The 144,179-nt window shown below is 35.9% G+C and overlaps 9 protein-coding genes across 32 annotated transcripts; 6 read left to right on the top strand and 3 right to left on the bottom strand.

The window, feature by feature from the left end:
- The first annotated feature begins 9,612 nt into the window (after positions 1–9,612).
- Positions 9,613–25,554, top strand: LOC18423951 (ubiquitin-conjugating enzyme E2 34). The gene is made up of 11 exons (XM_006828527.4): positions 9,613–9,754; positions 9,847–9,968; positions 19,643–19,813; positions 21,001–21,055; positions 23,500–23,538; positions 23,638–23,701; positions 24,043–24,104; positions 24,216–24,255; positions 24,354–24,381; positions 24,856–24,947; positions 25,042–25,554. Exons 3-11 carry the CDS (start codon positions 19,757–19,759, stop codon positions 25,328–25,330), a joined length of 726 nt encoding a protein of 241 aa, XP_006828590.1. The 5' UTR covers positions 9,613–9,754; positions 9,847–9,968; positions 19,643–19,756; the 3' UTR covers positions 25,331–25,554.
- Positions 25,555–28,180: 2,626 nt separating this feature from the next.
- Positions 28,181–69,516, top strand: LOC18423952 (lysine-ketoglutarate reductase/saccharopine dehydrogenase bifunctional enzyme). 11 transcript variants are annotated; one of them, XM_088854773.1, is made up of 26 exons: positions 28,181–28,518; positions 30,934–31,193; positions 31,309–31,395; positions 31,503–31,632; positions 31,926–32,099; positions 34,400–34,482; positions 37,170–37,283; positions 38,691–38,766; positions 40,403–40,574; positions 41,130–41,226; positions 41,360–41,526; positions 42,740–42,791; positions 42,902–43,042; positions 44,925–45,275; positions 47,435–47,515; positions 52,853–52,918; positions 55,297–55,414; positions 56,167–56,296; positions 56,936–57,015; positions 57,588–57,746; positions 58,100–58,361; positions 66,571–66,679; positions 66,776–66,937; positions 67,698–67,767; positions 67,862–67,962; positions 68,950–69,516. In XM_088854773.1, exons 2-25 carry the CDS (start codon positions 30,945–30,947, stop codon positions 67,918–67,920), a joined length of 3,189 nt encoding a protein of 1,062 aa, XP_088710899.1. In that variant the 5' UTR covers positions 28,181–28,518; positions 30,934–30,944; the 3' UTR covers positions 67,921–67,962; positions 68,950–69,516. The 11 variants fall into 11 exon arrangements, with proteins under 11 accessions (XP_088710899.1, XP_020531952.1, XP_088710903.1 ...); XM_088854774.1 differs by having other exon boundaries at positions 28,516–28,689; XM_088854775.1 differs by lacking the exon at positions 28,181–28,518 and adding an exon at positions 29,186–29,226.
- On the top strand, positions 63,317–64,805 carry LOC148778975 (uncharacterized). 2 transcript variants are annotated; one of them, XM_088854778.1, is made up of 3 exons: positions 63,317–63,399; positions 63,705–63,780; positions 63,870–64,805. In XM_088854778.1, exons 1-3 carry the CDS (start codon positions 63,394–63,396, stop codon positions 64,319–64,321), a joined length of 534 nt encoding a protein of 177 aa, XP_088710904.1. In that variant the 5' UTR covers positions 63,317–63,393; the 3' UTR covers positions 64,322–64,805. The 2 variants fall into 2 exon arrangements, 1 of the variants encoding a protein (XP_088710904.1); XR_016046756.1 differs by lacking the exon at positions 63,317–63,399 and adding an exon at positions 63,519–63,619.
- Positions 69,517–69,520: 4 nt separating the features above from the next.
- Positions 69,521–72,178, top strand: LOC105421747 (Pentatricopeptide repeat (PPR) superfamily protein). The gene has a single exon (XM_011630353.3). The coding sequence runs from the start codon at positions 70,190–70,192 to the stop codon at positions 72,008–72,010; it is 1,821 nt and encodes a 606-aa protein (XP_011628655.2). The 5' UTR covers positions 69,521–70,189; the 3' UTR covers positions 72,011–72,178.
- Positions 72,179–76,110: 3,932 nt separating this feature from the next.
- LOC148778974 (uncharacterized) lies at positions 76,111–77,327 on the bottom strand. The gene is made up of 2 exons (XM_088854771.1): positions 77,234–77,327; positions 76,111–76,650 (listed from the first exon to the last, which is right to left on the bottom strand). The coding sequence occupies exon 2, from the start codon at positions 76,626–76,628 to the stop codon at positions 76,233–76,235; it is 396 nt and encodes a 131-aa protein (XP_088710897.1). The 5' UTR covers positions 76,629–76,650; positions 77,234–77,327; the 3' UTR covers positions 76,111–76,232.
- A 6,680-nt stretch (positions 77,328–84,007) lies between these two features.
- On the bottom strand, positions 84,008–88,778 carry LOC18423956 (F-box/FBD/LRR-repeat protein At1g13570). 3 transcript variants are annotated; one of them, XM_088854769.1, is made up of 5 exons: positions 88,695–88,778; positions 86,284–86,429; positions 85,089–86,038; positions 84,591–84,755; positions 84,008–84,485 (listed from the first exon to the last, which is right to left on the bottom strand). In XM_088854769.1, the coding sequence occupies exons 2-5, from the start codon at positions 86,330–86,332 to the stop codon at positions 84,153–84,155; spliced, it is 1,497 nt and encodes a 498-aa protein (XP_088710895.1). In that variant the 5' UTR covers positions 86,333–86,429; positions 88,695–88,778; the 3' UTR covers positions 84,008–84,152. The 3 variants fall into 3 exon arrangements, with proteins under 3 accessions (XP_088710895.1, XP_020531880.1, XP_020531873.1); XM_020676221.2 differs by lacking the exon at positions 86,284–86,429 and having other exon boundaries at positions 88,695–88,737; XM_020676214.2 differs by lacking the exon at positions 88,695–88,778 and having other exon boundaries at positions 86,284–86,468.
- Positions 88,779–101,902: 13,124 nt separating this feature from the next.
- LOC18423917 (ATP12 protein-like protein) lies at positions 101,903–114,309 on the top strand. 6 transcript variants are annotated; one of them, XM_020676533.2, is made up of 5 exons: positions 101,903–102,341; positions 102,779–102,953; positions 111,184–111,461; positions 111,597–111,694; positions 114,009–114,309. In XM_020676533.2, the coding sequence occupies exons 1-5, from the start codon at positions 101,943–101,945 to the stop codon at positions 114,010–114,012; spliced, it is 954 nt and encodes a 317-aa protein (XP_020532192.1). In that variant the 5' UTR covers positions 101,903–101,942; the 3' UTR covers positions 114,013–114,309. The 6 variants fall into 6 exon arrangements, with proteins under 6 accessions (XP_020532192.1, XP_088710893.1, XP_088710892.1 ...); XM_088854767.1 differs by lacking the exon at positions 114,009–114,309 and adding an exon at positions 113,314–113,703 and having other exon boundaries at positions 102,786–102,953; XM_088854766.1 differs by lacking the exon at positions 114,009–114,309 and adding an exon at positions 113,361–113,703.
- Positions 114,310–116,265: 1,956 nt separating this feature from the next.
- On the top strand, positions 116,266–119,458 carry LOC18423918 (uncharacterized). Its single transcript, XM_006828534.4, has one exon. It carries the CDS (start codon positions 117,789–117,791, stop codon positions 119,238–119,240), a length of 1,452 nt encoding a protein of 483 aa, XP_006828597.1. The 5' UTR covers positions 116,266–117,788; the 3' UTR covers positions 119,241–119,458.
- Positions 119,459–123,352: 3,894 nt separating this feature from the next.
- On the bottom strand, positions 123,353–143,538 carry LOC18423920 (mitochondrial carrier protein MTM1). Of its 6 annotated transcripts, none has more exons than XR_016046755.1 (10): positions 142,924–143,533; positions 142,486–142,587; positions 139,404–139,532; positions 139,235–139,294; positions 137,970–138,140; positions 134,491–134,817; positions 134,220–134,311; positions 128,020–128,169; positions 124,705–124,763; positions 123,353–124,016 (listed from the first exon to the last, which is right to left on the bottom strand). XR_016046755.1 is itself a non-coding variant. In XM_011630150.3 (10 exons), the coding sequence occupies exons 1-10, from the start codon at positions 143,131–143,133 to the stop codon at positions 123,878–123,880; spliced, it is 1,212 nt and encodes a 403-aa protein (XP_011628452.1). In that variant the 5' UTR covers positions 143,134–143,538; the 3' UTR covers positions 123,353–123,877. The 6 variants fall into 6 exon arrangements, 2 of the variants coding, with proteins under 2 accessions (XP_011628452.1, XP_088710891.1); XR_016046754.1 differs by having other exon boundaries at positions 134,495–134,817; XR_016046753.1 differs by having other exon boundaries at positions 134,495–134,626.
- Positions 143,539–144,179: the final 641 nt, after the last annotated feature.

Below are 144,179 nucleotides of genomic sequence, written 5' to 3'. Positions count from 1 at the left end.
CCTCCTCAAGGTGAGAGTTTGGTCAAATCACGTCGGGATCCTCCAAAGACCCATTCTAGGGCCTCTAATAGTAAGAATTCAAGCCATCATAGTTCATCCAACAAGGGCATGTACCCTGAGATCCATCAGTTTGATCAAGAACTCCCCGAGTTCTATGACACCTTTGAGAGGCTCAAGAACTTACTTGAGGTCAAGGGATTTTTTGAAGCTTGTTGGCCTTGTTGAGCCACATGTCTCACCTAGGGCATCGAGTCACCAGTCAGGTCAGAATCAGACGACCTCTTTAACTCATGACCAACAAAGTCATGTGAGTTCCACCCGTCAGCAAGCCCACTTCACCAATCTTTTCATCCTCCAACTCTTGTAGATCCGGCTCGACCACAGAACCGTCTGCCCCATAGTTAGTCCAGACCTGACCCTCGACAAGTTATATATAGTCATCCACCCGTGCAGTCTCCTCAGACCACCCCAACTCCATGCCATTAGTCACAGGCACCCTATTCGGTTCTTATTTCAACTCAGTATCCCCTAAGTCAGCCATACCAGTTGACTCCATACCCTCTGGTTGCAGTCCCAGCCTCTAGTTACCCATACCTAGAATATCCTGTGCACCAGGCCCCGACTGTCCATTTCTAGGCCCCTGCCCCAACACCGGCTTGTCAGCCTCCGGCTCCTCCAGTCCAGGATGCTCCTCAAACATACCCATACCATCCTCCAACCATCTCACAAGCCCCGCCTATGTCTAATCTAGTGCAGCTCTTATCAGCAGCATCCCTTGCACCACAAATTATGACATCAACTTTGGGCAATTAACAGACTCTTGAGTCGGTTGAGCTTGCTTAGCTGAAAGGCGAATTAGCCACATTTAAAGAGACCCTGGCTAAGATCGAAGTTCTAAATATACTCCCTCCACGATCTTATGCCAAGGGCGTTCTCAAGGATGTCGAACCCCTTCCTCCAGGTTTCGTGTTCCCAAAGTTTGAAAACAAGTTCGACGGGAAGTTGACCCTGATAATCACATCACCGCTTACTTATTGACTGTTCCAACTTTAGAAGGCAAACCGTGCCGTTTGAATTCCATGTTTCAATACACTCTCTCCGGACCACCTCTAATGTGGTTCCGAAAAATAATATCCAAGTACCCTTAGCAGACTCCTGACGAATTGTTTCGGCGATTTGTTGAACAATATCAAGGGACCAAGCCACAACCAATGACCCTCGGGGAGTTGGTTGCGACCAAACAAAATATTGGCGAGTCCTTCCCTGACTTTGCTAATCGATTTCGGGAATCTACATCAAAGGTCATTGATTGCACACTTCTCAAGACCTCTCAGATGAGCACGTGCTTAGAGAATTCCCTACCAGTGTACATGAATTTCTTCAGTCATGGGTTGCGATCTTTCTCATTTCAACATATGACAGATCAAGTTCCTTTCTATGAAAGGTCAAAGGTCACTGCTTCCAGTGCAAAGTTTGAGAACTCGACAGTGGTCGTATTATCACAGACTAAAACAAGGGGTAATTATAACAACAATCACAAAAAGAATAATATTACTGCCCGGGTTGTCCAGATTGTCATTGCACCAGTTCCACCCCAAGCTTAAAAGATAAATGATCAGCCTAAGGGCACCTGTAGGGCCAATAACTTCAACTTCAGTGTTAACGCAAACACTAGATACAGGAGGCCCTTTCTAGAAGTCAATCTTCCACCATTGCAGGAGCCGCTCTCCATGATATTAACTAAGATCCTGCAAACGGGGCTCATTGTTCTTCCAGACCCTATTCAACCAAAGTATGAGGTTAAAGATAAATCCAGATGGTGTGGGTACCATAGAAATCACACCCATAGCACTCAAGACTGTTATAACTTAAAACGCACCATCCAGGAACTCCTAGATAAGGGTGTTATCAACTACACTCCCGCCAATGCATCGATGGAGGCCTCTAATCAGAAGATGGGAATATTTGCCAAACCACTCCCGAATAATGGCAATAAAGTTGAAAGTGAATCCACAAGGAGGTCAGTTTAGTTGTCATTACAATGATTGAAGATAAGGTACTTAGGGGAGACCTTAAAATGCAAAACCATAAAGATACCTAAGAAAATCCCCCGGTTTCCCCTTAGGATCATGCCATCTTCAAAAGCAAAGAAGTCGTAGTCAACAGAGATCCATGCATAAACATGATTTCAATTAACTAGGACAACACTCCATTGCAAAATGAGAAAGCTGAAAATCCAGGAGAATCTAGACCAGGTGTCATTATCGTGGCCAGCAAAACCCTCAAGAGGTTGACCACCTCATGAGGAGAGGAAGCCACTTCAACCCACCTTGATTAATGGCCGACACTCTAGATGAAAGGCTCAGGAATCTTCCCAAAGTTGATCAAAATCCCAACATGCCCAATGAAACGATTAAGGAACAAGAAACAAACACTGCTGAGCCTATCACACAGTACAACTCGCTAGCTTATCTTAGTAAAATTCCTGCATCCATTTCTATCATGGATCTAATGAAGAACTCACCCATTCATCGAGCCCAAATTGAGGAAGTACTTGGAAGGACTCATGTCCCTACCCATATTAGACCCAAAGAGCTAAGCAACATGATCAATCTTTTAACGGCACCGACCCCCATTACATTTACTGATGATGACATACCTCCGGGGTTCGATCGTTTTCACACCCATCCACTTTATATCATAGTTTCATGAGCGGTTATGAAATCAAAAGAGTGATCGTTGACAATGGGGCATCTCTGAACATATGTCCCTTAAAACATCTCAATTGTAGCCTATGATGGGGCTCGAAGAGAAACCTTAGGGATCATCCCTCTCACTCTTAAGATTGAGCCGGTGGTCCAAATAGTGAGGTTTAATGTGCTTGACATTGAACCTTCCTTCAATCTACTCATTGGCAGGCAATGGCTACATGAAAATCTTGTTGTGGCCTCCACTTTGCACCAATGCCTGAAGTTCCCAACTGCTAGAGGAGTGGCTCGCGTTCGTTCAGATGCAGTCAAAGCAGAAAGAGAGAAACTCTCTTAAAATTTGAAAATCCAAGAGATCCCACTTCTAACATATAAGGAAAATTACTCCATAATCCATGAAACACATGAAGTGTCTGAGAAATTGAAAAAATGTTGTAGTCATTATGATTTTGATTTGTGCACGGCATGAAATATGTCATTGGCTCAGGGGTATTACCACGGCTATGGCCTTGGAAAAAATTGCCAAGGCGTTGTTGAGGTAATTATTCATTCCCTTCATGCTAAAGTAGACACCAACGATCGAAGAGAGTTGAGTTGCACACTTTATAAGCTTCAATGAAAACTCAATCTTCTCGACATCCAGGTTTTATTCTTGGAGGAATTCAAGGTCTTGACTACCAAAAAATCGAATCACTTCCAAAACCAAAGATCATAATTAAAATTCCTTTAGAAGAAGAGTTATTAAAACGACAACTTTCCCTGCTTACACTTGGATCCCATATTGTGGCTACCACCTCCTCGGCTCCCAAGCAAACTAGGGAAATTAATGAAAATTGAAGCATTACTCCCTTGTCTATTGAATCCATCAAGGGGATACAACGACACTTTCAAGTCCCTGTGCCAAAAAAACGGGTTGGCACAGGATGCCTAAACAGGCATCCTACGCAAAGTCTCTCTAACACCATTACCATTTCGATTGTAGAAAATGCAGCCAAGACCCTTGAAAAACCCAGTGAAAACTTAAACGAAGTCAAGGAAGAAAATGAAAATGAAACAAATGAGGGCTCATTTGCCGATGAAAATTTCGAAGCAGATGAAGAACCTCTCACTGAGGAACTCATGTTCCAAGCTGAGCAGTTTAAGACAAGATTCGACAGTAGTCCTACTGCTATTATCGAGGTGACCTTAGACATATAATCTAGGAACTGATAAAGATCTGAAGATCACAAGAATTGGAAGCTCTATGTCACTCGAAGAAAAAGGCAAGATGATATCCCTCTTAAAAGAATACATTGACATATTTGCCTGGTCCTATGAAGATATGTCTGGCTTAAATCCCGAATCGGTATGATACCATCTTGTATTCCATGAAGGGGCAAGAGCCATCAAACAGAAACTACACCGACAAAAGCCTCACTTGGAGCTGAAGATAAAAGAAGAGATTCATAAACTTTTAAAGGCAAAGTTCATCTTACTTGTGGACTATCCAGATTGGTTAGCCAATATCATAGTAGTACCTAAGACAGATGAGAGAACCAGAGTTTGTATCGACTATAGGGACCTGAACAAAGCATGTCCTAAGGACGACTTTCTTCTTCCAAATATAGATGTTCTAGTTGACAACTTTACTGGACACCAGATGTTATCCTTCATGGACGGTTTCTCTGGCTACAATCAGATCCTCTTGAAGAAAGAAGACAAAAAACAACTCCCTTCATCACGCAATGGGGGACATACTGCTATAAAGTCATGCCTTTTGGTCTAAAAAATGCTGGGGCAACTTACCAAAGGGCCATGACTGCTATATTTTATGGCTTGATGCATTATAGAAGACTATGTGGATGACAGCCTCGTCAAATTCAAAACTTGGGATTCCCACCTTCCCAATTTGAAAAGAGTATTTGACCGACTTCGAGAGCACCAATTAAAGCTGAATCCTTAGAAGTGTACCTTCGGTGTTGAGTCTGGCAAGCTACTTGGCTTCATTGTGAGTCAAAGAGGAATAGAAGTGGACCCAATGAAAGTTAAGGCTATCTCAGAAATGCTACTTCCAAAGAAGATTCAAAAAATTTGTGGGTTGCAAGGTAGAATATAAGCTATCCGGAGATTATATCCCAATTAGCTGAGAAATGTGCTCCATTCAATTGTCTCTTAAATACGGACACCCTGTTTATCTGGGATGAGGCGTGTCAAAAAGCAATGGACCGTATAAGGGAGTACCTTTTTAACCCACCGATCTTAAGTCCACGTGATCCCAACAAACCTCTATTCCTTTACCTTGCTGTGACAGATAAGACAATGGGGGCTATGTTAGGGCAATCTAATGACCAAGGAAAAGAGAAGGTCATCAACTGCATCAGTAATACAATGGTCAACTATGAAATACGTTACTCAGATGTAGAAAAACATTGTCTAACCTTAATGTTGGCAACTCAAAAGTTGAGGCATTATGTGTTTTCTCATACCATCAAGCTAATATTCAAGATGGATCCACTCAAGTACCTGCTAGAAAAACATGCTCTAAATGGACGATTAGCCAAATGGAGAATGCTCCTAAGTGAATTTGACATCGAATATGTTACTCAGAAATTATTCAAGGGGTAAGCAATTACCGATCACTTAGCTGAGCACGCTTTATCTGACGACTCCCAACATGCCTCCAGGCGATATACTCCTCCAGAGCAACATGAAGCTACAACTGAAAAAGATTACCGAAAAAGCATGAGGTGATCACTTACTCCTCCCTTTCAAATAAGCCAAGTGTGGCATCCATGCTCTGCTTAGGCATACGACTCCATAGTATTGACCACCTAAGGAGTTTTTTTAAAAAAAATAATGAAGAAAATGAGTTTAGTCAACCCAACAAGAGATTGAAGGATTAGGAACCTCATAGTGACTTCGAGTCTGAAAACAAAGCTCGAATGAAGCAGTCCAAGGAGGAAATATTCTATAAAGATTTGACAACATTTTTCAAGGAAGTGTCAGATACCAACTGGGAGCAAAGAAAATCTAAGGATAACTAAGACTAGGGCTTCCCTACCACTTGGAAGAATGAAGGATGATCGAGTTCTTATCCTTTTTTTTAAGATGAAGTGTCCCAAGAAGGAAAAAACGTCACCAACTCTTCTCTTCCTCCTCTGTTTCCATCTTCTTTAAAAAAAATAAAAATAAAAATATTCTGCTGAGATGAAAAATCAAAAAGGAATCTTGAGCGTCGGAAAAAAAAAAAAAAAAAAGCCACTAGGCTGAACACCCCAAAAAGACCCTAGCGGCAAAAAAAAAATAAAAATCCACGGGGCTGAAAATCAGAAAGGAACCTCGAGCTTTGAAAAAAAGCTACCGAGCTGAACACCCAAAAGGGACCCCAGGGTGATAGAAAAATATAACTTCTCTATCTTTTCGTCTCTTCTCCAAAATCTTCAGAAATTCTTCTCTTCTCAAGTTAAAATGGCATAAACAACGAAGGAAAGCATCAGTCCAAGTAAAACATGAAGATGCTCGACCATCTGAACTTCAAAATAGTGGTACTGGAAGAACAAAATTAGAAGTCCAAGGATATTCTGAGCATACCCCATAAAATCCAATACACCAGTTTGCTCGAAAAAACAAGAAAAAGTCTTCATTGAATTGTGACATAAGAGCCAAGATTAGAAGATGAGTAAGTACTTAGTGATTCATCATCTTGAAAGTCTCAAGTAGAGGCTCAACAAGCTCATGACAAAAAAAAAAAAGGGAGAAGAAGAAGAGAGAACTCCATGGTAGCATGAGCCTAAACTGCTTACCAAAACTTGTTTTTCAAAATTTATCATCAATCAAAATTTCTCCTATATGTCTCGTGAGTTTTCAAAACCCTTAATTTCTTTGGTTAAAATGTAACCCAAACTCTGTTTTTGTTTCAAAATTCAATCTATCTTCAAAACTTTCTAAAATATTTTAAAAAATCGAATGAGTTTCATGTAGGCTGATTTGATGCGTCTGCTGCTACGAAATCTTAGATTGCCATATTTGCAACGCCTTAGGAAAATAAAGACCAACCCATAGGTTCCCATACTAAAAAGCCTGGACCTGTGGACCCCAAGAATCAGAATTGAAGACGGACAAGAAGTTCAACTAGCCAAAAATTCATCATACCATCATTTTTTCTAAATCAAAATCTCATTCAATCGGAAAATCAGACCCTAAAAAAGAGGTATAAAGTTGAAGATGACTACACTGGCAGCTTCTCAGGTAGCATTAGAGTGACTACAACAGGGAATGTCACTGGCTCAAAGATAGCACGGTTCCTGTTGACTGTCACTTCGGATCCCGATTGTCTAAGACTTCTCAATCACACTGACTCAAAAATAGTAGTGCCAGTTCAATGTCTTACGGATCAAAAGCATCCATCAGTGCACCTTCTACCCAAAGGGTACTGGTCATTCAAAAGAATGATCCATCGAAAAAGGTTTTCCTTCCCACCGTGTCTCAGGTATCTACTTCTTTGCCATTCACGTGGTACCTCATGTGAATGCCAAAGATGGGCAATTGTAGATACCCCCAACAAAATTCTTGCTAAGGGAACTCCTAAAACCTCGATTCTGGTTTTAAAGGACCATACAAACCCTAGTAGACCATAGGCAATCTAGACCAAATTTAATGGCTCCAAAATTACTTAAATCATATCCCAACTTGAATTAGAGCATGTGATTATTCCAACGGTCTAAGAATCGTTTGAATCGGACCTACGGATAAAATGATATAACAAATGAGAATTTAGTCCCTGTGAGACCGAAGGTCGGGCAGCGGGCCTGTCTGTAACACTGCCCGATAGGCCTATACGAGGCTCGATGGCGCAAACACAACCTGATGACCCAGTAAATGAGTTTTATGATGCAATAAATATGTTTTCTTGAATTAGATAAGGCTAAAACTTCAAGATAAATCTAAAACATTTCAAAAAAATTTCAAAAAAATCAAGAAAAATCACCAATTGAATCTTATGAATACCCCCTCTCCCTAATCCAACAAAAAAAGGACGAAAAAAGGATAAAAAAGGAAAGAAATCCCTTAGAAATTTTTGAAATTAGAAAAATTGCCCAAAAATAGAAAAAACCCTAAGAAAATTCTTAAAAAAATTAGAAAAAATCTCAAAAAAAACCAAAAAAATCAAAGAAAATCCTAGAATTCATATTCAACTTCTGAAGATCTCAAAACCATTGGAAAACTAAAAAAATTCTCCTCCAGTCCTAAGAAAAGCCTAGGTAGAGCCCACCTAACATTCTTAGCTTTTTCCAATGCCTTAACAACTCTAGATCTAGGTCAAAGAACGTTAGACATACCAATTCTAGCAATCAAATGCATAAAAAAAAAGAGATAGTGGCGCAGATCGGATCGTAAACAAGATAGAATTTAAATGAATACATACAAGGGAACTTAGGTATAGCTATAATAGGTAATAAGATGAGGAAAAAATATACTTAGCTGGTTTGGCAATATGTAATGTAGACCTAATACAACATTGATTCAGGTGTACGATTTGGTTCAAGTCGAAAGCTCTAGAAGGGCACGAGAAAGACTCAAAAGAATATTGATAGGAGTAGTGACAAAGTATAAGGTGACTTTTGGTTCTATTGAGGTTATATACTTTGATAGAGAAAAATGGAGAAATAAGATTCATGTAGCCAATCTTAAATAATTAATATAATACTTGGATGATGATGATAAAAATATCCTCTTTTTTTTAAAATTTTAAAAAAATACTCAATTCTTTTTAAAACTACGTCTATAACCATTTTTCCACACTCTTCTTTTATTTACCCAAAGTACCCTTCATATATCACAATTATACTAGAACCGTGACATAAAGTACCACAATTCCACTAGAACCTTAATAGTCCCGACTTCACCTATGACAAATGCTCTTTTGTTCTCTCTCTCACTTGCACACACACTCACTGTCTCTCAACCATGGTAATCCAGGAAGTATGACGGTGCTCTGAGGTACATCATTGCAATGTTAGTGATGTGATGGTGCATCACGGCTCTACTGCACATGTGTATCGTGGCAATGTTAGTGCGATGATGAGGGATCACAACTCTGACAATGCTCAAAGCACCTAATGGGTGCTCTGGATTATTCAGAAGCACCATGGTTTAGAGAGATAGATGGTTTTAGAGAGATAGAGAGAAGAGAGAGGGAGGGAGATTCCGCAAAAATGAAGTAGGAACTGCAACACAACAGATTTATTAGAACTGCAATACATGAGCATTTTGGGTAACTAAAATAAAAATAAAATGAGTATGGTCAATTTTTAGAAAAATGCTTTTTAATAATTATCAGAAAAAGGGCTTCTCTTTGCGAATGATCTCTATAAGTATTGATGGCAAAAAAAAAAAATCCAATTTAATAAAAAAAATATATATAATGAGACCATTCACGTTTGATACAATATGTCAAAATTATTATTGACCTTTAAATTTAAAAAAAGCTCGTCAAACATATATCATTACATGACACAGTTTAAAATATAATTTATTTAATACTATGATATTTTAGGTCAATCTAGTGTGACATATTTTCATGTATTGGATTTCACATGCAAATGATATATGTAATGAGACCGCTTACTTTCGATACAATGTGCTCGCAAGTTTAAAATAAAGAGTCAAAGATGGATCATTACTTGAGGAGAAGTCCAAAGTATACTCTCTAATATTACGATATTTTTTAGATGAATATACTGTGACACATTTTTTATGGATTGGATTTCACATCCAATGGCTATATTTTTGTACCAAAAATAAACCGTCTCATCGTATCCTATACTTCAGGAAACGTACATCATCTCTTTCTCTGTCTGGCAAAATCTCCATCGTTACTTTCTCACTCTGGCGAATATATCGCAATCGCAAGAAGCTTGATCTTGAACCCACGTCTGGTTGGGAAAACCAGGTCCACCCTCTCTCTCTCTCTTCTCTCTCTCTTTCACACAGAAGAAGAAGAGGAGGAAGAAGAAGAAGACCTGCTTCGCCCATAAGCTTGCTATTCTCTATAGAAGAAGATTCAGGTACAAACCCACATGCTCATTTCTTTGTTTTTAGATCCCCGTTTCTTCTCTCTCTCCTCATTTCTTTTCTATTCTCACCATCTCTGTGCCAGCGCCTTCTTCAAAAGTCCACTTTGGTAATCATCTTTGCCATCTTCTTACTGAACCCTTTCCTTCGAATCCCTATTTGGTGAAGAATCATGGAGATATCAGCCTTATGTATGGCTGATATGAGGTATTTCTCTTTAATCCTCCCTTGAATCTAGGCTTGCTAATTCAATTGTGGCGTTTTCGTCTATATCGAATTACATTAAGGTTATGTGTGATTCTCTTCTATCTTTGGGCTTTTATTCGAATCTGGATAAAAATTTTAATCCTCTGCTAACTTTCAATTTACTTGCTGTTATGATTCATGATGGTGGTTTTGCTCCATTTTATCATTATGTCTTAGAAAGATTATACATTTTTTCCCCTATCTATTTCTTTAGTTAATATTCTGATCTGTTATTTGAGATTTTTATTTGAATCCTACCACTGTACTGCCCCTCAAAAAGAGGGAGGGAGGGAGGGAGGGAGAGGGAGAACATATATGACAAGCATTTAAGAGGATTTCGTTAGGAGTGGATGTAATATATACAAAAAAGAAGAATTTTATGGGAATGATGTGAGCTTGCTCACCTCTAAGCATCTTTATTGGAAGTTCTGCAAATTTGTATAAATACTTGGTTGTTAAATTTTGCAAGTTTTTTTTGCTTGATGGTTCTTGGGGATGTAATATCTTAATATTTTCATGCATAACCGCATGTTGAATACATATTTTAGTGGGGCTTCTTTTTTCTTTTCTATTTATGGACACGTCATATCCATGGTCATTTAAGTTGGAGTTTGATACCTCTGTAAAAATGAAATTGTTCGTATGCAAAACTAGGTTTGCTTCTGTATGCTAGAGTAAACTTGTATGACCTCATAGAGAGATTGAATATGGAATTTTCGAACCACAAATTGCCATGAGAGGCTCTATAAGATGCTATGACCTTTACTTTAGAGGGTGATCAGGTGGAGAACCACAAGAAACTATGATGTGTTTAACAAACACTCAAGGGTAGGATGATTAGTGGAATAGTGGTTAAAGAAAATGACCTGTATGGTCTATCCTTGATGGGGTTTGAGAGTCATAGTTTCCATGATGGATTTACAAACTAGCATAATTCAAGCTGCCATAAAATTGAACCTTAGAAACTTGATGGAAGCTGTCAAAGGTGATTGATAAATATTCTCATAAGTTGTATCAATTGGATGAGCATAGAAAACTATCTTAATAATGAAGACGAAACCATTTCTGTCACTAAGTTTGGAAAGAAATGGTGTTCCTGGATTATTACCTGCATCTAATCAGCTGGTTTCTCATTCCTTCTCAATGGAATCTCTTATGGGTTCTTCTCATACGCTAGATGCCTTCATCAAGGTGATCCATTATCCCCTTTCCTATTCTCATTTATCACGGACTCTATCACAAGAATGGTCTCCCGAGTGCATATGTGGCCTACTTGACCAAGGATTCAAAGCTAGCAAGGTGGATATCACATCTACAGTATGTGAACGATACCTTGATATTGTGCAACCTTTACCTAAAACAGGTGGATAATGTTTGGCTATTCCTAAGATGCTTCAAGTTTGCTTCTGGACTTTGGGTAAATATGAACAAGACAAGACTGTTGAGAGTGATATCAATAAATGTAGTGTTTCAAAAAGCGCTAGGCGGTGCCTAGGCGGTCGGGGGGTCTAGGTCGCCAACGCCTAGGCGAAAGCCTAGAACCTGGGCGGCCCAGTAGAAAGAACTGAAAATCTTCTTAAAAACCCTGTAATAGATTTATAACATATCCAAAACTAAATCTGTTATCAATGGGTGATGCTTCGATCAATTGCTCGTAACTTTGAGAAACCCTTCTATCCTATGGAAATCACCAAAAACTAGTTTTTTGGGGTTTTTTTCTCTAATGGGTTTTAGGTTTCAAATGAACCCCCAAATCCTCAATTTTACCTTTTTAGTATTAAAAAACAATACCCTCAATGAGGGGCATTTCCGCCCCTGTGCGGGGCGCAGGCCCTAAGCGGATTGAACCCCTTGCCCAGCGAATATCTTGGATTACTCATTTGAGTGGGAAAGGCAAAGAAAATGCATTGGAATGGTGTCATTGAGAGACCTGTGAGGCGTCTAGACTCTTGGAAGTGTCACTATACAATGTAGGAAAAATCGAGCGATTCAAATTCTAACCGCCCGGTTAGACCCGGTTAAATCGAAACAAGCCACTAGCCTATTCCGCTTTCAACCGTTCTTGATGAACCAACCGGGTATTTTTAAAAAAATTTTAAAATTTTTTTAAAAAATTATATAAAATCCCGAAAAATAGAGGATTTTGTTTGTAATGCATTTTTTAATGGTTTTTATCATTTTGGAAAAAGATTGGAAATTGTTTTGCCCATTAATACTTATTTATACATTTTTCCATCTTTTTTAAAACATTTTAAAATCCATTTTTTCATTAATTTTCAACTTCATTGAAATGTGCTTTGTTTAGTCATGCTTTAAATATACTTTCATATTTTATTATATTCTTTTTATTTTTTTAATAATTTGTTGACTGCCCGGGACTTGCCCGGTTAGGCTGGTTGAACCGCTTCAAGCCTCATGTTCGGTTAACCATTCATGTTCAATTTTTCCTACATTGCCTCACACTCATAAAAGCGGCACTTTCTAATGTACTTTATGTTTTTTTTTTCACATGCATGAATGAGTGGTAAAGAAAATTGAGCAACTACTTTCTGTTCTTTGGGGGGTCTCTAGGTCCAACACCACTTAGTAAATCAAGAGATGGTGTGCTGCACCAAATATCAGGATGGTCTTGGTATTAGAAAACGGAGAAAGGTTAATGCAGTTCTCTCGTGAAAATGGAACCGATGATTTGGGGATTCAAAAAATCATCTGTGAAAGGAAGTGATGACCTAGAAGATCCAATGCCCCAATGGATGGTGGATTGAGAGTCGTCACAGGCTGAGACACATTTCAGGAGCTTAGAGGGATATCAGTAACACCACAAATCAATTCTCAATCTTCATTAGATTCAAGGTTGGATCTGATCTTAGAATTCAGTTTTGGTTGGCCTTGTGGTTAGGGGCACGACTATTACCTTAGAAATTCCTTACATTGGCAAACTAGCCGCTACATCAATTTCGGTTCCAGAGTTCTTTGAAAGAACAAATGGTCGAATCTCATGGAACCCAATGTTTAGGCTGAATTTCAAAGATGGTGATCACAGGCTACATCCCACTGCACAAGCTTCTTCAGCAGGCATTCATCCCAATTTTAGGGATGGGGTAAGGTGGTCTGGAGCCTGAGCAGCAAGGGTATCTTCTTAGTAAGGTCCTTTTACTGATCCCTAGCTCATTCTTCACTCCCACTAGCAATAACGTGAAAGTATGGGCTCTCCTAGCTCCAAGTTCCAGTATCCGGTTGGCTGTTCATTTTAGAGAAATGGGCTTACCCCCCACTTCTAAAGTTGGGCCTTATTCTTTGGCATTTGGCGTGGTTAACTATGGCTTCTTTGGTTAGAAAGGCAAGGACTAATTGGTTAGGAAGAGAGCCCGGCCCTAATTGGTTAGCACTTGACAATTTGCAACGCTACGTCCTAGGCTCAATTCCTACTAAGGGTAGGGGCCCTTTCCCCATGGACTCACCCAAAAAAAAAGAGGGAAGGACTTTCCAGGGTAAATACTGAAACGTAGCCAAAATCGTAGAAAGATTTTGCTCTTTGTTAGGATCATCCCAAAAAAAGAGTTTTGGGATATACACAAAGAGATCTATATCTACATTGGCAATATAGAGCTACAACCCAAAGTGCAAGAGACTTCATAGCCAAAATTGAACCCCACTTCCCCAAACACCATTTAGTTAAATTTTGATGTTGGCTCTAGGGGCAACCCAGCCCTAGTAGCTATTGGAGGCACTTTTCGGAACTGCCACCAGGAGAGATTGTGCTTGCTGTATTCTGGCCCTGCTGGTACCTGCACTGCTAAGGAAGAGGAAGCCAAGGTCTTTACTTGGTCCTAGAATATATATATATATATATATATATATATATATATATATATATATATATATATATATATATATCAAAGCCTTGGACCTCTTATTGTGGAAGGAGATTCGGCTAATGCTATTAGATGGGTCCAACGAAAATTTTAAGAAATCTTTAATGGGATTTAAGATAACTTACAAGGCTCAATTGATATCTTCTGGCACTCTTGGTGTGAATCTAATCACAGGTCCCCTAGCCAAAGAAGTAACACTTAGATCCACCCTGTTAAACAAGAATCTAATTTAAGTTGTTCCTGGTTTTGTAGTTACTATTTTTCACGCACAACTTTGGCCATGGTACAGATGTACATCAATTTTGTAAGTTCTAATTTCATAAATGCAATACAAGTTCATTATAAGAATGGTAAAGGGCTATAGATGAGTTACATGTGCTTCCAAAAAAATTCCATATTTTTGTACTAGTAATATGTAAGACTTAATCTCTTCCTTTCAGCATTTATTGGCCAATCTCTAACATTCTTTATTTGTTTGCTCTTTAGTTAGAAGAGCAATTAAGAAAGATTTAGAGAAAGTGACGGCTAGCCAATAATGAGAAAACAAATATGGGAAGGTAGAGATTATGCTACGAAAAGATTACCTCTTACATCTCACAAAATGTGAAAATAATGTGGAACAATTACAGTATGAAGCTTCTTAAAACTTTAGGGTAATTTACCTATAACCCATTTCTGTTATTTAATTGTTATGCATATGGTGTCTAAGGTATGGCGGTTCATAAGAAAATCATGATGTGAACTGGAACTAACCTCCATAAAAGATTGAATGGGATCATCCATGGATTGGTTTCTAAACAGCATATAGAGTTTATCGAGCATCAGATTTGAAATTAATGAGATTCAGTTACCAACCAAAGAAAAAGTTGCTATGCAATGTTTTGGATGGATATTCTATTGCTACATCTAATTCAAAAACTTATGAATCACCTCTTAAGATTTATTTATTTATTTATTTTTATTTATTTATTCATTTATTTTATGACAATATGAATCAGTGTTGGTTGAGGAGTTGGGTCAGGACTTGTTAGGGTTCTGAGCCTATGTCAGGTCTGACAAACTTGGCCAAGTCTGTCAGAGATTTGGCCGATTTCAACCCAAAAATAATAAAATAATGGGAACCTCTCCGAGACAAAAAAAAGAAAAAAAAGGAACCCTCCAAACTTGGCCGGTTCCTGTGTGTGTGGTTCTGGGAATTGTACGCCAAATGACTTAGGTTAGACTGAGTGTTTGAACAGAGTTTTCAAACACTGGTTTGGATTGTGGAAGTTACATCATAATTATTACTTATTTTGTCTTCTAATCTCGATCAACAATTTGAAGGAACTTGATAAGAGAGGTTCAATTAATCTTTGATCCTCACTCTCTCCCATAATAAGATCTATTCTCAACCTTACAGTTTGTATAAGAAGCTTGTCAAATTGATTCTGGGGACCTAATGTATGACATTGGTGATCAACACTTGGTGGTCTGGGATGCAGAATTCCATTCCCTATATAATGCAAAATGCCCAATTACACAGCTTTTGTTCAAGTGCCAAGGAGAGGTAGCTTGGCATTAAGCAGCTTCTTGTCTCGAGCCTACACCCCTTTGTCAATCTGATTATTTTGTTGGACCTCAGAGGTGGTTTGTACCATGTGCCCAAATTCCAGAAACTGGGTTCATGTGAGGGAATTATCGGCTCCACCATCCTAGCACTAATTTTCTTCTGCTCGACTAGTTTGTGTGGATGGCCCTTTAAATTGGTGGAAAAGATGAAACAATGTGGTCGGATGAACCTATTAGGAGTAGAAGGAATGTATGTCAAAGAAGATGTAAAGAGTAAGATACAAAAATGCGAATATGCAAGGACATATATTGATTTTATATCGAGGATATCAAGATGGGACATATATTGCGTTTTTTTTTCTGACATGTCGAGCATTCTGGCTATAGTAACTTGGTGTGCATATTTAGTGGGAAATTTACAAGCATGTACATAACACTGTTGGAATGTGGGTTTCATATTTACAGCACTATACATCCTTATGAGTTATATGGGAAGTGTATACATCCTTACTAATTATATGGGATGGGTGACGTTAAATGTCTTCTTTGCCCTTCCATTCTTGGCTTGTTTAAAGCATTTTCCTTTAAAAAGAAGGCAGATCAAAGGAGAAGATTCGAGAACTCATTCTGATAGGGCCTCTTAACCATCTTCCTCTAGGCTTGGGTAGACATCACCCACACCTCCTCTCATCTTCTTCCCACAAGCATCTCTCTCTCTCTCTCTCTCTCTCTCTCTCTACCTCTCTACTCTATACTTATCTCTCTGTTTATCTCTATCTCTATCTATTGGAGCTCCTATATCTTCCTCATTCGTTCTTTGATAGGCAGATTACTGAACAATATCAATAGATTGCTTTTGGTTGGACCTCTTACTTCACCCTCCCTCCCTCCCTCCCTTCTACATCCCTCGCTCCCTCCCTCTATACTCAAGCTCTTGAGCTACTTTGCCCCCCTCTCTATCTTCTTTCCCAATCTATTTTCCATCTCTCTCTCTCTCTCTGGTCCCCAAGAGAGAATCTTGGGTAATGACACATGGGGTAAAAGATGCTAATTAAAGAGAGAGACTTGAATTTTGTCCAACTTGCCCAACTTTTAGCCTTTTCAGCCCTGCCATGTGATTAATACAAATGTACATCGCTGTAAACTTTGGACTGATGTTTTTGAGTTTGGGACCTAGGCAATTTTATGGATATGGTTGTGAATTTCCCTATGTAATATCATGCATGAGAAAAGACAACAGAGCTGGTAAGATTAGTTTTATATCAATTTGTGAAAGGAAGTGCGACAAATGTGATGCTCCTACTAATAGAATACTTATCTATTAATAACACAATTAAAGTTGAAAAGATGACCCCTTTGCGATCACATGCATTAGGGGCGATTATGTTTTGCTTTCTTTTTATTTACATTCTTTTTAAACATGTGTCCCCGTCTTCTCTTTGATCAGTTCATCTGGTTTCCTTGTTTCTTTTTCGCTGTGCTCTTTAGAGGGTTGCCCCCTGAAACCTCTGGAAAGAAGGAAATGACTCGGTGTCTCTTTGTCTCTTTGTTTTTGGTTCTTATTTGGTTCCTTTGCTTTCTATTGTTGTAATTTCTCCCTAGTTTGTTGTTTTTCCTTTGCACTGTTTTGGTTGCTGGGATCGTGTTATGATTTTACTGAGATTATATTGATCAATGTTAACAACTGAAGCAGCACTGAAAATGATGTTTCTGGTTGTTGGATGGTAGAGATTCTCCCTGAGAACTGAGAATATTTTTGATGGCCAAAAGGTTGAAAAGGAATACTACTATAAATTTCCTCAGCACCATTTGTTTTTTTGCCTGTCTGTTATCTCTATGCACTATCATCCGTTTCTTGCTTGTAGACTTTCAGCCTGAATATCAACATATCCATATATCATGTTCTTTGTCCTTTATTTTTCGTCATTTACTTCATTTCTTTATAAAGCTCATTTGAAATGGCACTTCAAGTTAAGGGTTAGCATTCACTATATTTCCTTGAAATTCTCTAAGCTTTTTGATCTCTCCATACAACTCTTGCATTTGTATGTTTTACCTTATCTTCTTCTACTGTTAGTGAATGTGATTTTTTTTTTCCAACTAGGAATTTTGTGTTTAGCACATGTTTTAGTATCCATCTCATACAAAGATTATAAAAAATAACAAAGTTTTAGACTTGAAGCAAAATTGGGAATTTTGTGGTTAGCTCATGTTTTAGTATCCATCTCATGCAAAGATTATAAAATATAACAAGGTTTTAGACTTGAAGCATTCAAGCAATGAATTGTGTGAGTATCTTTGTGGTAATCTGATGTTGAATTCTTTTATTTTCCTCCAAAGTTTGCCAAATTTGAGCTAAGATAGTTTTGATCAGAACTTGCAAGGCCCAGTTGCAAAAACTTTCCTTAAAATTTTCAAATAAATAATTCCCAAGAAACATTTATGAGAAGCATACTTAAGTCATAATAATTTTGTTGAAGAAACTTATTCATAGTTTCATACAACATGGAAGCCCTGTAACTCTGTAAATGGTACATCTCAACCCTATGTTCTCTTTTTTTTTTTCATTTCACATAAAATGTTTGAAATGCCATGTTTAATTATTTTTTCAGTATACTTAACTCTTCATGTAAAATAGTTGCATTCAGTTTTCTGCTTGTAAACAGGATTTCTGAACATGGTCCCAATTTTAACTGATTGAAACATTGAATGTGTCAAGCCAATAATGAAGTAAAATTCTCATTTCATTTATTTATTTTTTCTATTTTTGTAACGTATTTGAAAGTAATAATATTTCTGGGTATTTTGTGTATGTAAATACCCAACTTCTGTTGGACTAAATGCAGCTTCGTCAATAGTATAATTCAGCCATTTGAAGATAATAATATTTCTGGGTCACAATTGTGAGACCGCATTCTAGGCGGAGTTGGTCAGGGTGGTGGGTGCCACAATGTGACGTCTAGGTTCCATTGCTTAACGAGTCTTGAGTTAACATTCAAAAGGAAAAAGGGTCATAACCCTGTATATGTAATTACCCAACTTCTGTTGGACTAAGTGCAGCATCTTCAATAGTATAATTGAGCCATTTGAAAGCCTCCAAAACACTCTTCCAAAGTCTTAGCCCAAGGTCCTGTAGAGCCATCCCAATTATAGTCTAGATGCACCACTATTTAGGACCCTAAAGTATGTCCTTTTTATCCAAATTATAAACTGTGGTTGGCCATTTGATGTTCTTAAATGTATAATCATTTAGGTATGCTGCATGTGAAGTTGAGAGTCATGCCCTCCAAAAATTTATCTCAGGTATTGCTGCCACAGTTAGTTATTTCAGTATCCAAAGTGAACCTGAAGTTTAAGTAAATTTATATGAACTCAGTTTGAGTTTGTGTTGAAAACTTATGGCTCTGCCAAGTCAGGGCATTGGTATCGGATCAATCTGTTTACATGTGTCTGGTTTTCAATATATCCCATGCCTAGAACCTGATATTAAGTACGCATTTTAAACTATATACTCATTAAAAAGCAGCAACTATACCTTTCCAACGAGCCTTGTTGATCCAAATCCCATATCAGGATGTGAATATTTGCCCTTCGGAATAAGGTGTCACAATAGACTCATTGTGACTATCAAAGACTCAATGGTCATTTGGAGTGTCAATTGTTTGACATACCTCAACTGTACAATTTTCAAGGGTTTCAAAGTCCTTGTAACTGCTATGCAAGTTTCCAAATCAAATGACGAGAGTCAAAGACTTGAAAGTAAAAATTTCAAAACTTTTGGAAAGAAGGCCTGATTTCTTTCCTTTGTATAAATCCAACTTTGGCAACCCTTACAACCATCGCTAGTGTATATCAGTCTCTTGGTTATTATTCTCTAGGAAATTTTGGAACATGTGCATGCTTTGGTGCTGAACTCATGGAATTCTTGAATATTCCTGGAGGGCAAGGTTGAGATCTCATGCAGAGATAAAGATACGGGTGATACCATTTGATACAGCACACTAGAGGATTTAAAATTTTGTTTATCATTTGTAAATGATTGTTCGTATATTTTATATCATTTGTACTGCTGATCATATCACAAACAACAATTCTTTCTTTTTCATCTACTGAAAAAATTATTTTGCCATTGGCCTAATTTTACTCTTTATTTTGCTTCTGAATTTCTTGATTTTGTTGGTTCAATCTCATTCTTGTTCTTGTGATATGAAGGTTGTGACCAATGCCTTTTTGACTGGGAGCCCTGCTTTTGGAAGTTACAGTATCAGCCACAAGTTCTAGTTCGAAAATTTGCATATTTATAGAGTCGTGTGTAGATATTTGGTGATGGCAGAGAGAGCATGTGTTAAGCGCCTCCAAAAGGAATATAGAGCACTTCGTAAGGTAGAGATGGTCACGACTAGCCTTCTGATGAGATTTTATTTTATTTAACAATATATGCTATTCTTAGTGCAACATATAAAATATTCTCTATTCTTCTTCCTTACTTCATTGTATTGCTGTTCCATATTTCCAAAGATTTAGAAATTGAATTCCTTTGTTCTCTGTGTGCATCATCTTTTGTTATATACTTGTAGAAATGGTATATATTCTTGTGATTAACTTCAAGTTGTGGTTAGCATTCATGTATGTGTCTATGTGTATATGTAGCGACAAATACATACAGTATGGTAGTTATCTCCCTGAAAAATGTTGCCAGCCTCAGGCTTTCATTTTATCAAAGTTATGTTTATTGGTTGTTGACATTTGTTGTTGGTCCTCCCACTCATTTCTGCATAGTGTCCTTTTCTGTCCTTTGAAACAGGTCTCCAATCTACTTCCTGTTAGAAAACATATACCTGTGTTAATGCCAGTCTGATTCTTCCAGGACTAATTCAATGGGCATCATATTTTTCACTCATATTGATATTAAGGCAGAAAACACAAAGCACATGGACATGGCTGCTCTCGGTCTAGCTATCTGAGGACCTCGTATTCTCTATTTTTACTTCTATTGTTGGATATTTGTTAGGGCATTGTTTTTCTTTAGGCGTGTTAGCTATCCATTAGAGTATGAAGAAATGATGTAAATGAACATAACCTACTCCTTTTAGATGTTTCTTGTTTGATAAATAAACTCCTTTATAAGTGTTTGAGGACTTTGTAATTGGAGTCAAAGTTTGTTTTGAATTCTATTCTTATTTATTTGATAACTTGATCCTTGAATTTAGTCCAATGTTGGTGTCTTGATTTGTATTGACATTAACGGCTCTCTCTTATGGAGAAAATTCAAATGAAAGTACTTGGACTGAAGTAGCTTTCATAAGGAATTGTTCAATAAGGTTTCTGGGGGTTAGCAAAAGAAATTGCATTGGAATTTGAACTCTCATATCTGATTTGCACTTTCCGATTTGAAGGTTACATCTGTTGGTTGCTGACGTATTATTATTATTATTTTTTTCTGTTGGTTCTTTCTTTGATATTTCTAGGTCTGACACATTAAGGAAATTTAAAAGTTTCTGATTGAATGCGCCTGTAATCAATATTCATTGCTTTATTGTGCTAATTTTATGTTGTTGTTTAAATTGAAGGAACCAGTCTCACATGTTGTAGCACATCCTTCTCAAAGTGACATCCTTGAATGGCGTAAGTATTTGGGCATGTTTATCTCTTTTCTATGTTTTGAATTTTAAACGATTTGCATAAAAAATATGTTCTTGTTCTAATTGGGCGACATCATTTTTAGGAAAAATTACATCCATACATACATAAAATAGGAAATTACATGGATATTTTCTCAAATTTTATGCGGAGGTCCATTTAGTTTTTCCCAAATTTTCCCCTCTGATACTTAGAATGCTTTTGTATTTTATTTTATTTTTTGACTTTTTTGAAATAAAGGGACTGGTTCAAAGATCTAGATCCTTGGACCGCTTGACTTGCTTGAACGTTGTGCAAGCCAAATTTTTTGAGGTTCCAGTCCTTGGATCGGTCCTTGGACTGCGAATTTCAGAGTCCAGGGACCAGTCCGAGGTCACCGATGTTCTAGACCTCGGATCGCTTGGCTTCCACAATGTTCACGCAAGCTAAGTGGTCCGAGGTCTGCAACCTCGTCCAGTCCCAACATTTCAAAAAAATTTAAAAATAAAATGAAAAAGTAGTCCCAATGTTTGTAATGTTGGACTGAGGAATGCGCACAGGGTTCAAGAGAGCAAGAAGGAATCTCCAGTCGACATAACACTGTTGGAAACAGTGATCTCACTTCTCTTGCTAAGGACTATTCTGTTACTTGGATGGCATTACTTTTTTCACTAAGCTTCAATGGCATCACTTTCTTGGCAGGGCTTCGGCCTTTTCCCTAGTAGCATTACTAACATCTTTAGATTGCAAAAGTTCTCTTTTGCATTTAAGGAAATCAAAAGAAAATAAAAAGAACACAAAAACTAAATCCTTGGTGGTTGATGAAAAAAAGAAGTGTTTGGTGCTTATTCTGAAAATCTGATCAAATAAACTCAGGACTAGTTGTATGTTATACAATCAACTCTATCCAGATGGCTAGATCCAGCAATGATATAAAATTTCTATGGTTTTGACTTATTTAAAAGATAATATCATGCGGTTGAGGTGTAATTGAAATGCATTAAAGGTTTTTTATGATAAAAAAGTACCTCAAAGTCGTACTGAAAATATTCCAAAAATTTCTACCAAAGCTGTTTCAATCATTTGGCAAAGACTGGAAGAGTTGTCATATGGTATGTTAGCTGTTACACCTTAAAATTTGGCATATATGCATGTTCTCCAAATTGATTGACTTTTGAAATTGAGGTTTCAATCTCTCCCAAGAAGGGATACCTTATGTTTTAAAATGAAAATTCAAAATCAAATTAATCCACAATCATCAGTTTCAAATTTCAGCCATGTTTCTTATTTCTTAATTGTCAAGATTGAATGTTGCCAAGTTATTAGAAATGGGGAAAACATCAATTAAACCACCTTATTTAATAAAAAAAGAAAAAGAAAAGAAAAGGTTAAACCACCTTACAAAATCACTAGGGCAGTGAAATAATCTCTTTTAGCACTAGCATTGTTATTTTTAAATTTGATTTCACTTACGTACCTCCTTAGAATTGAGACCTGGGCATATTAGTATTGTCCTTCTTAAGTGTTCTGAGCCAAATGATTAAAATACGAACAAGGGTTTACAGTTAAACAAGTGAGTACCATATCGCAACTAGGGGGATTGTCACCATTTGGGAGTTCTGTGTTGCTAACCCTGAACAAACACATGTATTATTATCATATGGATTGGGCTGCTTAGTTGGTGCCAAAATACCGATTTGCTCTTTGTTGTTCAGGGTTCCCAATTCAGAACAAGGTCAATTTGGTCATTTTTACCATATTTTAAGGAGTTACCTGAGTGAACTGAAATTTAAGGAGTAACACTCTTAATGTTTTATGGGAATGATTTGACCACCTTAATGCATTTGTAAGGTGGTTTGACCATTTAAGTGATATTTGTTTAAATGTAAAAGATTGAATGCTCCTGAAAGTCATGCTCAAAATGTGTCTCTTATGCAAAAGATAAAATCTGATGGGTCCCACTCTCTCACTATTGGCCTCCATCATGCCAATGGACAATGATGACCCAATGTACTAGTTTTTGCCATGGTCCATTGAACAATGATGTCTCAGTGTACTATTTGTTTCCCCCGAGATAATATATATTATGGGTTTTCTTGTAAAGCATCCCAACTCTTTTTTTTTTTCTGAAAAAAAAAATTCAAGTGATTCAAGAAACAATACCAGGTTACATCATAATGTTAAATGTTACAAAGAGGGATACGAGTTGATCCACAGATTCCCTTTAACCCTGTGTTTGGCCAGGACCCCATGTCCTTGACCATGTAATCATGCATCTATCATCCATTTCTCTGCAAGTTTTATTCTACTGCGTCCAAAAGAAAATGAAAAAGGAGAGGGCCACTTGTGTCTTTTTCTTTTTGGCTAAAGGCCACTTATGTCACTGGAAATTTGTTTTCATCGCTCCTTTTTTCGCTTAACTATTAATTGTTTCTGTTGTTTCTCTGCAGATTATGTATTTGAGGGAAGTGAGGGCACACCTTTTGCAGGTACAATTTTTTTTGAATAACTTTCCTTCCAATAGTGTTAACTTTTAGTTCCATTTTATTCTTACTGATATATACCCTTCTAATGCTTCTGTCATCTAGGTGGGGTGTATCATGGGAAACTTAAGTTTCCTCCTGAATATCCATTCAAACCCCCTAGCATCAGGTATTCCATCATTCCATTAACTATTTCCCAAGTAGATTTATTCCTTTTAGGCTTCTTTTAGGTATTATAATTTGCTTCAAGAATTCATTTTCAAAAAAAAATTGCTTCAAGAATTATTATCTGTGCTTCCAATTACATTTGGTATTTTTTTTTTATTTCATTTTATTTTCATATTCTTTTTTTTATCATCGGAAACTCTAGTACATTAGATGGTGATATTCTATATTCCATCACCATCCATTTTATTAGGTGGTGATGCTCCATTGAATTATTCTTATTTGTTTTTATTGTTCAGTATCTGATGTTAATCTATTTCTATATGAATTATCTTGCTTTCGTAGCATGATTACTCCCAATGGGCGATTTGCCACACAGAAGAGAATCTGCATGTCCATGAGCGACTGTAAGTTTGAGATTAGGCGTCCCCCTTCTTAGAGCTAATCTTTTAGAAGGTTCATAGTTTTCTCTTTGTGACTTCATTTGAAACTTTTGCTTTGGTTCTTTTGTTCATCAGTTCATCCTGAAACTTGGAATCCCATGTGGTCTGTTGCGAGGTGAGAGTGTGAAATGAGTCTTTAAACATTTACTTAAACCTCTACTTAGGGTGCTTGTTTCGAATATTTTGGATCTGATTGTGATTTTGTGGGTGCAGCATACTTACAGGGCTTCTCTCATTCATGGTAGGTTTGACTACTACATATCACTTCCAATTGTGTGTGTGTGAGAGAGAGAGAGAGAGAGAGCTCATTCATGGTAAGTTTGACTGCTGCCTATCACTTTCAATGGTTTGAGAGAGAGAGAGGGAGGGACGGAGGGAGTTACGAATGATAGTTGTTAGCTTGTGAAGTAATTTATGGTAGCATCTTCTTACTGAGAAAGACCAGTTTTACTTACCCAAAAACAAATCGGAAAGAAGCCCCAATTCGGGCCATAAAATCATGTTATTTTTTTTCCTTGGAAATTCAACTTCAAGAAAAACAGACTGACTGGACCAGGTAGATGTCCTCACCCCTAATGTAACAAACTCAATGACTTTGTAAAGATAAAGAACAGTAAGATGGCCTATAAGCAATCGAGATTTTCTTTTCTTTTTTTCTTCTCCCCTTTCATTTCTAGTTATTCGCAATTAATGGAGCTTTGTCCTTTTAACACAGATGGACAATAGTCCAACCACTGGCAGTGTCTCAACCACTGTTGCCGAGAAGCAACGATTGGCACAGGCTTCTCTTGCTTACAACTGCAAGAAGTGAGCTCTTTCTTTTCCAAAGCCTATGTATTCCTATTCATTTTGTGTGTTTTTTTTTTCGTCTTCTTAGCATCTGTATCTTTTAATTGGGCAGTCCGGTGTTTCGAAAGATGTTTCCAGAGTATGTAGAGAAGTATAATGAGCTACAAAATGCTGAGAAATCGAATCTGGAGAGAGCAGCAGGGGATGATCAGGCCCATACTCCTGATGCTGCTGCTCGAACCAAGGTTGAAAACCGGGAAGATGAAGCAGGGGCAGTTCCAGAATTTAGAAAAAGGAGGCAGTCGAGGAAATTCCCTTTCTGGGTTTTGTTGTTACTTCTCTCTGTTTTTGGTGGTGTTATGGCTTTGCCATTGCTTAGCCTCGAGTTCAGCGGCCTCTGAACCCAAAGCAACTCTGTCTCGCTCTTAAGGTCTGTAAATTGACTTGTGACCTTTTGACTTGCTGGTTTTGGGCAATGGGCAACTTGCAATTGAAACTTGTATAGGAGGATTTTGTAGCGGACTCATGAATGAGTGGATTGGCATTTTGGTTTTTTTTAGTCTTGGAATATTAAGTATTCAATATTTTTTTTGAAGTTCAAGATTCTTGGAAAGTTTTGGTAAAATTTTATGTTGGCTGTTTAGCTAACACAACTCACTTCCTTTACCCAGGCTTGGGACGGGTTAAGATAAAGTTTATGATCCTCACTTTTCTTTGACCATTTTTATTGAAGTCTTCAATGGTGATATTTGGGGAGCTATATTATCGTAGGGAAAGTTGTGGGCATGAGTGTTGTGCTGACCCATGTATTGATGTGGAACCATGGGAGCAGTGTGACCACAGAAATTGACATTATTGGTTGGTGGTGGGTTACACTCCCAATTACTGTCCAATTGATTGATGATGGTAAACCCGTCACACTTTTCCTGATCAATAAACATCGGTATATATTTCCACTGAACCTTTTCGGAAGTGCTCTAGTCACTAGTTCTCTCCTTGATTATTACATGTTCGCATGTGCCCGTGTTCTTGAGAGAGCGAAAATCATTTCAGGCTCGTTTGTTAGAACAGAGCTCTTGTCGAAGTGTTCTTTCTGTAAAACCAACCTCTTTCTCATTCTTCTCTCTTGAACCCGGCCGATATGACCGTTATGCATTTATGTGAAACACTGCCTGTTGTTTTTGAAGCCACAATATATTAATTAAGGGTGGTGTCGAAATATTAAAGTTTCAAAAATAATGTAGATCAAACCGATCTATGAACACTTGAAAAGTTGACGGTCCATAAGTACATTATAAGATAGACTATTTTCGATACTTGAAATCTATGTTTTTCTCATGTCTATACATCATAAGGTCGCAATGATCAATTTGATGATTTTTGGATGTTGGAATTACCTATTATAGCGGATTTTGAAGGAGTGCCTTAATTTGATTGCTCAGGGTATTGCCCTTGATGTAAATTTTTTGTAGCAAATCTTTACCCTCTAAAAGCATATTTATCAAGAATTTTGTTTTCTTGGGTGTGTTTATGAAAACATGACGTGGTGAAACCATGCCACCTAGATTAAAACTCTGAATCTTTGCAGGAATCGAATGTGCTTGATAAGGACATTCATATGCCACCACCTTTCTATTGTATAGTTCTTGACTTCTTGCTCCCAGGGGACCACCATGAGCCGTGATATGTTTCCATATTGGAGTCACGTAATGTGGTCCTACAATAGTGCTCTATGCACTTTTTGTTTTTTTTTTTACATTTATCCAATTTTTTTTCTTCTTCTTTAAAAGCGATTGGTATGCACCACCCTTATAGTATGAACAAGGAAAGGAACAAATATAATTGCTTTCAATGGTGATAAGGGCTAACGAGAAAGAACTGAAAATTTTAACAGTTTAAAAGAGCAATAAAATTGTTCCTGATGGTCAAAAAAGATAAAGAATTGAAAATAAAAGGTTATTATTATTATTATTATTTATTAAGTGTTGCAAGCATAGCACTGCATGAAGGTTGCACCGAATTATTAAGACGTACGTGCTTCTTCCGTGAACAATTGAAATAATAAATATCGATTAGGTTGTGAGTTGGGAGCCAAACGGGGTATTGGCCGCAGCATTACTTGGAAATAAATTTCATCGTAAAAGTTTGAATACGTAACTAGGGGCGTTGGACGGCATTTACAAGAGGAAGAAATAAAGATATACAAATTTCTACTTCTGAAGATGACCAACCTAAGTTTAACAAAACACAGTCATCTGTCACCCACGACGGTCCTCCATCGCCAACTAAATAAGGAGCCCAACCATCCCAATCCTCAGAGCTCAAGCTCTCACGAGCAACTTCTACATGTATGCCCATTACCACCCTTATACGTAACGGAAAAAGTTTATATGAGGTTGACACCTTAAAGTGAACCTCTAAAATCTTTCGAAAAAAATTGTTTTGACGTTGGAAAAGTATCTCATTGAGAGGTATCCAGATGATTAATAAGAAGTACGAAGACAAATATATATTTCAAGTTCCAAAATAGTATATGTTGCTATACATTATCTAGATTATTGACCAACCATTTTTAAGATTTTCATGGATCTGTTTGATTTGAACTATTTTTTAAATTTAAAATTCTACATATCCATCCCAAAACTGCAGAAAAGTTTGAAGATCCATCTTTGATTTTTTTTTTTTGGCGTAGCAACCACCCGTAACTAACATCATGAATTCCTGTAATTGTAGGTACCGGATTCAACGGTCATGATCGCTCTGTCGGAACCAAGGGCCACGATGATCAGTCCAGATTGTTTCAATGGCTCCACGTGATTCATTCCGAGCCGTCCACCTAAATATAAAAAAGGCACACATTCATCCTAACGGCCACGTGTCCTCTGACGCAAATCATGAACCTTAAAAAGCCACCTGTAATTACTATTAAAAAGTGTGGTTTGTATAGAGCCGAGGCTCTAAACAATCAAAGTAAAACACGCCTTCAAAGTAAAACACGCTTTCAAATAGTGTTTTGAAATGTGGTTTCAATACTGCAAATCTTTGTCATAATCTTAAAATATATTTTTATTTTTAATAAAAAATAGTGTAGATCAAGCCGTCTATAAAACTTTGAAAATCTTGAAAATTAATGATAAAAAAAATGTGTTACAATATACACTATTTTCAAAACTTGAAATCTTTTTTTTTCTCATGTTCATACATCTTGATGTCAAGATGATGATATTTGAACATCAAAACAACCCCTTCCAGTGAAATTTTTGAGGTGGGTTCTAATTTGATTGTTTAGAGCCTCGGCTCAATATAAACTTTTTCCTTACTTAAAAGGAGGGTGGCCGATTCAGCTTTCCTTACTTAAAAGGAGGGTGGCCGATTCAGCCCTTGTGTAAAAATTCTCAGTCCACGTCATATAACATCAGAAGTGGAAAAGTACAAAAGAATCCTCGTCATCTCCATAATCCATATATGTTTGGAGAACGTAAGAAGCAAGCTGTTTAAGGAAACTACTTACTGGTCTTTAGACTCACGGACTAGGTGTTGCTTTCATTGGTGTTAAAACCTAAAAATCTTTATTTGTTTCGTTTTTAAGGTATAATTTCTTTCTTTTGTTGAATTCTTATGAAGTTACCGAATTTTAGGTTGATTTATTCAGTTTTATGAAGTGTTTTCCCCCCTTGTGTTGTGTTGGATACTTGTATTTGGTATAAGTTGCTTCCATGCTGAGTTTTTTGGTGAAATTAGTGATTTAATCTGCTTCATGGTGTGTATGTTCATCCTTCCCTTTGGAATTTGAATTTTGTTCAAATTCATTGTTTATTCTTTATTGTATTTATTTTTTTTTTGTGAAATTAATGGTTTATTCGGTTTTATCACCTTTTTCTTTCATTTCTTGTGTTTTTATTTGGCATATGCGCTATGGATGCTGGAAATTATTGAGTTTCTCTATATTTTCTGTTTAATTGGCTGTGTTTTTTTCCATATTGATTATTGTTGTTGTAAGACATGATTTGTTCTGTTTTGTTAGGTGCATTTATCCATCATTGTTGAGTTTCTTTGTCACATTTACAAGTGATTTGCTGGAATTTATTTGATTAATTAGAAGTTATAATATATTATTGCAATTCAGATTTGCAGGAACTTTTCTGTTGATTCCATTTGACTCATATATGTATTAGGAATTTAATCTTGTGTGAACTGTGATTGTTTCCAACAATCTTCGGTAATTCAGTATTGAATTCTTATGTCTTGTTCAGTGTGCTGGGACTCGCCTTGCCGAAGGGACATACTCCTAGCCAAGGTGAGTTACTCGGCCTAGTCCCGAGTCCTGCATAGAGTGAAGAGGCCCTATGTAAATTAAAAGTATAGGAGAAATTTTGAAAAAAGTAAAACAAGGTAGTAATTGTCAAATAAAACCAAAAAAAAATTTAAAGGTTAAAATAAGCTTAAAAAATTAGAGGAAAATGGAGTTAGAAAGTTGATTTACAGTTTGGAACATTTTAAAACATAAATGAAGGAAAATATAAAAATAGGGATTATGAAAAAATATATTCACCAATCTTTGCTAAAAAATCCAAATCATACAAACACATTTCTACATTTCTTTTCAAATTCTTTTACAATTTTTTTATAATACCCTGAGTTGTACACACAAATCAGGGTTACTCGGTCTTGCCCGTAGGGGGAGACCAAGTTACTAGCCTGAGTGTGAGGGCACTAGGGCGAATCCCATCACACTGGTCTTGATTCAGCATTAAGCTATGAAAAACCTCGAATTTGTGAGCATATGCCTTCATTGTGTAAGGGGTAGTGGAAAATATATATTGATCTTGCAAACTATGTTCCACTATTTTTTGAGATGTCCAGATTCATGTGTATCAGTTATTGGAGATTGTTACATCGTTTTGGTTACACTTGATTGTGTATGAGTTAAGGGAAATTGTTTCATTGTTTTGTTAGGTTGTCCACTGATTTTGAGAAATCAGGTTTTTGTGTGCTTTTCTCTTGCTTCTCTTGGATGTGACTGGAACATTCCCTTTTTTCCCCTTCGATAATCAAAATTTTACTAACATAAGAAAGAGTACCAAGCATAATTATGAATGGCGAGCAAAGTGTACCAAACATAATTATGAATGGCGAGCATCTCAAAGCCCTACCAATTACCCATAGCACAATATTCTTGGTATTATTTTCCAATAAACATGACTAATAATCGAGATTTTTATTTTATTTTACACTTTTATTGTTTTAGCTTTTCTCTTGATTCCAAGAGAGGTATTGGAACGTCTAAGAGAAAAGCGAGGTATTGGAGAAATTTTGATGGACATCAACATGATTGGTTTTTTTCCCTTGAATCAAGATGATTTTGTGAAAAATTCTTTTGATCTTTGCAATGATTTAGATTAATTATTGGTATTTGAAGAAGAATTCCTTCTCTCTTTGCAGTGATTTAGATTGATTTTAGGAATTTTAACCATATAGTAGGATTTTGATTAATTGTCTCATCTTTCGTTTGTTTTTGAGATACTTCTGTGTTTTGTATTTCCAATTGCATACATTTCCTCTTCAAAGATTCATCATGTGGTCTGAATTTGTGTTATATTGCTTTGAGACATATAATTGAAGTTGCCACGATTATGATAGATAAAAGCAGAAAATAACTATGTTTTGTACAAGGTTTTTCGTTTCTTTACTGGACTGTAAATGATTGGATTCAACATATTATGTCCTTAATTTTCAATTCAAGTATACCATCAATGCGTACCCTCTTCAAGAAGGAAACATTTGTTTACATTAAAGACTAATTTTGTTTTAATAAACTAAAAGTGATCTGATTCATCAGCTGTTTCCTCTGAATGCATTGATAGAATTGGTAATTTGATAGCATGAGGCCAACCACCTCGGTGGTGAGGCCATTGGCATCTAGTGGACTCTATAAAGTACGGTTCCATATTTTCTGAATTTTGAAAAGCACTACTTTTAACAAGATATGTTATTGAAATTGCAGTGCTTTGTACCATGTATGGGAATGGCGTTGTTGGAATATTGTCTGAGTCCTGCAACTTATGGGAAAGGAGAGCTCCTCTGAACCCATCACATTGTGCCCGTCTTCTACACAGTGGTAGCAATAAAAGTGGAATAGACCGCATAATTGTGCAGCCATGCACAAAACGCATTCACCATGATTCTGAGTATGAAGATGTTGGTTGTGAAATATCAGATGACTTGTCAGACTGTGGCCTCATTTTGGGAGTCAAGCAACCAAAGGTTCTGATTTTTCATAGATGCATGCTCTCTAGATCTCATGAGAAGTAACTATCTCTTCTTTGTAAATTATCTAATTGCTGATTGGCTTTTGATGTGGATTTTTCCTGTCTTGCAGATGGAGATGATTAAGCCTGATAGGGCTTATGCCTTTTTCTCCCATACCCACAAAGCTCAGAGGGAGAACATGCCTTTGTTAGATAAGGTATCTTCTCATAAACTTACATGTGAGGAGTAATGGGATGGAATTGCTGGTTCCTGAGAGATGGGCTTGAATCCCAGAAGGTTAATGGATATTTTTCTTTTGTGTAGATTCTCAAGGAGAGAGGATCCTTATATGACTATGAGCGTATGGTTGGTGAAAATGGTAAAAGGCTGCTGGCATTTGGAAAATTTGCTGGCAGAGCTGGAATTATAGACCTTTTAAGTAGCCTGGGCAAAAGTAAGGAGCATCAGAACTTCAGATTCCTAGCTTCAATTATTTCCAAATGTTTTTTTATTTTCTTTTCATCATCCTCCTAGCATGTTTGTGGAATAGCTTTCCACTTTGTTTTATATTTCAAATCATTTAACTTTCATAACCAGTGTGAAATAACAATATCGAGGAAACTTGGAAAAACCTATTACCCATCAATTATCATACTGAAGATTACTTATAGTTTTCCTTATTTCTTTTTGTTACTCAGAGGTCTTCCTATGTTATTGTTTTCTCATAAGTGGGTTTGCCTTTTGCAGGATACTTGAACATGGGATACTCTACACCTTTCCTTTCACTTGGAGCATCTTATATGTATTCATCTCTTTCTGCAGCTAAGTCTGCAGTGATTGCTGTGGGTGAAGAAATAGCAACACTCGGACTGCCCTCTGGGATATCTCCTGTTGTGTTTGTGTTCACAGGATCAGGAAATGGTAATATAGATTTTGTTCAACAGGACATGCTTTGCTTCAATAGTTTCTGCAGATTCACATTTGATGTAGATGCCTTTTGAGAAAAGGTTTAATCTCTTGCCACAAATAATTGGAAGCAATAAATCATTAGCTAATATTCTCCTCATAAAGTTAAGATTGTCTTCTTAGAAATCAATGCTTCATTGCAATAATTTTTGTGATTCATGCAGCACACATCCTTTCAGAGAGACTAGTTTGTACTTTTCTTCATGGCCGAGGTTGAACAATTCATGTTCCTTCTTGAAGTGTATGTTGCTCTCTAATACGTTGGTAAGGGTCTTAGAAATCCCCTTATCCTCATCCCATTATGATGATGAAGAATCAATCTCTTGGAATTCCCCTTTTGGGTTTGGTCCTCTATCGAAATGCAGTATTTATGAAGTTTATGTTGGATTTCTTATTTGATTCCTGGGTTTTAGGAACTTCAGTGATTTCCAAGGAACTTCAGTGATATGTTGTAGGAGCAACATGCAAAGGTCTTTTTTTCCAATTTGTTAAGGGTGTGTAATTCTGAATGTGGACCACACCTAAAGAAATGAGAAGTATTCTATGATAGATTCATTCACATATTTATTCCAGTAATTTCCCAAAGAAGTAGAACAATAATCATCATTGAATGATGGTGTTAAAGAGTCAAATTACTGAAATTTCCTGATCTTGTTTTTGTCCTTTGTCTAATCCTGTGCATTTCATGTTCCGGCAGTTGTGATTTGTAGAATTAACAAAAACTATGCCAGATTTCTATTGGATTCCTTGCAAGTAGAGAAGTCAACGGATTTTGTTTGAGCAACATCCATAGCATTTCACTTATTTTTTTGTCAAGGGAAGGTAATATGTAACTTGTGAGCATATTGGAAGAATTATATGAAACCTCACTCAAATAATGATTATGGAAACTACCCTATTAAAATACAAAGATGGAGAGGGAAGAAGTCTCTAAGGGAAATAAACGGCATAGAGTACAACTGTGTGCATATGTAAATGTGCCTAAAGGAATAAGTATAAAGTGAAGTGTTCTACTAAATACTTGCTCAAACAAACCGGGCATCAATAGAATGTTTTGCAAGTTTCTTAAAAAGTAATTGGTGTGGAGTACCAATATGGGTTCAGCAAACAAGCTAACTAGCTGCATAGAAGACGAACTTGAGTCAAGGATAAGTTGCCATCAAGAAAGTTACAACTGACTGGCTCAATGTACTTGGTTTGTTCATAAAAGGTTGGGCCAGATATAATTTGGATAATGTACTTATTATCACCAAATGACATTGATAAAATCTTCAACTACCAAACCTGGTTGCAGCTAATGGAACCAACGAACTTTAGCAGTTTATATGAGCTATGGCATGCTTCTCAGTCTCCACCAGAATGAGCTACAATCTATCTATTTCTGCCTCTCCAATAAATGAGAAAATCCATGGTAAAACTAAAAATTCTTTAACTAGATCATCTGTTATGAGGTTCATGACCATGTTAGCATAATCTTGCAACTGAATGTCATCTGTTACGAGGTTCATGACCATGTTAGCATAATCTTGCAACTGAATGTAGGAGGAGTAAGGAACACTTTGGAGGAAATCAAAGACATATTTCAAGGTCTAATGGGCCATTTTGAGATGAATTGAGTAAGAAGCAGCCTGAATTTGTTCAATACATGGATTATGGACTGATTTCTAGCCTTTAAAGAGTAAAATAAATCTAAATATCAATTAACTATAGTTAGTGATATGAATTGAATAGATTTAATCAGATAAAGTAACACAACTCCATAGATGTGTCAACAATGATTCCTTCAGTTGGATTGGGTTATTATCTCGGAATACCCCTTGGGGAGTAGCATTTTCCTTTTCTAGAGCATTGGTTTTGAATTTTAAAGTTTTAGTCCAATACTTAAACAATCAATCATTTTGAACAATATTAGGTGCTTTTTTAACGTTTAAATGGTAGTGTATGAATGTAAATGCATTTCGGTCTAAATAATATTGTAGGAGTTGCCTGCGTAAGAAATGTTCTTAGTAGCAGTTGGTATCTGTGACTCATGAGATACAAATAGAAAACACAAAAATGACCAATATATCTTTATTCTTCATGTTTGCATGGACTGGTATTTCTCATGCAATTACTTGTGTGCTGTATTTCCATCCTTTGCTTTTCTAGGTCCTTGCACATATTGCACTTAATATGATATTCTCTGGAACAATAGTTTTCTCCTCGTTGCTCTCTCGAAATACTTTCTCGACACTCAAAAACCTTTTTCTTTGCAGTTTCTCAAGGTGCACAAGAGATTTTTAAGCTTTTACCTCATGCATTTGTTGATCCATCCATTCTTCCAGAACTCGTTGGAACGGTAAATGCAAACTCTTTGTTTCATGTCTCTCCTCGTGTTAAATGGCCCTTATATTGGCTGGATCTTCAGAATTTTCCACCAAATATCTTCTGTTGCATTACCTTCATGCATTGGATGTTTAGATATTCATGCAATATGAATTCACTTTGCTAGGGCAATTTTCATCATGTTTGAAACTCTCTTGGCTGATCAAGTAAGGAATCCAATTAATTTTTTTGTGCCAGTGCCAATTATCATGCAGACACAGTGTATAAACGTAATCTGTTTCTCTGGTGTTATTTGCATGTTAAAGGGTTCTAGATGTTCTTGTAATTTGTCACGTTGTAAACTGATTGATGTGAATGAATGTTATGTTGTTATGAGTTTGTTTTTTATTTTCTTTATTGACTATTGTTATGAATTGCTTGTGGCATTTTACCAAAAGTTACTGCTTACCTTCATGGTAGTCCTATAGAATGCTAGGACACAAAGATGATGATTTAGATGAATACATTTAGAAAATTTATGAGTTATAGTGGCCGATATACTGACAAAATCAGTAGCATTTTGCACAATTAGAGGAGAGAAATTATTTGAGAAATGATTGTTGTTGCATGAGAGTGATGTGTGATGTGTTAGGGCCTATGGGTCTTGATGCCATTGTTGTTTATTTCTGTCCATTTTCCTGCATATTTTATCCCCATTTGCTTGGGAACTTAACAACTTTTGTTCCTAAGTACAGTTTGTTTACACTGTCAATGAATGTCAAAAGGGGCACAATGTCCATAAGGATTTTCTTTATACTCATTGGTGTAGTTGTCAGTATTACTGTAATTTTAATGTACTCTTGGCTTTACCTGAAATACTTGATTGGTATCGTACTTGGATCTCTCCATGTTCTATTCTTCACATGGTTTCATGCATATAATCCAAGAACTCAAGCTTGTGTCCACAACCAAAACCTACCAATATGGAAAAAGAGGGATATCGGTACTTCTAGTAGGTGGTTCCCCATCCTAGTGAGGTTCCAACCAATTAGATTCGAGCTGTATTTTCACTTTTTAAAGGTTTTTCAGTAGTTTAAATGTGTGCTTTCTATGTCAAACTTGTGACATTAGCTACCATGCACTTATCACAGAGAAGGAAAGAATTTAGTTTCCACACGAGTGAAAATTGATCGATTGAGTTTGTCTCACTTCATAAGGGTTTCTGTTGAAGTTTGATCTGAATATGATAAAGGAGTGGTGATTCCTTTCATTTATTTCAGTTGCCTTTTCCTTGTTGAGTTCCTGACTTTTAGGACAGTGGCCCCTACTGACCTAAATCTAGTATTTCCATCCTTTGACCTTTGCTGTTAGCAGCTAATTGTGTTATCTGTGTGGCACTAAATTGCTCCCTACAAGCAAAATGAATGACATTTTCTTCAGTTACCACTCATTGTTGCCTATTTGCGGTATGTCAATGTCTCTGTTCTTGTTGCCTCACCCTCTGGAGGAGTTACAAATATTGAAAAGAATCTATAAATGGGCTGGTTATGTCTTGGCTAATCAATTTGATTTGGGCAAATAAATTCAAGGGTGATGTATTTATTTACAGAAAGGAAGTTTGGGATCACGTCCATGAGCTATATTTCCAAGGTAATAATGCTCATATATATCAATTTAAGGAACATGTATCTTTCAATGGGATGAAGAGAATATATTTCTCCTTATGTGAAGAACCTCCATGTTCGTATTTAGCTATTCTATTAGACTTCTTCCTCCATGTTCTTATTTAGCTATATTCTATTATGACTTCTTCCTGCACAGTTTTTAGATGTTAGCACCACAAATGAAAAGGATAAGGTGTTTCATTTGCTTCTAGTCTTATATGTTGACATGAATATTTATATGAAGATTCAAATCCTTGCGATTTGTAGTTCTCTCTATATGAGTTTGGCGGTTGAATTTATTGAACTATTTTATAGTGCTGATTGTTGTTCCATTTATTGTTGATTTGTTCCCTCTGAGGTTGAATGCACTACTCAATTTCATGACCTTCATTTGCTTGTAGGATGCATTAAATTTCTGTCATATTTCCTCTCTTTCCGACAATCTCATTTTTTGTCTTTTATTTTTATTTTAATAATGCTCATGTCCATCCTATCTTTCCAATCTAGTCTGACATATATTTGATGTTTTAGTCTTCTAGTTGTAAGTTGTTAAGGCTATCTAGATCTGTATTTGCACTGAAGAGGGTCATGCGCACACATTCTATGTTATAAAATAATTCAAAGCTTGAATGGATTGATAGGATTCTCCAGAATCATACAAGGGTTGAGAGTTTGAATCTTTATTTATATACGAAATACTGGTCGACCATTTCTCAAAACTTTCTTTTGGTCTCAATATTCCTCTGCACATTGCATGTTTCTTGAATGCTACAAAATCATTTATATTTTGAAGGTATGGGTGGGTTGAGATTTTGGGTCTCTCATTCTTATACATAATATAGGCTAACCATTTCCATATTAAAAAAAAAAGAAAAAAAGAAAAAATAAAATAAATAAATTAAAAAAAAGAAAAGAATATATATATATATAGATAGGTTAACTATTTCTTAAAACTTGCTATTTTTCTGACTATTCATCTACAAATTGCATGTTTCTTGCAATTTGCTTGGGTCTCACCAGCATCCATAACTCATGAAGGTTCACTTATTCTTTGTAGGATGGAGACCTTGTTCAATCACGGGCATCAAGGAGAAACTTCCAAGTATATGGTTGTGTTGTAACTTGTGAAGACATGGTCACACCTCTGGACCCAGCAAAAACATTTGATAAGGTAGACATTCTTTTTCTTCGTTTTTTAAGAATGAAAACATGTTCTTTCTTTGATGGAAAATCCAATTATAAAGATGAAGTGAAATTGTTTCTTAATATGCATGCTGCAAGTCTTATAGAATGAATAACTCTGTACCATAGCACATTCATCATCTGTCTTAAGGTAGATATTACAGTAGCTGCATATGTGAGTCGAATAGATAGTAGAATATCTTCAAGTCTTTGAATTAGAAAAAAGTTTGAGGGTCAATAGTTATGTATCTTTGCATATCTTTATGTGATAGTGGAGAGATTAGGGAACTTGGAGGAGACTTCCCTATGCCATCCAAATTCCAACACAATTTTAACAAGTAATTATGAATATCCATTTATCCAACACAAATTTAATTTTTCAATCATTGACGAATCAGTCTACTACCCCAGCACATGCCTTGAGAACCCAAAGCCTAATTGTATGGATTTCTTAGGAAGGGCTACTGGCTTGAGCTAACAATAGAGAGAAGTGTGGTGTTCAGAGAGGTGTTATTAACAAGGAAAATGGCCATTACTTGGGAACGGGATGCAGTGTGGATAACTGCGGCGGAATGAATTAGTATTGCGAAGGCACTGACAAGCATGTTTATATTCAACACATACACATTATGCCCAACTTGGCTAAAAAATAGCTTCGTGCAAGTGACACAGGATACAATACCGAGGTGTTGGTATTCGTACATAGGGTTCTTATTTTTTAATATATTAACTAAATTAATGTGTCTAAGTCTGTGGGAATGCATGTCCAACGATTATGATAGATACTCCAAAATTTTGGATGCAGGTATACATACCATGGATGTATGTTTCTAAAATTTGGATATGTGTGTCCAAATTTCTGGAAATGTGTATAAATGTCGATACAGAGTCGTCTGATGTGCCTGAGATTATTTAAGACCCTTTTGGTTACGTATCCCAGATTGTGCTCAGAGGCATGTCTTGGTTGGGAAATGTCAACTGGCTTGTTTGATGTGTCAACACACGTATCGGTGCTGTGTCATTCTGGACACTTGAACATGTCGGACACATGTATCTGTTATGCAGGCCATTCTATTTGTCAGGCTAATGTCTTTTCGCCTGCTACCCTTCACATAATAATACTTTAGGAGCATCAAAATTCATAAGTCTCAATTGTTCCAAATTTGTTTGCTGTAATATCCAGGCTGTTGCTCAATTATAGTATCGGACGTTAAACCTCCATTGGTATCCAAAATACATTGCCTTTGATGCACAAGTCGTCTGATTGATAACACATCTGGCTTATTGTTCTCCTCAAGGACAACAAATACGGACTACATTTTTTTCTCTTTTTATTTTTTTTTGCCCTTAAAATAATTGCTGAAGTTCAACTAAATGTGATGTCATTCCTGTGCAGGCTGACTATTATGCACATCCAGAACACTACATTCCCATTTTCCATGAAAGAATTGCACCATATGCATCGGTAATGGGTATGTTAGCAATTACGAGAATTGGATACTTATGCCGATATCTCTGTAATAATTTTAAAAATTGTTTTTACATTTATTCTCCAATTATTTGACACATGGAATCCATGTTTGGTAGTAGCCATGCAGCTTTGAGTGTTCATTCATGTTGGAATTGATATATCTGATTCAACATTTGCATATTGCTTCATCTTATAACTCCTTATTTTAGTGAGTTGAACTATTGGATTGTAATGTTTCTATCATTTTGTTTTTCTAATTTGAAATGTTTGCAGTGGCGGCATGCTCACTGAAGTTCATCAGTCCAGTTGATGATAATGATACATTAACCTATTGATGAAGTTTGGTTTTTGAAGCATATCTCTTGCTAGAGAGTACAACTAGAATGGTTCAGCCACTGTTCAAAAATTTGGCTGCCTCGCCGCCTGGGCAGTCTAGGCAGGTCACCGAACCGAATGGGCCAAGGCGTGTGCCCTAGGCAGCTATGTTGCTAGGCATCCGTCTTTTGCCCAAGGAACCCACCAAATGCCTCATCTTATAAAAAAAAAAAGGAACAAAATTTAAAGATATAGCCCCCTTTAAAAACAGAATGTTAATGTCATAAACAAAAGTACGTAATCCCCTTTAAAACAAAGTTAAAAAATGTAAAGAGAAGACGGCATGGTTCAAGACATAGAAACAATCTCAAGTATAAAAAAATTGCCCTCTCATCTCTCTCTCTCTCTCTCTCCTTGTTTTTCTTACTTGCACAAATCAGAGTGGGATGCTGGGATTAATAGAGACAAACAGTAAAGGAAACCATAACTGCCATTAAGATTGTAGGAACTCTCTCCTCCCTTGCTTTCCACCTTGAGAATGAAGATGTAATAAATGACTACTAAATATTCTTGCAACACATGCTTAGGGGATTCTTATGATCTGAAATTTTCGAAAACATCTTAAAATCACAAGATGCTTAATTTTAAAAGTTAATAGGAACAGAGGATTTTGAGTTCCTAACACCAACATTTGACCATCCAAAAAACGGACGATCTATGTTCACTCTCAAGATGGGTTTTTCTTCAGGCTGTTTTAGGATGTCAATTAACACTTATTTTTTTAATTAGTCACCTGGATGAAGAGAACTACACCTAAACTTGAGTTCCAATAAATCCTATTAAGTGGTTTTTAACCCACAGGTGTAAATGTACATCTTGCTCCTGTGTGAACACTTAATGTCTTTCATTTTGAGAAACTCTCTGGTTTTTGTTGTTCTTATCTCTTTGTTCAGAACATTAAATGAACTTACCATCTGTGTTCTTTTAGTGGACATCTTTCTAAGCATATGTAATGACTCTATATTTACAAGTAATTATCTTAGTTTATGTTTGGGTTTTTCAAGTTTTTTACAATTTTTCCTGCTACTTTTCAGTTACGTATATAAAACATTTTATATTTGATTATCCTTTGAGTATATTTTTTCATTCAAGTGTAAAACCTTTTGTGTTTTGTGGTATTTTTGCATTCCAAAAATGTCATGAAAATAACATATACCGATAAAAACCAATGAAATGTTGATTATGAACTTTGTGGCGCTTTTTCTTAAATACTTTATTTGTGGGTTAGTAATATAAAATATACTGGTTTTTCTGTACGGCAGTGAATTGCATGTATTGGGAAAGAAGGTTTCCTCGATTGCTTAGTACTAAGCAATTACAAGACATAATGAGAAAAGGATGCCCACTTGTTGGTATTTCTGATATAACATGTGATGTCGCTGGTTCAATTGAGTTTGTTAATCAAATCACGTCGATAGAGAATCCTTTCTTCAGGTATTTATTTTAAAAACATGCAGTTAATTTACTAACTCTCTAGAATCATATTCCCTAAATTTTGCATATTTGTGTATGTTGAATATGTTTAACTTCCATGAAAGATTGATCCTAATTCTTACTATGGGTATGACTGGTATCATGAAATACAATTGCCAAGGGTGTATTAGCTGAAGCTTTCTAATCAAATATTAAGTGTCTTTTAGATGTGAGAATTATTTTCTCTTTTATATCCTCTTAACATCATCTATAACCTCAGCTATTTTATTCAATACCTTGTGATATTTCTTCATATCCTCTTAATTCTTATCTATACCCATACGTAGTTGTACGATCAAGCATGCCTTGAATTATTTAAACTTTTCTTGTGATTTATTCTTTAGATTAGGTGAATTGATCAGCCACACACTTTTGTATATTTAGGATTGTTGCGTACGTCTCTCTACGATATTAACAATTTTTCATATATTATGTCTTCATATTTATTGTTATTTTTTTATTCATTGGGGAAAACATATCTTAGTTCTTGGTTTATAATAAAATGTTGATTACCAGGTACAATCCCTTCACAACTTCGTATCATGAAGATATGAGGGGTGAGGGTATAATATGTCTAGCAGTTGACATTCTTCCAACTGAGTTTCCAAGAGAAGTAAGATTTTTTGATTTATTTGCTTTAATTTTCATTTATGATAGAGTTTCTTTGATTCGTTGTTTAGTTTTTAGTGTACTATTCTCTCATGCACTTGCTCATATTTATACCATATTATATTTTTTTTGTTAAGGCAACCCAATATTTTGGAGATGTCCTATCCAATTTCATTGGTGTCTTGGCCTCTACGATTAACATCTCAGATTTACCTCCTCATTTAAGAAGAGCTTGCATATCTCACAAAGGAGTGCTTACACCTTTATATGAATATATTCCCCGCATGAGAAATTCAGACTCAGTGTAAGTTTTTTTTATACTTATCTTTCACAAAAATAAGTCAGAGTTATCCATCTACAAGAACAGAAATAAAAGATTTAGTTTGCTTTATTTTTTGTCCATAAATATTTATTTCAAGTGCATGATCATTTTTATAGAGTCATTCAGCAAAAGCAATTTATTTGTTGCCGTGATTGTTCTTGGTTAACCCATGCAATTTACTTTCATAGAGTTTTTTTACTTTCCTAATAATCAAAATTGTATTACTAATTACATTTATTTCTTTATTTTTCCATTAAAACAAGTTTTTCCTCATCCATCTCCACGCCTAGAGTTTTTCCTTTTCTATTCCCACACCTTACCTGTAAGGGCATTATTCTTGTTGATGTATGTCAAGTTCCTTCTAGATGAATAGTTGTTCTGGGACCCATTTTTCCTATCCTTGGTGATGAGATCATTAAGTGGCATTGGGAAAAGAACTTCATATGCATAGGACTGTAGTCTGGATTTCACCAACAATGGCAGAGAGATTGCATTCTCATTGTTGTGCCTTTTGTTTTATGCTTTAATTATGACCTTGACTGTTCAGATGCCAAACCAAAGCTTCATTCACAAATGAATGGAAAGGAATTTCAGCATTTCTTTGTGAAATGGACATCATATTTCTTTTGTTTGGCTTTCATACTTATTTGAAGTTAGGATTTCAGCCTAAAGTTTGTGAAGTCTTCAAAGAATTTTGCAGAACCTCCAGACTTTGTTTATCTCATTTGATCAAGGTTTGAACTCCTTGATGTTTTTGTCAAAATCGGTTGCCATATTCCTCATTTTATGAATATATCATGCATCCAGTATCCGAATCTTGGACGAGTTAAATTTTGGAATGTTTATTTTACTATTAAAAGTTTATATTAAAGATTGGAAAAGTTCCATTCTAGAATACATTTGTTATTGCGAAAGTTTCTAGGATCCAAATGTCTATTATAAATAACTATAGAGAACGATATTGGCATGCTCGAATGGATATCCACATCCATAGAGAAACAGCTTCTAACCTCGTAAAAAGAAAAGATGATTGAAACTCCCACTTGATGTTCATGATCTAGGCAACCTATATTTGAAATGTTCAAGTTTTGATTTAACGACTTTGTATATGGATGACCAGTTTTTCGTGTTTGTTTTCATCTCCATCCGAAGATATTAGTCATGATTGAAATTTTAAAATTCGTAATTGCTGCAGTGATTCACCACTAAACCCTTGCAATAGTCTCCCCAAGAAATACACAATATTGGTAAGAAATTGTGTTCTTTTCCATTCTCATTAGCTTGTGCTAGTTGAATTTTCTTTTGAAAAACAAGTTTTCATTATATGTAAGTCCAATGATCATTCCGAATATAACAGGTTTCTCTTAGTGGTCATTTATTTGATCAATTTTTTATCAATGAGGCATTGGATATCATTGAGGCTGCTGGGGGTTCATTTCATTTAGTGAGATGTGAAGTGGGTCAAAGTGCAGATGCCTTGTCATTCTCAGAACTTGAAGTAAGTACACTTTGACAAAATAATATTTTTTCATGGCTAAATTAAGTTTACATCAAATATTTGCGATATTATAACGAATATTAAGCAGTATATTATTGTTCTTTACATTTGTGTTTTCTTTGCTAAATTTCTCTCACATTTGTTCTTTCTTTGTTAAATTGCTCTTTTATGTAGCCCTCAAGAAAACCTTTTTTTGTTTTTTTTTGCCTAATTCTCCATGAAAGTAAACTAATTTGAATGTTTCTTTCTTCTTCCTTTCTATTTGGATTAGCTTTGGTACCCTGATGTTTGCTTCTTGACTAACTATTTCTATTGTCTTTTCTTAAGAGTGAACCGCATGGGAAAAGCTCATTTTTGTGATGCTTAAATCTCTACCGAAAAACCCATCAAAGGACGCTAATCTTGAGTTATATCGAGTTATATTAGACGATATTTTGTTTTATTTTGATAAATAAGAACAATGTTAATTAATTGAAATTTTTTGTGTATTTTGATAAGTTTCCCTAAATTCGAGTTGTGCTTTTTCTATTATAGGTTTCGTATTTAATAAGCTTGGTCGCTTAAATTGTTGTATGTCAAAAAGGACAATTTTAAAACTTCTCGCACTCCGTTTTGTTGACAAAATTAGTGTTATACAAATTGCTTTTAATAGTATAATATTTAATGAAGTACAATGAAGTTGACTTCCATTTTATTTGTGAGAAGCTTATCGATCGACTTATTTCTCCTCTCATGTTTCCAAACCAACCAGGCAACTGATGTTTACTTTGGCAGTTTCTTGTTGTCAAACTCTCACTGATTGACATTGGGTAGATTATGTATTAGATTGTGGATATTGTTGAGTTAGATTATGTATCAAATTGTGGATACAGTTGTAAATTGTTATAAATGAACTCTTCCACAATATCTCTTATATTCTTTATTTTTTTTGTTGTCATGTTTATAACGTGTTATTTTCCCCTCGGTCACTTGTATATTTGCCCAAAAGATCATTTGTTGATAAACATATCATTATCTCTGACTTCAACAAGCAAGGTTGTGGCCACAAATACAATCTAAAAGAGTACAACCTAAAATTTATCCCAAAAAAATTACATAGTTTAATGGTTAAACCTCCTAAAACATGTCTTGAGGCCTACATAATCCTATAAAAGGTGGATGATAGAGAAGGATAGCTTGAGTTAATAATATCAGAGGTTCTATTATTTGTCGAGAAAAATTTAAGAGGTTGTGTAATGGCTTCCTCTTTGATATTCCTTTTAAGGAATAAAATATTGATATCAAATAGAAATCTGCCATCCACCTAATGTCACAAGAGAGGATGCAAATAATATTTAGTTGATTATGAGGATGAAAGTCCCATCAAGGATACGTACTTGGATCCATGGGGCCGAATATCTCTTGTCTCCTCCTTTAGTCCCATAGACAGCAAAGAGGTGAATCCTCCATTTAGGGTTCACGAACATTTGGTGGGTGACTCTCGCTACTTGAGTATACCTCCTGGTTGAGTTTGGGGGATGGTGTTATACAACTTATATTGATGATTCATTAGGAGTACTTGTCATTTGTATTTATTGCCTATACATGCTTTATGTATAACTCCAATGACATTTTACTTGTAAATATAGACATGTGATACTCTCCTTTTTCCCTTAATAAATTACTTTTTAGATAATTCTCACTTATTGCATGCCGTGACTCTAAAGTGCAGTATGTAACCATAGAAGTTGGGATTGGTTTGATTTTCAAATGTAGTGTTTAACTATGTAGTATCTGAAGCTTTTCCTACTAAGAATTTTCATGTAAAATGTTGAAGGATCCTTTTTTTTTCTTTTTCTTGCAATTATTTCTTTTATTGATACTTCTTAAAATGTTTCCTTAGGTTGGTGCTGATGATCAAAGCATTCTTGAACAAATAATTGATTCGTTGTCTTCTATTGCTAAACCAAGTGATGATTCTGAGGCTAGAGTTTCCAGGAGAGGAACATATGGATTTTCACTAAAGGTTGGTAAGGTTGGTGAAACAATGGTGCAGACAAGAGATCACATGGAGGAAAGACCGGCGGTTCTAATTTTGGGTGCCGGACGTGTTTGTGAACCAGCTGTTGAGCTTTTAGCATCAAGTGGAAGCGGATCTCATAGCTGGTTTAAAAATCATTTTGGCAGTGATACAAATGGGCCTAAGGATGTTCAAGTGATAGTGGCATCACTCTATCTGAAAGATGCAGAGAAGGTGTGATTATTAAACCTCTAGATGGATATTGCAATCTAGATAATTGTTACTTTAGCTGTCTTTAAGTTAAAAACATTTAGATCTAAAGGAGGATTAATTTAACAAGAAAAATTGGGTTTACATGCATTTTTGTCCTGATTCTTGGAATAATGTAAGCCAGAACTTTTTGTTCCTTTAAAAGACAAAAAATATACAATCTCTTAAAGTCAACTATTAGAAAAACCTATCTGATCGATTATTTTCATATTGTACAAACACATCGAAGTTATTGTAAAGAGATGGTTTGTTGACATAATGTGAGCATAACTTGTATTGTGGCCATTATCCAATCATGTTACTTGTCCGAATCAGCTTTGTTCATCTTGGGATCTTCCCACTTTATCTTTTGGTTACTACTATTTTCCAATGAGTCTTATCTTAACCCCTTGATTGGACTACATAATTTGTTGTGTGTTTTTGCTGTGAATTGATAGTTGAAGATTCTCTAGATATCATATCATCATATGACAGTCGACTACTTTAAATGATATGGGATCATGGCCATGAGAGTCTTATTGAATCAGTATTGCAATCGAGAAACAACTTTTATGTAATTTGGTACTACTACGATTTGGGAATTTTAATTACAAATTAGGTTGTGAATTGTTCTTTTTCCTGTTTATAGGTCCTCTCATAACACAATCTCTTCCTCATAGTTTATAATTGTTGTCTGCTTGTCTTTTGTCTATTCTTTCATGTGACATCAAATGCTCTATGTTGAATATAGATATAATTATAAGAGACAACAAAGTCTAACAAAATTTACTAAAATTTTATTTCATCATAACAAAGAAGTACCAAGGTACACTCACAGTCACACTCCATTTTCCGCAATATAATAATAAACACCTTTTTTTGCCAAACAAGCAAAATAATCTTAAATAATTGGTGTCGTTATGATGCACATTTTTTAAACCCGTACAACACTTAAAGAGAAGAAAAATCTAGGTAACATAACTCTTTACCAAATAACAAAGCATAAAATGCTAAAATTATCTATGTTTTAAATTCATAAGGTAACATTGAATGCCACTTTGCTTCTTGATAGAAGCTAGTGGATGGCTTAACCTCTAGACACGTAGCGGGTTAGTCCTTTTGTAAGTGGTCTTGTGAGGGAATCATCATTCAGTTTTTCTCTGTTTCTTGCCACCTACTTAGATCGTGCTGGACAGCCATTGAGGATTTGAAAGCTCATAACTGGTTGTACTTCATAGTTATTGGGACTTTTGAAAGGGCTTCATATGAGACCTGGAGTTAACATAAACATCCTTCATTTCAAATTTTTTTTTTTTTTTTCAATTTGCATACGTATGAGCCACACTATGAAGCTATGGGAGAGAGTGATTGCGTAACAACTAAGACATGAAATGAATGTATCTGAAAACCAATTAGATTTTGTTCTATGGAGTTTAATAATTAAGGCTACTTTCCTACTTAGGCAACTGATTGAGAAGTGTAGGGCAAAGGGAAAAGACCTCCACATGGTCTTTATGATCTAGAGAAAGCTTATGATAGAGTACCTTGGGATTTAATTTGGTGGGTGTTAGAAAAGAAATGAGTCTCTAGATACTCTGTCAACTTGGTGAGAGATATGTACGAGAGAGCGCTAACTAGTGTTCGAACAACTAGCCGGATTAAGATTAAATATATGGAGTGCAAGTTTAACAATAATAGGAGTAGGGACGATGAATTAGTTAAGATTGATGGCCAAGAAATACCAAAAAGAGCGTACTTTTGATATCTTGGGTCAATAATCAAGGAAGAGATTGGGGAAGATGTCATACATAAAATTAGAGCTGGGTGGGTAAAGTGGAGATGTGCAATCGGAGTTTTATGTCATCGCCGCATATCAATAAAGCTGAAGGGGAAGTTCTGTAAAATAGTTGTGAGACCACCTTTGCTTTATGGGGTGGAATGTTGGTCAATAAGAAACATATTCATAGGATGAGCTAAAAAGGAGAAATGTTAATATTTCTTTCAATATAAAGGTAAATATGAGAGATATTTTTTATCTAATATAAAGGAGAAATGTTAATATTTCTCTCAATATAACTTTTGAAATAATTCTCTTTTCTTACGAATGTGAAGATTTTAATATTACTTACTATATTTTTTCTCAGATTATTGAGGATTTTCCAAATGCAATAGCAATTGAGCTTGATGCTATGGATCACAGTAGCCTCTGTAAGTATGTTTCCCAGGTAATGCAAAGGTTTGTGTTCCCTAAATTCACTAAATGTGGAAATGAATGATCATTTTTCACAAAAAATTTTCAGTAATATATACATTGTTAATTGTTCTATATTCAGTGACTATATATATGACTTAATTTGCTAGTATGGGCTGATCTTCTTGCCTAGTATATTAGTCTACCATCCATGGAATTTTAATCAACTAATAAATAAAAAATGATAGTTATGGTTGTTATATGATCATTATGTTTGATAGTTTTTACTTTTTAGAAACTCACCTATCATGTATTCATATTTACCTTTATCCAAAGATTGTTCATATTCAATTTCCCCTTTAAATAGTTTGAAAGTAATTTGACGACATAGAAATTTCTATGAATATTTCAATTATGTGCTATAGTTAAAACTTAGCAATGACACACTCTCTCTCTCTCTCTCTCTCTCTCTCTCTCTCTCTGTGTATGTGAGTAGATAATGTAACCTTAACAACCTTTCAAAATACAAAGATTAAATTTAGAATGGGTTGTGATTTACCAAATTTGTGATATTTTTTTATGTAAAAGGTTTTTGTATGGGTAACTTGGTCACTAAGTAGAGGTCAATTTATGGTCATGTTTAAAAGACAAATGGTAGTTTTGTCATCTTTATAAGGACATGGTTGAAATTTTAAAAGATGAGGCTATGTGGAATTCAAAACTATAAAATGAAAAAAAATTCCTTTTTTTTATTATTTAATTTGAATTCCATTTATAAGTGCCACAATACACTGCTGTAAATAAAAATTAAAGCCCTAAATACAACTTAGGACCTTTTCTTTTACTTTCAAATTAAATAAACACAATCCATGAATAAAAAACCAAGCTTCCACTAACAATTTAGGTACAGTTCCTGAAATTCATAATAAACATGCAAATATGACTGAAAAATAAAACTAAATAGCCCGGAAGATTTTCTGGATTATCCCTAGGGTCACCCTCATAGGATTTAGTACATGCCACACTCGATTTACTGACTTATCTTTGATCTTGTTGGTCTTGTTGAATTTTCAAAGCCGGGAAGCTTCCTTAGGCTATACCTCTTAAACTACGATTTTAGAGAACATAAAAAACAATTTAGGGTTTTGTTAGAAACCCTTTGGATCAAATTAAGGCATGCCTCAAAGGCACCTCCCTTTCTGGGCTGGGCATGCCTCTCTCTCCTAACCCTAATTAGGGTGGTGTGTGTCATGATCTTTATGGGGTGGTGTGCCACCTAGAGAGAGAGGAGAGAGGAGCTAGAGAGATGAGAGAGATAGTGGGGACTGAAGGAGAGAGTGAAAGCTAGGGGAGAGAGTCTAAGAAAAATGTGTAGAATGAGAAAAGAGCCTCATGACCCCCCATGGATATGCCTATCCAAATATGATTCACCTTGACCAATAGGAACTTAGGAAATCTGTAGGGTGAGAGAAAATAAATTTGAGTTATCCATCTCATAAATCAGCCATCATGATTTAGGGATGAATATTAGGAACTTTATCCCCTTAATATTTCTATATCCACTTTTAGTCTAATAAGGATTAGACCAATCGAAAAACATTCTAGAACTTCCTTATTTATTCTTCAAAAAAAAATTATAGAAAGTCAACAATATTTTTAAGTCAAAACTAACTCCCACAAAATAAACACCAATAATATTTTCCTTTTAAAATGTTATTTAATTAACTTCAAACATATTTTGACTAAAACAAAATCTAAAACAAGAAAGGAGAGGGGTGTCCCCCCCCTATGGGTGACATGTAGGTCCCATGGGTCCTCCACACTCCATCCATGGGGTGTGTCACACGTGGAGCTGGATCCAAGGGCCCAACATGTGTCTCGCACACTACAATATTTATTTACAAGAATACCTTTTTTAAGGAATCTACAGAAGAAAATAATTTTAAAAATTTTGAATTTTTTCTAAAATTCACATAAATATTTCAAATACTAAAAAAGAAATATCTAGAAATAGACTGGTACCAATGGGTCAAAAATAAGTGATTGTAAGAGAACTCTACATGACCTAGTAACTGTGATCCACAACTAGCTTCTCAAATCAACCCAGTAAAACCCATAACCCACAGTCTCATTTAGGGGCTCATAATTGGTCATCAAAGCTGACCAATAAACAGTGAACCACGATCTTGGGATGTGCATTGCAGTTCCCCCTCTCAAAGTACAAGTCACTATAATGCAAGGGTGACTCTATGCACATATATACATCCCTTTTCAGGGTTGCTTCTTAGTAGTGCGGTGTCATATATACATGTCTTACGAAACTTTATTGAGGATTTAGCCCTCGTTCTCATAGCCTACATTCGCGCATAGAAGGCCACACAGCTCTCATATACTTCAATCCAACCCTGAGCACCTCTCTGACCTCAACAAGGGATGATCCTCTATAAACCCTTTATGGTAATGTCACATTCTCAGGGGTAAGGGTTTGGGACATGACTAGGGCCATAGATCACCTAACCCTTGGTCAGTCAATATCACACAGTCCTACTGAAGTGTTTAATCAACCATAAATGTTAATTACGTACTCTCAGCCTATAAATGCTACAAGTACCAATAAATTTTTCACTAACAGCCAAGGGTATTTGTATTAACAAAACTCCAAGATGCTTATTATGAAAATGTCACTCTACTTCTTTGAAATTTTTATAGTGCATACTTAATGATTAAGATACCTATAAAATTTAAAACCCTAGTACCCTCTACAGCTGCATCATATTTTGATCATACAATAGCATGATATTTGTTGAGCCGGTCCTATAGCGAAAGAGTGGAGTGCAAAATGGAGGAGCTGGAGTATTGGCAGAGGAGCAAACTTTGGGAGGTTTTTTCTACTATTTGGTTTATTTAAATATTTTAGATAATACTATTAACATATGTGAGGATGGCTATCAACGATTAGGATGCCGATGAGTTGGAAATTTGGGTGGCCTTATTATAGACAATTGGGAGCGAAATGTTTATAATATTAGTAGACCATAGTCTATACTCTCCGAAATGCCTAGAGAAGCTGACCTGGCCTTTTTTTATTCTCTCATTTATATTTCACTCATATATATTAAAAGAGTAGGCTTATTTTTTGCTTCTAGTTTCAAATTTGTAATGAATTGAAGGGATGTCTCTTAGTGGCTTCTTTTAGCTGCATTACCTTCTTGTTTTCTTTAAAAGACCTTTTAAGACATTTTTTTTTATCGTTAGCACCTTGTTGCGGCATTACATGACGCATATTTTCTTGGAGTGTATAGTACAATGCATTTCGATGTTGTTGTGGCGCATTACACTTTTGTGGTGCTTTTGGTTGCACACTTTTTTAACTTAAAATAGGCATTTGTTCCTTATCTTTTGAATTTTCCTGTAATCAAAATGTTAGATACTAGTTATATTTTGCAGTGGCCATTTGGAAAGAGGAATATTTATTTTTTAATCTCCCAAGAAGATGGCTAGATCTAAGTTTGAATTTGAAACATCCATAAAGGGTTGGCTAATATGTGAATGTCTTTTTTTGTTTATGGAGTGGTATTCTTGTCTGTCTCCTTTTTACTAATTAAAATATATTTTTTTTACATCTCTGATGTAGAAAGAAAGGGTGAGAAATTGAATCTACCTTTTTGCTGAACCTTAAACAAATAAAATCAGCAATAATAGAGAAAAAACATAGCTGTAAATCAAGCAAAGAGAAGAAAAACTTTGTTCTTTCATAAAATAAAATTTATTCGAATAACATATGTCTCTCAAAATATGACATTCCACCTTTATAAGCCTATGAAATCCTAATTCCACTTGAGATCCAAGTAAATAACACTCTAAAATTACCCTAAAACAACACTGAAATTCCAAAAATACCCTTGTAAACAGTATTGTGAACAGCAGCACATGAATAGTACTTGTGAACAGTACCATGAATAGTACTTGTGAATAGTAAATAAGGAAAATATAGAAAACTAGAATCTAAAAAAATTTAAATCCTAAAAATAAATCTAAAACTAAAATCAAAATATACATCATTTGAAATTGAATAGAAATTAAAAATAAATGTAATTTTGCCCTCCATCAATCTTACTAATTTTCATCAATTGTGTCATGTTAATACTTTTAACATCATATTATTAAGGGTAAATTTTAGAATATATTACTCTACAGTTGTTCACAAAAAGTTCCATTTTGATATTCCATGGTGTCATGTATAGATAGTTCATTAATCACTAAATCATGTTGCATCGTTCTCTTAACATATTGTTATATGTATATATTTGGTTGACATATTATTATTAGATATTTAGTTACATAGTAGTTTCAGTTCAAATTAGTTTCAGTTCAAATTTTCTCCTAGTATTCACCCACAAAATTACGTTTGATTGCCTCCCATATTCCATAATTTTGTACTATAGTTTTTTTCTCAGATATTGACCACATGGTTGCTAGTATTTAAGAGATTAAGAAGTTCTCAAGGAATATCCTTTTTGTTATGTATTTCCATAGGATATTCCTTAAGCATGATGCTTAATGTTTTTGAATTTATTAATGACATATACACAAGCAAAACTAAAGTATTGAATACATAAGCGTGATATCAATCTCCCTGCTTCAAAGATGTGGTTCTCTAAAAACTCGAAGAGAGAAAGGCAAACGTGCGGAAGCAATAAATACATGATAAACTCGTACTATTATATGAAAATCAAAGCACATTTTAATGAAGAGCTCTCTAGGATGTTATATCCTCGGTCTTTTTTTCCTCTAATTAACCCCAACTTTCTTTACATAAGAAGGAGTGTTTATATTATGAGATCCTTGGACGTGGGACCAATACACAACTCATAACATTAAAAATGGAAATAATGACAAAATTTGGAGTTTGGAAATTTTGACGAACAAGATCTAAGATAAAAAACCACAAGAAAAAAACAAGATATCCAATACAGTGATATACCTCCCAAACACATATTTGCTTATAAAACATTGAAATTTTTACCATTATATAAGAGAAGTCACTTGAATAAAAGAGTTTGAGATTTTGCTCGTCTCAATAGAAAAAAATCTTCGCAAACATTCTACCTACAAAAAAAAAAAACAGCATTTTCTCATCCAAACTCTTGTTCATAATAGCTCATCAGCAAGTGTTGAAGTTATTAATTGCCATGCATTTCATTAACATTGTACATATGAAATTCAGTGTCTGCTAAGTATCCATGTCATGATATGTGATGATTCTTTTTATTGTTTTTTCCAAATGTTGTTACTCAAATGTTTTTCTATTCTAATAGATATCATCAAATTTTCTTCTCTTCTTCCATTCCTAACATTATGTACTTTGTAGGTTGAAGTTGTAATAAGTTTATTGCCTCCAAGTTTTCACTCCATCGTTGCGAAAGCTTGTATTGAGGTTCGTGTCAATTGTGAACTCTTCTTTCCATGCTAAAAATTTCACTTACATGGAAACTTCGTGCATTACTAATTCTTAGTTTCATATTGTACTCATCTTTTTTAAAGCTCAAGTTCAAGCACTATAGATAGAACTAGATTCGGTCAGTAGCTGTATTAGTGTTATTAGATTTGCTTTGCTTTAGCCGAAGAGTCTGAAGCCTTCTGTTGTAGGCCCAAGCAGGCGCAAAACGTATTTACATCGAGATTGGAGGCACGTTTCTTTCCCCAAGATTTGAAAGATAACTTCATTATTTTCTTTACCTCTTGTGTCTCCATTTTCTTGCCCTTCATCAACTCTAACAAAATCTCCTACCTTTAAGATATTTATTGTAGTAGAAACACTAAATATTTTAAACTCATCTAGTCCTTCATTTGAGGGATGTTTAAGTCATTTATTCTATAAGAATGATTTTACTATTGAACTACTCAGAAAAAGATTCAAAATATCTCAAACCAATCTAGCCTATGATCCTAGGGATTTTGCTAGCTTTATAGAGGTTTGTTTAATCTTTAACAAGATGGTGGATGTTATGTAGTCGTTTTATTGGAAAATTAGTTATTTTTATTCTTAAAGTCCCTCCCTTTTGTTACTTTCTTTCTTAATCCCATAATTATTAAATCTTTTATTAAAAAAAAATTAAAGTTGAAATCTTCCTCTAAATGGATGAAATACTGAATCCCCAACAAAAACTCGAAATGGGCCTCAAAGCAAATTTGACAACATTGAGCTGGATATGTAACAATAATGTCTAGTCTTATGCCTATTCCTTCATTTCCTAATCTAGTGGATATGTTAGCCATTTAGGGAAATGTCTACCAGCTAATGATAAAGTATACTCAAGACAAACCATGAATGAGAAGTAATTATGCAGCAATATTTCAGTATATTATTTTTGCATGTTAAAAATGACTAATGCATATATTCAGGTGGTTGTAGTTTGTTAATACCCATAATATCCTTACCTGGTTGTGTCTAGAAGGACTCTGGCATTATTGGTTTCTTTTTTCTTTTTTTTTTCTAGGACAATTAGGTCATTTATGCTAGACTCCTCCTTGTGGTACTTAATTCTTGTTGGATGGACAAACTTGTTTATTATCAATTGAACTGAAGTATAGCAGTGCGAGATCGACCTTGACAATTATATTCTCTAAATAGTTCCTTCACGTAAAAATGAGAAGCTTGATGTTGTTTCTTCTAGTGGCATTTGTTATGTGGACAAAGGCTCATTTCCTATGGTTAATAAACTTTCCTTGATCGTTACTACTCTTAGTTCTTTGTTGATAAATGAAAGAATCTTGAGTCCTCAAAGGCCTATACTGGTAATAACTTTGCATGTTGGATGATAACTGGAAATTTATCTTTGGAATGTGCAAACGAGGTAGGGAACATCGAACATGGAAGATATGAGAAAAAAGTGTATAAAAGATTGATGCAACTGGGAAAATGTTTGTCAGGTGATCTATGAATGGAACAGAAGGTTAATCCTAGCCCTGTACTTTGGGCTCTAATACTAATAAAAAATGTGTAGCTCTAATAGTAGAATGGAGAATGCATCATGTGTTGTGTGTGTGCACCCAAGCATGTATGTCCTTGAAGAGTATATGAATGATGAGTACCTAAAAATGTCTAAAGGATAAAAGTATATAGAAGAGTAGTATCATTAATTCAGTTTAACAGAGGTGAGTGGTCATGGTTCTGAGAAAGTCTCTGATCCCAAGCTTTTTTATTTTGTCACATATCAACATGCACAAAACTTGAGAGAGTGGATGAGATTATCATATCTAGTGACCTGATGAGACAAAATGTGTACATGTTGCAAATGTGCAGTATTACCAACGTATGGCAATACAAGAAAGATGTATAAGATGTCATAAATGAACCACAGGAGATTGTATTTATGTTGACTCATCCATTATTATTATTTTTTCATTGAACCTATACTAAATTATTCTGATGTTCTTTAGAAATGTTGTATGTAATTCATCACTTTAATTGTTTTTCTCAATTCTTATTCAACAGGTATACCATCATAGTGCTACCATATAATGACAAAAGGAATTATCCATTAGAGATATTTATATTGTTTGTAGTTGTTGTAAGATATTTCTCAGGGAATTGAACATTTAAACATTGAATGCTTGAACTTGTTCTTATATACGTTTTTTAGTGGCTCCTTTTGGCCGAGATTGTGACTATTTTCCATGATCATCGGATTGCACCAATTATTTTTGCTTTATCTATATTCTCAAAAGGTTGGATTGTAGCATGGTCGTGAATTCCCATGAGTTTATTGATAAAAATAGTTATAATGATGAATATTTTGCATATTATTGCAGCTGAAAAAGCATCTTGTCACTGCGAGCTATGTTAATGATTCCATGTCAAAGTTAGATGAAATGGCCAAAGGTGCAGGCATCGCGATTCTTTGTGAAATGGGTTTGGATCCTGGCATAGGTAATATATGTCATGCAATTTTTTAGATCCTTTTTATTTCTGTCTGCATATGCATCTATAGATGGTCTGCTATATGTATTTTGCACTGCCCTTTTAATGATTGTTATATCTAGCTAGTTCAGTGCAAATAAACATGAACTTGCTACATAATAAAATAAAAGAAGAGGATAATTGTCTAAAAAGTGTCACATTCTCGATGTTATTATATTTCATGATAGTGTTTTATTTGCCTAGGGGAATTTTTCTCTTTCTTCACAAGTATAATATTTGATGGTTTATTCCTTGGTTATTTGATGTATCTGGATGCTGTTGCATTAGAAGCCATATATTCTCTTGTTTTGTATTTTGCCATATCAACTATTTCTCATCAAGCAATGTTGCCTATTTTAAAATCAATAAAACTCAGCTCACATACAAATATTCAGCTTTTGCTTCTTACTGTTGGAAGCTAATGGTGCCTCTATTTTTCACTTGGAGCTCAATTCATTTCATAAATACAAGGCGGAAGAGAACATGTTTACCTATAACTATAACTTCAAAAGAGTGCAACATGCACCATGTCCTCTTGCATGGCATTAGTCAACTCCTGAAGCATCATACATATTGACTTTTCATAATTTTGACCATTAAGAAGTCAGTTTGTAGAAAGTTATTATTGCTTAGGCCAGTAGTCAATGTGTATTTTTGATTGACATATGGTATACGTAACAATTAATTCTTGTGCCTACTTTCTTTCCTTTTATATGTTTCAGACCATATGATGGCAATGAAGATGATCCATGAGGCACATGGCAGAGGTGGAATAATAAATTCTTTTGTTTCTTATTGTGGAGGACTTCCATCTCCAGCTGCTGCAAACAATCCATTGGCTTATAAATTCAGGTTTAAGAAAATTATCTTTTTTGGATGATAGATTGTGGATTATGTTAGCCTTTCTTGCTATAGATCTTGTGGAAAATGTTAACAATGAACCTGGAAGCACCTGCATTAATCACTCCAGTGCTCTCTTCCAAATCTTTAATCAACTTTGTAGGAATAACTATACTGCCCACAATTCATTTGAAATTCTTTTGAAGAATACCATTTCTTATGCATTATTTTAAATTCCCAACAAAATAGAAAATTTTCTTGTATGAAATGAAGAATGACTAGTCTAATTGCTATTCTGAGATTCCATGTTTTGGGAATGCGTGCATAATTCATGCAGTTGCCAAGGCACTATTGTGAGATTTTCTCTCTATCTTTTTCAATCTAAATACAATTTTGGATATTTACCCAATTAGGATTACTTGTCCTTAAAGATCTTTTCTGTTTCCATTTTGACAATTGAATTTTGGTTTGAGTTTGTAATCCAATATTTCATTGAAGTTGTTGCAATTATTCTTCCTTTTAGTGAGTATATATCTTATATGTGTATAACCAATTATATGCCCATTTTCCTTTCAGTATAGCTTGACTAGTACTGATTATCCTATTCAATGAAGATTAACTTTGGTTGTTTGAATGTGTTTGGTCTTTCAGTTGGAACCCTGCTGGAGCCATCAAAGCAGGACGGAATCCAGCCAAATACAAATACCAAGGGGAAATTATACATGTCGATGGTATCTAGTGAACCTAGAAATGAAATTTCAACCCAAATATATTTTATGCAGTTGTGATATTCTATCATTTACAATTATTGTGTACCACTCAGACTTAACGAAACCTTAAGGTTTTTTAAAGATGTGAAGAGGTATGATGCCTTAAGGACCATACAAGTAACTACTTTTCTATAAATAATTGAGCATGAAATTTTAAATCCCTTTATGTATCTTGAAAACAAGTTTATAGCCATGCAAGTATCAAGTTATCAATACATGAATTCCTCCCAAGTCACTGTGTTATACTTTTCTAAACCACAATTGCATAGTTGGGTCCATCACCAGCCTACTAAATGATGGTCACTGAGGGACACAGGAACCATCAATGGGACTTTGAGTCATTAAAATCATTGCACTGGATGGTAATTACCCTAGTGGACAATGACTTCACATGAATCCCATGGGAATGAAAAGTCAAAAAATTTTCCAGTGTCAGAATTTTCTACTTTTGGAAATTTGGTTCAATATATTTAAAGACTCCAGAGTTTCTTTTGCTGACAAAATGATGACAAGGCAGCTCATCCATTTTGTAGGAAATGCACTATATGACTCTGCAACAAGATTCCAAATTCCAGATCTCCCTGCATTTGCTTTGGAGCATCTTCCAAACCGTGATTCTGTAGTTTATGGGGACTTGTATGGAATTGGCCATGAAGCATCGACAGTCTTTCGTGCAACTCTCCGTTATGAAGGCATGTTGATACATTTAAATGTTTATATTCGCACACTTGCAGACACATGCATCGTGCATGTGACCCTCTCTCTTTCTATATATTGTTCATTGTCTCACTCTCTGAGCATCACCCATCCACACACGTATGGGTGGCAACGACAGCACGAGCCTTGGCCCAGGCCCAGCCCTTATCCCCATAGGGCTGGCCCAGGCCCTAATTTTTCCGGGCCAGCCCAGGCCACACTGCCTGGCCCATTGCCAGCCATACACGCACACATAGATAGAGCATGAGAGAAAGAGACGCACATAGATATGCACATGTGTGTAGCAACAAACCATTTTTTTCCAACTGATCATAACCTGTATGTGCAGGATATAGCGAAATAATGAGTTGCCTAGCAAAGCTTGGTTACTTTGATTCTGACATTCACCCCTTACTGAAAGAAGGAAAAAGGCCTACATTTGGCACTTTCCTTGAGGGTCTTTTGAAAATAAAGGAAAGTAACGATTTGGAGATGTTTGGGAAATTTGGAGAAGAAAAGTTGGGAGAAGAGAAGCAAATGGTGCTGATGTTGATTAAGTCTGGATATTGCAAAGAATTGTCTAGTGCTGAGAAAACTGTTAAAACTATCAGGTATGTTGTTGCTTTTCCTTCTATGAGAAGATCAATGTGACAAAATTGGCATGTAATTAAACAAAAAAATAAGAATAATCCAATGGTTTTTTATGAATGGTTCTCAAGATACATCCACTGTCTGTTCCTGTAGATAAATGGTTGATCTACTGTGCCCTAGTGATGTCCTTCTGGACCCCTCAACCATCCATATGTGGGAAGGGATGGTAGATGTAGCCTTGGAGTACCATCTATCATCATACGTTGGACTACTATGTCACAACTTTAAAATAAGAATAGAATCATATTTAAAAACTGAAAATGCCATTCATTCTCATGTTATATAATGTCTATAATTCTCTACATGATCAGTGGCTATCAAATGACAAACATGCTGGAAACTTGGTAGCAAATAAATGCATGTTGTGTCACAAGGGATAATTTTGGTGGTGACATGTTTGATGCCTGTGCCCATGTCGAGACTGGATGATTTTGAGAGTTATTAACCAAAAAAGACTAGGTGCGTGGGAAAGAAAGAGGTGGCAGAGAGAGAGAGAGAGAGAGAGTCTTTCACGAAGAAAGACTGAGTGCCATGGCCTTCGTTGAGAAAGAACTGTCACTCCATATGCTTCCCGAGGAGACAGAGAGAGCCAAAGACCCAAGATGGTGCACTCCGATGAGAGAGAGAGAAAGAGAGAGAGCTTTATGAGCTGCAATATGTGAGTTTGAGAGAGAGAGAGAAAGCTTTATGAGCTGCAATATGTGAGAGTCTGAGAGTGAGAAAGAGAGAGAGAGCTTTATGAGCGGCAATATGTTAGAGTCTGAGAGAGAGAGATACCCTGTGTGGATTACCTCAGAGAAGACTTCAATCATCTAGCAAATGGCAAGTGTGTTGCATGATACTCATGCAAAGAGATTAGATGAAAATAAATTTTTAGACGTTTAATTCAAAGTATTTGTTAACTTTATTTCATTTTAATTTAGACAATAATATTTTTCATTGGTGTTATAGTTTTCTTTTCTTTTCTTTTTTGAGTTTTTTCATGGATAACCTAAATACTATTATAGAAATTACTATTTCATAATTCCTATTTTAGATAGGTATAATTAGCATATCAAAGCCCTTTATATTTTTATTAAATTTTCTGGCTTTGTTCGTTCAAACGTTTTACACAGGGTTTGAAAAAACGGCGAGTCGAGCCGGACTCGCCTGGTTCGACTCGGGAATCGGCAGTACTCGTGCCGGTTCCACCACAAAACCGGGAATCGCCCGTGTCCAGAGAGAACCGGGCGATTCCCAATAGTGAATCGCCGAGTCACACCATTGACTCGCCCGAGAACACGAGCTACACAGTGTTTTTTACGGATTTCATCATTTTTTGTCACTTTCTTATCATTTTTCATCTTTTTCAGCCTTATAATCGAATCTTGCAGGCTTTAATTCAAATTTTTCAGCCATTTCAGTCAATAAAAGGTAGTAAAAATCACCGATTTTGATCAAAAAAATTTGGATCGAAGAGTGAGTTTTAGGGTTTCCGCCATTTCACTAATTTCAAGCGAAAGAGGACATCATTTTTTGTAAAATTTCCGAGTGATTGATCGTAAGAGTGTTGTTCAGAAGTTTTTGTTCATAATTTGTGATTATTTTGGAGGAATACATATCAATTTTGAATTTGAAGGCACGGGTGCACGAAAAACAGGTAAGAACTGTGTTTTTTTTTTTTTTCCGCCATTCTATCAAATTCACTTAATATTTTGCAAATCATGTGTTAAATTTAGAAAGTTTTGATTCATTATCGTGTTGTTTATCATCACATGTATTCAACTTGATTTTATTTATTCAATTCGAGCTTGATTTCTTAGAAAAAAATAGTGATGTCTGTGAAGAAAAAATTGACTGCTGTTTTTTTTTTTTTTTCCGCCATTCTATCAATGTTACTCAATATTTTGCAAAGAATGTGTTAAATTTATAGGGTTTTGAATCCTTATAGTCTTGTTTAGCATCACATATATTCAATTTGATCAGATTTATTATATTTGAGCTTGATTTTTGAGATTGAATGACTGATGCCTGTGAAGAACTGCGTTTTTTTTTTTTCCCCCCTCAATTCAATCGATTTATTTAATTTTTAATAATAATGTGTTAATGTTATAGGGCTTTGATTCCTTATGGTGTTATTTATCAAAACATGTATTCAATTTGATGTACTTTATTCGATTTGAAGCGGATTTTTGAGTTGGAATGACTGATATTAGGTGGGTCTGTGAAGAACTGCCTTCTTTTTTTTTTTTTTAATTCATGATCAATTTTTTTGAAAAATCATGATGTTCCGAAAAATTGTGAAAATCGTGACCAAGTTTTGATTATCATGAGGAATTAAACAATATTTTTAATTTTTATTGTTAAATTTTTAGTTCAAAAAATTGCATGTTGATAGATTATTTATGCAAAAAAATACATGTTATTATATTTTTAATGCAAAACTGTATTTTTTAATTTGTTGTTAATGCAAAAAAATACATTAACAAATACATGTTGTTAAACTGTATTATATTTTTAAAGCAGTTTTGCATTAAAAATATATTTTTAATTTTTAAAATTTTTAATGCAAAAAATACATGTTAAACTGTATTATCATGAGGAATTAAAGTGAATATCATTGTAAAAAAATCGTGGCATGTATGATAATTATATTATCTTGCATTTTTCAATTTTATTATTAAATTTTTAATGCAAAAAATGTATGTTCTTGATAATTGAGTTGTAGCCATGTTTGGAGCTCGTATTTTTTATAATATTATCTTGCATATTTGTAATTGAGATGTACGACTATTTGTGATCATTTCAATCGAGTTGGGATTGTGCCCACTATATCATTGTAAATTTTATTTGTGGCATTGTGAATGACTATATCATTGAAAATGTTTTTTATGTCAAATATACGTGTAGTGGCATTATGGATGACTATATTAATGTAATTTTTTTCTTGATTCTAAGTGTGACTTATACAGACTTTTTTTTATCTATAATGTTGCATAAATATTTTTTTTTTCTCAGTAGGAACTAATGCATGTTTGTCGAAATGAAGATTTGTGACAAGTCCATATGTATTGGCATTGTGAATTACTATACCATTGTAAATATATTTTTTATTGATACTATATCGATGTAAATTTTTTGTTCGATATGTAGTGGCTGATAGAGGCTACTTTTATATATAATGTTGCATAAATAAATTATTTTTCCCAGTAGGAACTAAAATATTTTTGTCAATAGAAGTATTTTGCATTAACAACAAATATAACTTCATGAACTACCCCTACATATTATCGCTACACAGGGTGATTATTTTTCATATTGAACTGTCAGGTTAATTTTTATCTTTTTACATATTAAAGTTGAACCATGGCAAGATCTACGGAAGACTTGATACCAACAAAAAAGAAAATTATTTGTAATTACTGCCAAAGAGTAATAAGTAGTGCGGTACATAGGTTCAAGCAACACTTGGCAAGGGTTAAGGGAGATGTTTTTGCGTGCAATAGTGTCCCTAATAAAGTAAGAAAGTAGATGGCGGTATTTTTTAAGGCTACCAAAGGTAAAAAAATTACAAAGCAGAGGATGGATGAGGAGATAGCTAGTTTATATATGTCATCAAGCGGGAATGATCCAGAAGAGCAATATAATAATGACTTGGAGATGGCCACAAGAATGAGTTTATAGGAAACATATCAGAGGAAACGCAGGTTTAGAATGCTTGGTGGTTATGACATGGGCATGCATGGTGGGCCTAACTCAAACATGCAAGGCGGGTTCAGCTCGAGCATGTATGGCGGGCCCAGCTCAAATATGTATGGAGGGGTTGGTGGCAATATGTATCAAGAGGAATCAGACGTTAAAAAAATTGTTTCTAGCTTATCTAGGAGTCTCAGTATTGCAGGTCATGGTCGTATAAACCCATTTCTTTCAAAGCCTAAGTCATAACAGATGACCCTCAAAGGCATGGTGAAAGGTACAAGAAACATGTTGGGCAAATATGTTGGTAAATGGTTCTACGATAAAGGGATCCTCTTTGATGCAGTCAATAGCCCATATTTTCCACCTATGGTCAACGCAATCCAGAGAGTCGGGCTCAGGGTAAAACCCCCGACGGCATATGAGCTCAGTGGGCCAATATTAGATGAAGAGATGGAGGAAGTTAGAAAGTGGATTGAAGAATATAAACAGAATTGGCTAAGAACAGGCATTACTCTCATGAGTGATAGTTGGTTGAATAAAGTTAGCAAAAAGGAGTTTGTAAACTTCTTGGCCTATTCCCCAAAGGTGCAGCTTTTTTGTCTAGCAAAGACGTATCAAGGAAGAAGGATGCAAACTTCTACGTACGACTATATGATCAGATAGTGGAGGAGGTAGGAGATATGGATGTAGTCCAGTTTATTACGGACAATGCGCGTGCATGTGTTTCTGCCGGCAGCAAGTTGATGGATAAGAGGAAGCATCTAGTATGGACCCCGTGTGCTGCACACAGCATCGATCTTATGTTAGAGGAGATCGGTGTGATCAAAATTGTGAAGGAGACTCTACAGGAAGCGAGGTTGATGTCAAGATTTATATATAACCATTCTAAAATTTTAGTTTTGTTCAGAGAATAGTCTAAGAAAAAAGAGATAATCAGGCCTGTCATAACCCGCTTTGCGACATATTACTTAGCTGTGGACTCCATTCGGAAATCTGAAGGTGCAATAAAGAGATTGTTTACTAGTGAAGAGTGGTTAAATAACTGCCTCTCGAAGTCCAGTACCGGGCTAAAAGTGGACGGCATAGTTTCAAATAGCAGGTTCTAATCTCGATGTTCCAGTATTATAAAGGCCACTGCCCCTTTGGTCACGGTGTTAATAATGGTGGATGCTGACAAGAAAGCTACCATGAGCATCCTTTATGAAGATATCGAGAGGGCCAAATCAGCTATTGGGGAGAAATGTAGTTTTGCTAATAAAGTGATCGAGATTATAGAAAGAAGGTGGAACACCAAATTTGGACGTCCAATTCATTATGCAGGTAAATATATATTTATATCATTAGAATGTTTCATTCTAAATTATGTTTTTATGAAATTTTAAATGACTTTTCTCTATCTATATATTCTCTAGGTTACTACTTCAACCCAAAAATTTTCTATTTGACACCTTAACATCCCCACAAGATTATGGAAGGGGTCAGATACATTATTGCCAGGTTGGAGAGAAGCCATCGAAACTAGGTAGCAGCAATACAAGAGGTATTATTTAATATTTGGGTAAGAACTTGATTGAGTTGTTATATTTGTGAGGAATAATGCACTAAAACGAAATATTTTGTTTTAGCTTGCTATGTATAGGGATGCTATAGGATCCTTCGCAACTAGACTTGCCAGGAATTCTCGAACTAAGATGGATCCAGGTTATCCCTTAACTAATATTTTGTTCATTCATATATTTAATCTTATGAATTGTTCTTGCCTTTACAATACTTTTTGCATTTTAATCCAGCTGAATGGTGGGAGATATATGGTAGTGATGCACCTCACCTAAAGAGGATAGCAATCAAGGTGCTCTCCCAGACATGTTCTGCTACTGGCTGTGAGCGAAACTGGAGTACGTTCAAATGGTTGCATACTATTAGGAGGAATCAACTCGCTTCGGATAAGCTTCATAAACTAGTCTACGTTCATTACAACTTAAACCTCCGAGAGCGACAAATAAGAAGGAAGCTTGAAGAATATGGGCCGATAAATTTTGACACAATATTTGTCTCAGACACAGCAGAACAATGGGTGGTAGAAGAAGAGGAGCCAGTGTTGCACAAGAGAGCGTTCCTTGAAGCTATCGGTGAGGAAGATCTTGAAGAAGGTTATAAGCAGCATGAAAGAGGAAGCAGCCCGCCAACATATCCACAATTCGTAGGAGATGTCGGTGATATTGCACCTAATGAGGGAGAGTAGGAAGGGGGTCTAAGGGAAAATGAGAGAGATGATGATTATGAGGCCACTCAATCCCAGCCAAATTATTCACATATCGAGTCCCAACAACAAGAGGGTAGGGATGAGCACGATAGTGTAGGTGAGCATGAAGGATGGACAAGCTTCTGGGATTTTGTATTAGGACCACAACAAAACACTAACACTCAGGGATTTGGGTATAGTCAAGTGCCCAGTAATTTGGATGATTCATTTTTAGATCGAGTCAATGAATTGTCACGCGAATTCAATCAATGGCACCAGCGTGACCAAGATGAAGAACGACGTCGTCTATCATTTTATTTTTAAATCGTATATTACGAATTGTATGCTTTATTGTAGTCCATGTATGATATACTTAATCCATGATAATTCTATGTTTATCCTTTTGTGTGATGTAAATTAAATGGTAAATAGTACTTCATATAGGGAAAGAACATATCAATATTCACATATTCACGCAAAGAAATGAAAATTCTTAATGAAGTACCCTTATTTCTTATTGAATTCCTAAAAAACAACATTTATAATGAATTTTAATAATTTTTTCGGATTTTTTTTAAAGTCTAATCCGACTGATTCAGCCGATTTCCGATCCGGATCACCGATTTGCCGATCCAGATGGGTTTTTGAGATGCCCGATCCGGGTCACCGATCCGCTTTTTAAACCACTGGTTTTACATGATATATCGTTTTTAATCATTATTCGGATAAAGCATAGATTTTAAAAGAGAGATGTATTCTTTTTTCATTTTTTGGCAATTTATCATTGGATTTTTATCTAACAAATTTTTTTCTTAAGCAAAAATATTTCAACGATGAGTTTTGAAAGAGAAGAAGAGAGGTAGAGATTTCAGGAAATTTGGAGGGAAAATAATTAGAGCTAAGAAATTTGAAGGTCACGCCTCCTATTTATTTCTCCCTTATAGTTCTGGATTATAGTTTGGGATGTTATCCCATTTTATTTTATTATTAACATCATAAATGGAGCACCAACTTTATCATGTAATTTATCTCAAGAGAAATAAACTTAATCGGGATTTGGGTACCAGCTTCATTGGTTACAATGTTGGGGATTACGATTATAGGTCCAAGGTTCAAATCTCATGACTTACAAAAAAGACGAAGAAAGAAAATCCGCCATCTACTTCTTCTTCTTTTCTTTTTTTTGCCTTTGTCTGAAAAAATATCATTGGAAAGGTCAAACCACATCAAAAAGTCATGGAGGTGGTCACATTAACCAATTGATCAACAATGTGGTTACTTTCCAAAGACAGTCACTCCACTACCTCCTCAACTATTTTGTTAGAAAGTGCCCAAAATGTCCATGTTCAAGGTTTGGAATCCTTAACAACAGGGGATATTTCAGTACTTAGCCCCACTTAAATGGTTTGAACCAAATGATGTAAAACCCTTATTTTTTATAGATTTCAACCTGCAACATATCTTTTTTTATTAAAATTTGTTCTTTTGGCTTTGGAAACCAAAATTAGTAGGGTTATGTATACCATTTGTATCAAGTGACCCTAACCTAGTAACAAAGCTAACCCCACTTCTTCCAGGTTCCAAACCTAGAACATTAGTTTTTCTCATTAAAATCTCTTATTCCAAGTTTGGAACCTGGAAATAGCTTGGGCATTTAGATAACTTCGCCCCCCTTATTTCATGGGCCAAATTACTAGTATACCCCTCCTTGTTTAGGATTCCAAACCTAGAACATAGACACTTCTTGAAAATTTTAACAAGATAGATGAGAAGGTACCTGAGGGAAATAGGGAGAAGTATACCACAAGACCATTTATCTTTAGAACATGGTAGTCACAATTAATCTTGACCATTGGATGTGAAATTAGATGGCTGTATTTATTTTATTGATCAGGTTCAAACTTCAAAAGAAATTTTCTTGAACGTTGTGATACATTCAAGCTATTAGATTTCACACCAAATGATTGCAAGTAATTGTGACCTCCTTGTATAGGAGATAAATGGTCTCATTGTTTACAATCCGGGGAAATAATCTCTTTAAAGCAGCCGCTTTGTTGGTAAATGAGTTGATTTGATCACCTCAGTGATTTCTTTTGATGGTTTGACCATTTTAATTATATTTTTTCTTATATGGAATATGCATATATTCATTTATTGGTACTATATTTGTTAGATTTATATCCAAAAAAACACAGGATTTATTTTCTATGTATATTCCACGTGTCTTTCAACAATCTACTCCTCTGTAGATTTCTCGGACTTGATGGACATGATGAGATTCCTGAAGCTTGTCAAAGCGCATTTGACGTTATTTGCTTGCGCATGGAGGAGAGACTTTCCTACTCTGATGACGAAAAGGTATATTTTGAAGTTCAATTTTCTCTTCCTACAAATGGCTCCAATTCTGCATGTCTTATGCAAATTTTTTACAAGTGGTTTCTCAATGTGGATCAGGATATGGTTCTTCTTCAACATGAAGTGGAAGTAGGATTTGAAGATGGTCGCCCAAGTGAAAGCCACCGAGCAACCCTTTTGGAATTTGGAAAGATACAGAATGGGAAGAATACTACTGCCATGGCTCGAACTGTGGGCATCCCAGCCGCCATTGGAGCTCTGGTATTTCATTAAATTTTTGACATTTGATTTAACTTTGAAAACTTGTTGTGTTGGGCATAAAGCAGTATGGTTTTGGAGAAAGAAGAACTAGAATTGCACTGGCTTTGGAAAGCTTAGAAAGTAGTACGCAATTTGATAAAAGATAAGCATGCTATTTACTGTGATTGAAATGTGTTGAAAATGTCCACAGCTCCATTTTTAAAAAAGTATCTCTCTCTCTCACACACACACACACATGCGTGTGCACGCATGTGTGCACGCACACAAGGCTGGCGATAGGCCAGGCCAGCGATGGCTCAGGTCCCTATAGGGCTGGCCCGGCTTTAACCAGGCCAAAGGGGCCCCAGCCCATGCCCAGCCTTGGCCCGATTGAGGCCGGGATGTGCCAATCATGTCCCAGACCCAAGCCAGGCACAATCCTCATGCTGTGGTGGCTCAGCCTGAGCCTGGCCCTCGGACCATACTTTGTGACCCACAGCCTAGTTTTTATGGCCGGCCCTACCTGGCCCATCGCCAGCACTACTCTCTCTCTCTCTCTTTTTGCATCCAACATGCACACCCACACACACTCATTCATTGATTGCCTGGACATGTTCAAATTTCAAAAAGAATTGAACATGCCTCGTTCTTCCAAATCCATAAGATAGTTTCCCCAAGTCCGGATCTGTTTTGGTCATTTTCTGTAATGTCCTGGTTAATCTAGTGAGTTATTTGAATTCCAAGTGATTCATATGAGCATTCCAATAACTTACGTTTGCAGCTCTTGGTAGAAAACAAAATTACGTCAAGAGGCATTATACGGCCTCTCGAACCTGAAGTCTATGAACCAGGTTAGATGGGAGTCTCTTTTCTTTTCTTTTTTTCCTGTTTTCGTTTTGAGTTTTTCTTTATTTTAGAGTTGAATTGACATATCTCTCTCTGCAGCACTGAATATTTTAGAGACTATGGGTTTCGGGATCTTCGAAAAGAAGGAATGTGCTTGAGGAGTAACACAGCGTCAGATGACAGAGCTTCTCAGAACCCAAGTCGTATTCACCTTGTACATATATATTCATTCGTTCTTCTAATTGTAATTTTTAAAAGGGTGTGGTTTGTATAAGCCGGAGGCCCTAAACAGGACGCACCTTCAAATAGTATTAAAACATATTGTTTCAGTATCAAAAAAATTTAAGATAGCTTGAAATTTTAATTTCATCTCTAATTATAAATTTTAATGTTAAAAAATAGAGTAGATTGAACACATCTATGAACACTTGAAAAACTCGAAAATTGAAGGTTTAGATAATACATTACAAGATGCACTAGTTTCAATATTTGAAATATATTTTTTCTTATGTTCATACAGCTTGAAATCACGACAATCGCATGGAGGGTTTTTCAGCATCGAAATAACCTTTTTAATGAATTTTTTAGGTGCACCGTAATTGATTGTTTAGGGCTTCACCATTATATAAACTTTTTCCTTTTAAAAATATGGAATGTGGCTCTAGTAGATTACAAATTTTGTAAAAAAAGGTTTCATTTTAACCAATGTATGTATTTTTTGCAAAGCTGATAATTAGACGACCCAACATCTTTTTCTTGATTGTGCCTTTTGTGATGAATCTATGGGATTGGGCTCATCAAGGTCTAAACATTTAGATACATATTCTTAAAAATATAAGTCAGTTTCTTCACCAATGGCTTACTCTTGGTATTTCGAGGTGTAATATTGTGGAGGTCAAATTGGGTGAGTATTCTTTAGGGTTTATGGATGGAAAGAAATTAAAGAGTATTTGAAAGGTTGAGCACTAATACTTAAATGCTGAAATCGAATATTTTGACATTCGCAGCAAATTGGTTTTCTATACATAAATATGTTAAATTTATCTCAAAAAGCTAGATCATTGCTAATTTTAGGGTAGTGGCTAGTTTATTTTCTCTTGGATCAAGTCGAATGGGTGTTGTTAGGACACCACCACCTGCTAATGCATACAAATTGAATTTTGATGGAAGCTCTTTTGAAAACCCAGGTGCAGCGGGTTTTGGAGGATTAATAAGAGACCATATGGGGCATATTATTTGTTCATATGATGGCCTTTATGGTGTCACTACAGTTAATGAAGTTGAAGGTAGAGGCCGTTTGGAAGGCATTAAACTCTTGTCAAGATTTGAAGGAGAGTAGATCATGGAAGGGAATTCAGCAAACATTATAGCTTGGAGTAGAGTAAAGGTGAAGGTAATATACCATGGAGGTTGACTACAATTTTTCATGAGATATGAGATATTTTTAAAACTATAATTGCTGAAATGCGCTATTGTTACCGGGAGTCTGAGGTTGATTGTCTTGCAAGAGTACACCAATCTTCATTGGTGATTACTTCCTTCCAGTAAATTTGCCTGCATCTTGTAACTTAGCTTTCTTTTAATAGGAATTTTTTGATAACGTTCAAAAAAAAAAAAATTGCAAATTCTGTACTCTTGGATCTATTATTATTTAAATTCATCTGTGCCATAAAGTGGTTTATGTCCCATTTCGTGCAGAAACTGGTTTGCATTGTTCCCATGAGTTGCGAGTTAAATGAATACAAGAGTTATTTGATGCTGGAGACTTGAGTTTGTATTAGATGATTCTGAATTTGTTGGTTTTCTTCATTTTTATAAGAACAAAAGGAATATGAGATTAAAGATTATCCGGTGCCACGAGAACCAGGAACCAAGTAGTCTTCAAAGCACATAAGTTTCTTGTCTGGTGAACCAATAGAATAGAACCAAGAACAAGGTTCAATTACTCCGTTCAGTCTCGGGACTCAGGCCCTGCCTGGTTCGAGTAACTCGTGTGAGTTCTTCGAGTGGACTCATCGAATAGTTTAAGATAAAAAGTCAAACATTTTGTTATAGATAAAAGACAGTAAAAATCAAACTGAACTATAGACAATATTAGAAGTCCTAAAAAGATGGAAAAAATGTATAAAATATGGGAGCTTGGGTAATTGTTATGTGGTTGTGGGAGATTTATTAAATGTTATCGCAATATAAAATAGAAGGTGACCTGAAAGTTCAAATCGGTGGGGCTTCATATTCTAAATATGATTATTTTCTTTGTCGTAGGGAAGCTAATGCCTCAGCATGTACACTTCATATTCTAAATATGATGAATTTAGCATATCAATAAATTTATTATCATTGGTCAAAGAAAAAATTAAAATGAATAGTGTACAAATTAACGTACAGTGAGTCTATGCGTGTTGAGAGAGAGCGTCTTCATGGCAAATGCCAGCCCCCATGAAAGAGCTCCTTGCTCTGGTCCACGGCTCCCCGTCTCACACCAAACAAATCCACGCCCTCTCCATCACTTCAGGCCAAGCCCACAACCCTTCCCTCCTCAACTCCCTCCTCAACGCCTATGCAAAGTGCAACATCTCTGTGTACGCCCACTATGTGTTCAACCAAATGCCCACAAAAGACATCATCTCTCTAACCTCTCTCCTCACTTCCCTCACTCTCTCCAACCTCCCTCACCAAGCCCTTCGCCTCTTCAAATCCACTTTCTCTCGCTACAAACTCACCCCTGACCACTTCCTCTATGCGACTCTGGCTCGAGCATGCACCGCCCTATCAAGCCCGAGGCTTGCTCGTCAGGTCCACGCTCGTTTCCTCCTCTCCGAGCACTCAACCGACGATGTGGTCAAGTCTTCGCTTCTCGATATGTATGCAAAGTGCGGGCGCTTGGAAGAAGCTCGACAAATGTTTCGACAAATCTCTCGTCCTAATTCTATTGCTTGCACTGCAATGGTTAGCGCATTTGCCAAGGCCGGTAAGCTCGAAGAGGCCCTCGATCTCTTTCGGGATATGAACCTAACAGACCCCATTTCTTGGACTGCTCTTATATCAGGTTTTGTGAAGAGTGGAGATGGATTCAAAGCTCTGGAACTCTTTTTGGAGATGCGTAAGGGCGGGGTTAAGTTAGACCCATTTAGTCTCTCTAGTGTTATCGGGGCCTCCGCCAATTTAGCGGCCCTCGAACAGGGCAAGCAGCTTCATTCCTTATTGGTGAGAAGTGGGTTCGAATCGAGCATGGTGGTGGGTAATGCTCTGGTTGATATGTATGCTAAATGTGGTGATGTCGAGGCCTCGAGGGTGATTTTTGATGGCATCAGAGCTCGTGATGTGGTTTCTTGGACCACCATGCTTGTTGGCCTTGCCCAACATGGGAGAGCACGGGAAGCTTTGGATTTGTTTACAGAGATGAGAGCTCGAGGCCTTAAACCAAATGAGGTGACCTTTGTGGGCTTGCTATATGCATGTAGCCACGCAGGGCTAGTGACAGAGGGTATCCATTACTTCGATTCAATGAGCAGAGACCACTGTCTCACTCCATCTCTACAACATTATACATGTATGCTCGATCTTTACGGCCGAGCTGGGCTCCTCAAAGAGGCCGAAGAGCTCATCCAAAGCATGCCGAAGGAGCCTGATGAGGCAGCATGGGCTGCACTATTAAGTGCCTGTAAGAGTCATGGTGAGGCTCAAATGGGTATCAAAATTGCAGGCCATCTGCTAAGTTTAAGGCCGAAAGACCCATCTACTTATATATTGCTTTCGAATATTTACGCAAGTGCTCGAATGTGGGATGAGGCATCAAAGGTCAGAAGCTTAATGTCTGACATTGATGCTAAGAAGAGGCCTGGTTTTAGTTGGGTTGAGTATGGGAACAAAGTCCATGTGTTTTGTGCAGGAGATGTAAAGCATCCTCAAAAAGATGAGATATTGGGTTTACTTAGAGAATTAGAGGTGGAGATGAGGAAGAGAGGATATGTACCTGATACTAGCTTTGTGTTGCTTGATTTGGAGCATCAAGAGAAGGAAGAGCAGCTCTCTATGCATAGTGAAAGGTTAGCCATTGCTTGTGGGCTGATAAATGGAGTGAAGGGGGTGCCCATCAGGGTCGTGAAGAACCTCCGTGTGTGCGGTGATTGCCACATTGTAATTAAGCTCATTTCGGAGATTGTGGACAGAGAAATTGTGGTTAGAGATGCGAATCGGTTTCATCACTTCAGGGAAGGAAAGTGCTCCTGTGGTGATTTTTGGTGATCTGTGTGTGTTAGAGAGAGAGTAGCCTTTGTATCAACAAACTGCCCTGAAAATTGTTTGCAATTGTATCTCTTTACAGTTTGACAAGTACAGTGAGGTCTTAAGAACATAATTCTTGTAATTGAATCACTTTACAGTTTTGATAGTACAATTAGGACTTTAAGAGCATGGTTCTTACTTGATTCTCTTTTACTCTTTTAGAAGTACTGTTAGGACTTATGAGCATAATTCTTGCAATTGAATCTCTGTACAGTTTGTAACCGGATACTGTACTTGGTATAAATTTATATGAGTGTGGTTTGTATAAGGTCTCAACCTTAAACAATCCAATTAAGGTGCGCCTCCAAAGCCAAAAGATGTAATTTTGGTATCGAGAATTTCAATAATGATCTGAAAAACTACTTCACATCTAATTATAATATTTACAACTCGAAAAATGGTATAGATTGATCTACAAACACATGGAAATCTTGAAAATGGATAGTCTAGATAATGTATCATTAGATGTACCATTTTTGGTACTTGAAAATCTGTTTTTTTTCTTTACATCTCGAGGTTGAGATGATCAATTAGAGAGATTTTTACCGTCAAAATAACTCTTTTCGATGAATCTTTTAGGTGTGCTTTTTTTCTACGGTCTAAGTTGCACCAATATAAACGTTTCTTAATTTATATTTGGTAATCATCTCCAACATCCATTGTCCATACTGCCAGGGAGGAGTCCCATTTAAGTGGGTACCAATTCATCACCCCCGTCCAAAGATGAGCACAGATGACATTCTAAGTCAATGTCATCGAATTGCTCCCTATCATGGATAAAATTATGCACAAACTACATCCCAGAGAGAGCATCTTCTTTTTTTTTGATAAGTACCAGAGAGGGCATCTTCATCCTCATTAACAGGGAAAAGAATGGAGCAGCAGATAGCCTAGTAAAAATAACCAGAGCTTAGCTTTTGTTGCCATCCCTCCCTTTCTGCATTTGTGGTTCATTGGTAGCCTTAAAACTTGGGGATTTTCGATCTGGATCATCGATTCGATTTGGAATAGATCAGAACTGGTTTCAGGACGGTATGGGTCCTGCCAAAGTTCCTAAATCTCCTCAGTATCCCTATCTTATCAACTTTTATTTTAATTTATATTTATATTTTATTTTATTATTTTTTTAACATTTTTTTGGATCGTCCATTCAGATCAATCCATACTAGATTTGGATCACTCTTCCAAAAATCGACACAGATCTATAGATGAACAATCTACCTGACCGATCCAAATTTTGAAACACCGGTTACATACATGAACAATTTTAAAGTCAAATTTTCTCAATTAAGGGAAATTCGAATTGTATTTTACTCAAACTTGTGCTCCCCCACCCTAGAAAACCACTTTTGAGATCCGGGTCACCCAAAAAAATTTCCAACTTCCTTAATAATCAGTTGATTACATTTGTAATTTAGTACCTAAATCTATGCCCATGAATGTGTTTCGGGGTGTGAGAGTATGATTGGAAAATTTTGAGGTCTCTCCCTCACCTAAAAATTGATCCTGGAGGATGGCATGGCACCAAGTTTGGTGCACCGGGCAGAGCACAGAGTCATTTTTCTTGAATAAAATGGTTACAAATTCGTTGTTTTCTTTCTTCTCAAAAAATTTTCCCTATAAATTCTTTTTAGCCTTAGAAAAATGAATCTGGAGCTCCTAAAATAGTGCAAACCTAAAGGACTCAAAATCCATTGAAATAGACATTCCAGATCAGATGTTGAAATGGCATTTGGGATGGACCACTTAGGGCCCCAAATCCATCCCTTTTTAGAGATCTTGATCTCGCGGTTGAGAGGATAAATGGATTTGCAGAACTCAAAATACGAGACACAAGGTGGCGCACACGTTCTCGGCTGAGGTAAGGCGTCACCATTTCTTTGCCATTAAAAACACTTTCAAATTCTAAAAATTTGCTACTAAAAAAAATTTCAAATTCTAAAAATAGTGTAGAGCAAGTCAATCTATAAACTATAACAAATTTTGAAAATGAATAGTCTAAATAATCTAATACAAAATACACAATTTTTAAAACTTAAAACTACTCGCCAAATAAACTCACCCGAGTCCCGACTAAACACAGGAGCTCAACAAGTCCGTCCGAGTCTTCCACTATCTCATCTATCATTTTGAGCAGCTTGCCTTTGCTTCAAGCAATAACTTCTCTCACTTAGATTCCACTTTTGGAACTTGTATTTATCATTTCTTTGTCAACTGGTTTGCTCTTGGAGATATTCTTCGAATTTAATCATGGCTCTAACATTTTCTTTCTCTCCCACGAATTCATATTTCACACGGGAATCGGGTTCGGTGGTTAAGGAGTTGATGCCTCGACATAATTGTCAGAGTCTATCCCCACAATTAACCTGCCATAAAAATAAAAAAACAATTGTATACAATGAGATTATGTTTGATACAAGGAAGTCACAATTACTTATAACTATCTGATGTGAAATCCGATAGTTTGGATGTGTCACAAAGTTTAAAAAAAAAATTTAAATAGTTTGAGCTTGGTTAATAAAATAAATACAACCATCAAATTTCACATTTAATGGTCAAAATTAATTGTGACCGCTTTGTACAAAAGATAAATTGTCTAATTAAAAAAAACAAAATTGTATTTCACGAGCGTGATGGAGTGCCAAATACCAACATCCTTATCCCCACCCTATGTCGCACAACGGGGAAATATACCTATGATCCATACATCACCATCCAAACCAACAATGGAAGGTGTCGAAGATGGAACATAGTCAGCAAGTTTTTTTGTTTAAAACACATTCTTTTCACACAAAAAATCCGATTTTTTGAAATATGTTAAGAACTTAGAGTTTTTCAATCTATCTTCAAAAACATCTTGGTTTTTTAATGGAATCGATATAAATCCATATTCTTTCTTTTTTCCAAAAAGTTTTTCCAATAAACTTCTTCCCTATAAGTTTATATCTTCATTAACTTAATATTATTGTATTTTGATTTAAAGAAGTACATTAATAGTGGAAGTTAATTAAGAATCTTGATTTAACAAAAAACTCCGTTAAAAATTTCACTAATAAGTTCCCTTAAAAAAAGTGTAAAAAAAATTCAAGCAACATTTCCCTAAAAAATAAGATATCAAAATGATCGTATATCTCAAAATAATCGGTAGAGTTAGAAGAAGAGTAACTCAATGAACAATCTTTTTTTTTTCTTTATTATAAAGAGCAAAAGAGAGATTAAATGATGTTAAAGATTTAGACAGTAAAGAATTCAGTGTGAGATTCCAATTTGCTTAAGCATCAATTGCTTTTTTTATGCATAGAGAAGCTTGATTAATTTCACTTTTTTATTTTTATTTTCGTCGGAGTAGAAAATATATTGTGCAGTGACAATAGATTAAGCGCTGTTGTTGGATTTACTAAAAAGTTTAGAAAGTAGTACTCTAATAACACTAGGTATGGCCATAAAATTATTGTTCAATGGCTAATGTATTTCTATAATAATATCAAATCATAATTTTATATTGCGTCACATCCGATGTTTTCACTCTATTTTTTTAGCGAAATATGAAATATTCAAAATTTTATAACATACCTTATTTTTTGGCGGTCTGTATTTTTTAACTGATTTTTTTCCTCCAATTTTTTGAAACAAGATCGATTTATTGCCCATGTCCGATATATTATTATTCCCCAACTTGCTAAATGGTAAGTATGAGATAGAATACGAAGGGACAAAAGTGATTCCATCACCATCAAATCATCCACTATTTTCGGGATGCACTTCTCTATGTTCATATCGATCACAATATACTTTCCCAGACAAAATTTCATATTTACACCATCCATTTTAACATCTTCTCGTTTCTTTAATCAAAATTTTATACAAAAAGGGAATCATAAAAGAAATAGATTTGGACTGTCACTCAAACCCGGCTGTGGAGGTTGCTGATAACCCAAGTCATGGCCGAGTTTTGATGGACTTTCGAGTCTCCAACAAAAAATTTGTAATTATCAAAAATATTGACTCGTCGGATTTGGTACTCATTGTGCCCCCTCCTCCAGCCTGAAATGATAATCCGGTTTTGCCTTTTTAAACCATTAACTCATCATCATCCCAGTTTTATCCCAAATATTTGGAGTTCTTGAGTTGTAAAAAATACAATAACAAAAAAAAAAGATATAAAAGCAAATTGGATCTACCACTAAGTCACCAAATAAATGGGACTGAGAGAACCCACATTGGAGTGGTTTAGTTGGTTGAGAGAGTAATAGCGATTCTCCCTCTCTCTCTTCCTTGTGGGAGTGAGAAAACCAGTCATGGGGAATGAGGTATGATCAATGGCTTGCATAGATCTAGATGGAGAAGACTTATATGTGTAGAAAGCATCTGATTCACAGGTGTATATGGGTCCAGAAACTGCTCTTCTTCTTTGCATTGGATGAACTGAGTTTATTTGTTGGGTTGGGTTGGTAGGCTTCTGGCTTTGCTTTTTCTCTGTCTTTCTCCAAAACAAGAGTGCTTTGGTCCATGATTTTCTGGTTTTGCATTGCTCTTGGGTTCTCTCTCTCTCCTCCTCTGATGATGGAATTGTAGGCATGGCTTTTCTGTGCTGCTAAGACCTGTTGGAAGATGTTAGATGTGCTGGAGAGAGAGTTCTTAAATATTGGTTAAAAAAAAAAGAGTGAACATGTCAGATGTGCTAGACAGAGAGAGAATCCTTAAATATTGGGGTAAAAAAAAAGTCTCTCTCCTTATATTATCTCCACATTCTCACTTATCTAAAATACAAATAAACTCCATAATTCTTATATTTTTATTTTAATGTTAACAATAAACTCCACAATTATTTTGGTTGTTTATTATGAACTCCATAATTCAAAAATTTTGACAATACATTGTACATTCCACAATGAAGAAGGATGGTGAATTGGTGATTAAAAAAATAAAAAAAAACTGAAATCCATTTAACACCTTACCCATATCTTTTGATTTAATTTCAAAATACCTTAGAAAAAAACAGTTCATAGAGTTGGAATAGTTGCAAACTGCTAGAAGCTTAGATAGTTCATCTCTTTTGAGTGCTATGATAAATTTTCCAGAATTTCATGGCGGTTCCTAACATTTAGTGGAAGGTTTTAGACATTTTCCCTTTGGAAAATTTTTAAAATAATAAATAGAGAAGGGAGGAAGAAGGGATCGTACCTGCAACTGCAACTAGATCACCAATAACATCATCTAAGAACAAGACAAGGCAGACTTCAACTTTCAAGTTTTATATGTTTTTTTTACCTTTCCTCTTTACCTTTTTCAAAATGAAGTAATGGAGAAACTTCAGTACTTATCTGAGAAATAATAAGAGAGAGAGCCGTGAAGAAGGAAATGCTTGGAGAGGAAGGGATTGAATTAATTTTTTAGGTAAAAGATCAAGTAAGTGCGTTAAGGTACGCATCTTTGATCATACATGTAAGTGACTTCAACACAAAGGATTTCTAGGGCATTTCAAGATCTCATTGAAATGTAAGACTGGGCCAGGTCTAAGTCATGTCCTTATTGAACCTGGGTTGGCTCGAGTCCAGTCAGTAGCCAAATAAATAGTTATATATATACAAAGATATCATCATCATCATCAAAAAAATTTTCCAATTATTTGGGATCAGCTACATTTATCAAGTGCCGTACATAAAGACGCCCTAATATGGTCTTATATGGACTGGACTTGACCCAATTTGGGTCCAAGGTCAAATGGACCCAAACCCGTATTGGGTTGACTTGATTGCCCTCCATGAAGCCAGAATATTCCTTGAAAATGAGAGAGAGAGAGAGAGAGAGAGAGAGTGAGTGAGAGGAATTCATTTTTGGTGGAAAACGTGCATTGGCATGGGAGTATATAAATGATAATGCTATTGACTCTTAATAGAAAAATGGACCATAACTCCACCATGCACATGGCAAATCCATAGGCATGCGGACTGGCCTGATTGTACGGGATTGTATTTAAGGTCCATTTTCTTTTTTGGCTGAATAGTTGAGTCCATTTTCAATGAAGGAAGAATCATTTTTCTCCCACTGCCTAAAACCCCAATTTGTCGAAGTTTTGGATTCTTTGGAAAAAAGTTTTGATGATGATGATGATTTGACTGGTACACCCTAGTAGTTGGTCTTGGCTCTTGCAAAAGAAGAACTAACATTAGATGAAAGATGGTTTTGCTATACAAAGAAGTTAGCAGTCTAGTCCCTACACTGTTCACAAAGCCTGCTAAACTAACTTGTAAGTTGGTACTGTCAAACAGTTTCGTTAGACCCGATGACCTTATCTGGATCATAACCATGGACACAACAAGTCGGGTTTGAGTCAAGTGGACCTCAACCACCTCAGTCTAGGTATGGATTGTAGCCTAGCCCATACATACCCATGTTGGGACCGGGTTTATCCAAACCAGACTAGACAAAATAGGCCAAACCCTACCAGGTGGGCTCAGGGTCAACCCTTTTACAGTCTTACCTCTGGGGACATGACGTATAAACCATATATTCAACAACACCAAATGACCAAAGAGAGAGAAGACCACACACCATGGCATCTAGGGCACGGTGCACCATAGGGACATCAACCGTTTGATCATGAAGATTCCACTGTGGTTCTTGATGAAAAATATATCACTTGTTGATGTCCCCACAGTGTACCAGTACATACTATCCCAATGCAAATCTCTTTTTTTTTCAGATAAATCAGTGAGAAGAAGGTCCTCTACCTGTTTTCTATTAAATGTAGAAAAAATAAAGTTAATTATGGTAGGCCTTTGTATATAGTAATGCAGTTAACGAAAATATAGCTAAAGGTAACTGATAGCCTCACGAGCCGAACCGTAGTCTCCAAATGGTGTAACACTGTGTGTGGCTAACGCATTGGCAACTGGGCTTATTTGTCAAAACTGTTACAAGTTTAGCTAACTTTTCTTTTTCAAGTTCACTTCCTGTCATCAACCTTCCTAGCCCATCTTCAAGGAAAATATTTTTATACACGATACAAATATATTGTTGGGTACCCTGATCTGACGTCCATTTATCCATGTTTATCCATGGACGGTGGGTGATGAGTTGCTATGTCATTTTTAAAGCTGCTCTATTTCTAACAGTGCTAGTTCTCAACTCCGCACATGATGGATAAACATGATCATAGATATTCTGAGTACCCAACACTATACTCATGCTGAGCTGGCATTGCTAATAAAGATTCCTGAATGATGCAATTTACGCCGCCTAGTAGCACAGACATCCCATGCTACTTAACTTTGACCTGCCAACTCACTGATTTCTGTCTCCATCCCAAAATTGCCGATGACATTTTTCTCATTACGTCGCAGGTCCATCCATGTGTACCTCTGCAAATTCTTTCACAGAGGCCAAGATTTTCTTGATCAAGAAGTGTTCACGTGTAACCTTAGTTCCTTCCTTATATGGCCTATTGCTTTCCATCAATATGAAACCAATTGTCTCAAAATTTAATCCATGCCACATGGACTTTAAACCCACTCATCTGTTTATTTCCTGAATGTTAAACCTGAACCCACTAAACTAAATCTGAACTTTAACCATTTATGGAAGGACGTGGTTTCTATAGGGGCATGACCACATGCCAGCACGAGCCCCCTACCATCCAACTAATCGTCCAACTTAGTTGGATAGTGGTGATTGCAAGAACATCTTGCAATCACCTTGGACGGTGGGGGGCTTGTACAGGCATGCCTGCATGAAACTATTAACCTCTAAGGGAAGTTTGCATCATATCTTATTACATCTAGAAATCTTCGCCTCTCTAAAGAACAATAGACTGCATACAACTTGGCGCAGAAAAATTCCAAAATAGATGAAAAATATCCTCAACGTTTAAACCAAAAAGGCTCAGATGGACAAGTAACACATTTCCCTTGTAACAGTTGTTGAGTGAGCAGTCGGTTATGTAAAGCAAAACACCATGGAATGCACTTTTGCATTTTATAAAAGCTCTAAAAGCAGGGTTGACCAAACCTTTATTGCATATCTGCTCCACTGTACCTCTGATGGAAAAGACTTTGGCCGAGTATTTAAGAATCCCAGGAACTAAGGGGACATATGTAACTTGCTATATGATGCCATGCTTTAACATTTACTCGTCTTTTCCCATGCACCTCTGCTAGAAAAGACAGCCACCAAGTGTTTCGGAATCCCGGGAAACAGGGGACACATGTAACTTGCTGGATGATGCCATGTTTCTAGAGCTACTCATCTTCTCATCAGAGGAGGATTCCACCTTTGGAGATAGAGTCCACATTACAATCTGTATTAAAGAAAACACACATACAATGAATCAGGAGACAATAAAATCCACCAAGCAGCTTTCATCGTGCATGCCTTGCTAAACTCCTGCATGAGCCTAATTACAAGCTCATCTTCTTCTTTTTTCAAAATAATAGTTTTCCAACTCAGCAATACATAAACATTTTCATACAGCAAAATAGATCTGATCGTCTCCCTCATGACAATCAAATCTTTAAAAAACAAAAAAAAATCACTATGAGGAGGTGGGAGAGGAGGAACAAAGTGCAACCCAACTTTAGTTAAGACTTAAAAGAAAGGATTGTATACTAGAGCCAATCTCTCTCTCATTCTCTCTCAGCTAAATGGGGTTATGTTCTGTCAGTTTGAAGGAAAGAACACCAAAATCATGAAGGAAAATGCATTAGGGATTGTAGTGAAATGGGAAAGGTGAAATTAGAAACTCACCTAGACGCACCAACAGTCATGAACTTAGTTAAAAGTACTCTATTTAAAACTATTTTTTTCAATATGTATTCTTTTCCCAAGAAACATTTTAAAGGTGTGAATTCTAAATGGTCTCATTTTTAAGTAACTTCAAGAAAGATCATATTTTGAATCCGGTTATCGAATTATAGATGTGGTCAAGGGTTTCAGCTTTCTAACAATTCCAGGGTCCATATAGTTGTTTGGCTTCCTATTAACTTCTTCTTGTTTAGGTGCAGATACATTGATGTGGATTCACTTAAAAGGTGGCAAGTTCAGTAAAGTGAGAGTGAGTCCACAAAAAATCCAAAGAACCTGCTAAGGCTTACTTTACAGAACCATGGTGAATTAAGCTGCATCCTAGGACAAGATGGTGTGGGTAGCTTACCTAGCATAAGCAGCTACCAAACTTCTGAAAAAAAAAAAAAAAAAAAAGCAGGGAATGCAGTTAGTTTCTTGACATGTCTTATATCAAAGGTGGAGCATTATTGTTCATTTGTTCATTCTCTAAGTTGGTTCAGAGGTCCATTGTGACAAGAGGAGGATGGATTCACATGCTCCAGCATGACTGTGTCGTGGATCACTTCAACCATATGGCACAGATATAAATCTTGTTCCAAGGATTTCAGAATCATGTATATTCTTTGTTTTTTGGCAGATATGATTGAAAGGACTAGAAAAAGTATGGAGGGGATGAGAATCTGCCGCAGCAATTATTGGCTTGATTGCTTTCCTTTATTGCTCATTTTGCATCAGTATATAAATACAGGTTTCCCTCTTTGGAAAAACTATTGGTTGCTAAGCTTATAATTACTTATTAGGAGTGTAAAGCAGCCAGAATAAAGAACATCATTCAGTCCCCATCCCCAGTAGGTTGGTAGAAGTTAAATATTGATGGATCATCGTCTATGGGCACTCTGGGTCGTTTGGGATGATTCAAGATGGATATGGAGGCATTAGTATTCCTTTGAGAGTGGAATGTAATAATATTGCGGAAGTTGAAGCTTGGAATTCTGGTGCTCAATTAACATCGGAACTTTGCTGTAAAATTAGTGATGGAGACTGATTCTTCTCTTATGATTCTTCATCTAAAAAGAAAGACTTGCATCCCCCGAAGAATGGGAATAAAGATGGCTACTGTTTCACATTCTGTGGCTTGAGGATTTGGCATATTTTGTATGTCCATTGAGAAGGTAACACAGTTGCAGATGCATTAGCTAAGAAAAAGTGGATGTGTGTGTCAACACAGACTAAGCCTCCTGATTTTGCTTCCTGTTTGTTCTATTCATGATACATCTCCCTGCTCTTTCCAGAGGTAAATTTCAATGTATTTTTGTTTCTTTTATCAATTCAAATGAGTAAGGATCCTTTAACCCACTGGCCCACATCCCACCTCCCCTTCCCAACAAGAAGAAGCAACAATATATCATTATTTTTGGAAAAACTGAAAATCACCTTAAGTTCCTCTATATTACATACATCAAACTTGGCTTATTGCAGCAAACTCTCTCTCTCTCTCTCTCTCTCAACCCATCAAGCCATCCATGATTCGCCTCCCACTGATTCCAAATTTCACAAGGCTGTTGCATTTGATCCTCCAAAGATATCATGGAATTTGGTATTCATAATTAGCTTTAAACGGTTTTAAGTTGTAGAATGAGTCACTTATGAAATATGGAGGTGTCTTGATGTAAAGGTTGTGGTTCGTAAAAGGCCGAGGCCCTAAACAATCAAAAAGGTGCACCTTCATATAGTACCAAACTATGTTGTTTTAGTACCAGAAATTTTTATGGTGGCCTAAAAATTTATTTTCATCTTTAATTATGAAATTTAAATATTCAAAAGTAGTGTAGAATGAGAAGATCTAAGAACACTTGAAAATCTTAAAAATTAATGGTCTAGATAATACATTACAAGATGCACTATTTTCAAGACTTGAAATCTATTTTTTCTCATGTCCACACATCTTGAGGTCAAGATGATTGAATTGAGGGTTTTTCAGCATCAAAACAATCTCTTCTAGTGAATTTTTAAGTTGTGCCTTAATTTGCTTGTTTAGGGCCTCACCCTTGTATAAACTTTTTCATAACGTAAATGTCAATTTCAAATTGTAGAATGAGTTTCACTTATGAGAAATGGCAGGCTCTTACTATTAATGTGGTATTTGATTGCTTAAATTACGAAGGAAGAGTTTCCTTTATTTTACTGGAAATTTAGTGTTTTCAGCAACCCTCTCCCAACAAATGCACCAGGAAACCATACAAATGTGCACCCATTTTCATAGTTTCTTTCCAGTTGAAGCCAAAATAATGATAGCCCTTCTACTCAGCTATTTTTGGCACTTAGTTATTTTTTGCCACTTCTTTTACTACCTTTTTTCTGGACTAAAACTGAATTAACCAAAACTTATGTCTTGATTTATTGCGACAAGGCATTTTACTACAGTTTTGAAATAGGCTAAAACCAGAATGATCGGCATCACCAAAGCCTGCCCAATCATGACTTATTACTCCTGAATAGATAGAGGATGCCAAACTTTCCCTGAAACTATTTCATGCAAGATTCTCTTTTAGTAAAGGGACTAATAATTCAGTACGTCTGGTATATATCCTGCATGGATATAAATAGGTCCCGATGGTTGGCCCATCATTTCTCAGCTCCAAATCCATCAGAATTTGGGGAGGAGAAACAACTTTCACCTGCCATTTGTCATTGACATCGGCCAATTTGGGATATGTTTATATCTATGCAGTATAACAGGCGGTATAGTATAACTTCCATCAACTTCTCATTGACAGCCTACAATGAGGATTTGTAATTGCACAAAATTTGCTTACTAGAAAAACTGATAAAGCATAACAGAAGGTTTAATAGACATCCCCATCTTCCCCACCACAATCAATTCTTTCTAGAGGCAGAGAAAACAAATTGCATAAATTCACTTGTAGATGAACAACAGAAAGTATACAACCCACCGCATCAAGTGCGGCAGGCTTTTGCATACAAACATGGCAAGTTTCTGTAATGTAGGCAGCAGCCACCGTCACCCCAATCAAGCTTCCTTTTCTCTCTTTTGTATTTCAATCAATTCTTTCTAGACATAGTATGATTTCATCTAAATATTATAAATTGGCTCAACATTAGAGATATAAAGGCAAAAAAGTATAGAACCAACCTTCCAAATCATCCCCAACAGGAGTAAAAACCAAGTTCCATTATCATGTAAAGTTTCTAAAAAATAGACGAGCACAACCTCAGCAACAACCAACTATTTCTGCATATTAAATGAAAACAAAACTAGCAACTATATTTGCATATTAGGTGAAAACAGAACTAGCAACTATTTCTGCATATTGGGTGAAATCAAAACTACTTTCACTTCTGATGGAGCCCTCTCGACCAGAAATGTCTTCTTGGTTTGCTCAATTTCTTTCCCCTGGTACAATCTCTTATCGAGAATAAGAAACAACTCCTTGAGTGATTGCGCATTACACAGCAAAAGTTTCATAAAGTCCATCTCAGCCTTCTTTCCTGTGAAGTTGCGTATACTGGCTTTCTTGAGGTGTACCAGAGAACGAACAGATTCCTCAAAAAACATTGTAGTGTGACCCATCCCATCAAGGCGTTGATCATAACCTTCTTCGGCCTCAGAATAGTAGCTCTGATGGTTTATCTGTCAAACATTTCAAAGATATTAGAGAAAAAATCACGAACACAAAGCAATGGAAGAGACCTATGGATGAACTAAAAACAAACGCTTAGAATTCAGAAAGCTGACCGTAACAATAAGCTCCTCCAAGGAAGGACAGCTCTTAAAGAAGAAAGCAGTTGCTTCAATCTCAGATAAGACCTTCAATCTCATTTCTACCTCTAATTTCTTAAGATTTCTGTAACGCGGAAGGTGCACTTCCCCATCCTCATAAAATATCAGTGCTGCCAAACACTAAAGAAAATAACACAGGTTGAGAGCATAGCAAAATTGTTCAAGGGAAAAGAACCAAGAAAGGCACTGTTCACATTTAGCACATAGGTCTTATAGTGAAAACGAAAAAACATGTTAGTCTTCTCCCAAGAGGGAAAAGCACACCATAAGTAAGCAGTTATACAGTACTCCAAGAATCTGCTTTTTCTCCCAGATGACGGACAATAGTAAATCTTCACTTTCCCTCATTGGGAGCTGAAGGCAGATGCTCCTTTGGAGTATCATAAACCACTCCATCAGATTATGATATGCTTTCCTTTTGAAAATATAACTAAAAAGTGAACGAAGGCTTACCAAAATAGAATGCCGAAGTAAACAAAGGGTCTCCACCCTGAACAGCTTTGAAAGAATTTCCAGGAAAAGGTGAGAATATGAAACAGCTGCCTCGTGAAATTTGTCATCATCCAATAGAACAACAGAAAGTGAGCCATCCACCAAATTCGGAGCACTCAAGAGTGTCAAACCCAGTTTATTAGTGGTGGCTTTAAAAGATTTGAGGCTTGGAATATCAATGAGTATGAAGTCTAAGCAATTGTTCAGAGTCAACCTCTCAAGCTGGAGACCTTTGGAAGACAAGCTTACAATAACATTCGGAAAATGGCAATTGCTTATAAATAAGCTCCTAAGATGACCACAATTCGATTCCAGACTCTGAATAAAATCGCTTGAGATTAAAACACCAATCAAGGAAAGAGTCTCAAGAGAGCTAAGACCCTCAAATTTCAAAGGAGGATTAAAAGTGCACTGATGATTAGAATGAAACCTTACAACCTTCAATGACTCGCATTCAAAGAGACAATAAGGGATTTGATAAGGAGCTTCACATTTCCAGTGCAGATTGAGATCAAGCTTTTTTATGCCCGCTCCTGTTAAGTAAAGGATCCATTGATCAACATATGACCTGCAAGAGATTTGAAAGGGCCAAGAGAGACGAAATTTATGAATGGGCCCTTGATGGATTCGCAAGACCCGATCGATCCATTGAATAAAGGTCCCTTCATTTTTACATTCCGAGTCCCTGGGGTTCCATTCCAAGTCGAGGTTTGGTATGGAGGTCCATAAAAACCTCCATCTCGTTGATAAAATACAAGTGCGAACAGCCTCCTTTGATGGCAATAAAGCCAGAATGGAGTTCAGGATTACATCTGGTAAACAGCTGATTCGATCACGACATTGCTCATTTATTACTCTAACCTTCCTTCTATCAGGGCCATGTGTAGCACTAGAACCATCCATCGTTACGGCTTCCAACCAACCAAGACACAATTATTAGAAGTAAGATATTAAAGAAATGCAGAATCTGAGACAGAAGTGTAAAAATGCCAAGAATCAGAACACCAGGTTTGTGTGTGTGAGTATGTGTGTGTCAGCGCATGAGAGAGAAAGAGAGAGAGAGAGAGAGAGAGAGAGAGAGAGAGATTTAAAAATCATAAGGCTGTGTAAAGCTGGGCATCAGAATCAAAATCAGAAGGCTTGAGAGAGAAAATACATTTCTTCATTTTAAGAACTGACGTAGAACTGCAAATCCAACACAACATAGCCCAAGAGGTTCCTCAGCTGCAATATGAGAAACTCTCATAAAACATTGAGGTATGTTGGTAGCCAATTTAGAAACTCTCATGAAACATGTTATCCCTGTCAAAAGAAGCAAAGCACAATAAATTCCATCTTGCCAGTTTAAGAACTCTCATGAAACATATTGACATCCTTGTCCTAAAAATCGAAGGTGTATATACCCCGATGTCAATGAGGAAGAGTTAAGCAAGAATGCCAAAATGACAATCTAACGCATGCAACCATATATGTAATACCCCAAAAAAAAAAAAATGTACGAGTTACGATTAAAATTCACCTCGTGCAGAGAAAGCACTTGATCAAAAAAATTCTCTATTTACGAATTCAAACAGTAGATAACATACAAACAAAATTAGGGGAAAATTATAGCTTCCATACAAAAAGCAACAAATCCGAACAAAAGGTACAAATAGACAAAGAATCACGTAAACAGATGTCCTTATTTTGACAAACCAACTGTCTAAATTGCATACTACTAAGATGAAAAAATGTCTTAAAAAGAGAGTATTATTAGTAATATTACCCAATAATGCAAGTGAATACGGCCTAAAATTTTATCAATGCAATACACTAGATAATCTTGTGTTCATGCTGGAGTTAACATGATATATTAATATAATGAAACAAATGAAACACCCGACCTGAACAAATACTGTATAATATATGTGCCATGAATCTAGCAAGTGAGGAATGAGGATTGAAATACCCAAAAAATTTAAGGAGAACTGAGTAATGCAATATCTTATGGTATTGAGGCATAGTTAACACCAGAGTTAAAGCGCCATCTGTAACCCTAACAGGCTGAAAGTTATATGAATCCTCATACAACCCGGAATCAATTAAAAATGCAAACTCAAGCATTAATTCGTTCATTAGAAACAAATATTAGATAGTAGAATAAATCAAGAAAGAGTTTAAGCAATTTGCTGAACAAGCTTTAAAGCATTCAAAAGAAACTAAATTACATATTAGGAAAGACAAAATCCAAAATTAGATTTGTTGCAGAACATCAGTTTAATCTAATACCAAGGAAGAGAAATCATTCATTAAAAATAAATATTACATTGTAGAATATAAACATGCAAATTTAGATTTGTTGCAGAATGCCAGTTTAATCTGAAATTGATTAAGCGCTTTACAAAATCAAAGCCTAAAGCATCCATTCTAAACTTCTATGACAAATTCGAATAGAAACTTGAAAAATTAGATTTGTTGCAGAATATCAGTTTAATCTAAAACCAATAAAGAGCTTAATCATTTATTACAAACAAAATATTACTTTGTAGAATATTAACATGCAAATTTAGATTGGTTGCAGTATAGTAGTTTAGTCTCAAACCGATTAAGCACTTCATGAAACGAACCCTAAAGCATTCATTCTAAACATCTATTAGAAATTAGAATAGAAACACGCAAAAATAGATTTGTTGCAGAATATCAGCTTAATCTAAAACCTATTTAGATTTGCTTCAGTATAGTAGCTTTATTTAAATCAAGAAAGAGCTCAAGCTCTTTGTTTTAAACGAAGTCTTAAAGGATTCATTAGAAACAAATTTTACATGTTAGAATAGAAACATGCAAACTTAGATTAGTTGCAAATATCAGTTTAATATAAAGCCGATAAAGAGCTTAAACCATGAGCTAAACGAGCCTTAAGGCATTCACTAGAAACAACTATCACAAATTCGAATACAAACGTGCAAAAATATGAGAAACAAATATTACATATTAGAATAGAAACATGCAAAATAATATCTCGAGAAAGAAGTCGATCACTTAGCTTCAAAAAATTCATAGTGCACCAGATCGCACCATTTCTCCAAACTTCAGCATGTTTTAGCAAGAAAAACAGTTCAAATGAAAGAGAGAAAGAGAGATACAGAGAGAGAGAGATCATAATAGTAGTTCAAATGGAGATGGAGAGAAGCTGAAAGATCACATAAGAGTAGTTCAAATGGAGAGAGATCACATCACACTAGTGCAAATGGGGAGGGAGAGAGAGAGAGAGAGAGAGAGCACATCAAACTAGTTCAAATGGAAGAGAGAGATCACATCAAGTTCACATAGAGAGATATATAGAGAGAGAAGGTATTTCAAAGTTGAAAAAGAGAGGGAGACAGAGGAGAGAGAAGTACTTGAGGGAACAACACTTCAAAAACTGAAAGGACACAAGTTGACTTAGGTACAAAGCCTAGAGAGAAACACCAATGGAAAAAAGAAACATTTTTTTAGCAGAAAAATAATATTTTTAAAACACAGACACAGACTAAAAAATTGCAGTGACTTACACTAAAAAAACAAATAAACAAACTAAAAAAAACTTACTTTGCCTCAAGAGTCCTCTGGTGTGATGCTCCTAGAAACCACCATACAACAGTTTAAATAGCCCTAAGGCCACCTATTTTTAGCAAAGAGACAAAAAAAAAATTAATGGGCCTAAAAAAAGGGAGGGAAAATTGGGGAAATGAATGTCCACTCTAAGCACCAAAACAATCATCACCGTCTAATCAGTAGATGAAGGGTAGTGGAGAGAGGGAGAGTAATAGAACTATGGACTACAGAACAATATAGTCTACAAGATTATTGTATTACTCCAAAAAAAATTAATTTTACAGATGTATATATCCAAATTAACCTTTTAGAGAGAGAGAGAAAGATAGAGAGAGAGGGAGTGTCTGATTCTACGAAGTCGCTTGGGCAAGTGTGCATGGCCAACCAATGGGAGTCAATTAAGAGTCAACAATTCAATGGATTTGAGAAAAGGTGTCCATGCTACTATTCAATTTGGAACAGTTTGATGACATCGCCGTAGCCATCTACTCTTTTAATCCTACGGTTAGAAAGGTGCCAATGCTGTTTTCAAAATTCAAATGCCTGCATAGTATACAACTTAATGAAAAAGATTTTTGCATTTATTCTCTTGTTACTGTTTGTGTCATTTGTCAACTCTTTTTTAGAAGGGTTTAAAATTAGGGGGTTCCCTCTTATCCAACCTAACCATATCCTAACCCTATTCAAAGAATAGAAAAATCTAGAGATAAGCATGCAAATAAATTATTAAGATACTTATACTAAATTTGTGAAAGTTTTTCCCACTTTTCAAAATAGATACGCACGCGCCATTTGAAACGTGGATATTCGTATCCACGTGCCACGTAAAATAGAAAATGACAAACTTTTTATTAAAGAAAACGTTTATATAAAGGCCATACCCTAAACAACTAAATTAAGACACACCTAAAACATCCATTAGAAAAAATTATTTCAATGTTCAAAAATCGTCAAATCCATCATCTTGACCTAAAAAATGTATGGACGTAAAAAAAAATAGATTTTAAGTCTTGAAAATAGTGTATCGTGCGATAGAATTTTCAGCCTGTCAGTTTTTAAGATTTTTCAACTTGTTCATAGATCTATTTGATCGACACTACTTTTAAACTTTAAATTTTATAAATTTTTAAGTCATCATAAAGATTTTCCAACTGAAACGATATATTTTTGATACTATTTAAAAGTGTGCCTTATTTTGATTGTTTAGGGCATCAACCTTATACAAACCACACCCCTTATTAATCAAAATAATGTGCACCTTTTCATAGTACCGGAATATTTTTCTGGTATTAGAAATCTTTGTGATGGCTTGAAACTTTATTTTCATATCTAATTATAAAATTTAAAGCTTCAAAATAGTGTAGATCGAGCAGATCTATGAACATTTAAAAACCTTGAAAATTAACAGTCTAAATAAGGCATTACATGATGCACTATTTTCAAAATTTGAAGTCTCTATTTATTTTTGACATCCATGTATCTCAAGGTCAAGAAGATTGGATTTAAGGGTTTTTCAGCATCGAAAAAACTGCTTCTACTAAAATTTGGAGGCACGCTTAGTTTGATTGTTTAGGGCCTCAACCTTATATAAACTTTTTCTTTTATAGAAGCGATATTATTTCAATAAGAAAAAAAAAAAGTTTATATGCGGTTACAACATTAACATTAACATATAGAATTAAAGTGTACCTCTAAAAACTATATATATATATATATATATATATATATATATATATATATATATATATATATATATATATATATTATTATTATTGGTATTGGAAAACCGCTAATTGATCATCTGATTATTGAGATGTATGAATGTGGAGGAAAAAAAAAAGTGAGATATGGAGTCTCAAAAATAGTTCCCTTTGCAATACATTATCTGCGCCATCCATTTTCAATATTTTCATGTATTTATGGGTCTACTTGATTTGAATTATTTTTGGAGTTCATAATTTTATAAAGAGCAATGAAACTAAATTCAAATGCCAATAATTGTTTACGCCAAAATTGATAAAATTCGGAGGTGTCTTTTAGGGATTCATGATCTAGGCCAAGCTGATCATGAATATGAAAAAAAATAAAAATTTTGAACTTTATAATGCACTTTTTTTTTGGATTTTTTGACAACATCCATATGTTATTTGATCTATATGTTATTTGATCTAGTGCGCTTTACACAATGTCCATCTATGAACATTGAAGGGTCAGTGGGTTCTTACACCCACTATGTCAGATAAATTTTCCTTTATTAAATTAAAAATTGCTTCCTTTTTAAATTAATATGATAAAAACTAAATTCAAAATATTTCCTACTCCCATAGGAGTATATTGTTCATCTGCTCACTCCTAACAATATTTTTTAGATCTCAAAATGTTGGGGATGTAATATCTAGAAACCAATGACTAACCTCAAACTAAAAAAATAAAATAAAATTTAACTCGCATCTTCTATGTGCCAAAAATAAATGACGTCCCATGATTGCATAGGAACCGTCTAATTTTTGAGGAAGGACCTAGATGTTTAAGAGCTCAAAATCCATTTTTTTTTAAAAAAAAAAAATATTTATCTATTGATTCTTAGATTGATCTTAAAATTTCAAATAATAAAAAAAAAAAAAAATCTCCCAAGTACCAATTTGGCCCAAGGGAGTTGTTGTACAATATGATCTTGTAGGAGCATGTTATATATGTTAAAAATTGAAATGGATTGTATACTATAAAACCATTTACTTTTGGTATAAAGAGATCACAATTACTCATAGTCATTGGATGTGAAATTCAATAGATTGAAGGATGTCATAATATTCATAATTTTTTTTGGACTTTATGGCCAAGCAATTACATATTTCCAACCACTTAATTTCACATATAACACTCAATAATGATCACAAATTTTACACTAAAAGTAAATGATGTTATTGTATCCATTTTCCAAACCAAAAACTATGTTGGAAATCTAAATTATATGATGGAAAAGGTTTATAAAAGGGTGAGGCCCTAAACAATCAAATTAAAGCACACCTCAAAAATTTACTAGAAGATGTTATTTCAACGTTGAAATCCCTCAAATTCAATCATCTTGACCTCAAGATGTATGGCTATGATAAAAACATAGAATTCAAGTCTTGACAATAAAAATTTTAAGATTTCAAGTGTTCATAAATTTTCTCGATTTACACTATTTTATAATATCTAAATGTTATAATTAGATATAAAAATAAATTTTCAGGCAATTATAAAGATCAGTGATCCTAAAACAAAATATTTCAACACTATTGGAAGGTGCGCCTTAATTTGATTGTTTAGGGTCTTAGCCTTATACAAACCATACGCTTATATAATTAACATAAGGGAAAGAGTTTAGATAAGACATTTTAGATAAGACGTCCCTCTTATATTATACTCAAAGTAATGCACACCTTAAAAATCCATTCAAATGATTGTTCTGATATTAGAAAACCCTCTTGTTGATCATATCAATCTTGAGATGTATAGAGATGGCAAATATAAAAAAGTTTAGTCCTAAAGATAGTGCATCTTATAGCACATTATCTAGACCATCTATTTAAAAATTTTCAAATGTTTATAGGTTTGCTCAATCAATACGATTTTTTAAACTTTAAATTTCATAATTATGAGTAGCAGTAGATTTTTGGGGCATTATAGGTTTTTTGGCACCAAAAGTGTATCTTCTAGCAGAATTAGGAGGTGCGCGTGTTTAAAGTTAACACCTCATTTAAGTGACACCCTTTTCTAAAGGGAAAAAAATTATATAGGGCATTGATTTTATTATATATAAATAAGGCCCACCTCAAAAAACCCACTAGAAAAGGTTGTTTCGATGTTATAAGATCCTTTTTAATTGATCATCTCAACTTTGAGGTGCATCTTGTAACTTAGTGTTTGGATCGACCATTTTTAACATTTTTAAGTGTTATCCGATTTGTTAGATTCGCACAATTTTTAAGCTTTAACTTGCATAAATAGAGATAAAAATAGATTTCAAACTACCATATGGATTTTTAACGCTAAAATTACATCTTTTGATGGGATTTGGAGGTGCACCCTCTTTGACTGTTAAAGTCAGCAGCTTCTACAAAACCACACCCTTCTCTAAATCCCTAATGAGTATAACTATTTTTTTTAAAGTAAACAAGGGCTTACTTTTTTTTTTGTTGGGTGAGTTAAAGGGGAGAGGGCCCCTACTTTTGATAAGAATTGTGCTTAGGATGTGGCATTGTAAATAGCCAAGCGCTAACCATTTAAGCTCAGGCTCTTTTCCTAAATAGAGGTTTACTTCCTAATAAAATACCAACATCACAAGGGGCCATATGTATGATCTTCATAGGTACCGTGACAACACGACCAAGAGGTTGATTGCAATGCGCGAATCACCTACCATTAATCTATTGCCAATATGTAATCTTCAAAAAGTTTCAATCCCTACAATAGATCAGCCTCATCTTTGTTTACATGGATTCCATCCCACATAAGAAATAAGAATATTTCCTAATAATTCTCATTAAACCTCCCACTCCTACAAGCAACAAATTAGATAGAGCTACCATCAAAAGTTTACCTTAAAAATTCCGTCCACTGGATGTTCCCATATGTATAGCATTCTTCTTTTTAATAAGGACCCGGTTTCTATGCAGCCAAGCCTGCATATACAGAAATGCGGGCCTCTTGATAAATCGATTTTTGAGATGGATTTTAGGATTTAATTTTTAAGGACATGTAATCTCTAACACGAAGATCATTGATATGAATAAATAAATAAATTTCAAAAACTAAAAATAACAATTCTGATAAGAAAACATTTAGACTAGTAGTTCCATTATTTTTAGATGGAACACCTACTTGCATCCATCTTTAAAATAGATGCTTTACACTTTTTGGACCGCATATGTAGAAATGCTGTCCAACCTGCATGAAACAATTTTCCTTTTAGTAAAGCCATCTTCACAACATTTCCCATATTGAGAAGGATATGGACCTTGGAAATACCCAGGCAATACTTAATGACCTCGCCCAGCTAAATAACAACTTAAGAATCCTACTTTGGGTTATCTCCTCACTTACCTTACTTTCGCTTCATCATCAATCACTCATTTGGTGTTTTTTCTTTGTTAAAAAAATATATTTTGTAAAAAGAGAAAATTAATATAGAAAATAAAGAGAAAAGGGTGACTTTTTCAGTTGACTTTGGTTCGATGTTCTATATAGAGAAAAAACCCTATTATAGGGCTTGTGACAAAGAGCTTCTAAACTCTTATATTCTCCATACTTAAATAGTATTTTTCTGATTAATAGAAGAGAATTTTATCGCTCCATAGACCTAGGCAATTTCGAACCAGTAAATCTCAATATCTTGCTTCTTTTATTTCTTTACAATTAAGGGCCAAAAAAAAGATCAAAGATGGTCAACAAAGGCATTAAAGCCTTTTATTTCTGTCTCCTTTTTTCATCTCTCTCCCTATCAATAAAGGGGTGAAAATCCACCACCCTTATTTCATCTCTCCCACCAAGCAAGGGTGAGGTTGTGAATATGTTTGAGAGAGAGATAAAGGTCGGGGGAGGGAAATAAAGGGATATCTAAATGCGCCTCAGAGAGAGATGTTGCCAAGGGGGGGGAGAGAGAGAGAGATTGGTTAAATATGAGCCCCATGCTCTCACTCTCTCTAGCTCTTGGGTGACATGTCGAAAGCTATCTTTTGGACATGTGCGCAAAGTGCTCTCTCTCTCATAGCCACCATATGTTATCACTCTCTTTCTCTCTCTAATTTTTTATGAAATTTTAAGATCAGATAAGACTCATGCAAGTCTACTTAGACTCGCCTACTTTACTTGGCTCGAACAGGGACCGAGTCTCAATCCCAAGTCGATTATTTTAACATTGGTTGCAACAATATGACAATTTTAAATAGAGAAAATATCTCTATATCTCCTATTTTTAGATTTATTTCTTGATAAACCCAAAGTTTCAAAAAATATCTTCTAACCCCTTGACCACTTTAAACCTATTTTTTAATCCAAACAAATGGGAGAAAAACTTCTATTTTTAAACCCAATCATTTCTCTCTCTCTCTTCACTTATATACCCAAAACTTCTATCTTTTTCTATCTTCCTATATCTCTCTCACTCTCTCTCCTCCTATATTTCTCCAAACACCTTTATTTCTCCTCCCAGTAACCTCTCACCTCTATGAAGCCCTTCTATCTCTCTAGAAGTTTGGAAGCTCTTTCTCTTCCCGATAACCTCTTACCTACATGATGCCTTTCTCTCTCTCTCTCTAAAAGTTTGGAAGGATTGCTTTTATAAAAGGCATGTCTTTTTTAATTGGTTTGAACTAAAAAAACAAGTTTAAATTAGCTCAGGGGGTTAAAAAAAAAAAATTTACAATTTTCATGCTCCAAGAAATCTTTTAAAACATTGGGTTTATTGTGAAATGAAACTTAAAAAATAAAAGGTATGCAGATATTTTTCCTTTTAAATAAGGGAGAAATCATTTCAATTATGATATCATGTCAACCACTAATAGCAAGATTTACGAGTAACTATAATGGCTTCATCAGCCTAGAAAAGAGTTATGTGGTGTAAGCTCTAGAACAGAAGTATATTAGCTCATTTTCAGGGGAATCAGTTTGGGGTACCTGTGGTTGGGGCGGCAAATGCCTCAAAAATGTCCCGCTCTCCATTCCTATCACTAATATATTAAAATACTAATATTAAAAATAATAAAATAATTTAAAGAAATTGTAAAACTTCCCCTTGGAGGACAGATCAATAGGGGACCATAAAGAGCTTCTTAAAATTGACTTTTGATTGAAGCAGCTGAGACGAGTTACTCGGCCGAGTCCAAGCACCCTGCATTCAACTCTATATATAGAGGGAAGTATTAGGAAAGCAGAATACTGCAGAGAAATATATTTTTATTTATTAATTATGAATATACAAGACCCCGTATAAATATATGACCAATAACAATGAAACATAAATACCAATGGTTATGGATAATTACTAACTAATATTATCATAATCAAGAGAAACCTATTTAAGAGATATATACCCATACAAATAAATATCTGTATTGATATGTATTCATAATGATGTATCTCAATACTAACAAGATATCCATACGCTAACACTCACCCTCAAACTCAAGATGTTTTTTCACAAAGCAACTGGAGTTTGAATAATAAGTTGCATAATTAGGTCTTCACGTGCATGGTAAGACCAATAGAAGCAGTGGCTTCTTGCTTGAACAAGACATCATGGCACTTGAAAGAGCCAATATAACTCGGTGTGGATCCGAGATAGATCAAGCAACTCGTAGTTTGAGACAGATTTAGCAACTCGCAATCCAGAACACAAGCCAAAACAAAGATAAAGGTTGTTTTGCAAAGAGTTGAAATAGACTCGGCAGAGAGTCGAAACACGACTCGGCGGCCTTTGGCAGTGCTTCATCGGTCTATGAGTTTCTCTCACTAAACTGAAAGTGTTGATTCAACCATGGACAAAGAGGAGAGCTAAAGTTTTTGGATGAAGAGGAGAGCTGAAGTTTTTGTGCTTTAGAATTGAAGGGATCGATAAAAGAAGCTTGGTTGTCCCGCAAGTTTTGAGTATGACTTTGTTGGGGTAAACAAAGAGGCTTGACTCTGAGATGACATAAGAGTAGAGGAATTCATTAGAGAGAGAGTCGACAATTGTGCAATGTATAGAGTCAAGGATCTCTTCGATTTGACTGCGAGATAGAGCACAAAAGGCCAAGACCTCTGGGGTCAGCAAAGACCAAGGGCTCCAAGAATATGATCTCAAGCAGCTTTTCAAACCCCTCAAAGCCCATGGGGGAATCAAAGGCCTTTCTTATATAAAGCACATTCAAAGTGCAAGAGAACAAAATGCATATTGATCAGAAGCAAGGGCTTTGTATATAGATGGTGCAAGTTCTCTTATATTGTTTTGGGAAGGAGGGGATTAGATTGCTAGTGTAGTGTTGGGCCAAACAAAGGCGAGAGCAGGCAATGCAATTCAATGCAAAAAGGTGACGAGAGTAAACAATGCAAGTCGATGCAAAACAACGACGAGAGCAAGTGGCCTTTTGGAAACATAGTCTCATAAACTTTTCCGACCTCAGATCTGAGGTCGGTGAGCTCAGATCTTAGGTTGAAGAGTCTAGGTCTCTGATACCATATTAGGAACGCATAATACTGCAAAGAAATCTCTTTTTATTTATTAATTAAGAATATATAAGACCTCGTATAAATATACGGCCAGTAACAATTAAAGATAAATACCAACAGTTATGGATAATTACTAACTAATCTTATCATAATTAAGAGACACTTAGTTAAGAGATATATACCCATACAAATACATATCCGCATTGATATGTATTCATAATGATGTATATCAATACTAACAAGATATCCATATGCTAATAAGAAAAATACGACCACATGCTAGGAAAGGAATGAAGTTATGAAACCATTATGGTTGGCATTGGATTCTCACATGGTAAAGCCTGTAATAGACTTGTTTGTGTTAATGTTATCAAACTTGCTTTGAAGCCTTTTTCATTTTGGGTGCTTTGGCTTTTTGGGTGATTTAGGGGAAGTTGTACGACATATTTAAAAAATTAAAATTAAAATTTGAAATACTAGAAAGATAAAGCTAGAAGAAATTATTTTTAGAAAATGGAAATATACACAATACGACTATTTATTTTTGATATAAAAAGGTCACGAACATCATTGATCATTGAAATCTGGTGGTTGAGGATGTGTTGTGTGGGTACAAAGTTCAAAATAAAAAATTTCAAATGTTATATTTAAAATTGACAAAATTTATGGTATAGTATACAATCTATAAAGAAAATCATCACTTCCAAATAAACTTTAATGAGTTTAATGCTTAAAATTCTAAATATTTTTTAAATTTAGAAGTCTAGATTTTAATACATAAAATATTTTTATTAGTTGAGAGAGAGAGATAGTGCAGTTTCATCCATGAGCTACGGTTTTATGGTTTCTTCTCTTTCAATATTTTTTTCCCTTTTGATTTATTTTATAAAGAAAGTTGGCCTATAATTGCCATGTATATACCCACGGCATATCAATTTATAGACCCAAAAAGGGTGCCATGCACAACACGTCCGGGCATCCCATGTCAATGAATATAGACTCTATTTGTTAATAAATATAAGGAATAATTACGTATGGATAGGGTTTCATTGTGTTTATTACGGTATAGCCATATATTTACCAATATTACATTGCCCACTCTTAACCATGGCCTTTTTTTTTATTTTTTTTTCTAGAATTGCACTTCCAACACTGGACATGTGAAAAATCCTACAAGTTCTCAGCATCTCTAGAAGTAGGGGCCTGTTTTTTCTACAATATTTGAGATTGGTTCACTTTTTACTTCTCGAAATAAAGTTTTTTTGTTGCTCTCAAGGTTTTCTTTCCAATAACATATAGCAATGTGAAATACGGTGATTGATGAACAATGTTGTTGAGTGACAAGAGTGGGTTTAGAAGGAAAAAAGAGTGATAGTTAAAAAAATAAATAATCAGTGAGGGATTTGTCCATGTATATAGAGAGATATGTATCTCCTATAATATAATATTATTAATTTTGTTGCTGAGAGGCTGCAGACATAACCATTTTGAGGTAAACCACGTAAAACCTTTTGTTACTTTGATTAGTACAAAATCTTGGGTGAGGTCCTAGTAAATGTCGTTCTTAGTTATGCAAATAAAGGGTCGTTGAGAATCCTACAATTGCTATAGATGCGTGCATTGGCTAAGGCTTATATTTAACCAAAATCCTTCTTTTTTATTTTATTTTTTAGGAAGTATACAATAAGTCTTTGGTATAAAGACGTCACGATCATCGTTAGTCATTAGATGTGCAATCATGTGCCTAGGGGTGTGATTGATCTCAAAATAATTATTGGACTTTGTGATACACCCTAAGTTTTTGATTTTCACATCCAAAAGCTGAGGGTGCCCTTATTATGACTGATATTATTATATACAATTCCTTTTTTCTTCAAAAATACCTCAAAATCATTACTTTAAAATTCATTCACAAATTAAAAAAAAAAAAAAAACTTTTGCCTGAAAGAGCAAGGCATGTTTGAACAAGTAATACTGTATCACTTTTCGTCTTTGACGAGGGTGAAGTGCTACAGGGGACGAAGTTCTATTTTCCTATTTTCCACTCGAATAGGGAAAGTTTGGCTTCCGACCAAAACCCAAAACTTTGATAACTAAAAGATACTTACTAGAAGATCGAACTTACGTGTTCCAGTAGCAGTTTTTGTTTCGTGTTTGAAGAAAACAAGGTTAGTTAAAAAGGTAACTTACTGTTACCTCTTTTTAGGCTTAAAAAAAATCCTATATAAAAACACGTAACTTGAAAAAGGAACCTCGCTGAATGGTAACACCCCCGACTGCCATCGCGAAAAAGAAAGTATTTGCTTGTCCTGACTGCCTTAACCACAGAGGAGAGACCATCTGGTGCCTGCGAGCCTCCTCACAAAGGTATATCTCAGAGGGTATTTGCTGGCTCTCTCACTATGTTTTCTTTTGGTGGGTCCGTCAAAATTTTCTTTTTCATCAATGGGTTCTTAAGGCTTTGATTAATGAAGTTGGTGCTTAAATCGAACATGGAAAATGTAGTAATTTAGTCAGCAGTTAGAAATACACAGGAAATTGTGATCGATTTGCTTATTAGTTCGAAATATCCCAGAGTCTATTGCAAAATTCCTTCCTTTTTTTTCTTTTCTTCTTTGTACATGTCCCCTTTGTTTCAAATTTTTGTGCTGTCTTCTTTTATTACTGGTATATGTTTCCTCTGTTTCAATAACTCCAACTCCTAATGTTGATTTTGCTCTTGTTTTCTGCTTTATGGTCTCCCCGTTTTCCTCTTCTTCATCATATTGGGGTTCTTAAAATTTATTATGCTGCAAGGGAAGCATAGAAAGTTTGTCCATAAAAATAGGGAGAGAGTAGGATGTCGATAAATATTTTTTTGAGAGATAAGTGTAATTTATTTATATTTGGGAAAAATTTATATAGAGCCGAGGCTCTAAACAATCAAATTAAAGCTTACGTAAAAAATTTCATTAAAAGAAGTTGTTTTGATTGCCAAATAACCTCAAAATTATCATCTGGACATCAAGATCCATGGATAGGAAGAAAAACTGATTTCAAGTTTTGAAAATAGTGCATCTTGTAACGTATTTTTTAATCGTCAATTTCCAAGATTTTCAATTTTTCATAGATCTACTTGATCTACACGATTTTTTAAGCTTTAAATTTTATAATTAAAGATGAAAATACATTTTAGGAAAAATTATAAAAAATCCCCCATAATATACTTTTTATACAACTTACCCCCCAACTAACTTTCTCTCTCACTTTTTCTCTCACTTTTTTTTTTAGCTAACTTTCTCTCTCACTTTTTATTTTTCAAAAAACAAACTTTTTATGCAAAATCCCCTCAAGGTAAAAAGTTCATTTTTTAAGGTAACAATAGGTAAAGTAAGGGTAGTTTTGCCATTTTTTAATTTTTGGGATGGTTAAGTTTTTTTTAAAAAAAAAGTGAGAGAGAAAGTTAGCTGCGGTAAGTTGTACAAACAATATACCTTGGGTTTTTTTTTTTTTTTTGTAATTTCCCTACATTTTAAGACTATCACAATAAACTACATTTCTCGACACTATTTGAAGGTAGGCATTGTTTAGAGCCTCGGCCCTATACAAACGACACCTTTTATATTTTTGAGCTTATCATAAACCCCTATTATTATAAAATTTAGAGAAATTATTGCTAATATACCTAAATTTTAATAAAATCACAAAAAAAAACCCAACTTTTCAAAACCTCACCCACACTCTTTTTCCCATTTTTTGGTTTTTTTTGGATGAAAATACCTTTTACGGTAGTCTTTCTACTGTAATACACTTTGATCTTTACGGTAATTTAAGTATCGTTACAAATTGATATAGTGTTACGGTATATAAAATACCGTAAAATGAATATTGGTTATTTCGGTACTTCGAAGTATCGTAATAACTAATCTTATCTTTACATTATTCTTAATACCGTAATTGTTTGAATTATTACAGTAATTAAATTAAAACTGAAGCTAATATCAGGGTTACCACTCTAATTTTCTTTTGAAAATTTTACGTCACCTTTCTCATTGTTTCCTTTCCTCTCAACCATGTCTGATGCACCTTCAATCTTAAATCTTGATGACAAGAGATATACATGGTTTTTGCTTAAAATTTCTCCATATTTGGATGATAGTATTTCGTTGCACAAGGTTTTGTTCGGGTTTTCCTATTGCAAGGTTTATTTAGCAAGAAACCTGATTTTATTTGGATTAGTGAGATCTTTTGTAATTTGAACTTTTTTTTCTAAACTTTTGTAATTTGTAGATAATTATGAGGAGCATAAGGAGGAGAGAGGTAACTTTGATATTAGCTTCGGTTTGAAGTTTTTCAACATATTACAGTAATAAGAATACCGTAAGGACTTCACCACACATTACAGTAATTTAATTATCATAATAATTCAAACAATTATGATAAAAAAGAAGATTAGTTATTACGGTACTTGACGTACTTTAATATAACTTCATACTATTATGGTATTTTATATACCGTAATACTATCTCAATTTGTAACAATATTTAAATTACCGTAAAGATTAAAATGTGTTATGGTAGAAAGACTACCGTAAAAGATATTTTTGTAAAAAAAAAATTGAAATTGGAAAAAAAAAGTGTGGACGAGGTTTTGAAAAGTTGGAGTATTTTATGACTTTATTAAAATTTAGACATATTAAAGATAATTTTCTTAAAATTTATTTTATTTTATAAATTATAAATTTCTTCTCAATCGATTGGAGCTGATCCAGATCCAATCCATATACCCGATCCAAAGATCCCATACGGACATGTGGGTGAACGATAGGCCCAGTGATCTGAATTTTGAGACACTTGTATAATCCGACATGCGACACTTCGACCTTCCCAAGTTCCGGTTCCATTCCCGATCCATGGCTCCTCGAAGAACCCGCACCCGTGAGCACCGCTCGTATTCACCCACCGCCCATTATACGTCTGTTTGCTTGAACTCGACCCTGTGAAAATGCTCTAAAAGCCCTCTGATGTCAATGGCGTTTGAAAGTTTTCGTATATAATCTCTCTCTCTCTAAAAATGGCCTCTTCCTTTGGACAACTCTTAAGAACTGCAAAACCCTTCTCACGGTGCACACTCCCATTTTCTCTCACTTCTCTGGTGCTGCACCGTGGACCTGCCTTTAGTGCAGCTGCCCTTTCCGAAGAAGAGGAGAAGAAGGAGGAGAAGAGCGATGATAAGATATATATGCATGCACCAGTGTTCAGTGACTCGTCAGTGACCATGCCGGTCTCCTTCATGACTGGATCCATCATCGGGAAGAGGTTTTACAAGGAGGTTTTCACCAGAGAGGCAGATGATGGCAATGGATGGACGGTTCTGCTTGACTACAGAACCCTAAAGAGTCCATCTAAGAGACCCATCAAGCTCCCAACTCTCTCTCTAGCAAAGGCCATTGCTGCTGAATGGGAATACCAGGTTCGTCTCTCTCTCTTGAAAATTTTAATCTGGGTATGACTCTGGTTCAATGTATTAGTGGAGTAATTTTTGATGAAATGGGGTTTACTCTCTCACTCTCCCTCAAATTTAAATCTGGTTATGCCTTTTGTTCAATCTATATGTTGAGTACTACGCTAGTTGAAATGGGTTTTATACTCTCTATATCTCTCTCTCTCCCTCTCTCTCTTTCCAACTTGAATCTGGGGGTTGCCTCTAGTTCAATCTTTGTGTTGTGTATTACTCTAGATTAAGTAGGCTTCATTATCTATCTCTCTTCCCTTTAAATTTGTATTTGGTTGTGCTTCTGATTCAATCTGCGTGGAGTGACACGCCGTGTTAAATGGATTTTGCTAACATTTTTGTCCTATTTTTTGGGGTTCTTGGATTTTTTGGGGTTTTCTCTATTACTTGATTAGCAAACAGATGGAATAAGACCCTTTACGATGCCTCTCATGCGACTTGCTTGTACTGCATTGGAGAGGGTGCCTCTCACTCGGACTAAGGTTATTGAACAGTTGATGAAGAAGTTTAATCAAGATTTGATATTTTGTCGTGCACCCGGTGACAGTGACTTGACCAATGGAGTTCTTGGTATGGTTTTCTCTCCCAATTCTTGTAGCACATACGCTGTGAATTATCTTAGGGCATGCAGGTCCAGAAAGTTTGGTGCTATTGAATTTCACATGGGCACGTGGCTCTTATTATGCTTGATGTAGTTGATAGGTGGTATTTCTTTGTTTTGTTTTGGTCATAGGTTTGTATACAAGGTGCATTGATATTTGCTACAATACTTTAACATCATCTGAGTTGACAATTGTTGACATCTGATGGCTGGGTGATGTTGAAGTACTCCATTGAATAGATTTCTTTTTCTATTTTTTCTGATTTGTAGTTCTCATCGTAGTTCAGGTCAAATTATATGTTCTTATGCCTATTGATGTTTTTCATTAGTTTTCTTATTCAAAGCTTTTGTTCTTTTAATGTATTGATCAAAGAATAGTCATGGTGTTAGTCCTTTTGTTGTTGTAACATAGTTCATGTTACAAAATTTTCTCATTGATTACCCAAGAAGGTTTGATTAGGTTTTCAATGTTGTGTTGGAACATTTCTACTATCTGTATAGAAAGAGGAAAGGAGATCCTTTGTGTCAGAGGCTTAAAGTAGATGGTTGAGCTTAAAGAATTATAATCAGGTACAACTTCGGGCAATATGGTTCTCCCCAAGTTCTGTGGGGAAAGATGACTTTTTAATTTTATACAAAGTCATATAAGACCTTGGGAAAGACCAAAATACAGTTATGGGTACTGATGTTGCATGCATACCCATTTGCACAATGTAAGAGCATCCGTCAATTGTCGACCATTTACTAGGTTACCATCCATTATTATTAATTAGTGATAGTTTTTCAAGTAAGAACTGGTGGTGACTATGTTCATCCCGTAGTGAGGACTGAGGAGATCTACACGGAAGGCTATCAGTGGGATCTGTTGCCAGGTTCTGCTCAGGGGGCCACTATGCGGGCCGTCACTTCCTATGCGGGTAATAAATATAAAAATTTCCAAAAAAATATAAATCTTATAAAAGTAGAAAGAATAAGATGAATATCTATTCTACAATATTAAGCCAAATTTAATGGCGACACATGGCATTCAATTTGAATAGGACCCTCCCGAGAGAGAGAGAGAGGGAGAGAAAGAGGGAGAGAGAGAGAGAGAGGAACTGTCTGGAGTGAATTCAGGGTAGGGTGTTTTAGGAGATCTTACAGAGACGGGTTTAGCATAGTGGACTTCCTAGTCCAATTCTATGCCTATCTTTTTCTATACTTGATCTGATCCAAATATAATTTGAAAAAGAAACTCCTCAGTGAGAAGCATCTTATCTACATCACTTTTCCTATGTGCTTTCTAAATCATTTCCAAAAAGAAATTGTCCTTCCAAGAAAACTTCTTTGTCTTACCCCTGATTTTTTTTATAACTAACCTATTTTACCAATTATGGGTTCTTTATATGTCAATATTTATTGGACAAAGAATTCGATACCATAAGTTGAAATAATGAAGTTTTGGATATTGTATCTATATTGCTTTAACTAGGTGTGCAAAGCATGTGCATCCCGCTATTGTGATTTATGTGATGGTAAGCATTTTAACATATTATTCGTCTCTGGTGAGTATGTTGTTTGAGTCACTGATAGAGTAATAGAGACATTTTCTGTCTATTCTTTAATGTGATTGCCTTGTAATATAAAAAAGATCCAAACCATTCACCAAATTAAAAAAATGATAATTTGTCAATATGTCAATTCATCAAGCACTTAAGAAAGAAAGGACAATATGATAATAAGAAAACATATTAGAATGTAGCAACTATAGCATAGAGCAAAACACTAAGTACTTGGCAAATACATTCCCCAAAAAAAAAGTTTAAAAACAGACCCGATTGACATACAATAAGTAAAGATGGCTAGACTTAGTCCATAGTTATTAACTGCAGCCACATACCACATTATGTGGCTGTATCGGAGTGGAGTGGCCGTTGGCAGTTATTGTGCATGACAGGAATCCCTTCCAAAGTGAGCACAAAATCGACTTGAGAAGTTGACTTAAACATATGAATTTTACCCCCAAAAACATGAAATTAAAAAAAAAAAAATCAATTTTAATTTTTTTTGGGTGGTGGGGATTTTACCCCTGCTCATGGGCTACTGCTTATGTGCAGTTTTGAATTATGCGGCTGCAAAGGCTTGCCTTGTTGCGGCTACCCATGTGATGCGCCTTGTAGACAGGCATCGTGTATACGTGCAGCCAATTGCTGTGCTGCCTCGATGCAGCCCCCTAATGTCGTATGCAGCCACATTTGATAACTATGAGATGAAAATCGTTCTTTGTTCTTTTCACCAATCATAGGACATTATCTTCATATCAGTTTGGAATTTTGGATACAATTGATACTAACTAAGCATGCAACTCATAAATTAGGGAATTCTTTCATTCTAGTAGATAACATGAGTACATAATCATGTGTTCCTTCAGCTAGTGGCTTTAGCATCATATCTTATTTCTTACTCCCTGATGTATGCTTCTGCTCTCTAATGTATATCGTGACCACAGGAAGAATGTCGTTTAGGTGAACTCTTATTCTTTGTGAATCATTGCCAATGAGAGTCACAATTCATCCAGGTGTGTTCCAAGGATTTTGGATGATCTTGTGAACAGTCATCATGAGTGATCAACTATGATCATTCATATACTGGATGATAACATGAGCAGCATGAGATATTTCAGGATGACTGCCGATGAAGAATGTCATTTAGGCGAACTCTTATTCTTTGTGAATCATTGCCAATGAGAGTCACAATTCATCCATGTGCGTCCCAAAGATTTTGGATGATCTTGTGAAGTCATCATGAGTGATCAACTATGATCAGTCATATACTGGATGATAACATGAGCAGCATGAGATATTTCAGGATGACTGCAGATATATGAATTATGATCAATTTCCAGCATTCTGTGACATAATTCACTTGGTCACCCCAATAAGAAAACAACTTCACTTTCAATTTCGAGTTTGGAAGCATTCTCACTGTTTATGAGATTGGAAGTCTCGATATTATCTCGAGCATAATTATTCTAAGTGAGTAATTTTGTGGTGAAATGCTGTCTCTATGCCCAAAAAAACCGTATATTGATATTGAAATACTCAAACCATGAGCCTCATGCTCTTGTCAGTAGAATGCCCAACAAAGCTGACACATAAGGGACTTGTTATCTGTAACAGTCTTCTGTCATAATATGGATCTCTTTTTTTTTGGCTAAGCCATCTGGGGTTTTGTTGGGTCCTGCCGCTTTGTACTGTCAATCAAATGACTAATACAATGATTTAATATTACAAATCTGGAGTACAAGATGTACCCGAATCACTCAAAATTGATGCTTTTCCCCAAATGTGATACTGAAGTATGGGGGATGATGCAGGAGAAGCCTGCTTTCTTGAGTCCTTGCTTGATTGGATGGAAGTGCATGAGGGTCAATATTTCTTTGGTATTACTTTGTTGTGGGACGGAGTTGGGGTTGATGGTGTATCGTAGCCCCCAAGTAAATCTAATAGGATATTCTGGATGGTGGTAGTCCTGTCCCCAAATGCATGCCTATTTCCTGCCTTCCAAATTACCTGAATAAGTGTGCGTGCACTGTGATGCTTCCATTGATTGAGAATGGTTTTGTGCCAGTGTGAGTTCTTTACCCAATATCAGACTAGATTTTGGAGTTGGTTTCACAGTAGGTGTGACTCCGTCAAATCTCCAAATGATACCTTGCCTAATATCCTTGGTATATGGGCACTCAACAGAAAGATGATCACGGCTTTCCAAGTTTTCCACGGAGGATACCCCATTTTTTCATAATCTTTATTATGGGAAATTAGGATTAGTAGGAAACCGATATAAACCTTGACGGCCTAGGATGTGTGGCACCCTTCCCGAATAGCATCCAAGGTGTTTTTATGCGTGGCCTTGTCTTGGATGAGGTTGTTAGACTTCTTGATGTCATTGGTCCTTGATTTTCCTAATGTCCATGTGAGGGTGTTTCAATGCGAATTTTGTGATCCTTCCAAATAAGAACATCAGAAAAACAAAATGGGCGCAAAATTGTCCCCATTTTTGGTTTTTATGATTCTCTGGATTTATGTAAGTAGAAATATATTTTGAAAAGAAGATACAGCGTATCCCTTACCATTGTCTTTTCTTCCTTTGTATGTTTGTTGTCTCTCTCTTTGGATACTGGATATTCAAAGCCAAAATATTTGAAGTTCGCTCTATGTAGGTATCTGTAACTGCCTCTCCTTTCTTACTCTCTTTTTAAGAGACTTCAGGATGTTTTTTAATTTTTAATAACCACCAAAGGAGTGGGGTATGTGGCATCAACATCATTCCTTAAGAGCTTCATGCTTCTAAATGGCGAGGGGCATGGATGACTTCCATTCATTTGACTTCATATGTGGGAGTTTTGTAATTGGTTTAGGATTCTCCTGCCATATTTTGGAATATGCAAAGTACTTCCAAACCACAATATGGATTTCTTGCACTTAAACCGTGGTTATACCATTTCTGGTTTATGTGCATTGACATATTGCAATCTTTACTCCCATGTGGAGTATGTGGAGGATTTCCTTGGGTGAAAAATGATTAAGACTTTCTTTTATGCATGTTTATTGTGATTTTCGCTTCTCAACTGAGTGTTTGGTGCATTGATCTTTGGATGTAGAGCTGTTTTATGCATTGATATTGTGCTATATAGCCATTTTGTTCATCAATAGATTGTAATTCACAATTAAACACCTAGGCATTTCGGACATTTGAACCATACAACCATCCCATTATTTTGTGCTTAGGCATTTTGGGTACGGAATCCATATGTTTATCTTGCCATCAAGTTTTAAGGCATTTCAGGTACATAACCCATGTGTCTATTCCGTATTAAGTACCTGCCTTTGGATTGTAAGGGCTTTTCATCAATGTTACCATTTGAATACTTTGGTGCCTGGCTTATAAAAATCATTCATCTATAGTGCCATTAAGTTCTCTGATTGGTTCATGGGATCCATTCCCATTCTACTATTAAACAATTAGAAATGTTTTGCGATGCAAAACCCATGCCAACAATATCTTCATAAGGAAATGAATTCTGTCCATCCATCTAAAATAGTGGTTAGCAAATTTTTACTCTTAACTACATGTATCTTCACAACGTAGTCATATGCGCAAGTGTCTCATGGTCAGCACAGTATTTGTGTATGTATCCTCATGCCACGAGTCTAACATTCTGTCTTCCAAGTGGTCTATCTACATCAAGTTTACATTAACATGCATTTTGTATCCAATTGTTTCTTTCCCTTTTAAAAGTTGATCTGACTCCTTGGTTGTCTTTGCAACTTTCTGGTTTCTTGAATAGACTCAAGAGATATAGGGTGGTAGTGGAAGTAAAAGAATCATCAGAAACAAACTTATTTAGTGGAATAAAAGGTTGAGAAGAATGTTTTATTTTTGGTGGAAATTTTGAGATTGTATATATAAATAATAAGCTCTTGCAAGGTTGGGGATGGCATCCCACAAGTTCAGTGCTCTTTAAAAAGAAAAAAAAGTATAGTTAGAGTTACAAGGGGATCTTTTGATGAAGCCCACCTACAAAACATGGGGTTCAACATCTAAAATAATCGTGGGTGTGGGCAGCTAGAGACCAAGAATAAAAAACTTGCAGTGGATACGTCTGCAGAAATCGATCACAGAGAGGGAGTTGCTAGGTGGAGTAGGGGCGGGGGGACAATGAGGCAGAAGAAATGTAGAGATAGTGGAAGTAGGGGATAGCGAGTAGAGAGAAACAGCCAGGTAGTGGTTATCGTAGCTAGACAGTAGTAGAGAGACGAACGAGGCGTGGGGTATTGTCAGATATTAGAGAGACGTAATAAAGATAGAAGATGGAGAAGAGGGACAGAAGCAGTTGAAAAGATGAAGTTAGGAAGATAAGTACTTAGAGAGAGAGTGGAGAGAAGAATACATGGAAATTACAGTTAGTTTACCTAAAAGAAAAATAAAGAGAGAAATGAACCAAATAGAAAGCAGAAGAAAGCAAGGGGCTTCTTGAAGCTAGGGCACCACCCTCAGCAGCCCCTTACCTAGCCAGAGTGTCTGCTGCCGTATTGGCTTCCCACCAAAAATGACGGAGGGCGACTCGATGCCTATAAAAATGAAATATGTGGCCAAAGATGGATCTTTAATGATACTGAGTATTCCTACAAGCCCAACCAATAATATTTTTAGAATCACCCTCCCCTATGAGGTAATGGCCTCAGTTCTGATCAAACCTCTTTGAACCTTCTAGCATGCATTAGCCTTAGCCCAAGTGGATTCACCTAGGCCAAGGTAACGATGGAAGGAGGAAATGACATTTTCTTCGGTTTGGAATCTCTGGAGATATCTCTGTGGCCACGAAGCCCCTAGTTACCCAAAGAGCCACCGTGCATAATTAGTTTGATGGTTACCATGATCTAGATCCACAAGCAGCCTTGGGTGCTTTTGGGGGGGGTTCGTGTTTGATGACGTACATCCAATTTGCGACAAAGTCTGCCCTAGAGTAGATTTTGAGGTCTTTGTGGGTTGTCGCCAAAAAAAGGTGAGAATTCTGGCATAATCCACCATGGCATCTCATTGAGTTATTTCATGAAGACTTGCCATTCATTGGTAAAGAAGAAGGGAGCACATGCACACATGGAGAGAGCAGTACAATGGAAATTCAGTTCGTATAGGCATTTTGCATGCAGCTATTTCTATAGCTGCTCTTACTACAAATAGGGCATGACCTTATTCTTCTAATTGGATGGGAAATATAGAAAAAAAATTTCATGGTTGTAGAAAAGGTATTTTTTTTCTAATCCCTTTCATTGGTTCTGTTGTACCGTAGAAGATACTATTCGTAAAATGAAAGAAAGAGAACAATGGAACATTCCAAGTTTTGGTGCAACTATTACTACATTTGGCACAAGTATTTCTTCTTTACTTGGATACAAGGATATAAGTGCATATAGAATAAAGACAGAAGTTCTCTTCTTTGCTCTAAAAATTCTACAATTGCATTCACCGAGATAATCCATTGGACCGCTGAAACCAAGGCCCTTCAGAGGAGCGAGCCTAATTTAGGATAAGGAGAGGAGAAATAGGCTAAAAAGAGCTGTTTCATAGAGATGGGACCGACCCATTGCCAACTGAAGTCTCTCAGCATTCATTCCATAAAGATAGGACTGCGTCTGGATGATTCTTGATCCAAATTGGGCGACTGCGATCCGGATCGGTGAATTTTCAAACATTGGTTAAAAGTTCCCATCTTTGTTTCTCTTTCATTTAAGTCACTAGGACCTATATATCGTATTTCCAATGTGTATGGATAGTTTTTCTATTTTGCTAATTTATTTAATATAAAAGAGATTTGAGAGTATGTGAGATCTAATTGGACTCTCACGTCAATCTCTCTTCTCCCTCTTTTCTTTTCTTTTCATCTCTCTCTCTCTCCCCCCCTCCCCCCCCCCCCCTCCCCCCTCCCCCTTCCCTCCTTTTAAGAAAAAACAGAAGTTGTCGGTGTACATCTATACTGTTCTCTCCATGATCATTTCGCCTTTCAGTTTAGAAAAAACATAAGTTGTCGGTGTACATCTATACTGTTCTCTCCATGATCATTTCGCCTTTCAGTTTGCAATATGTGCTCTTCTGATCAATGACATGTTGTGGAACCTTGATGTTTATAGTAAAACCATTAAGCTTTAGGAGTTTTAGGGCCTGGTGATGAAGGATAACATTCATTATTCCATGTTAATGATACGATGTGGTATGTATGTAGCTATAATGTGATAGTTTCAACAATATATTCGAGTTTGTCTAAATATTCAAATTTTGAAATGTTTCGAGATTCAAAAGGTGTTATATTGTGTATAACTCTTATATATCGTTAAAATTTACCTGAAGCTAGCGTATTGATTTTTCAAAATGTGCAATTTGTAGTTTTCTCTTTTCATTAACATCCTCCTCTTCTCTCTCTCTTTCTCTCTGATGAATCTTGCTTGACTTGAAATACTTTTCATTCAAAATGGTTAATTATCAAAAGAATGTTATATGCTGGTATGTTTGAGGAACCAGCCTCTGGCTAAGTACCAATTACTCTACGCTAATAACACCTTTTGTTCTATTGGTAGTATAACTCACAGAAAACAAAGAAGTGCGTAGAATTTCTTAGTCTTTTTAACGTTTCATGGCGTTTCTTTTTTCAATTCACAGAACGTCAAGTAGAAGCTATCGATCCATTGTTTGATTGGATAGAGAGTGAGTTTGGTTTCCGGCCTGTGGTTTATACAAGCCTATTTGGTGGGAAGCAGGAGGATGGTCTGGCGAGCGCAGTTGAGAGACTCTTAAAGAAAACAAGCAACTGTGAGTTGGCCTCAATCGACGCGATGGCTGCAGCTGCTCATTCTTTGATGATATCTATTGGAATTTTTTGTGGGAAGCTTGAAATCGAGGAGGCCATCAAGCTGATCCGACTCGAAGAGGACCTGCAGGTTACTGTTCCTCTTGTTTTTCTAATGGCTACTTGAAAGCACAAGTTGTTTCCTTTTTTTTCCTTTCCCGTTTGTTTGGATGAGTATTATTTTATTTCCTTTTGGTTGATTTTGGATTGTGACTCGTATGAATAGGTTGATAGGTGGGGCCTCGTGGAGGGTGGTCATGATGTTGACATGGCTGAACTTCGGGTGCAGATTGCATCTGCTGCTGTGTTTTTAGGACTGTCACGGTAATGTTGTGCCTTTTTTACTTTTTTAAACATTATCTATTGGGACGGCATTTCATATGAGCATACTTTCCCTAGTCTCAAGCCAAAAGAAGATTGGCCATATCTTGAAATTTACAATGGAATAATAAAAATTGTTTTGCTTCATGAGTAGTAAACAATTCTTTTGGAGATCTCACTGTGTGTTTGTGCTGGCTATGAAGAACATGATTATGGAGGGCGTGGTCCTTGGGCAGCACTCCAATTTCTAGTAGTGCTTCGAATATTCAAGATTTTTCCATTAACCAAAGCTGCTCTATCTTTAGAAGATGACTATGAATGGCTTTGATTTTGGTCTTTTTTTTTTAAGCTATGAACCAAAAGATAGGGAGACATTTGTCCTCTTCAACTAAATTTGCCCTTATTTGACCTTCAAAACTGTAGCTTGCTTACTCTGTGAAAGTTGCCATGTGTTACTACTCCCCTGTTTGGCTCCTTGGAAAAGCACTTCTTGAAAATTTCAAACAGAGAGATGATTGAGGGTTTGTGGAAGAGAGAGGGCATGGGTTTGTAGGAGAGAGATGCTTGGGGTGAAGAAGAATCAATTTCAGAGAAAAAATTTCCACCTATTTAGTTTGCAACATCTTTTCTAAAAAATGAGGTAAAAATTATTGGAGCTGTTGAATTGGATTTTTTTTTTTACCCCAGATGAGCATCCATCATGGGAAATTGTTGAAGGTATATCATCTCCAAGAAAGGTTATGTTGGAAATTAATTTTCTATGACCCATACTGACCACAAGTCATCTAAGACGAGATGAATCATAAAGATTCTCTCCAGTATTATACTGATACATGCTCACATAATTGTGTTCAGAAAAATCCCTAGTTACTTCTGCATTATTTGCTTTGGCTCATGATTTATTTGCAGCAATTACTTTTAACTTCGAAGGGGAAAATATTTTCCGTTCTTTCATCCTACAATTTAATCCCCTTCCGACCTTTGGCGAAGAGAAACCAAGTTTTTCATGCCTCCTTGGTCCTATTAACCTTTAGCCTCAAACCAGAAAGTGGGTGGCGATATGCAAAATCTTTGTTTTCCTTGTTGAGAGAAAATAAAAGGTGAAAAGACCTATACCTTGGATACTGTAGTGCCCACTACAGGCTCACGGAAAGTTTCCGTACCTGCTCCAAGCTTTAAAAATGGGAAGTTTCTGTCACTTTTCTAACTAATGCCCCCCATCGTCTCCGCCCGAGAAAAGCTCTCGCTTTTCACACATACACAGGTGTCGCACAGTGGAATCCAGTTTCCCTCATCATGGGAGTGAGCTCTTCAATAGTATGCTAGTGTCTTTATATCTTTCGTCTTCAAAGGACACTGATATGTTACCTAGTATCATCAGGTATTCTAGAGAGAAAAATCTTGTTTTAGAGCTTGAAAATCTTTGTATTATTTGTGCAGTACTTTTTTTATTCATTAGAAGAGAAGTTTGCCTCTCCATGTGTATAGGCAATTCTCGAACCATGTAAGTCTGTGTTTTGTTTTTAGAAGTTTTTGCGATATTTTTCTCTCTTTATTTTTGTTCAAACCTGGGTTTTTATCCTTGAGGGGTTTGAGCTACTCACGTACCTTTGACACAACAGATTTGAAAGAGATTCAAACCCTTTCTACTGACAATGGATCGGTTTAGGGAGAAGAAGGTAGCATGAAAGGATTGGGATGCAACTGTAATCCCATTTCTATTTCGACCAATGAAGGCGTTGGACCATGATGATCATCAAAACGCCATGGTGGCGGTCATCACCACCCAGTCAATGGATGAGACGGTGATGCATGGAGAGCGGGACGTGCAATTGAACTAATGGTATCTTTCGTGGGACCCATTCTCCATACATCACCCTCCAATCTATTTGATGGGACTTAAGATGACCATGTTGTGATGCAAAACTTGTGGACCATACTATGCTCTCACTTCTTTATATATGTACCAAAGTCCCCGCATGAGCATCATGCCAAATAGCTTGCTTGCAATATATCCATGCATCTGCGCATTAAAGTTTATTTTAGTTATGGACCCGGTTTTATGCGGCCAAGCCCACATATGTAGAAATGCGGACTTGGCAGTAAATATATATTATAAATATAATCTCATCCTAATTTTTATAGAGTATATAAAAATAATGCCTGGTATAGGATATTTCTCATATAAATAATGCCTGGTATTTTTCGTAGTTTAAAAGTAGCTTGCTTCTTGGGCTGAAATTGGGCTCTTTTCCCATTTCTACTAAATCTTGAGGCTATTGCTAACGGATTTATGTTTTTTTTTTGGGGGTTTCAGTTGATTCTGATATGGCTTCACATTGCATGGAGAGATATATTCAGGGTTTTGGCTTCGCATTGCATGGAGAGAGAGATCATTTATCCCCGTAATATCTTTATTCCAATTTGAGCTCATTTTTATTATTTTTCTCCGGTAGAGAGAGAAGACTTTAGTTTGATATGAATTCTCTATTTTTCTTTTTGCAAATTTCTCAGCTTTTTTCAGCCACAGAAATGGGCTATTTGGGTGATTTCGTCAAAATAAATCCTGACTATCCAAATTAATTAATAGTGAGAAGGGTTGCCGCCTCACTTATTTTGATTGGGCTGCGGTCTTATAAACAAATTTTCCCTAGAGGAAATGTACAATTAAGTAGGGGTGAGGCACAAGTCACAATCACATTGATTGTGATATAGGAAGTGGGATGGGTGGGTGTGAATTGTTGACTCGCATAGACTCTAAAATAAATATTTTCCAAGTATGTGACAGTTTTCATTGAGTGATTGTAAGGTGCTGTTGGCATACGGATAAGCGGCTATAGAGGTAAGCTGCACCTTCAGATTTTATTAACCCCTTTCACATCATTAAATTTTTTAACAGATTTTAATGACGATCGTACGAGACCCTTTCACATTCACGGGGTTGCCATTAAATTTTAGAACAGATTTTAAAGAAGTTGATCTCACTGATAACTTTTTTTAAAATATATGTGAAATTTAATGATGATTTTTTTTTTAAGATCATACAACATGTAGAAGCTCGTTACTTATATTTTGATGTAAAATTTTTAAGATTATTTAAAAATTTATTTTTTTATCTAATTATAAAATTTAAAAAATAATTAAAATCAAATAAATCTCAAAACATATGAAAATTTTAAAAATAGATAGTTTAAATAATATATTGTAAAATACACTATTTCTTAGACTTAAAATCATTTTATTTTTCATGGCCATACATTTCGAGATGATCAATCATAGGGTTTTTCAACACTCAAATTATTTTTTCTTATAGATTTTTGAGGTGCATCCGAAGTTCTATATTAAAAAGTTGCATTTTTATATAAAATTTTTTTTTGCATGTGAAATGTCTTGTAACATACAATAACCAAAGGAAAATTGTTTCAGCCGCGTTTCTACAATATGCAATTTAGAGGTCCATCTAAGAATAATCGTAACGGTTCAAATGTTTTTCTAATATAATTATTATTTTTGGTTTTCAAAAGAAAGCATTCGTATTCACAATCTCTATGTTAAAGATTAGGGAAGTGACCATACGAGATTTTTCTACATGCATGTGTATAGGATCTCAAAGATCACCATTAAATTTGAGACATATTTGGATTTGATTTTTTTAAAGATCTGTATCAAATTTAATAGTGATTATTTAAAATTTTATACACATGGATGTAAAAAAGTTTTATAAAATCATTATTCAATTATAAAATTATATTTAATATATATATATATATATATTTATTTATATCCATACAACACGACATTGAAAAACAAGGAGAAGGTTTTCAAACTTTGAAGCACTCTTTTGTACCGGGATTTTGACCAATATAAGCTGTCCCATCATTTTTTATCTTTACTTTCATGGTGGAAGACACACAATCGGCATCATCAGTGTCATTCAATGATACACTAGACGAGCCCACCCCACTCATCGTCCATATTCATAAATGGAACACTAATGCATGGACCCCGCACTTATTATGCTGCGGTCTTCAAATTCATACAAATGCGGATTGATGATTTTTAAATTTCAAAATAGGTAACCGGACAACCAAAAATAAGTTGTCTTTAGATGGGTAATCGGATAAATTTCAAATTTGTTGTTTACCAAATTTCAAGATGGGTAACTAGATAATCGGTCTTTAGACCTGATTGAAGGTCAGAAAGAAGTTGATAGACTACGAAAAGAAACGTTGTATGCGTTTGGGTTTCAAAGAGAAAAGAGCTCCTCTACTTGTCATGTTTATGGGTTTTAGAGAGAATAGCTCATCTATTTGTCATGTTTTTTTGAGAAGATCCGAGGGTTTTAGAGAGAAAAAATGATAAAGACTTTTTTAGGTGAGAGACCAATAAAGAGAAAATTATCATGTCATGTTTTCTGCCTTAATGATAGGGTAACATGTGCACGCTTGAACGCACTAAACAATTATCCTTAATGCATTGTCCCCTTATCCACTATAAATTAATTAATGTGCACGACTGCTCCACTACAATTAAGAGGTCAAATTACCTAATTTTTACTTGGAAAATCCCTTTTTACTTTTATTTGGAAAAGGACAATTTACATTTGCATGTGGATAAGCAGGTCCCACTATATAAAATTGGGTTGCGAAAGTCTAAATTAAAAGTTATAAACTTTATAATAACGGTGACATCCTATTATTATTCATTTAGCCTCATACATACGACAGTCGAAGATAATTGTGACTCCATTTACCCTCATACATACGACAGTCGAAGATAATTGTGACTCCATTTACCCTCACTCAGTCGATATAACACAAACATACAACTTTTTTAAAAGGAAATATTACTGCTTAGATTTTGTAACCAAGCCTACTTAAAACGGTTGTTTGGCTGGCCTGATAAACAAACAGGTTTCATCCAAATCTTCAGTTTTGGCTTTTCTTAGACCTAGAAGAGGATCATATTTCGGAGTATTAAGAACCTGGGTTTTGAATGAAAAGAAACTTGATTGTTATTATACTTACATGGGTTCAAACACCAAAAATAGAGCTTGGAGATACGCTTATCCAAGCTAACCATTGATTCAGATTGGATTCGGTAGGTATTCGGCTGATCCCCTAACGGATTTAGTAAGGCTCATTTACTTGGCTGGGCTCGGCTCTTGGCCCTGCCCAAGCCAGGTTAGTCATGTGAGTCTGAGTGGACTTGCCCCAACAGGGTCCAAGCCAAAAAAAAAAAGGGTTTAAATTTTTAAAAAGGAAGATGTGAAGCTAGTCAAAAGTGAAAAAAAAATAGAAAAAATCAAAATACTCGCATTAAAGTCCAATTAGGATGAAAAAAATATATGAAAGATGGATTTGGAAAAAAAATTGATTTATTGCTAGAAACGTTTGAAAAAATCCAAAATAAATAAATTGATTTGTTTATATAAGGTTGCAACCTTAAAATATAAAATTAAAGGTGCATCTCAAATCCATCATAAAAGATTTAAAGTCTGCGAAATAGTATATCTGAACTGTTTAATTTCAAAATTTTTTATGTGTTGATAGATCTACTTGATTTGAAATATTTTTAGAGCTTAAAAATTTATAATTCGAAATGAAAATAGATTCTCAAGTCAAGAATTTTTTACCTCAAAATTACATCTATTATAAAATTTGGCGATGTCCCTTAATTGGATTGTTCAAGGTTCAGACAAATCACCAACATAGCATCAAAATATAAATTACATTGATTTTACAAAAATATAATTTATATATCATACACAAGAACTCGACTTGGTGAGAGTCCCATTTCTTAGCAAAGTTCTAAAACCTAGGAATCAGCCCCAAACCCTAAATCTCACCTGTAAAAGGGCCATCCATTGTTGACTTCTTCTTGTTTTGTGGGAAGACTCGAAACTGATTTTGGTTACTTTTTGAGATTTCTGGTTTACAATGCTGCTTTTTTTTGAAGGGAGATTATTCATTTTATTTCTTTTTTCTTCCACTCACATGAATACTCTGTCTCTCTCTGCAACCTCTTTAGCTTCTCTGTGTCTACTTTTTCACAAGAACTTGGTAATGTAGGCAACCACACAAGACCAGTAGCCACCATGAAACCTCTCACTCTCTCTCTTCCCCTTCTTTCTCTCTCACTCATCACTCTCTCTCTACATCTCCTGGCTCCCACCTTGGCTCAAAAATGCCACCCTGATGATGTAGCAGGTCTGTTAGGATTCAAAGCCCTGATTAAGGAGGACCCATCCTCTATGCTTTCTTCATGGAAACCCAACACTGATTGCTGCAAATGGGATGGAATCACTTGCTCTTCATTGTCTTCAATGAACAGAGTCACGGCTCTGAGCCTCTATGGCCAAGAAGACGACCCCAAGAGCTTTTTATCAGGCCCCATCTCATTTTCTCTCTCTAAACTTACTTACCTCAATGGGATTTATCTCGTTAATCTCAGAAAAATTACAGGTGCTTTCCCCTCTCTTCTGTTCAAACTCCCCAACATCAACTATGTGTACATAGAGAATTGTGAACTACATGGCGCTTTGCCGGAAAATATAGGCCAATTATTTGGACTAGAGGCTCTCAGTTTCTGTGGAAATAAGTTTTCGGGCCCAATTCCGAACTCCATATCCAATCTGACCAAGCTTACCCAGCTCAAATTTGGCCGGAATTCACTTTCCGGTGAAATACCGGCTGGAATCCAGCGACTGAAGTCTCTGCGGATCCTAAACCTCGAACATAACATGCTTCGTGGCCCGATTCCTGATCTCTCTGGTTTAACAGAGCTTCTTTACCTGGAACTCTCTCACAATCGACTTATCGGCAAGATTCCGGCGACTATTTCCGTCCATGCTCCATTGGTGCAGTTTCTTGAGTTAGGGCACAACTTGCTTACTGGCTCGATCCCGAGCTTTTTAGGCAACTTCCAGAAGCTTGATACCCTAGATCTTTCAAGTAACTACCTCACTGGACCAGTACCTCAGAGCTTCAAAAACCTCACCAAAATTTTCAACCTCGACCTCTCGGAAAACCTCCTGGTGGATCCATTTCCGGCCATGAAAGTTAAAGGAATCGAATCTCTGAAACTCTCACATAATCGCTTCCATCTCGGAAAAATTCCAGATTGGGTCACCAGTTCTCCAATTATTTACTCCCTAGGGCTTGCTGGATGTGGGATCAAGATGCAATTCGAAGAATGGAAGCCAAAAGATACTTATTTCTACGATTATATCGATCTTTCCGGCAATGAAATCACTGGAAATCCTGCTGCTCTGCTCAATAGAACCGAATTTTTGGTGGGTTTTAATGTTTCAAGCAATAAACTGAGCTTTGATTTAGGTAAGGTTAATTGGCCAAAGACTCTGAGGGATTTGGATATGTCCAGAAACATGGCTAAGGGGAAAATTCCGGCAAGTTTTGCAGGATTAAGCGGGCTGAATGTGAGTTATAATCACCTTTGTGGTTTGATTCCGGCGACTAAGTTTCCTGCTTCTTCGTTCTTGGGGAATGATTGCCTCTGTGGAAAGCCTCTTCCTCCTTGCCGGAAATAATTTCCCGGCGACCCGTTGCAACCTTTAAATAAGGACGCGCTGCTTCCCATGTCTATGTATTTTCCTAGTTTTCCAGGACGTGATTTTTATCGAGATCCTAAATCAGAAAATGGATTCGGATCTCTAAATTTTTTGGTCATTCACTCATTACTTATATTGTATACTTGCTCCCTTTGAGATCCTATTCGATGATTGACAATCTCAGATCCACTTAAGCATGTTGGATGATTGTTTTGTTTTGGATGAGCTTTGCACAAGGCCTAGGCTTTATGAAAACAAAATAAAACCTCACCTCAAATCCTTGTCCAAAAAGCACTTTCGGGGACATAAATCTCTATGGCTCCAAAATCGATTTCCAACGCTGGCAATAAAATTTGAAACTAAAAAAATGGTATAGATCTTGCGGATTTGTGAATATTTATTTTTAAGGCAAAATAGACATTGAGATAATTTGATATGATATATATTGTTTTTAGGGGGGGTGCGGTTTTTATGACCTTGCAATCTTAAACAATATGGCGCACCTCCAAATTTTATCATAACATGTAATTTTGATGTAAAATGTTTTTAGGATTATTTTAAAAATCTATTTTCATATCTAATTATAAAATTTTAATTTTAAAAAATAGTTAAAATTAAGTAGATCTATAGACATATGAAATCTTAAAAATGGACAATCTAGATATTATATTGCAAGACATATTATTTATGGGACTCAAAATCTTTTTTTTTTTTTTTTTTCATATTCATATATCTAGATGTCTAGATGATCAATTAGAAGGTTTTTTAACATTAAAACAAACTTTTCCAATGGATTTTTGAGGTGCATCATTATTTCTACAATTTAATGTTGAACCTTATATAAACTTTTTCTTTTATAGAGCTTGAAATCCTAAATTTTTTTACAACCATAATGTTCAAGTGGAGATGACCAATGTAAAGGTATTTCAATGCTCGACTTGCAATTTACGAACGAGTTAGTGAAGTGAGAATTTACGATGTAAAGGTTTTCCAATGCTTGACTTGCAATTTAAGAATGAGTTAATGAGATGAGAATTTACTTCTTTTGATAGAACTGCAGCCCTATCATACTATTTGCCTTTTTTTTTTTCCAGCAAGGTTAACTAGAACATTGCATGTTAATTTTCAAAATAAAAATTTAAGCTTTGAATACTTTAAAACATAACACTCAAAACAGGAGTACTTCAAAACACTTGGAGACCATCTAACTAAAATTTTCACAACCATAATGTTCGAGTCCAGATGATCAATGTAAAAGTTTTCCAATACTTGACTTGCAATTTACTATGACTTCATGAGGTGGGAATTTACTTATTTTGATAGGACTGCAAACTTGAACAATGCAATTTAATTTTTCAACAAAAAAAAAAATTAAGCTCCGAGTACTTCAAACCATAACAATCAAAACAAGAGTACCTCAAAACAGAGACCCCCTAAAAATTAGGTGGTCTCTATTCAATGTTCAATCTTGTAAAGATATCACCCAATTTAGTCAGTAGAAAAGTGTTTTGATGAGTCTGGGGATGCATGGATCCCTTTCACCAACTAAACGCCCATCTTTAATATGGAGGGCTATAAAGAAAGCCAAATCAAATTGATTTTGTAAAAAAAAATTCAAAATATTATCGGTCTCAAATTTTAAAAATTTACTTAGTTTTACATATTCTTGATTCTTATGTTTTAGATTACAAAGCTCTAAAAATTTGGATCCAAAATATCTATATCAACATGATTCGCGAAAACCGGATCCTTAGTTAATACATTAAACGGGCTACTCCAAAATTAAACATGTCACCTAGATTGAGTTTCAAATTCCGTTATCTCTAAATGTGCCCATTCTCTCTCTCTCTCTCTCTCTCTCTCTCTCTCACTCCATTCTCCCTTCAAATATGATCTCTCTGTCTTTCTAATGTTATCATTTATCTCTCTCAGTTATTTTTTTTTATTGTATCCTTTCTCTTTCTATATCTACCTCATCTCTAATGTAGTCATTTATCTCTCTAAGTTATTTGATAACAGGAAGTGTCTTCCTGGAAGTTTAGAACTTCTTAATACTGTTCAGGTTTCGTGTTTGATAAAAAAATTGAACTTCAAACAAAACTTCAAAGAACTATTCAAGTTCCAATCTTGCTTTAAAAAAAACGTTCCAACCCAAGAGTTGGAACTTAAACTTGGAATTTTTTTTTTATGAACCCCGCCATATAATAAAAGAAATATAAAATACACTATATTATATATTATACTATGTTATATATATTATATTTATGTAATATAAGATATATATATATAATACGGTATATCATATATAATAGTATGTTATAAATATTAGATATAAACTACGAACTTAACTTCCAAAGGAGGTTGTCAAACACAGAAACCATGAACTTTTTAGTCAACTTCTTATTTACCATTCTTAAAGAACTTTTAACTTACAGTTCATAAACTTGCTTTTAGTTATCAAACATGTCCTAACCGTGTCTTTTCTCTCTCCTAAAATCCTTACTCTCCCAATCTCATCTATTTTTTTATGTGAATCCTAGAAGCATGATCATTGTGAAGGTTTGTTAGATCAATGTGAAGCCTATCTCTATATTGGAGAACTTCCAAACACATCGTCAAACAGCAACTTCGGAATTTGCATATATCCATTTTAAGGGAATTAGAACTTCCAGTGATTGTATGGAGACTTTAGTTGGGAGAAAATTGGGAGAAGGAAAAGGATGAGGTTGGAGTCCTAGTGAGAGGAAGGTAAAAGAAAGTGGTTTAGATAGTGAATTAAAAATTAATAAAAAAGAAGAAAGAAACAGAGATGTAACAGCGGCATCCCGTGTCCACTTTCCCTGCTCAGGGATAAAATCAGCACCATTAAAAGTGCAGTAGGGCGGAGCTTACAAAATATTTTTCCATCTATTCTTTGTCCTTGTGACAACTATCTAGGGTTTGTTTGGATGCATTCGTTATCATTAATAATTCACTATTTTAATCAAGTTAATTATGATAATAAACTATTTGTTGTTTGGCAATGCCCATCATAAAGTTATCTTAGATGAAATTAAAGTCAATTTCATAGAAATTAATATTCTTGAAATCCAATTTTGAGAGTAATTTGCTAAAAATTAAATGTTTTGCCAGAAGTAGCAAACAATAACTAGAAATTGCTCAATACCAGACATCTAACAATACGGCATAGCCAAACTCCAGAGTATATTAATCATAGATAAGATAGTCCATTCTAGAAAAAATTAAGAGATGGCAGGTAGAGAGAGAGAGGGGGCAGGTAGAGAGATAGAGGCTAAGTAGATGTTCGGTATTTTGAATATTGAACAACAAAGAATAAAAAATAGCCTCGTGTTCCATGTTCACATTATCGGACAACAGAGCAATTTAGAAAAAAAAAAACAACCCGTAGGATGGGAGATGGTACTCGTAATATTGAACATATTGGACACTAAATGGTAATAAACTGCTCCCAATAAAAATCAATCTCACTTAATAAATAGTATCTAGGGTTTATACGAATGCATCCAAACAAACCCTAAATACTTGTCACAATCAATCTCACTCATTAAATATCAAATTATCAAAATAAACCTTAAGATACTTGTCAAAATAATTCACTATTCACTATTTTATACATAGAAATCACAATCAATCTCACTCATTAAATATCACATTGAATAGCTTGAATGAATCATGAAGTCCAAAAATTTTCTTCTTAAAACTTTATGCATATTTAATGACACTCTTATAACTACCCATTTTGAAATTTAAAAAATAAAAATGATTGTAACCTCCATATACAAAAATAAACAAATCCTTGTATATTTATAAAAAACTGAAACTCCAAAATTTGTTGCATAAAATCCATTTTTGCATAATCATTTGTGGAACGCCATAAAATCAATTTTTTCCATTATCATAAGGAGCTGATAGTAGATAAAAACCGAAACTTGTGTGGCGATAAGGGCAGATGTAGCCAAGTGGATCAAGGCAATGGATTGTGAATCCACCACGCGTGGGTTCAATCCCACGAAGTCTGCCATTGATGTGGGAATGATTGACTAAAAAGGTTTTCCAACAATGCAACCGCATTACACAGCGAGATTCAACGTTGGGCTTTACTTGACTGCACATCTACAATATACTTTCCTGAGAAGAAAATAATGTATTTTAAGACCTCTCAAAGAGAGGCTCAAATGAATAATTTATTTACATTTCAAAGTGGAGCACCACATCAATAGAACCTCTTTTCAGCCTTCGCCCAACTTCTCTTTCTCAGTGAGTATGATTATCATCAAAAAGCACGAGTCCTTTGAAACACTGTCAAAATTGATTGTCTCCCAATTCCAAAAACTACTGGACATAGAATGAGAAAAGCGAAAACTGAGATACTCCAAGCCTCTGAGAAGGGCAGTTACAGATAAATTGCCAATGTAAGGGCCTTCAAACGCCAAGCCTTTAAATAAATGAGTGGTGAAAGTGATTGAATTTTCTTCCACTTCTCTAAGATGTTGGATCACACATTCAACTAACCGTATTTTTTTTTTGCTTTTCTTTCCCTTGTCCTTTGGGGAAACAAAAAATATACGCAAAGGGAGACACTAGCCTTTTGTTTGTTAGGATTTATCCAAATGACCTCTCTTGTGCAGAGAAAACTTGACAACCTCATAAAAGGAGACTACGATTCCAACAGATGGTCCAGCACGCCCCACACGGGGGCCCGCACCCATAAAGAGTCCCTTCATCCCCCCATCCCTGCAAAAAACAACAGAAAACAGTTCACTATGGCGTTATTTTGGACAAATGTTTTAGTTTAATAGGTGAAAACCGCAACTTGAGGCTTTTGCTTTTGCATCACTCTCTGTAGATTTCAGGTTCAAATCCTTAAACTGACTTAAGGAATGCTAAAGTTGGAGCCAAGGCAAACCCATCAATTTATGGCTCAGCTAAATTTTGAGCATCTAATTAAATGGGTGAAAAAGGCTTTCTTTAGCTATTTCTGGAGAAAAGGATAATGATTGCCATGTCTTTCTGCAACATCAAAGGAGGTTCTCATTTCCACAAATTTTAAAAGGGTATCCTTTTTGTGACAAGAATGTAGTTCAATCATGTTCAGTCAAGGCAATTCGTTCAAAGCCAATCAAAATATTCTGCTACATTGAGAATATTTCTTCGCGTAGGTACCACATAAGACTGGGAATAAAAAACAGGAGGTGCGAACAAAGTATGTCACTAGTGGGTAGTTGTGCATCGTAAGAGAAATGAAACAATTTAATTGGAATAATGCATGATTGGGACACACACATGAAGAGAACATGGTGTATGCAAACGAAGAAAAACTGGAGAAAACTGGAGCTTGAAACAAAAGAAATGAAATCAATAGAAACCTTCATATAAAAAATAAAGAAACAACATCCTTGTACATGGGAGAGAGAGAATATACCTCCAAACCTCAATTAAAGTTTGTCTTGTCGTCATTCTTAATGCTTTGGCTGGATCTTTCTGAAAAACCCAAGATAACACAAAGTTAGTGAATGTAGTAGATATACACTAAACATGTTTTCCATTTCTGACAAGGAAGATCAATCAAGTTATGTGTTAATATTTTAATTTTGATAACTATTTATTTTCAATAATCAAAATAAAAGCTCTTGTCAACAGATAGTTAATATAGCAAGGAAATGGAGGCAAGAAACAAATGCGAACTTGAACACCCATGTTCAAATTTCCAAATTCTCATGTGTTGTCAAAAGTGAATAATTCCACCAACAAAAAAGGAGCACTACCAACCAGCCATCTGACCAAGCAGCAATTCAACCTGCTACAGAGTTTTCGGTTTTCAATGTCCATGTTAACAAATAAAATGAGGGGACAAACAAATGAGATGACAAGCCTTGTGGCTCAACTTAGTAAGAAGTGGGCTGAGGAGGACAAGAATTCACACATGCCTCTCAAAGTACCCCATGCTGCATGCTCTTCATGTTCAAAGAGTAAAATACCAAGTTGACTCATGACTAAGCAATTAGCAACTCTTTCATTTGTCCTTCACTTCCTTTGAAAAGTAGAAGTTCAAAAATAAAATTATGTACCAAATATTTTTAATTGATAAATTATATACTAAATGTTAACATGATTAAATTAAATGAGTACATGATCAAATGAATAGTGCATGCCACATTAATATTTGGGTTTCGCTCTGTTTCCCACAACTCCCCAACTGTCAATAAATTACAGATGCAAGTTTTGCAATGTCATTTCTCTCCTTTAGGAAACCCTTTTTTTTATCAGTAACTGTTCAAAACCCAAATGCTAGCATAGAATGCGAGCCCATGCATATTTGTAAATTTTACAACATATGTCATGCTCCTGCAAAAATATACTGTCCATTTACTCCCTCGAGTAAAACCAATCTACAAGTAGTTATAGGGACCCCAATTTTGGGAATGCATTCTCTTTAACCCATAGACCAACCTCTTTTTTTAAAAAAAAAAAATCGAAATTACACTCTCTAGGCACTTCAAAAAAAAATTGTCCCAAGATTGAACAGAGACCGTCCAATTTCTTCAGGTTGAGAACTAATTGTCGGAAAACTTTTAACATTCAAATTTTCTCATCTAGTGATTCTTAGGTTGTTTGCAAAATTTCAGACTGAAAAAAAATCTGCCTTGGTAGTTCATCAGCCCAAGGAAGTAGGTGTAAAAGTATCCTCCCACAGCAGTATAATATACATGCTCTGATAATTTATAGTAGTTTTGGGTACCATGTGTAAAAATTAGTAAAAGTAATAATAGGTTTATATGACAATATTAGTAGATATTATGGTAACTAGGAACTAGGCACGTGCAATGCGCAACGACATCCTACCCTCATGATTAAAACAAGTACAAGTGATTTTATTTAAATAATAAAAAAAAATAGAACACTCAAATTTTCAGAATGAAAGCTACTCTCGCTTTTAGTTAGGGGCATCTGTGCTCTCCTATTAGGCCTAGGAAATTAAATGAGGTGTCTATATGTTCCTGCATAGATTTATAATATAGATAATTAATTTAACGATAAAAAAGTCATTTTGGAAGGAAAACCTACAATTCATATATAATTATCTCCCTCTGCTAAGCAAAAATAGTAGAAAAGGATAGAGAAGCCCAAGTTTTTCAGATGATAAATTTACTCATTGATCTCAAGAAGTTTCCACAGCCACATCCTCCTTTCCCCTGCTCTCCCACCTGAACGTCTCTCTCTCTCTCAAATCACTCTCTAATATTATAAGTTCCATTTAATTTCATTACACAACGTCCCTAGGATCCCTACCTGAAAATGAAATTGGCTATGTGGCGAGAAATAAGCATCCAGCGTTTTAAACACTCTCTAAATAGGTTTCTGGTACTACCATAAAGTCCCTTTCAATAGGGTTCTCTCCTAGTCGAGTTACACAAGTCTTACACCTAATTGTGGTTTAATATATGTAGCATGGATATAATAAACTTGCAATAATCCAAAAATAAACTTGCCATGCATCCACACGATAAAATTGGCATAACTATGATTACAATCTACAAAGCTATGACGATAAACATAGTCTATGAGTCATATCATATTTCTCAGATGCAGTTTCTGAAAGAACCAAAACTTCGAAAAGCTCTGATCTACAAAATGGTATCATTCTCTACACATCAGAGTAGAGATGCAAAGAGATAGCAATTTGAATCTGATGCAGTCCCTAGGTTCCTAAGACCCCATTTTTAAGTTCCATGGACACCAAAATTTAAGGGGAAAAAGGCATCACATCCAAAAAGTTTCCTGAATAGGGACAAGTTGATTTCTTCAAGAAAGTTGAAAAGTACAGAAAGTCAAACTTGACTAGCCTGACATTTCCAAGTAAAAAATTTTGCACCCAGGTAGACCAAATTGACTCAGCAAGTAGGCTTCACTTGCCCCAATTTTTAAAGTACTGCCACATGATCTCCAGAAAGGATCTTTTTGTGAAATCTACAAAAAGGAATCCTGTAGTCCCACCTGATTAACAAACATGCCAGTGTTTATGATATTTATAGAAAGGCTCAAAAAATCTAAGGGCACCCAGTTATCCGTCATTTGGCAGGACATTTAAATGAAATCCTTTTCATGATAGCAAGTAACAAACAAACTCATGTCCCAGTGAGGGCCTAGGAGCAGGCAGATGGGAAGTATGAAATAGTTCTTGAGGCTGTGGTGAATGTTTTTGGGCCATTGCACCGGTGGGTTGCATGCACTACAATTCAATGATATTCAATTACTATTCTAGGGTGAGCCCAGAAGATCTCTCAGTCAGTCACAGAGGGTTCCAATCTCATGCTCCTCATTTCCCAGTACAGAAAACAAGAAAATTGCTAGTTTACTATCCACCCCAAAAAGGGGAACAAAATTTAGCTCCAAACAACAACAACAAAAAAGGTACACATGGTATTATGGCTTCAGAGAAGTTAAGAAACAATGAACCAAGAACAATGATCAAGCAATAACTATCCAACAAAAACAGAATTCATTGAATATTAAGTAGCATATCTGAAAACATTACAACTCTAGATTTAATCTTTTATATAGATCTTAAATGGTCATATTCTTCAAGGAGACTAACCTCTTTATTTTCATCAATTCAAGGCAATAGACAAATGATTGCAACAAGTACCAGCAAGAGAAAGAGAATCATCTTGAGTAATTAATATCTAGAGAAAGGTAAGAGATCCTAGCATGCAGAAGCTTCATTGTGAGCGCAGACCTCTATCTGTCTTCTAGTTTTTGCAACATCCAGTGGGCAGGTAGCTGCAGCAGCAAGGCTTCCAGCAACAAAACCAGCTGAGAAGTTTGCCCCTAGAATACTCGCCGCATTAGCCTCTTCACCAACCAGACCTAATAACCTTCTCCTAATCTGCACACATGAAACAGCAGCGAGGATTGAGCAAGGACAACATAGCAAAATTTGTTGGATATAAATGAAAATGAAAAACAAAAGACATTGCACAATTAATTCTAGAGGAATGAGCCTTCCGATAATTGAATCAGAATGAAGAAATGGATTTTGTGGCTTCTGTATCTTTATTGGTACGGAAATTATGATTAAGAAAGCTTTATATTTCAGAGGACAGTAAAACTGCTAAAATGGTTTTCAAATACGAGTCTTTACAATATGATTCTACTCTATCATAATGATCTATTTTCTGTGTTTTAACCAACACTTTACAGTTCAGATAACTAAACTCAATATAAGACAGAGAAAACACAAAATTGAAGTATAGTAATTTTCTGCGTTTGGAGCAACATTCTGTAGTTCAGGTGCTAAACTACGTTATTGCTTTTTTTCTGTTTTGAATGTTAACATGTTTCCATCAGCAAAAGTTGTGCGTACAAGCACAGGAGATGAACAAAATGGAGCCCATACAGCAACACCTCTACATCAAATTCGAATAGTAAGATTAAGCCCCAAAAAATTTTAACGATTGAAAAGGTTTGATGTACCCTCTTTATTAGGGAGTCCACAAGAGTATTTCAAAATCGTATTTTGGAAAACACATGATGCACAGAGGTACAAGAGGCAGCTCATATTCAAAGCTGGACCATTTAGATACCTTAAACAAAATTTTGAAAATTTAAAGCATTCCAAGAAAGTTCATCCAGATAAATTCCATTTTTCTCAGCCACATGGCTTCACCTTAGAGCCCTTACAACCCCTAGTAACTTCCCCAATGACATGAGGATGTATACCCTATGCAAAGAGTGTAATTGCTTCCTACAAACGAATAAATCCAACCCACAAATTAAACCCAATTATATACATACAACATTTAAAGTCAAACATGCCAAAGCTAGATATTTTATAATACTCACATTGTGCAAAGGTTAGTTACAAAGAAACTCGATAAACCAAAGGAAAATTGTTTCATGCGGGCTGGACCGCATTTCTACATATGCAGTCCAGAAAGTGTAAAGCATCCATCTTAAAGATGGATGCAAGTAGGTGTTCCATCTAAAAACAATGGAAACTAACTTCCAAATGTTCTCTTACTAGAATTTTTACTTCTAGTTTTTAAAATTTATTTATTTTTTCATATTCATGATCTCCATGTTAGAGATTAGTTTTAAAATCCATCTCAAAAATAGATTTATTACGAGGCCCACATTTCTACATATGCGGGCTTGGTCGCATTTATTAAGAGGCCCGCATTTCTACATATGCAGGCTTGGTCGCATAGAAACCGGGTCCAAAACCAAATCCTCCACAAATAAAAATGAACCAGAGATATTTACGATTTAAAGAAACAATGACAGGCATAAACCACATATAAATGAGGATGCAGTAGTAGGCATGGAACTTTCATACACAAATGAGTGTTGTGTGCAATGCTTGCATTTATGCATATGAACAGCAGCATATTCATGCACATGCAATAAAACTCATATCAGAGTCACAAGATTCAATCAAACACAATATATCGCAACCAGACAAGGCCCCCACACACACCCCATTGAAAGGTGGATATTGTGATGTAGCCAAGTACATAACCGGAAAAAAAAAAATTTCTCTCTTATTCATACCAGCTAGAGCACTTACAAGTGTCCAAAAAATACAGCATTATTTTACAGAAATAAACCCTAATACAATGTAGGATCTTCACTTGCATGCCATTACTTCAAACAAAATACAATACATGAGATTTAATCAAGAAATATGGAACCACTAGAATATAAAATTACCTTGCCAAGGGCTACCCCCAAGGACTTGATACACCTTGACTCTGGGTCTCCTCTACCAATGGCGCAGGAGATCGAGGTCCTCAACCTTGTCTCACAATGTGGGAAGCCTAGGCAAAACTTAACAGCATGAGAGCATCTACTAGCATAAGGGATAGGGCATCTCTCTTACTCTGAGGTTTCATCTAGCATGGGCATGCCACCTTTTCTTACTTGGTTGGGGCGTGGAACCCCCACTAACCCAATTAGAGAGAGAGGCTAGATGAGAGAGAAGAGAAGAGAGAGAGAGAGAGAGAGAGAGAGAGAGAGAAGATAAAAGCGGCGTACCACTCTTTTGAAGAGGGAGGGGGCGAAGAGAGAGAGAGAGAGAGCCCTTAGAGAGATGTATTTTTGTCTCTACACAACATTTATAATAAGAGGCTAGAGTTTTGGGGTCTAGGATTTGCAATCTTAGTGAGACTTAATCTTGATCGTCGGTCTTATAGACTTGTGGGGTGAAGAGATCTTAGCCACCCATTCCCTAGATCAGCCATCATGATTAAAGAGAAGGTACTAGAACCATTATCCCTCAATTTCCTTAACCCATTCTCATCAAATATCTAATATGTAGAAAATAAGATATTTGTGTCATAAAATCTAAATATGAAACCACTTACTAATTTTTTAAACAATCAAGCTTCTCTCTTCTTTCAATCAAAACTCCTAAAAAATACCTCCTCTTTCTAGAAGGCTGGTCAGACAAGTCAAGGAAAGAGAAGAGAGAAAGAGGTGGGGCGTGCCATCCATGTGTGGCCCTTGTGGGGCCCACATCCCCATCATGGTGGGTTCCACATAGTGGGCCCCCATCCCAAATGGGCCTCACACTCTCCCATGAATTTTAAAATTCATAAAAGCATTTTTAAAGTCCAATAAATATTTTTAAAACTGCTTTGGATTCATAAAATCCCAAAAATCAATCTTTAGCCCTGTGAAAATTCTTTTCGATAAAATAAAATATACATAGCATTTTCAAAATTCATTTTAATGTTCACAATTCAAATAATATATATATATATATATTTTGATGGGAAATAGATCCATATGGTCTAGGACTACACAAATTTATTGACGCACTCCATCTATCCTAGAAACCGTGCACTACTGTCATCTTCTCAAACTAACCCAACAGAACTCCTGACCCAAAACCCATTACAGGAGTTTATGATTGGTCCATTAAAGTCATCTAAAAAGTGAAAGTACAAAATCCTATTCCATGGATTTCAGGTTCTTCCCTGGGACATGTCCAGGTCCCTGTTCGCAAACTATCTCATAGGACCTTCCAACACAATCGAATGCTATAGGGAGATATCTCTTTTGCACATGTACACGACATGCTGCAATGGGCTGCTTCCAGGACAACTATCAAGTGTACATACCTTGCAATCGCAATGATGGAGATTTTGGCCATTGTCCTTTCCAACAACTCACTGCACATAGGGGTCAAACAATCCCCTAGCCAACCACCCTAGGCATCTCTCCAACCTCATCAAAAGATAACCCTACAAACCCTTATCGATTATGCCATATACCTAGGGGCCAAAGGTTTTGACATCAACCTGAGCCTAACCCGTCGAAATCCGGGTGAGTCACATAATAAAAAATGCCTCCTTTGGTCCCTTCGGACCGTAATCCTTTGATTCCTTTGGACCCCAGTCACACTTAAATCATCACATCTTTATAGTCATAGTTTTACATGATCTCAAAAGGCCTCTAAATGGCCATATAATCCAAACAACCATCTACTTATGTAATTGCCATTGTCAACCATTGCAAATAGTGGATTAATTTCTACTACAAAAAGTCGCCAAAGAATTAAACGTTCACGCCTATTTGGAAGTAAAAGGCATCATAGAATCCTACATGGGCTGTCTTCCAGGCAATATTGAAAAGAAGAGGCTATGTAGAATTCAAAGGAACAAAATCAATTATTTTCTTTTCTTTTATCAAAGTACCTGAATTCCATTTACAATTGCCACTGAACACTGCTGTAAACACGAAATAAGACACTACTTACAACCTAAGATATTTCCTTTTGCTACCATAAAGAATAGACACAATCTAGTATAAAAAAAAGTTATTCTCATAAATTTAGTACAAACAATGTATCTAGAAATTTAAATAGAGAAGCAAATAATCACTGAAAATAAAACCAAACAAGGGTCACTACTTTGGACTTAGAACACCCCACACCCGATTTCCTAACCAATGGCACACTCTAAACCTATTGGCCCTGCTGAATATTCTGAGTCAAAAGCTTCCTTAGACAATACCTCACAAATCTAGGGTTTTTGCGAGCATAACACGATTACGGTTTCTAGACCCCTTTTTTAACCTTCAAGGCATGTCACTGTGTAGCACCTCCCCGTAACCTAGACTAGGGATGGGTATGACCCCTGTGTGTCACCCCTAGATATCTATGGGGAATTGGTGTGCTAGCTAGAGAGAGGACAGAGAAGAGAGCAAAGAGAGAAGTGAAAAAGTGAGGTATCGAGGAGAGAGAGGCCAGGAATTATTGGTGAAAAATGAGGGAGAGTCCCCTGCTTGTATAGGACTCAAGGGCCCGAGGAATGCTTATCCATAATTGTGACTCATCATGACCAATAGGATTTTAAGAAATCCATGAGGTGAGAGAAGATTAAATATAAGCAATGCATCCAATGAATCAACCATCACGAATCTTATCCCTTGAATCTTTGACCCATACCCACTTCTAGTCAAACTAAGATAAAACCAATCTAGACCTAATCTTCTAAAACCCCCATATCTCTCACAAATTGTAGGAATTCAAAAGATAAAAGGTTTGGTAAACATATAAAAGATATTGTCAAAAACTAATTCCCACAAATAAGGACATTATCTTTTTCAAAAGACTTCTTAACCAACCATAAATCACCTTTTATATTTTAAAAACAAAATAAAATAAGAGAGGGAGGGAGTGTGCCACCTCCATGTGTAAGGTGTGGGCCCCATGGGCTTCACACCCCACCCATGTGGTGTGGCACACCTGTAGGGCTAGATCCAAGGGCCCTACACGTACATCCACAAGCCCCTCTACATATCCAAAATATCGAAAATGCACTTTTCTTTATTGCTGAAAATTATTTTTAAAATTCTAAAAATTTTCTAAAATTCACAAAAATATTTATTACACTTAAGACAAAATATCTAAGAAAAGACTAATACCAATGGGTCAAGAAAAGTGACTGTCAGACTCCACCTGACCCAGTAACTACAATCCTTGACTATCTTCTCAAACCAACCCAAAGTGACCGAAGACCCATAGTCTCATGCAGAGGCTCATGATTGCCTCGTCAAAGCTAGCTAAAACATAGTGAAACCACAATCACAGAATGTTGATTACAGGTTCCCCTTTACGAGCAAGAGACACGCACAACATATCACCAAAGTAAAAAAAGGACTATCTTCATGCACATTTACATATATCCCTTCTTAGACTTGCTTAGTGGTAACGTGGTTGTCATATATACAAGCCATGCGGAAGTTTATTGAGTATTTACCGTCGCTCTCAGAGGCCTACTTCCGCATTCAAGAGACTACGAAGCTCTCTTCACCTACAAACCATCCCTATGCATCTCTCCGACCTCAAAAAGGGATTACCCTCTGAAAACCTTCTTCAATACTGCCATATCCCCAGCTGTAAGGGTTTTAAATATGATCTGGGCCATGGACCGCCCAATCCTAGGTCAATTAACTAATGCACACCCTTCCACTGAAGTGCATTATCCTCTATGATTCTTGTTTACATCCTCTCAAGGTCTTTAAGACCACAAAATCTAAGAAGGGTGAAGACTTTAAACTTTCCCTTAACCCGTCGCAAGCCCAGATAAAAGAGGTGGGTTGTGTAATGTAGGCAGCTAATGCAAAACTTTGCCAAAACTTTCCTTACAAATTTTGGGTCGGAGGATCAAATAAGTCAATAGCACACACAAGCACACACAAGCACAAAGACGAAAATTTCCACGAGAATCACACATCCAGATAACTATTACACAACAACTACCCACCTAGTGTATGTGGTCAAAGTAATCTGGCACATACTTTGTTTTCCTTTAACATAATTTGGAGGCATAAGCAAATTAGAGTAAATGACATTTAAGGATAAGTAAGGAAGAATCATTAGAGTACAAGCAAATAATAGAATCACCCAGAGAATTGAATATGGTGACTCACAGGCTCCAATGTTGACCAACAGATTGCCGAGAAGGGTACATCTCGTGCGAGTTGTGCTCCTACACCAGTCCATAACACACGATACCCTTGTACTGTATTAGGAGGAGGAAAATGATAAAATTAATCCAAAAAGTCCTAACTTAAACACCAAGTTTCCCACAAAAAAATTTGATAAAATTAATCCTCAAACAGTAAATTGAGGATGAATCTTCCAATAAACTAAAATGAAACAACAATTTGTTGCATTAATATGCATGAGCAATTTTCATACATACGGTTTTGAATGTTTGCAGAGCTCCCAACAGATGACAAAACTCCAAGCAGAGTTTTCCACAACCCCGGAGGTTTTGTTCCAGTATGGATCTCTTTAAATGCCTGTTATTCATGATACGGAACAAAAACAACCACTAATATATAGTTACCAAGAACTGCATACCTGATCAGTCGTCAACTGAGACTGCAAACTATGCATGAATTCAAATAATTACATTCTTCACCATTACAACGTGCATATACAAAAACATATTCCAATCAATGCAGCAGCAGCAACAACAACAATAAAGATAGGATGCTGTAAAAAGGTTGTCAGTTCATCAATCTGTCAACAGCAGAATTCAGCAAAAATTAAAGAAAGCTAAAACAGTAAGATGGAACCTTAAGTGGCTAAAATACAAGATATAGCACGTGACATGAAAATTACTTCCCCTGGATACAGTTTAATTTATATCAAAGAGGGCTGGGTTGGTAAATATATTTATTAAAAAAAAACAATAACTTCATAATATAATTAATTCCACATTAAATTTTGGATTAAAAAAATACAACAATATTGAGAAGGCTTAAATATCATAAAATCTAAGTACTAACTAACAAAGAGAGAATAAAATTGCAAGGATTTATTCCTTCAGTAATGGTGCATGTCTCATGGATAATGAGAAATGTTCATGCAAAATAAACAAGCACACAGTTTCTCCCAGTATTTTATTCACTCTCATCTAATGTGAACAGTGGTTGCTTTCAAGAATATGGAAAATTACTACACCTTCAGTATGCATTTTGTCCAATACCATGGCAGAGGCCCAAGACTGAAAGAGTCATAAGTCATCAAGTGGTCCATATAATAATTGGTTAAGAAGAAAAAGAGAACACAATCATCAAAGTTTACCCAAAGCAAATTGGTTAGCTTTTTGATAGGCAAAAGAAAGAAAGATAACTTTACGCAATATTATACAAACAAGATTAGAAACCGGATTCACTACAATTATTCAATCTTACCTTCATCATTAAGGATAGCTGAATAATCCCGTTACCAAATTTACTAATTGTAAACTTAATGCAGACAGTTTAATCAAACTCAAAAGAGACGCTTGAAGCCAAAAAGATGGTTTGTTGTACTACAGGACTACACAAACGCCCATCCACATTATTCTCTTTAGTCCACATCAGTAATACCCTATATGCAATTATACCAATGACCTTAAGAACTAATCAACTCACCACCACACATTACTAGAAGGAAAAAAAAGTACAAAACCATCCCAATAATCAGAAGCAGTATCAATCCACGTGGTATACATAAGCCTTGTCCAGGTTGAACTCCGGGAATGCCCAGATGCCCTTTCCTGTCTGGAATCAATGCCTCCACAGGCCTACTAAAGAGTCACCCACGACCTGTCTCCCCTTAACAAAGGCCCATCAGGTGGTAGAGATAATGAGAACAAGGACCAATCTGAAGCAAGTACTAAACAATGAATACTCCAGAAATTCAACAAAATTTCAAACAGCCTCCCCACTAGGTTAATTAACCTAAAGTCCTTAATGTTAGCCAATTGACCAACCTGAAAGAAAACAATAAACATGGTATAAAGGCCTCTATTCAATCTTCTCATGAACGCAGTTATGATATCCTTCACAATATTCCACCGCATCAAGCGTCAGATACTTAGCATTCCTTATGAAAAGTCACCCTCTTCACTAAAGTCTCCTCAAGATTACTCCTTGACAGCCGCCATAGTTTGCATCCAATTGAAATACAACATTTCTGACAACTTCCAACAAGAGACTGCATGCATGCCGAACAAGACAAAGAAGTGCAAAATAGCCTTAGCATACCCACCCCCACACCTACCCCTACACGGAATTTATGAAACTGCAGAATAGCCTTAGCATACCCACCCCCCCACAGCCACCTCTAAACTGCATTTATGAAATTGACAAAACATTCTTCGTATCTACTTGTCCCCTGTTATGGTTACAATCCTGTGAATGCAGTTATGCTTGGGTCCTTCCTTTGGCCATTTAAGTCTCAAGTTTTATCTCCCTAAACCCCCTGAAATCACTATCTTGTGGTATTCCACTTTAATGTCTAATCCACGTTATGGCCCCACAAGGACCTGATCAGACATCGATCCGCTTTTGCTTTCTCCTACATTCATGAGTTCCAATATAGCCATCTTATTGCCTTGTTACAAATTCCATATTTGTATGCTTTTCACCAAGTTCCCCAACACTCCAAGGATGTAATTTGATTATGCCAGATAAGGATGGGAATCCATTCTTCTCTCCTTTATATCATCAAAAGTTTACTCTTTAACTTGCTGTAGACTTCTCATAATTACTAGAGATGGCATGACAGTTGAACTTTCTGATCTTTCATTCTTTAATCTTCCCACCTTTCATCACTCCTTACCCCCTTGTTATGTTCTATGTGTTTCAGTTGTCTGATTATGCTGCTCTCTCCTAAAATTTATCAAATGACCTTAGGTGATCCTTCATTTTTTTTTATTTTTTCTTTTAGAATGGTTGTCTTGTCTTATTCCAACTTTGTCCCTCAACCCATAAAGATCTATCACCAGATTCATTGCTTGCATATTTGTTTGCTGTCCGACCATCTATTAAAATAAATTTCACGAATCAAATGTCATATGAAACCCAACAAAATCATATGAAAACTAATCATAACTTTTGAACCCATTGGAGTATGCTGCTCTATGTGTCTATGCTACGTTTAAGTCCACTTGCGTCAACATCTCCAAGAAAGTATGTTCTGGTTACATGATCAAGCCTCACTTGCATACCAAAAGATCTCTATTCCTCCACCCATATCATTCAGCTAGACAATGCCATTAAAGAATCCCACTTCTGTATTCCAACTTAGCCCAACCTAAATGTTTCATATTTTCATTCTATCATTCATAATGTGCAATAAAATTTGCAATTACAACAGTTTTCACCATCCCTAATTACCAAATAGGCAAACGCGTTAGCTCAAATCCACAAGGCAATGAGCCTAGCACTGATATATCATGATAGCTTTCATTAATAATTTCTGACATTTACTGATAAAGAAAGAATATTGTTGTGATATTTGATGTGGCTCAAGGGACAGCTTTCTAGTATGAGCCTCTGAGCAAAGATGCCCTGCCACAGAGAACGAGAAATAGGTAGAGTTGATCGGGGAGGCAGATGCCACACCATGATGTCTGGTATTCCAATATTGCTAGATCTCAAGTTAACAATCAAAAAAAAAAAAAAAAGAGGAAGAAGAAAGAGCTATTGTCATAGAAAACCATGAAATTGTCCAGTCTATCATCACATATTCAAAATTAAGATTATGGCAACCACGAGAATGTTACAGCAATAAGAAAAACAGTTACATGCATAAAGCACATTGGGCATTTGCACATATTCCAAATCCCAAGAAATGCATGTTGTTCAAATGAGACAAGATATTGTGAGAATAATCGATACCTGCATTCGGGTCCTTGCAAGTTCAATAGGAGAACAAGCAATGCAAGCTAGTGAACGTGCAATTGAACCCGCGACTAATGGGGCATATGGGGTTAGTTTAGGAGCATTCCTGTCTGTGAATTCCTCAATCCAGTCACGGAATATGTCATAACAAGGCAAGTATATTCCAACCTGTTTCACAGTTCACAGAGGCAATTTTCAATAAACTCAATAATTGGTAAAAAGCAAAACTCGAATCAAATAAAAGTCTTGCCTATACTCAACTAAAATTTGCCTAACAAACTCAAGCACAGAGAGAGAGATTTAGTCATTCTAGTTTGACTTTTTATATGGAGAAGTTGATTGTAACTTTTATGATACTAGTGTGATGATATATATCACAGAAGAAAAAGATAACAATGCGCTTTCAATCTATTATTAGCATCAATATAAAAATTATGTCCAGAAAAGCAAAGGAACGTACATCACTTTTAGTATCAATTATCAACATACCATTGTTGTACATGAATCAGACACCCAGAGAATCCAGATCACATCTACATCTATGGGGCCAATTCTTGTGGTTAACCATTACATCTTTTACAAACTCTTGCATTTTACCATGCTCGTGATTAATTAATTGGTCTTTCTCATATGAATATGAATCTGTTTTTTTGGAACTTGTTTTTATTTTCTTTGTTGGGTTAGGTTCAGGTATCTGTGATCCCTCTCCCTCCCACCCAACAACCCCCCACACCACCCCCCCCCCCCCCTCCAAAAAAAAAAAGAGAAGTTCCTTTCTCTCTAACTTTGGAAATGTTGAACACCTTCACAAGGCAGATGCCATCACAAACCAACACCAAACCTGTTACTCAATATAGCCATTATAAGGCAGTGCAAACATCAGCAGAATATATCCTAACAAGGCCTACGCACCTGCTTGAGGCTACTATATGCCTTTGTAGGCATGCTCTGAACAAGAAAACCACCTCTGAACCCACATGATTCTTCACCAACCATGTGCCCTATTCCAACATGCACCCTTGCTAACCATGCAGCCTCATTGAGCATGTACCTTTACTGATCACTATCTCATGCATGTCATGGACTGCACACTAATTTTCATGCAAAACATATGACATGGCATTTGTTACCGGTATGTATTCAACAGGTGCCATACTTGTCTTAGGGCATAGTGCATGGTAAAAGTAAATATGCACATTTTATGGGAAAGGCCAGTAATTTTCATATGTAAAAGATGTAACACTGCGCAGAAAATAACTTACAGTGGGAACAGCTAGGGCTAAACCAGCATTTGTCCCCCGCCAGAGTCTTGCTATACCCTCCTGCAGAAGAACGCTCATTAAATCGTACAGGGATGATATAAGCATGGAACTGCAAACAACAAAAAGAGAAACAAGGATGACTTTATCTTCAGATGAAGAATGTGCTCACCTGTCTTATAATTTTGTTAAAGACATCCATGGTCCCCCTGTACTGAAAACATTCAGGTGGACACAATAGTTCAGCGCCAAGAATTCCCCCACGAGGACAGGAGGGTGAGCATCGCATTTCTGGAAAAAGCTGAACAAAATATCCATAGTGCATCAAATTACAATTAGTAGATGACTCGTAAAACAATATCTAGTAATTAAATAACTCAAGGGAAGAACTTAAATAAAATTGTGAGGTACTCATATTGATGGCAAAGGAGCAAGGCAATCCACAAATATCAAGACTGAACTGAATAATGTTAGTTTGTTGTGGTTGAGTGCAATAGTATCTTAAGAAAAAGGAAAAAAAAAAAAAGACCACATGAGGAAATCACCAACAAAAAAAATTCAAAGTTTAGTCTTCTACTCAGATCATTTCAAAGGAGCACATGAACAATGCACCCATTATGTATGAGGTCTTTTTTGGTCAATCTTTTTTTTTGATAGGTAACTAAAATGATTTCCAAATTTGGATATTTCTAAATACGTGTCAGTCATCCTCTTGCAGGGTGTAGGAAAACAAGATCGTTGGAAACTGAGGGGAAGGAAAAAATCACAATTAAATGAAATGAAGGATAATGAAGTGATCTCCCAACTCTAAGGCATGTCAAGTAGCACTATCTTTGAGGTAGTATTCTGCTCCCACTCAATGTCAACTGAGTAGCAATAGGGTTGACGGCAGAAATATCCTCATGATATGGCCAAACTTGGCATACACCTCTTCTAAATCTAGCTTACTAAACTAGATATGGCCCTCAACACACACAAATTGAATTGGCCAAAACTCGTTTAGACAATAAATCTGTAGAGAAGAAATAAGTAGACTCTACCGAGTTGAAAGGAATAGGATCACATAAGAATCGAAGCACCCATTTTTCAAATATCATGAACAAAACTGGGAAGAGAAGAAGAGGATCTGCAGAAATGATTTTGAATGAGAGAGCTTGATAGAGAACAGAAAGAGATGAGGACGGTTATATCTTACAAATAGGCTGGTCCGTTTCTATAGAACTTGATGGGGTTGGGGGGCAAATTAATATGCAGAGTAAATGGAAAAAATGACTACATAAAGGTGTTTTTCCATTTAATGAGAAACAAGAATGGGGGCTAGAGAGAATATGGTTAGTGGATAGTTTCTCATAATTTGATGTGATATGATTTAAATAACTTGTCAACACCCATTCACTACTTTGAAACACATGCTTCTCCACTCTTTAAATTAAGGCATTTTGAAACCCATTAGGTCGAATTCAGAAATCATGGCCACAAGCTTCTCTTCTTCAATCACAATTACTTGGCAGTTTCGATGCTTACAAAGCCTAGTTGTCAACCCAATGACCAGGAATACGACAATGAAAAGTATTGTTTTCTCCCTTCAGGTTAATTTCTTTCGTGGATTCTTCTTATGCTTGCATTGCTTATTTATATCATTCATAAATCAATTATGACAAGTAATAAATTAATTATACATAACCCCTAGTTTGGGGGTTATATAATTCAGCATTCTTTCAAGGATAATTTCTTATGCTTGCACTTCTCTTCTTCGATCGCATTTACTTGGCACTTTTGATTCTTACAAAGCCGTTCTTTCCATCATTCTTTGGTGGATTATTCTAATGATTGTCCGAATTGGGCTTGCTGAGTTTTAAAGCACTGCTCATGCATATCACAGAATACTTATAAATAAGTGTCGCTCTAAAATAATCTTCGTTTAAAAATGGTTCAGTACACATATTTATAGAACACATATAAATACTTATTTTGGGTAAAAGTACACGTGTGTACATGCAAAGATGAAACCCAAGTAATTTCAATCATGTCACATCAAATTTACGGGCTGTTATCCACTAACCTACTTTCACTCTAGCCTCTAACTCTATCTCTAACTACATGGCTAGTCAGCGTTATGTAGCCATTTAGCTCATTGACTCCATGCACATTGATTTCAACCACAACAAGCTCTATTATAGAGGGCTAGCCTATTTGAAAGAAACAACAACCCTCACCTCTTTATCAGATTTTCTCTCAAGCTCTCTCTCCCTCAAATTCATTCACTCATATCATCTTCTTGTCTTCCCATTTTTGTTCATTATACTTGAAAATTAGGTGCTTTGGTTCTTATAAGAGCCTATTCCTTGCAACTAGTTAGAATCCAGTTATTTTCTCTCTCTAGCTCTTTGTCTAATTGAGTTTTGGGCAAAACAGTTATGTGAATTAAGGATCCTATCCAAACTAACAAGCTAGATTTGGAAAAGGTGTATGCCAGGTTTGACTGTATCCTAGGGATAGAACTGTAGTCAACCTTATTGATGGTCAATTGGCAAAGAATATGGCCTCAAAGACTCTGCTATAGGACACGACTTCAAGCTTGAAGGTCACCTCATTAAGTCCTTAATTTCTTTTGATTTCAATTATCACCTTCCCCTCAATATTCACCAAATTTATTTTCCAAACAGGGTCCACACTAATCTTCTCTAGATTGTTCCAACAATATTTACTTAATAGAATATCCTGAGAAACCACAAGTTCTTTCCCATTCAATTCTATAATAGGTATATTCTCAATGATTCAGAATCCAGTGCCTTCTCATGCTAGCGTCCATTCAAATAAAACTCTCGTAGAACTAGTGGCATTGCCCAACTCTGGCCAAAAGTGTTGCAGCTAATACATGTAGACCCATTAATGTCATTATTCTTTTTGGACCAATTTAATACCAAGGTTGTAACACTTGCTTCTAAATGATTAGAAAGCAGTGATCAGATCTTTATTGAATGTTAGTTGTCAAAAAGATCAATCGCTAATCTATCACATTTCTTCCAACTTTATAAAATTCTTCTTCCAAATGGCACGAGTTCATCTTCAAGCATAGGACAAGAAAATTAAGAGGATTTTTTGGCATTCAAACAGTATAAAAAATTACAACCAAACGTTACTCCTCACGACAATGTGCCCCAGAAACCAACGCTTAAACAAACAACACTACAGTTCAAATGCTAGGAAATGTCATCTCCAAGTAACAAAACCAAAGGTCAGCGACAGCCTACCGAGGCTGGACCAGCAAATGCTATCCGCCCTCCGACGTGATGATGTCGTGATGTCGGCGGTGACCTGTAGGAAACACCTGCCGCCTGGGCTTGCAGCCTTGTCTGCACAACACAAAGTAACTAAATGTCAGAAGAATCATAAAAAGTAGATTAAACTCGAGCAGTTCCAAAGACCAAAAGCCCAAAAAAAAAAAAATCCCAAATAAACATATGTGCATAACAGAACAAATAATCATAAGAAGAACTAAGAGACAGTGAAAGTCAGACTTTTTACAAAACCAACCCAGGAAAACAAGAAAATGGATAAAAATCATCCGAATAAACCAAAACCCAGAACAAAAAAGCACACACAAGAAGCCTGCCATTTCAGAACAATAGACGGAAAACATAATGCTCCATTAATGAGAAAAATAGAGGGCACCAAAATAGAAAAATGACCTTGGCGACATCGAGAGGATTGACAAGTATGGCCGAGAGCACAGCAGCTCCCGCAGCAGAGAAGGAACGCTCTCCAAAACCCATATTGGCTTTAGAAGAAGGGTCTCTTGATTGAGGTCGAGGTGAATCAGAAGAGGAAGAGTCGTCGCTTGCTGAGGTTGAGGCCGCATCAAATTCGATCACGGAACGAGGATCGCTGGACCACGCCATCTCCCTGCCTCCTCAAAGGAAAAAAAACAGAAAGCCTAGAGAGACAATCCAAAACCTAACCGAGAAAACCTAGAGAGAGAATCCAAAACCCTAACAGGAAAGAAGAGAGGGAGGGAGATTTCAGAGTTCCCGAAAGAGATGGTCCAAAACGCACTCCCTCTCGGGAGGGCAAGAGATAAAAAAATGTTCGAGAATAAATGGGACATAAATAGATTCCAGTGCATGCGACACGTCTTTCCGACACGCCACGATGCACGTGTCGTAAACGGTTGGAGGCAGCCTGTTGTGTCTGTATATTGACCCTCCTTGCCAGTAGGAGCAGTGCGTGGACGGTGTGCACTCTTGCTCATGATACCATGTTAGAGTTGTGTATGGTACTGTGATGTCTTTCTTAACCCTCCTCGCTTGTAGGAGCACACGGCGCGTGCACTCTGCAACCTTGCTCATGATCCTATGTGCTATGCACGAGTCGTGTATGGTACAGTGATGCCTTTCTTGACCCTCCTCGCTTGTAGTGCACCGTTCAATCTTGCTCATCATCCCATTTGCTGTACACGATTTGTGTAGATGTCTTTCTTGACGCTCCTTGCTTGTAGGAGCAATGTGCACCATGCAATCCTGCTCATGATCCCATGTGCTATACACGAGTTGTGTATGGTACAGTGATGTCTTTCTGGACCCTCCTCGCTTATAGGAACACATGGCGCGTGTATGGTACAGTGATTTAAAAAGCACAGAAATGCCCAGTCTGATTTGTAACTTGGTCGACCCGTGTCGATTCTGTCAATATATACAAAATCGTTTGGATCTAGAAGGGAACAGATAATTTGCTATAGTAAAACGACATTTTGCTATAATAAAAACATTGATTCATTGATCTGGACCGGTTTTTTGCCCGTTCGTTTTTTTTTCAAGTACTTTTTCACGGGTTCATTATTTTTTTCTGCACAATAAAACTACAATCCAGACCGCCAATTCACCAATTTGAACTTTTTTTTGTGATGCCTGATCCAGGTCAATGATCCGTTTTTTAAATATGGTATAGT

Source organism: Amborella trichopoda, chromosome 13, assembly GCF_054954075.1.
Source record: "Amborella trichopoda isolate Santa Cruz 75 chromosome 13, AtrichopodaSantaCruz75HAP2 v2.0, whole genome shotgun sequence".
In the NCBI taxonomy this organism is placed as follows: domain Eukaryota; kingdom Viridiplantae; phylum Streptophyta; class Magnoliopsida; order Amborellales; family Amborellaceae; genus Amborella; species Amborella trichopoda.
The sequence above is the reverse complement of the archived record's forward strand: the minus strand, read 5'-3'. Positions and strand labels throughout refer to the sequence as shown.

Bases quoted from the DNA above. Each gene is read 5' to 3' on its own strand.
- LOC18423920 (XM_088854765.1), bottom strand. From the start codon at position 143,133: ATGGCGTGGTCCAGCGATCCTCGTTCCGTGATCGAATTTGATGCGGCC. The intron at 142,588-142,923 runs GTCATTTTTCTA...TGTGTTGTGCAG, and splicing joins ATCCTCTCGATGTCGCCAAG to ACAAGGCTGCAAGCCCAGGC. The intron at 124,017-124,704 runs GTATATTCTCTC...TGTTTTTTGCAG, and splicing joins ACTTTAATTGAGGTTTGGAG to GGATGGGGGGATGAAGGGAC.
- LOC18423918 (XM_006828534.4), top strand. From the start codon at position 117,789: ATGAAACCTCTCACTCTCTCTCTTCCCCTTCTTTCTCTCTCACTCATC.
- LOC18423951 (XM_006828527.4), top strand. From the start codon at position 19,757: ATGGCAGAGAGAGCATGTGTTAAGCGCCTCCAAAAGGAATATAGAGCA. The intron at 23,539-23,637 runs GTACAATTTTTT...TCTGTCATCTAG, and splicing joins TGAGGGCACACCTTTTGCAG to GTGGGGTGTATCATGGGAAA. The intron at 24,948-25,041 runs GTGAGCTCTTTC...TTAATTGGGCAG, and splicing joins CTTGCTTACAACTGCAAGAA to TCCGGTGTTTCGAAAGATGT.
- LOC18423917 (XM_020676521.2), top strand. From the start codon at position 101,943: ATGGCCTCTTCCTTTGGACAACTCTTAAGAACTGCAAAACCCTTCTCA. The intron at 102,342-102,778 runs GTTCGTCTCTCT...TTACTTGATTAG, and splicing joins CTGCTGAATGGGAATACCAG to CAAACAGATGGAATAAGACC. The intron at 111,695-113,313 runs GTAATGTTGTGC...TTGACACAACAG, and splicing joins GTGTTTTTAGGACTGTCACG to ATTTGAAAGAGATTCAAACC.
- LOC148778974 (XM_088854771.1), bottom strand. From the start codon at position 76,628: ATGCCTACAATTCCATCATCAGAGGAGGAGAGAGAGAGAACCCAAGAG.
- LOC18423952 (XM_020676285.2), top strand. The intron at 34,483-37,169 runs GTAAATGCAAAC...TATTCTTTGTAG, and splicing joins TTCCAGAACTCGTTGGAACG to GATGGAGACCTTGTTCAATC. The intron at 42,792-42,901 runs GTAAGAAATTGT...CGAATATAACAG, and splicing joins CCAAGAAATACACAATATTG to GTTTCTCTTAGTGGTCATTT.
- LOC148778975 (XM_088854778.1), top strand. The intron at 63,781-63,869 runs GTTATCCCTTAA...ATTTTAATCCAG, and splicing joins TCGAACTAAGATGGATCCAG to CTGAATGGTGGGAGATATAT.
- LOC18423956 (XM_088854769.1), bottom strand. From the start codon at position 86,332: ATGTTGTGTTGGATTTGCAGTTCTACGTCAGTTCTTAAAATGAAGAAA. The intron at 84,756-85,088 runs GTAAGCCTTCGT...TATTTTCTTTAG, and splicing joins TACTTCGGCATTCTATTTTG to TGTTTGGCAGCACTGATATT. The intron at 84,486-84,590 runs GTCAGCTTTCTG...AATGTTTGACAG, and splicing joins TGGAGGAGCTTATTGTTACG to ATAAACCATCAGAGCTACTA.
- LOC105421747 (XM_011630353.3), top strand. From the start codon at position 70,190: ATGCCAGCCCCCATGAAAGAGCTCCTTGCTCTGGTCCACGGCTCCCCG.